The sequence below is a fragment of the Hyposmocoma kahamanoa genome, unplaced genomic scaffold, assembly GCF_003589595.1.
Source record: "Hyposmocoma kahamanoa isolate Upper Pololo Valley unplaced genomic scaffold, ASM358959v1 102, whole genome shotgun sequence".
Taxonomy (NCBI): domain Eukaryota; kingdom Metazoa; phylum Arthropoda; class Insecta; order Lepidoptera; family Cosmopterigidae; genus Hyposmocoma; species Hyposmocoma kahamanoa.
In genome coordinates, this window is record NW_020653337.1 from 16,413,628 (window position 1) to 16,557,806 (window position 144,179).

General features: G+C 36.5%; 6 protein-coding genes across 10 annotated transcripts in view; 3 read left to right on the forward strand and 3 right to left on the reverse strand.

Moving 5' to 3' along the window:
- LOC113234183 (transmembrane 9 superfamily member 2) overlaps positions 1-4,403 on the forward strand; it is a 13,482-nt gene extending 9,079 nt beyond the window's left edge. The window contains exons 7-10 of one of the 2 annotated variants that reach the window (XM_026469474.1): positions 1,345-1,504; positions 2,445-2,462; positions 2,528-2,689; positions 4,053-4,403. In XM_026469474.1, the coding sequence (XP_026325259.1) occupies positions 1,345-1,504; positions 2,445-2,462; positions 2,528-2,689; positions 4,053-4,394 (682 nt within the window). In that variant the 3' untranslated portion in view covers positions 4,395-4,403. The remainder of the gene's footprint in view (positions 1-1,344; positions 1,505-2,444; positions 2,463-2,527; positions 2,690-4,052) is intronic. The other variant, XM_026469485.1, reaches the window with a different exon arrangement.
- Positions 4,404-8,542: 4,139 nt separating this feature from the next.
- On the reverse strand, positions 8,543-12,864 carry LOC113233705 (DNA repair protein complementing XP-G cells homolog). The gene is made up of 7 exons (XM_026468888.1): positions 12,578-12,864; positions 12,217-12,392; positions 11,935-12,143; positions 11,657-11,849; positions 9,703-11,578; positions 9,326-9,612; positions 8,543-9,249 (listed from the first exon to the last, which is right to left on the reverse strand). Exons 1-7 carry the CDS (start codon positions 12,663-12,665, stop codon positions 8,548-8,550), a joined length of 3,531 nt encoding a protein of 1,176 aa, XP_026324673.1. The 5' UTR covers positions 12,666-12,864; the 3' UTR covers positions 8,543-8,547.
- Positions 12,865-13,030: 166 nt separating this feature from the next.
- LOC113233715 (suppressor of hairless protein) lies at positions 13,031-24,811 on the forward strand. The gene is made up of 4 exons (XM_026468897.1): positions 13,031-14,468; positions 17,816-18,060; positions 21,595-21,820; positions 22,824-24,811. Exons 1-4 carry the CDS (start codon positions 13,617-13,619, stop codon positions 23,010-23,012), a joined length of 1,512 nt encoding a protein of 503 aa, XP_026324682.1. The 5' UTR covers positions 13,031-13,616; the 3' UTR covers positions 23,013-24,811.
- A 12,941-nt stretch (positions 24,812-37,752) lies between these two features.
- LOC113237402 (myosin-VIIa) lies at positions 37,753-97,752 on the reverse strand. 3 transcript variants are annotated; one of them, XM_026473855.1, is made up of 15 exons: positions 97,511-97,752; positions 70,193-70,241; positions 57,707-57,967; positions 56,968-57,246; positions 56,501-56,785; positions 54,789-56,384; positions 54,440-54,667; positions 43,123-43,362; positions 42,781-42,945; positions 42,317-42,601; positions 39,914-42,236; positions 39,768-39,862; positions 39,426-39,625; positions 38,961-39,228; positions 37,753-38,129 (listed from the first exon to the last, which is right to left on the reverse strand). In XM_026473855.1, the coding sequence occupies exons 2-15, from the start codon at positions 70,208-70,210 to the stop codon at positions 37,923-37,925; spliced, it is 6,450 nt and encodes a 2,149-aa protein (XP_026329640.1). In that variant the 5' UTR covers positions 70,211-70,241; positions 97,511-97,752; the 3' UTR covers positions 37,753-37,922. The 3 variants fall into 3 exon arrangements, with proteins under 3 accessions (XP_026329640.1, XP_026329632.1, XP_026329649.1); XM_026473847.1 differs by having other exon boundaries at positions 39,768-42,236; XM_026473864.1 differs by lacking the exon at positions 57,707-57,967 and having other exon boundaries at positions 39,768-42,236; positions 56,968-57,134; positions 70,225-70,241.
- A 25,210-nt stretch (positions 97,753-122,962) lies between these two features.
- Positions 122,963-125,554, forward strand: LOC113233958 (proprotein convertase subtilisin/kexin type 5-like). The gene is made up of 3 exons (XM_026469198.1): positions 122,963-123,188; positions 123,485-124,793; positions 124,878-125,554. Exons 1-3 carry the CDS (start codon positions 122,963-122,965, stop codon positions 125,170-125,172), a joined length of 1,830 nt encoding a protein of 609 aa, XP_026324983.1. The 3' UTR covers positions 125,173-125,554.
- A 2,768-nt stretch (positions 125,555-128,322) lies between these two features.
- The window catches only part of LOC113233044 (WD repeat and FYVE domain-containing protein 2), a 17,048-nt gene continuing 1,191 nt past the window's right edge, over positions 128,323-144,179 (reverse strand). The window contains exons 2-9 of one of the 2 annotated variants that reach the window (XM_026468011.1): positions 142,271-142,451; positions 141,628-141,794; positions 140,845-140,958; positions 140,000-140,125; positions 136,222-136,418; positions 135,600-135,741; positions 132,039-132,209; positions 128,323-129,982 (exon numbers count right to left, since the gene is read on the reverse strand). In XM_026468011.1, coding sequence (XP_026323796.1) covers positions 132,041-132,209; positions 135,600-135,741; positions 136,222-136,418; positions 140,000-140,125; positions 140,845-140,958; positions 141,628-141,794; positions 142,271-142,451 — 1,096 coding nt within the window. In that variant the 3' untranslated portion in view covers positions 128,323-129,982; positions 132,039-132,040. Of the gene's footprint in view, positions 132,210-135,599; positions 135,742-136,221; positions 136,419-139,999; positions 140,126-140,844; positions 140,959-141,627; positions 141,795-142,270; positions 142,452-144,179 lie in introns of both variants that reach the window. The other variant, XM_026468002.1, reaches the window with a different exon arrangement.

Consider the following 144,179-nt stretch of genomic DNA (forward strand, 5'->3'; position numbering starts at 1 on the left):
CCCATTTTTAAGTATTATTTGTATTTGTTAACTGATTTTTTTAAATTTATTGATGACAACATTTTTGAAAATGCCGATGCCGATGATCCGTGTGCCAAGAATATTATTATTCATTTTAAAAAATTGATATTTTTGGACCGTAAATTAAATAATTGTATTAAATAATTTTTTAAGCTATACAATGGTGATATTTTGGTTTGTGGCTTAGTTAGTTACTTTCACACAGTTTCGTAATTACTGATTATTCTGATCGCCTGTAGAGAAAACTAGTCATTGACTGCACACGTGGTAACCCAAGGCAAGTCAATACAGATTGATAAAAGAATAGAAATTTTGGTTTCGAAATGGATTCTGGATACATCCCTGTTTGTGGTTAGTAAAGTTTTGAAAATAGCAATGCATGATGAGACTTTACATATCGACTGTAAACTGGCAACCAGTACTATCTCAATTTTGACAACTTTACAGATGAAGAAAAAATAATTTATATATGTTCCAGTTTATTAAATAAAAATAAGTAGTGTACACACATGTGTAATAAAAATATTTATAAACTACGTATTTTTATTTAATTTATCAGATGCTATATAAATGATGCATACAATTTTTTTCTTTATCCTGTAAAGTTGTCAAAATTGAGATAGTACCGATTGCCAGTTCAAAATCGATATATCAAGTTTCGACTGTGCTGTCAGTGGCTTCCTAGAATAGCAACGTATCTAAAAATAATGTTGTTCATCAAATAGCAGGTAATAACGTTCCAATGTTGTCATTATTTATTGGATTTGGTGGCTTTGCCAGGTCTGTTCATTTATATTAAGTTGTTCAGTGTGTAATTTAATTTTGACTTTTTTATGAATTTACATGAAATTGGAATGCGATTATAGGTCTATAGTCTCTGCCTACCCCAGTGGGAGGCAGGCGTGATTATATGTATGCATGTCGTATCTAACGGACAATCGTATATAGAGCGAGTTAAAAAGTTGGAATTGGATTGGGGTCGTTGGTGTAGTGATATCGCGCGCCGCTAAATGTCACCTGTGGATAGAAAACAGTCTTATTTAGTGTTCTTTAGATGGCAGTGAACAAAAGGAGTGTGTTGTACTAACAACTCTTGTAATTAAAAAAGTATGGTAAATTACATTTGTAAATTCTACACTTGTTTTAAATAAAGAATGCGCGTGCGTCTGTACATGCTGCGCTAGCCAATTGCTCTAATCGCTCTACTCCCTGCCCCGCGCCCTCACGTCCTCAGGTCCTCACGTCGCTCCCGCTAACCGGCGGAAACAGAACAATATAAATACGTGTTACGATTAACTTTAATCATGAGTATGTGCATTGCAGTGTGGTGTTCTCGCTGTTCTTCATAATGAACCTGGTGCTGTGGGGCAAGGGTTCCTCGGCGGCGGTGCCATTCTCCACGTTGGTGGCGCTACTGGCGCTGTGGTTCGGCGTCTCGGTACCACTCACCTTCATCGGCGCTTACTTCGGTTTCAGGAAGAGGGTCAGTTCCATAATATTTTACTTCTAGCTAACAAAAAAAAAGTATCTTATAGCATAAGAATGTTGGGATCATAATCTAACCATGTGCAGTGTTGAAAGTTATCAGAGCAGTCGGTCCGAACAATTTCAGGTTTTTTTAATTAGATTATGATTAATATGTCATGCCGCCTATCCCAAAAACACCTGATTCGTCAGGGAGTTGCTTTAAAAAACCGCATATCTTTAGTACAAAGCCAATGGAATTGTATGGCAGTCCGATAGCAAGCCTTTTAACATATTCAAAGTACAATTTCACTTCACAATACAGTAGTGATGCAACAGATTTCTGTTTCGCAACTGCGGAAGTTCCGCACACGTTTTTACTTCTGTTTCCTTTTTTGCTTTCGCAATTTTTATAACCGAACTTTAATCGGAAGTTTAAAACGATCGCAACGGGTGTGGCGCGCGCGCAGATCGCTTTGCGATGGGGAACGCATTTTTGATGGTGTAGGCAGGCTAAAAGCAAGAAAGTTACAAAGAAGCGACAGCTTTTGGTACCGCCTTGCTTTCCATACTAGTACATTTTACGCGCTATTGCACGCTAGTTTGCAATTAGGAATTAGGTAAACAGGATTACATAAAGAGAAGTTTTGTGTTAAGTGCGATTATGACATCAAAAACGTTTCGTTGAGATACTTTATCCACTTCCGCATCCGCTTTCTTGTCCGCTAAGATTTACTTTTGACATCTGTTTCCGTTATGACACTTCCGTTGCATCACTACAAACAGCGATGTAATAAGTGTGGAAATAAAACTATTTTGAAACCACTGGCCACTATTCTTAAAAAAGGGATATCTCATCTTGAAATGAATTAATAATTAACAAAACCAATTTTCTTTATTATTTACGTTTTTTTCAATTAATTACTTCTCTGTTGCTTCACTGTTCTTTTTGTTTTTAGATGACGTCAGTCAATAACGTAAGTATATTTTGATTGTTCATCTCGTTCCCCATAGTACATCTACATTGTGTACTTATTTTCAGATTTTGGACCACCCAGTGCGCACCAATCAGATTCCGCGGCAAATCCCAGAGCAAACTTTGTACACCCAACCACTACCCGGAATTGTCATGGGCGGAGTGTTGCCTTTCGGATGCATCTTCATACAGCTATTCTTTATACTGAATTCGCTCTGGTCTAATCAGGTATGAAATTTTAAGTAATCCATAATCATTTTTTACCTTGAAACCCTATTGTTCATTTTTGATATTATTGTTCTAATTGTTTGTATTAAGTTTATTAAATATCATGATGTTTTACTACTGCAACTGGGACGTAGCTCGGATTGTGTAGCGAGAGGTACTTTCATGAATTTAAACTGGAATAATCTTCAAAACTTGGTTTATTGTACTTTTTTACATATTTTCAGCGTTGGGTTATATTTCGTAATATCAAGATGTTCTCTTCTTATTTCATTTTTCAAAAAACATTCTAATTACAAAACTATATTTTTTCATTTCATTCATTCAGCCAGTGATTCTACTCATAGAGTAGAGCCTAGACTACACTACCATGATATTCAATTATTTTTTGTGTAACTTACTACACTAGTTTGTTATAATTATTAATAAAAAGACCAAAGACTAAGAAAAATTCCTTCAACATTTCGTGACTGAATGCTGAAGGTGCAGCTGCGAATCCACCCGGATAGAAGAAATTTTTCTTAGTGTTCGATCTTTGTATAGAAAATTGATATTCTATTTAAAATAATAACACATCAAATCACAGGAAACGAAGAAATAGTAGATTGTACAACAAGTGCATAAAACGCGTCATTTTGCTCGAGACGAATATGTCTATATGGATACTTAAGTCGAGGGTAAAATGGGTTTTATGAACGAGTTATACACTCTGCTTTTCACTTCGATTGCGAGGAAATTAAACAGCTGTATGACAAATGAACGATTAATTAATTAAAATTGAATGTAAAATTACAACTATTAGACATATTTAATGTGATGGTTTTTTATTATATGCACTAGAGCATAAAATCCTATTTTATGCAGCCTACACCAGCATAAATACAAACTTTAAGAGCATGAGAAGTGAAGAAATATTTTTGATTTTTTACGCACACATTCATAGCCTCAAACTGGAAAACCCTGTATCGCCGCATAGCGGATGAAGAACGATAGTAAACCCCTGAACCGGCCATTATGCTTTGACAAAAGTGGCCGTCAGATATCTGGTCAACGGATCGTAGCCTTTAAGAAGCAAGATAAAAGCTCGTTCGCGAGAAGTTCCGCCTACGGCCCTCCGCGACCAGAGATTTTTCCACCGATTAATTTATAATACTGTAAAAAATTCAGAAAAAGTACTTGCAAGGTCGAGTCTGAACTCGTGCGCCTTCTTTGAAATTGAACTTTTATACGTAACCGGGTCACGTTTTTTATGTTATAGACCGTAGTGTCAATAAATATGTGTTTAGTGTTCATTGGTTTTGTAAGGCTTGCTGGGTCTGCTAATGTAAATGAGAGCAACTTTAAAATAATTTCAATATCTTTCCAGATGTATTACATGTTCGGACTTCTCTTCATCGTATTCGTGATCCTAGTAATCACGTGCTCGCAGACGACTATCCTACTCTGTTATTTCCACCTCTGCGCCGAAGATTACCACTGGTGGTGGAGAGCCTTCCTCAGCTCCGGCTCCACAGCTGGATACCTATTCATCTACTGCTGCCATTACTTCGTCACAAAGCTCAACATTACAGACGCCGCCTCCACTTTCCTATACTTCGGCTATACCTTCATTATGGTGTTCCTATTCTTCCTTCTAACGGGCACAATCGGCTTTATGGCTTGCTTCTGGTTTGTAAGGAAGATCTACAGTGTAGTGAAAGTTGATTAGATAAAAAGTGCCAAGTGACCATTGTGATGTGCATTAGTAAAATGTATATGATTTTTAAGGCCGAATGTCGGTAAGCTACGTGAGCTTTTTGCTTTAGTGCTAATAAAACTAGAGGCAACCTATTTTTCTTATTATCTACATTTAGTAATGTTGGCACACCTGACTATAAGCAGTAATGAGAATAGTCTAAAGGTGAGTTCCCAAGGTCTGTGATCGGACCGCGCCAAGCCTTTAAGGCTCCGTCGGGTCCGCTTGTGCTGGTGACTTCAACACGATTTTCACTTGGCGCATTCACGCCCGTATAAATCACAGACCGTGGGAAAGCACGTTAATATCCATATGGTGATATTCACATATATGGCTTACAGACCGACTTATTTTACTTATGTGTTATATGAGCCGTGATTCTGGCAACTATATAATTACATAGAAAGTACAGTTAATTTGGTGTTTTCTACATGGTGGTGTTAATTAAGTTGCTCGATCTGTATAATATTTTGTAACAATCAACAAATTAAGAAATAAAATTGTTTAAATTTTGTGTTCACTTTAGAAAACTCCTAAACCATCAGGACTTCTTTAGCTTACAAAGGATGTTTACAACTGTATATAATAACCCTTTCTACATGGCGATTATTATCTAGATTTGTACATTGAATAGCATATTTGATTATCATAGTCGATTAATATCCACGTCACAATGGCCACTGCAAACATGAGAAGGGTTAATGCGTCCAGTCCAAATAATGGTACGACGAGTTGACAAGTGAGAGACTGTACAGAATGTGATTATGTATTAAAGTTTATAATGGCAAGTAAATTAGTCACGACGCCGTTCATAAGTTCTCTAATTAGTCCAGACAAAGGGTTGCAATGAGGACTTCGTCTGAAGGCAAATTGACTGATTCAATTTCCTATCTTATTTGTAAGATAAAGAAAGAAATCTGACGTTAAGTTATTCAGATCAATCATAGATCGTATGGCTATTATTGCTGCCTGCATAATTAAGGGATATTACAAAGCCAGCCACTTCAAAGATCCTTTGATCTGGACGTGTAATCTTTCTTTTAAGGAAATACCAAGTTTGTACGTAAATGTGTTGATTTGCAAATAGGTTTCGACATTCCTCTGCCCTTTGTATATGTCTCTCTGTCCTCAAAACAACACATTTGTGTCTTAACTGTATCTTATTTTATTGTTGCTATTATTATTAATTGTAATTTAGCCGCCGAAGAATGACCGGTTTGACAGTTTTATACATAGTAAGTAACCGGAATCATCCCATTGACTTTTATTTCATATAATAGATTAGATTCTTGAGTTTCGAGAAGATATCAAGTTTAATTACGTTCGCTACTTCGCTATCTCGTATTCATAGGCGACGTATTTACCGATAAGTATTCCAATTTTAAGTCTGGATATTGAGTCAAAATGGGATGGTACATTCATGAAGATATTTGGGGGACTGTCATTTCAACTATCATTATATCACATGTCATTACGTCCTATTTAGTGTGGCTAATGTTGTGTTGGCTAATATCAGTAGGATAATGAAGATCTCTTTCTATTGGATTATCACTATCAGACTAATTTGTATGTTAAAAAATGTGTCAAAACGCTTATCTATCGGTGACTTAGTCGTTAGTTGTAAATAAGTTTCTAAAGAATTAATCGATTTATTTATTGTTCCCACGCTATGGATTTACTGCACAATTTTTTTATATAAAAATAATGTCAACCTATTAAAATTGATTTTGAAAATAGTACTTAAAAAACTATTGCAATCAATTTGATTAAGAAATACCTATGTAAATGTAAAAGAAGTCAAATTATTTGTGAAGATTTATAAGAGCTTCTATAGTTAGTTATCAATGGATAGGGTAGATGATTGCTTAAGTTTATGGTCAATATCATGTAGAGTCGAGAATCTATTGCACTGGATCGAATTGGAAAATAAAATGAATAGTAATTGAGATTAGGTCGTAGATTTATCTCGAAGATGTGTCCTCTAATTCTAAACTGTATGAATATAGTTTAAACTATTTATAATAACTAACCTAAGTTAAGTCGTGACTATTGTCGCATTTTAATTTTATGTGTGCATATGCGAGGTTAATTTTATGTATACTACATTTATTCATTTGGTTTTCAATTTTTGTTTAATTTAATTGGAACAGTTGGATGTAAACAATAAATTGACTATTTTACAAATGGATTTCATTTAATTAACCTACTCCAAAAAAGGAGGAGGTTCTCAATTCGACTGCATTTATTTGTAAGTTACGCGATTACCGATTCTAATGGTTTTTTTTTTGGTGGAAAGGCACCTCAGCACCCATTTATAGTAGAAGAAAATATTCCACCTAAATGGAGGAAAACTAGGGAATAAGTCCGGTTTCACGCACTTTCCGGTAACCGATGTCAATAAAACTTGGCAAATAGATGCAATGTACTTCTACGTAGGTACTTGTGAGGTCGTGTTTTTAAAAAAATAATTTGTTATGTGTTCATATTTATGTTATTTTTATTAATCTATCTACAAAAGCTGGGCTGTTTAAGAAGTACAAAGGCGGTGAAATTATTTATCGTCTTTTGTAGTTCGCTTATAATTATTTTTAAGCACAATTGCATTAAATATGTTAACACAATGTGTTAAGATAATTAAATTTTGCCAAAATTACAATTACGTCAATGTAACACCAAATGATCGAATTGTTCACCGCATCGTATAACAATAATCTTCCTAAATCACTTTCGTACATTTTATGTATAAACTATTGATATGTTACATACCTATGATGTAATGTATAATCACTACATATTATCACTACCGCGTCTGTCTAATCGCGATAAACTAAAATCCTACCTACTGAATGGATTTTTTGCGGTTTCCACCAATAGACAGAGTGATTTATGAGGAAGGTTTAAATACAATTTATTTAGGTTTTGTTGGCTGAAATATGACGATAAATGCTTAGAATAATAACGCATAGAATGATAGTTTCATATCAAACGAACTGTCACAAGTGAGGCAAAAATCAAATTCATGTTGGCTAGTTTTAGTAGTAGGTTAATTTTCGGTTTTAGTGAATATTTATATAAAAATACAAGTTGAAACGTGTTACTTCCTTGTGAAATGTGATGTTAGTCTCTATTTTATGTTTGTCTGACGTATTTTCACACTCATTTACCGCACATTAATAAAGTAAATTCATTATGTAGTCTACCAGTATATGATGAGTGCTGAGAAAGGGGCGGCTGGTACTGACTACAAGGGCTGCGGCCAGGGCGACCAAGACTGCCAATCCGCCTCTACCTATTGATTTGTAAAGCATAATAAAATATGTTTCAATAAAATGATGTATCAAGATTGTTTACATTTACTTAAGTACCTACCTAAACAAATTGACTATAGCGTCCGTTGAACTCATTAATAATTAATCTAAAGAAGTATTTTAGAGTAATTTCAATTACTATTATTACAGCAATAGTATAAAATCATTCGTAAAAAAAAACTTACCATCGCAAGTCTTGGCGGTACGTTTTATGGCAAAATGATGAAAAATTAGATATTGCCAAAATTCTTGAATCTTTAATGGAGTTCATTTGTTTTTGCTTTTTTTTAAATTAATTATTAACGACTATTATCAGCAATAAGTCTATCGTATAATATATGTGTAAAGATTTACTCATTTTCATAAATTAAATAAAGCGCAGGCCACACGGCGAGTTGCATGCAACTGTCAGACTTTAACATCGTCTACGGGTCGTATTCCAGAACTGTACTCAATGCTCAAGTCAGGATTTGAGCAGACTTGAGTATGATTTCAAGCACTGGAAATCGGACCTGGACTTGAGTATGATTTCGAGTGCTTTAAACCATACTCAAATCCTGACTTGAGCATTGAGTAGTTCTAGAATACGACTCTCAGAGTCGTATTCTAGAACTACTCAATGCTCTCTCAATTTATGGTTTAAAGCACTCGAAATCATACTCAAGTCCTGACTTGAGCATTGAGTAGTTCTAGAGAACCCATTAGGGTCGTATTTCCAGTGCTTGTGTTTCCAGTGCAATCCTGACTTGAGCATTTATACCAGAATAAGACAAATGAGCATTTATGAAAAACTTTTAATAAATAAAAACAGGGTAAAATTAATCACTATCACTACTTTCAGAAAGCTCAGCTTTTTCTTTAGGTAAATTTATTTTCCGTTTCGTAGTTTTCTTTTGGCGATCGATATTTGTTTTCCTGAATACCTCGATGGCCTTTAATTTATTTTGCAGCAAATTCTGCTTTTCTCTCTCCCTTTGTGGAATTATTTCTTGTACTCGGTCAGTTTTTTTAATAATAATTTCTATATCAGATTTTCCATCTTGCATAAATTGTGATACTACTTTGACACTATGGTCATGAAATACTTTGTCCTCGGCACTCTTTATCACTTTAGATATTGAAGGCCCAGGTATTTCGAGATCTTTTCCCTTACCAGCCTTTTTGGTAACTTTCCTCTTCCTGGTCGGTTTTGATTCATTCTCAGTCATATTATCAACACAAGCATTTTCTTGAGTTGGTCTTTCAGGGCCCATCTTTTCTACTGCTGCCTTTACACGTTTACTCATCTGGTCTTCCAAATTCTGAAATTCTACCTTCCTCTTAAAATAGTCATGAACACTCCTTTGACTCTTCCGATCAATCATTCGTTTTAATACTGGTTTAATTATTTCATCTAACTTGTTCTGTGACCAGCCAAATTTAGCTTTTGTATAATCTCTCAAAACTGTAATATCTAATTCACCCCATGTGAATTTATCTTCGTTCTTTTCTATATTTGGTTCCAGGTAAGCTTGGACTACCTGGAAGACAAAATTCTAATGTGTTTTTACAGAACTAAGTATTATTATTATGAGAAAAAAAGAATGTAGACCTTACCCGTGAACTTGGGAAATCTTCCGTTAAATGCACATTCTTTAATTTTCTCTTTAATGTAATATTATCAGTTCTTTTTCCGGCTTGTACCCACTTCTTAAACTCTTGCAGCCCAGCAATAACATGCTCATATCGGGCCTGTTTTGAAGTCTCACTCAAAAATATGTTTTTATTAAATGGAAAAGATGCAAGGATCTCCAAAGCCGTTACTGGACCTACACCAGTAACTCCGGTCGTATAGTCACTACCCACTAGCAATGCTAAAAGTATTAACTGTTCCCTGGATAATTCTGAAAGAAATTCAGACACTGTGATAGCTGATAACAAAAAAAAACCAAATAAAATTAATAATAGATTTAAAATCAGTACAACATGCTTACTGAATGACTTCTCGATACGTTCGGCCAAAAACTGCAGCACGTGCTTTTTCTGATTGAAGAAGTTCTTGTATACAGTTCTTCCGCCGAAAAGCCAAACATCGCTATCATCTGTTATAGTACCATCAGTCAATTTCACACTTTCTAGAAACGCGCACTGAGCTTCAGCTTCCATGGGAGCAACAATGTACGGAATACCAAATATTTGCAATAATTCTTGAGCCTCTTTGGTCATTTGCTCTGTAATGTTGCGACCTATACGATCTACTCGCCCCTTTTCATTAATTAAATCCCGTTCTGCACTTTGTAATTCCTCCTCTATAGTGTTAAGTTGTTCTAAAGATATTGGTTCTCGAGATGGTTTATCAATTAATTTGTCTGTTACAGTTTTTTCTGTAATATCCTTATTGGAGACTTTTTCCTCTATTGATTTTTTTTCGACTATTTCTGGTGCAGCTTTTGGTACATCTGTGCTCTTAGTAGCGTCTTGAGATGCTGTTTTAGGTTTATTAGCATCTGATTTTGTTCCATCTCCAACATTCATTTTAATGGTAGGCTCAGACAGTGCACCTTTTTTCTCAATATTGAGTTTAAACGAAGACATTACTTGCTCAATACTGTTATTAACTTCTGGATTTGTTTCACTATTTAAAGACGTATCTGTTTTATTAATGCGTACATGTTTTTCTGTCTTTATTACAGTGTCTGTGACTTTCTCTTTTACACAAGCAGGTGCAGGTTCGATATTTGCTTGAAAAATATCTGCAAAAATGTCGTCTTCTGGAGCGTCGCCTACGTTCAAAGTTAATTGAATTACAGGTTTTCGTGATTCCTCTTTTTCCGTCACTTCTTCAAAATCGATGTCACTTGAGCTTGAATCAAACTCTATGGAATCAAACACGACTTGTTCGGGTTCTTTAACACATTCTAAGGACATGCTTATTGCCCTTTCTAAATCCTCATCTAAATTTACAATTTCATTTCTTGACTTTTCATTATATTTGAAATTTGCATCACAATTTAACTGCTCGTAATTTTTCGCATCATCTTCTGAACTTGTATCAAGACATAAAATCGCTTGCTCAGAATTTTCTATACACATAACTGAGGCTTGAGTTGCATCCATATTGGTTTGAAAATTTTCGTGTGTTGTATTTAATTCTATAACACATTCTTCACATGTTTGATCACTATTTTTTTGATAGTCTTGTTTGCACTCATCGTCACTAGACGCGAGATCTATGTTATCAACGACATAGGTTTCTTTTTTAAGTTCTTCTATTATTTGATCAGCATTCGGTATTTTGTTGGATTCAGATTTATCATTTTTATTTTTCGCTACGATGTTATCTATAGCTTTGTTTGTTAAATCCGTGTATTGCATGATGTAAGCTTTGGCTGAAGACATATTATCTGGAGGTTCAAAGTCGTCTTCAGAATCAGAACTGTCTGTATCAGTCAATGCTGAGGTCCAGGAATCATCCGTTTTAGAATTACAAGTACTTATGTCGGTTTCATTGACACATTGTAAAGACATTCTTATAGCTTTTTCTAAGTCTTCTTCCAATTCACTTTTCTTCATAACTTTATCTTCACTTCCAGAAGGTTTTACTTCTAGTGTACTTGTTTCTGATGTGCTCTCTGCTTCCTGCTTTCTTTTAGCTTCAGCTAAAGCTTCCTTAACATTATTAATGAGTAAAAATCTTGTGTTATTATTAGAAGCGATACGACGGGTAGGTAAGCTTTCTATTTCGGTATCAATTCCTTCTTCATTAAGTAATGATTCAAGGTCATTCAGGGACATCCCGGTATCTCCCATTTCTTTTTCTGTTTCTTGTAAGCATTCTTGTACCTTTCTTCTTTTTAGCAACCGCTGCATCTGTGGATGACATTATGTATTTACCTACAGGAAATTCACCTTTCAAATTAATTGCAGCACTATAATCAAGCAATTTACCTGAAAATCAGAGAAATTATCACTTTTTTTTGGAAGTTCATGTAGTTTCCCCCAAGAGTTCATTTTCCTTGTCTCTTTCAACTCAATCAAGAGTTCATACTTTTCTTTTACTGGCAAAGCCTTAAAATTTTCTGATTCCATATCTATAGAATGCAAATCACCAACTGAACTGCTTGAATGCTCTTCTTCAGACCTAAAAATTATTACAAAAGGTTTGTTGTCAAAATATTGACACTTTGAAATACATGTATATATTTATTTTAATTATCTAAACATACTCTGATTCAGTTTCATCATCCCTCTGAGGTAAAGCGGGTAACTTAAAAATGTCATCATTATTCACATCATTAACAGTGCTTGTCTTGGGAGAAACCTGCTTGCCCAATAAACTACTAACTGCGGTCTTCTTACTCAGAACAAGAGCAAGTTCTCGTTTAAGCCGTTCTGATTCTGAGTAGTATTTAGCTTTGTGATCTTGACGTTTGGCCTGAAAAATTTACACAAACTTTACAAAGTTCAAAAATTTTGAAAGCTCCAAAATTTGCAAAATTTGCACTCACAATAGTTTCCCTTTTCAAATCTGGGAATCCACCATCAAACACAAATACTGGCTTGATTCTGAAGTAGAGCAGTTTACAGAGTCGTTGGAAGAGCCCCATTAAATGAGCATTTGGAAGTGGGGCACCTTTGGCGTCTTGGTATCCTTTCACCATCTGGTGCAACCATATTGAAATATCTGTTGGAATAATGAAATTTTGCCATTACTGTTATATGCTGGTTTATGGAGATAAAGTTAAATTTCCAGCCTACTTCAACAGTATCCAATCTTCAAAAGCAATTGAATGGTCGAAATTACATTGATTTTAGGTCAATGACCGGCCTTCACAATAATGACAGCTACTGATTAGCATGGGAACCTACCAACAGCTAAAACTTTATTTTCCAATGTCTCGACTGGCACTGGTTTCCCAACGGGCTCGATAAGTCGCCACAGGCCGGTGACTCCCATCGCGTGCGGCTACACTCCAGATTTTTTGTTTAGCCTAATGTATATGTATATAACAAAGGTCGTTCCCACGAGATCGGCGGTCAATCGTCGGGTCTTCCTCACACATCAACCTTTTCGCTCCATGAACTGGATGTATTTATCACGCACACAGCGACAATACCAAATGTCTGCTACTGGCTCACTGCGTTCATAAATATGTGTTCGGTTCACTACAACATATCAAATGGTTTACTATGCCGCGAACGCCCACTCTTTCCCACACTTTATTTTCTCACGCCCCATGCGTAACCCCACATCCTATGACCGGCTGTCTCGCCGTCATTCAGTTCAGTCGTTGGGTCGACCGACCCCACTTCACTTGATTTTGTTCGTTGCTCGCTCCACTCGCGTGTCTCGTTCGACAACAAGCTTGTACTTCTTCACTTTTTGTGTCTATGGTCCATTTTGACAGTTCGTATTTCTAGCGTTGTCGTATTTATTTCGCTGGACTATACACAAGTTTAATTAATTGACTTCTCAATTAGTTCGTAAATTATCAACTGAGAGTTTATCAGCCGATAAGAATCCCATTTCGAATGTAAATAATAAACAACGCAGCATGGAATGTTGGCTAGACTGTCTGAAAATTCTGCCATCGAACAGGTGTTTTTGAATGAAATGTGTGTTGCTGTTCCCACCGTAATTAATTTATAGTGCCGTGAATAATACACAAGTGTATCGATCGACAACATAATAGAATCCTGTGGCCCTTTTCATTTTACCGACGCTTTCTCGCGTATCAACAGTAGGCTGATAACAGGAGACGCCACTTCGCTCGATTGTATTGACTTCAGGCCTGCAATGTTTCACAAAACTGGCTCCAGATAGAGGTTTGGGAACGGAGTCATGAGCGAACAATTACTCGATCGATAGGACATGAGGGGAAGAAGGTGAGTGGAAGTCGTGGCGAGCATGCCGCACCAGTTCGGGAGCGGCGCGGGTGGCATGGCGGCGGGCGGGCCGTCGCCGCCGCCGCAGCACGGCGCGCTGTTCCCGCGCTATGCCAGCGCCGCCGGTCCCGGCGCCGGCGCCTACCGCCCCGAGGAGCGGAGGCTCACGCGCGAAGCTATGGAGCGATACCTCCGCGATCGCTCCGACATGGTTGTCGTTATCCTACATGCTAAAGTTGCGCAGAAATCCTATGGTAACGAGAAACGGTTCTTCTGTCCACCTCCATGTATTTATTTGTTTGGAGATGGTTGGCGGCTCCGTCGCGAGCGCATGCTGCGGGAAGGCGAGACGGAGCAGGCTGCTCAGCTGTGTGCCTTCATTGGTATCGGTAACTCTGATCAAGACATGCAGCAGTTAGACCTGAACAATGGAAAACAATACTGTGCTGCTAAAACCCTGTACATATCAGACTCAGATAAGAGGAAGCATTTCATGTTGTCAGTCAAGATGTTTTATGGTAATGGTCATGATATTGGTATATTCAATAGTAAAAGAATAAAAGTTATATCAAAGCCTTCAAAGAAGAAACAGTCACTGAAGAATGCTGATTTATGTATTGCAAGTGGAACAAAAGTTGCCCTATTCAATAGGCTCAGGTCACAAACTGTATCCACAAGGTATCTCCATGTGGAGAATGGGAATTTTCATGCATCATCTACCCAGTGGGGTGCTTTTACAATCCATTTGTTAGATGACAATGAGAGTGAGTCAGAGGAGTTTGCCGTGAGAGATGGTTATGTGCATTACGGCTCAACAGTGAAGCTGGTGTGCTCAGTGACAGGCATGGCTCTACCAAGGCTAATTATCAGAAAGGTAAACATTTTTTAAATTTTTTTAAAAGAAAGATGGTAAATTTGTTATCCACATCAAACCTAATAAGACAATTTTAGAATAAGTTAATTTAGCTAGTATAAGATAACTATTAAACAATTAATACTAGAACTATAAGACTGTTAACACTTGCTAGACCATTATTCCGCTTGCCTTAAACTAGAGAATGGACCTATGATGATTTTACCAACCTGCTTTGTATTGAGTTGTTTATTTCAATTTACACACACCACACACATTCCATTAAAAAAATTATAATTTTTTTATTTATTTTTTAAATAGATATAATAATAATAATGCACACACTCAACATAGCCCCGCACTAGGGAAATCCTGTGTCGCGGGTGCCATGGAAAAACACATAAACAACCACAAATTACACCCAAACTGTCGAAAGAAATAAATGTAGGCCATACAAATATTTCTGCCGGCCCAGGAATCATACCTGGGACCTCTGGGTGGCAGTCCGGCATGGTAACCTTTCTGCCACAGAGGCAATTGGTGTTAATATTTATTTTATTTTAAATTATTAGAAATGCTACACGGTTATTGGGATGGTCCTATAAAAATACTGTATGTACAGAATAAACAAAGTAAATATTGGTGGAGGTATAGAAATATATCCAATTTCATTATTAGGGTTTAAATAAAATATTATTTTATAAAATAGATCCTTAAATTACAATGTACTTAAAGAAATTTGCCAATTTAATGTCCCCAATTAATTAAAAATATAGCCTAATCTTACTTCAGTAAGAATATAAAGAAATTGCTGTTTATGTTATTGCTAATCTGCAATTTCTTTCAGACAACTTTTGGGTAAAGACATTTTCCTTATCATTTAACTGCCTCCGTGGTCGAACGGTTACTACGGACTGCCACGCAGAGGTCCCAGGTTCGATTCCCGGGCCGGGAGAAATAGTTGTATGGCCTACAATTATTTCTCTCGTGACTTTGGGTGTAATTTGTGATTGTCTATGTGTGTCCATGGCACCCGCGACAAAGGGTTTTACAAGTGCGGGGCTATGTTGAGTGTGTGCGTTATTTATTGGTTGCAGTACTGAATTTTCATTGATAAAGTAATTTAAAAATAAACTATAAATTTAAGTAGTACAATAATAATAATTATTATAAAATTCTTTGTTTACCATAATTACAACATGTGTAAAAATTTTCAAATTTTTCAGTTTTTTAATTTTTTAGTTGATATTTTTTAGTATAACAAGTTTTACAAAAGAAATTGCCAAACAAACATTTTGGTTCATTATAGAAGCTGACATTCAATCATTTGGCTAGTTATGTGACAAGTTTTTGCTGAATTATTTTTTTTATTTCATAGCACAATCATCACAGGCGGCTGTTTTTGTTACACAATGTATTCCTAAATAGACATAAAAATTAGCATCATGAATATGAAACATGCCTAAAACAACACAACTTTTACTGATTGGATCTCTGAAATCTCAAAACATAATGAGCGCGCCGTGAAGTAAACAATCCGAATTACGTTCGATTTGCTTAAAATTATTAAAATTGGTTGATTATCTTCGACCTTCGGTTAAAACAAAGTCGTGTATGTAAATATTATGTGCAAGTGTTTGTAAACTTTTTATTTGAGAGAGGTTTTAAAAAATTATATAAAAAATGTATAAAATCCTATACTTCGTGAAGACTGGATGGTTTACAATAAGAACTTCAGTGTAATAAAGTTGAGCCTTAAAAATTAAAAAAACAAGCATAAAAGACTCCAAGATACTATAAAATTTTTAATAAAAAGTTCGATATAATAACGTTCAGGCGAAAAAATGAAATAACAAAGAAACATACAATGTATAAAATCCAATATATCAAGAAGGCTGTATTCAGACGTAAATTCAGTATGAAAACGTTCAGGTGTGCATAAAAAGGGTATTATTACTTTTGCGCCTTTTTCCGAACACTGGAGACTTATCCAGAATGTTCGGGAACTTTTCTAATTTTAAAAATTCTAAAAAAAAAAACTATGTTACATGTTACAGCTGACTCGCAATTTTTATAGAGAGCTAAATTCTTGTTAGAATTTACTGTCCAATAGAAGACCATTCCAGTTTTTGGGAAAGGTCTGACCACTTCTGCGTGTAAAGAAAAAAAAAACACATTTCACCCCACTCTGAACAAAATGTAAAACAAATCAAATAAACCACAAACACGAGTGCCTATGTTTAAAAATATTCTTTGTCGCACGAAACTCTGGTTACACAGTGAAAACGCCGTGAGAAGTTTCACAGCAATTCAATTTAAGTTTGTTTATATTTTATTATTTGTAGCATGTAATGAATGGGAGTGAATTTCTAATATTATGACAAATATTAGTATTGACTATTATTAATATAGCTAATGGTTTATTTGCACATTAATGTTACATAAGGGACTCACCACATTTATTCACACGGAATCGCCTCGTGAAGAGTGAAAAAGACGTTGCGCGTTTCACTCCGCTCGGATCGTCGCGAGCCGACGCGAAAGACACAACATTATTTTTGATCTTAATACATGGACTTAATGCGATTCCGTGTCAATAAGTGTGATGACTCCCTTATATAATCCCTGGGAAACATTTTCCAAACAAAATTATTGTACATACAATAATTATATTTATTTAAATTTTATTTTGTCATAATGAGTTTTATTTAAATGTTATGATCGATATAGCTGTTCACTGTTTTTTTACATTATTTAATAACATATACCTGCACGCAAGCAGTAACTGATAACAGCCAGTATCCGCATATACGCCATTTAATCGTTTTTGCTTTATTAAATGCGTTGTACAGTAAAGCAAAAAAATACACATTCAATTCAGTGTCTATGACAAATGAGTAACATTTCTTATCAATCTTTATTTAAAAGAGTTATACTAAAACATAGAAAGTTATGGCGTCTGAACGAAAGGTTTACATGATCACTCCTGTTAAAATTTAATAGACAAACCACAAAAAGAATTAAATTTTCTGTTATATGGAAGTTTATATACAAATTTTTGCGTTATTTCTAGAAAACATCTTAATTTCTATTACTAACAATTTTTTTTTAAATTATTGATAAAATTGGAAATGGAGGTATTTTTTCGTATCTACATCAGTAAATTAGTTTAAGAAAAAAATGCGAAGCAAATCCTACAAAATAGTTTCATTTCCAATTACAACAATCCGAAAACCTAAAAACGAGATTATTCGTATATTGTTAGGAAAATTTATTTTAATTTGTTGGATATTTAGGTACCGAATATTTAGTTTAACTGTTTTTGTAATGTTTTCATTATTACATTCAACAATTTTTTTTTCCTCAAGGTGGACAAACAAATGGCTCTTCTAGAAGCAGATGATCCGGTTTCACAACTACACAAATGTGCATTCTACATGAAGGACACAGAACGCATGTACCTCTGCCTATCTCAGGAGCGCATCATACAGTTTCAAGCCACACCATGTCCGAAGGAGCCAAATAAGGAAATGATAAATGACGGAGCCTGCTGGACTATCATTAGTACAGATAAAGCTGAATACCAGTTTTATGAGGGCATGGGACCTGTCAGGTAATTTGCATTTTTTAACATTTTTTTTATTCTGTACATTACAATAATTGATTACACAATTTAGGTACATTATATTTAAAATTGCAAAATTAAAACATAAAGCCAAAATAATAATGGTCATATTTTACAACCGTTGGACAAGTGTCGGTTTTTTGGAATTCTTTGCATATTTTTAGGTACATTAGAATAGAATAGACATTTATTGCAACGATACAACACATAGATGCAAAAAAAAACAAAAATGGATAACACAGACAAACGAAATAAAATAAAAAGAATTAATAAACAAAATAAAAAATACAATAAAAAAGCAACATAAAATAAGACAAAATCTGACAAAAAGCAAAAAACAAAATGTAACGACTAAAAATTTTGTACTGCCATATGTGCGGTTGTGGCGTACGCAAAAGGACTTCATTCAGCATAAGCCACAGCCATAATTGACTGTGGCGCTTGTTTTCAATGAACCCTGAATTACATTTTGTTAGTATGTCAATGCGTATCTTAGATAGTTAAATGGGCAGTTTCTGTTGCTGTTCTTTTCCAAGATTGTCTGAATCACACGCGGTAAAAAAAAAAACGAAAATATCAGACGCTGTCCACCTATATATCTATATCTAGAGGTGGACCACACAAGCGTGCGAATACACGAAATAGGCTCTCAGAATATCTCCACATTTATACAATGACGCAGTATTTCAGAATACTACAATTTTCAACTAAGCATACACCGACCGATACATTCATGAACAAACGTAACTTTATCGTGAATAAAGCACCCATCTTCCTTTGACTTAAGAATAGGCAATAGAAGGACGCAATGATGAATCTAAAGAGTTTATTTCTATAAAAATCGTAATTGAAACTGGGAAAACAAAATTAAACTAGTTCGACCCTCTAAGCGCGACCCATGCAGTTTGGATGTTTTTTAACAAATATTTCACGCATTATTATACAAAAACAAATCTCTGCAACAAGCGCATAGAAAAATTCATAAGGTCCGCTAGCTCGTTCCTAACTCCAACTAAGCCAAGTTGGCATAGCGTCTGGCACAGTTTGCTTGAAGACGATGGTTCGAATCCGGACCGTCTCCTTTTTCGAAAAATCGCTTTTTTGGCTGTTGATCGTATATTCTTTCGAGATTTTGATGCATCGATGTGGCAAATCTTAGAGCTCACGATTCATAAGTGAAATGGATAATCGAGCCAACGATTTCGAGCAATCAATGTTCGATCAAACCGCATTGGGAACCAGCGCTAACCCATGTTTTATACCGTATCATTTATGGCCATTTTTCAGCACCTTATGTTATAGGTAAATGACTCATGGCATTAAACGTTGACCGTGGATACTTGCTACCCGCGCGGGGACTATTCTTATACTTCAGTTTTGCTTGATCGTCACATTGCGGCATGCTAAAAAAAGTGAACATTACAACTAAAGTGTGAAACACACAGAGAACGGGTGCGAGTCGGGCGCGGATCGGGTCGGAACCGCGGCGTGTCTAATTCCGTGTCTTTTTTTTATAATACTAAGTGACGTAACAAAAACAAGTAGTGCGCCTGGTAGTAAGCCACACGCCTGCCCATAATAGTTACAGTGTTACACAGAACTTTAAATCATAAAGGTCTGGGGGCACCGCCACTGCGCTCTCAATACTATCACAAGCATTATATGATACCAAGTGAGACAGTGTTGATAAGTCTTATGTGCCTGTAATTTCACCAGCACACTTACCCTTCACAACCGAAACACAGTAATGTGACCATTATATACTACTATACTGCTTGGCGGTAGAAACAGTTTAATGGCTTAATGATTTTTATGGACGCGTGTGGTGTGTTTGTCGTCCATATCAATACACGGAACGGTCAGTCAGCTGTGGTAAACGGCCCGAAACGTTGGTTTGTTTCAAAAACTATATAAATATACAAATATACGCGATTTAGTTCCGAAAAAAATAGTTAACTAGATTTACAATCTTGTCGTGCGCCCATCTCGCGCTCCCGATCGGTGTGTTGTCGTCCATATAAATACACGGAATTAGACCCGCCTCGGTCCCGACCCGCCGCGGTCCCTACCCGACCCGCGCCCGACTCGTACCCGCTCTTTATGTGTTTCACGCTTAAACTGTCGGATAACTAACGTATTTAAGTTAAATTTCTGCTCGACATTTTTCGAACCAGTCCGTGGTCCTTAATCATGAGATACCGCGGCGGTGACTCGACGGAAATTGAGTGCCAAAGCCATACTCAGTACGGGTGCAAGCGGCTACCCTCGTTTGCGTCATTCTTATTAAGTCATATGCTGGATTGATTGCACACTACAATAACAACAAATAACACGTCGAGCATAAATGCGACTTAAATAATCGAGTTAGCCGTTATTATTAGTTAATAATCCGTGGTAGCCTAATGATTTGACTTATTGTCTCTTAAGCAGACGCCGTGGGTTCGAATCCGGACTCACACTTCTGAGTTTCTCTTAATTTATGTGCGAAATTTAATTTGAAATTTACCCGAGCTAAAGGAAAACATCCTCATGAAACCTGTACGTCGAAGGTTCACAACCCTCGGAAAACGGATAAAAAGTGGTGGACTATGGCCTAAACCCTCGCCCAATAGACCCTTGCCCAGCACTGGATTGTATATGATTAGTTAATATGTATGGGTTGATGATGATGATTAGTTAAAATGTCACAGTCTCACGATGGTTTTCTATTTAAAAGTGAAGATAATAGTATAAATTAAACAAAATCTTGCAAATGAATTTATTTTTTTGGATCTAAATTGCGTAAACGACGGTGGAAATTCGAAATGTAAGGAATATTTTGCCGTAATGGAAAATGTCCCTTACTACAAAATGTCTCTTCCAAAATTCGACACTTGGACGAAGTTATTATCCTTATATCGACGGTGGAATGTTGAAATGCCCTAAGGCCCAATTCACACTGGCGCAGAGTTGAAGCGTCGCGTCGCGTTCTGTTTTTCAACTATAGCGCCTGGCGACGCGCGTCAACGCGCGACTACGCTCGCATTCGTGCGCCCTGATCAGTGTGGTCGGCGTCTGACGCCTGACTGCTCCCAAGTAACGTGCGGTGACGCGCGAAACCGCTCGACTTCAACCAAGCGTCGACGCGCGTTTTCATATTTGCATAACAATATGTATCCATGGTACCCGCGACACAGGGTTTCCCCAGTGCGGGGCTATGTTGAGTGTGTGCGTTATTTATATTATTTATAACACAAATTTGTACCTTAATAATGGGAAAATAGAGATGTATGTGCTATAGGCGAAAAATATGACGCGTCGCGACACTTCGACTCTGCGCCAGTGTGAGTTGACTTACGACATTTTAAATATTCCACCATCGATATGTTTTTTCAAAGAAACCATCGTTTCGGGCTCTTTACAGGTTCAGTTGACTGTTTTTGATCGGTGGACGCGATTCAGAGCCGGAAAAAACTTTCATTTCCAATGTCTAACAATCGCGAAAACCTAAAATCTTGATATAAACAATTTTTTTTTTACCAGGAACCCAGTTACCCCTGTTCCCTTAGTCCACTCGCTAAACCTAAACGGTGGAGGTGACGTAGCTATGCTAGAGCTGGCTGGCGACAACTTCACGCCGTCGCTGCAAGTGTGGTTTGGAGATGTTGAAGCCGAAACTATGTATAGGTGTGCGGAGTCTATGTTGTGCGTGGTGCCGGATATATCGCAGTTTAGAGGGCAGTGGTTGTGGGTACGGCAGCCCACACAGGTGAGTTTTATATTTAAAACTTATTGCTGTCTGGCATCCGCTATTCTTAATGAAGAAACTATTGTCTCATTGAGCGCGATTTTCATAGACATTATATTTTCTTGAGCCGATCGGCTTTTTGCTTTTTTAGAATCGAAAATTTTTGACGACTTCATAATGATTCAGCGTCAAAAAATAATAATAACTGTTAACACGCACACACTAACGTGCACACACACATATCCCGGTACTAAGGAAACCCTGAGTCGCGGGTGACGTGGACACACACATAGACAACCACAAATTACACCCAAACTCACGAGAGAAATAAATGTAGGCCGTACTTATATTTCTCCCGGACCGGGAATCAAACCCGGGACCTCTACGTGGCAGTCCAGCATGGTAGCCATTCGGCCACGGAGGCGGTTTATCTGATGATCACTCAAATAATTTTTATTAATTTCGACGGCCTCCGTGGTCGAATGGCTTGTTGATGCCACTATCTCTGAAGTCCCGGGTTCGATTCCGTGCCGTCAAAAGTGCCTGTAGAAAAACTAACTATTCTGTATTGTCTCTGGTCTGGATGTTTGTGGTGCCATCGTTGTTTCGTGTTTCCATAACACAAGTACTTTAGGTACTTACTTTGGGATCAGAGCAACGTATGTGATGTTGTCTAATATTTATATTACTGCCTCCATGGCCAAACAGTTAACATACTGGTCTGCCACGCATTGGTTCGATTCCCGGACCGGGATAAATATTTGCATGGCCTACATTTATTTCTCTCGTGAGTTTAGCTGTAATTTGTGGTTGTCTGTGTCCATGGCACCCGCGATACAGGGTTTCCCTAGAGCTGGGCTATGAGTGTGTGTGTGTGTGTGTGTTGAATAAAGACAGTCGACTAAAATGAGATCATAATAACGATCCTGCATTTGAGATTAATTTAATAGGGCGGATCTGGTTCACGCGATGAAACACGTGCCAATGTTTTGTGTACATGTGTAATAGAATACCTCTGCTTCAGGTGCCAGTTTCGTTGGTAAGAAATGACGGGATCATATACGCTACTGGCCTAACGTTCACGTACACACCTGAACCAGGCCCAAGGCCTGTTTGTGCACCTGTCGACGATGTCATGAGGCCCGAACAATCGGGAGCGTGGCACCACGAGCCTCATAATAGCCACAGACTGCCAGACAACACTCTGCAATAGCCAATGGACTGCAGACTGGACGACAGTCTGCAGTGACCCTAAATGATCAACACGCACACACAAAGGTACAGTTGGTGTGAAACAAAGATGACACCAAAGAATCAGTGTCTACAAAGAAATAAGCGCTTATTGAGGACATTAGAATTAAGAAGTGACTTTGCTGGCGAAGTTTAGTGAAGTTTGGTGAGTGAAAGACATTTTTGTAATTAGTTCAATAGTGCCTAATGTCTGGTCCGTATAGTGTGATCCTGTAGTCTGCCTTTCGGCAGAAATTTGAGGATTGTGATAGTTTGTTACAATTTGTAAAAAAATCTTCATATACGGCCAATGCTGAGGAAGCTACAAATCACAAATTGGCAACCTTAATCTCATTTTCTATTACACGAAGTTGTAACACATTTACATAAATATCGCAAAAAAACAGGGCAATCTCTGATTCGTCACTTTCTCTCTATAGTCCATTGTGCAGCAATCTCCCACACAATAATGAGGAGAAATAATTTTGAGTAACATTAAGTTAAAATATCAAGGATCGTACTAAAGAGCTTTTATAAGCAAGAAAGTGCCACTGTCAATTGCTTTGTTTAAAAGTATGTAATACATTGCGAAACTACGAAATTAGAAGGTGTTGTGCCTAAATAAAATTGTTGTAATAAATTTATGTTTATGCTCGAGATTAAGAATACACCAGAATATAAATAAGGCCCTAGCAGGGACCTTGGTGAACTCTATGAGTTGATACTCATGAAATAATACTTGCAATAAGCGACGTTCCTATAAATCAGGCATTTCAATCTGATTAATTTCAAAATTCGTCCGTTTTTTCTTATCATTCGGTTTTGTTTTGTATTTTTAAATGAAATAAAATTGGATATTAAAAAAAATCACAGATCTCTACACGGAAACTTGCCTCTTTTGATGATCTAAAAGATACATTCGATATTTTTATTTTTAATCAATCATTAATGATAATGCAAATAATTGCTTAAGGTTTTATCAGCAAATAAGTTCCTTTTCATCAGCATTTAATTTTCGACTTTACATTTACATTAATAAGAAAATTCATAAAGATAAAAGATCTCTGCAGTAAGATTTGTTTCTTCGGGGCCAAATAGCTGTAAAATCCATGACAAGTCATTGTTTATACTACAATGTTTTAGTGTTAGTAAGTTTTATCTTGGTTTGACGATTTTTCATGAGTGAATTGAGATTAAAAATAAGACGTTAAGTATATATTCATCGAAAAGACAGAATTAATTTTCGTGTTGTTTTACATTTATTTGATTACGTTTGGGATCTATTTGGGAGCAAATATTTGCTCCGATTATGCCGAATATACACAAATATATATTTCCGTGTGACGTGAGAGGTCCGATACATAATGCGAACTAGCGTTGTCCGTTATCGCTGTACGTATGTATATTTACCGAAATATTAAATGAACAAGTTAGATAAGTAGCATTTAGTCCATAGTACACTTTTTATGATTGTCGAAAGATTATAATGAAATTCTATTTATTTTACGCAAAATCTAGTATAGGAAATTTATTTTTGGTCATTAACGGTGTGTATTATTAATAAAAGTGTGATTTCAAACATTCCAAGCGGAAACTGTAATGAGAAGTACAAAAAATAACAATATTTTTGTAGCTACAAATTTAATTGCGAATTATTGAATCGGTAAAAGTTACAGTATTACAATGAAATTAGTATTAAATTCGGTATACACCGCAATTATTGTCAATTTAGTAAAAAATACCAACCGTCATTTTAAAGACATACTCGTGAATTTTTATCAGTTTACATTTGGTACATATTTCTATAATGGACGAGTTCGTATTGCAAAATAAAATTGGCTGCTCATGTGAAATATTGTCGACGCACTTATACGACACAGTTTGTGAAACTTTAGAGCAGTAATTTTAAATATGAATATTTTTAATAAAATGAATTTAAATAAGTTAAACATCTTTTTTTTACTCAGTGTTCAAACCTAGGGCTGTACTCTCGAAGCACGAAATTCATGGTTACGGCCATTTTCCCAGTACGGATGACCTACGGGACTACTCTTCAAGTCCGTCAACGAAAATGGGGGTCCGTTCGAAGCTATCACATCGCGTTATCGTATATTCTTAAAGCCTATGCACACCGCGTATTTTATAGGTACGCGCCGACGACTCGCGTTTCACGACATCTGTAGTGAATCTATTCAAACGCGCGCAAACATCGCGTAAACTTACAGCGTGTCAACGGCGCGTATACGTGCAAAGGACGCGCCTTTTTGCCGTCGTCGGCACGTATGAAATACTGCCTCGGTGGCCGAACGGACTGCCACGCAGAGTTCCCTGGTTCGATTCCCGGGCCGGGAGAAATATTTGTATGGCCTACATTTATTTCTCTCGTGATTTTGGATGTAATTTGTGGTTGTCTATGTGTGTGTCCATGTCACCCGCGACACAGGGTTTCACTAGTGCGGGGTATGTTGAGTGTGTGCGTTATTGTTATTATTATTATTATTATTTTAGGGTCTTAGATCTAGCCCCGACCGAAGCTCAAGTCTGAGGTCATCCATAGTGGGAAAACAACCGTAACTACAGATTTCGTGCTTCGAGAGCAGGGCCCCTGATCTGACGAACATAATTGCATTATGGACGGATATTATGGACTAAAGATACACTGTCCGCATCGAAGTAGCAACAATTAGGCTTTAGTTCCGGTGTGTAACGATTCTGCACAAACTTTTCTTAATCTTAATTCTCACGGCTAGCTGAGGCGGATCTCACAGTCTCAAATCTCATTGTTTAATTAAAACGGAGCGGTCAAGTGTAATTAACTACTTATGAATCAGAGATAATCAAGAAATCAGTGCCCCGAGTAACTCGTGTGGGAACGTCTTCAAAAAGTCTTCACATGATAATAACAAGTGTCTTCCCCCTGCATAGCGTTCCGCCCCGCTGGCTCTGACCTCAGATAATTATCACAAAGTTATAGCAATCCACTATTGTTCCTAGCTGAGATTCATGAAAAACCGGGATTTAATATTCATGACATTTGAATCTAGGTTTCTAAATTGCGCTACAAAAAATCGTATCATAATTCAAGTAGGTACTAATTGTGTTTTGTCAGTCCGTTTCAATTCGTTGAAAACTTCTTTATAATTGGAAATGGTATCGCGTGTTGGTAAAATTGTACATGTGTGTACTTGGTACATGTATTCAAAGAGAGTATTTTTATCACATGAGTCAATAACTTTTATTTAAAAAAATCGACCACCTCAAAAGTTTGTGGAATTACATCTGTTTGCAAGTGGTATTGAAATGTGAAATCCAATAAACCGGATTCGTCACCTAATTTGCCACCCTTAGTAGAGGTGGAACATTTTCTTCACATTGAATGGGACCACTAATAAGGTACCCCCTTTCCAACAAAAAAGGAATCTTAGGGTCGTATTCCAGTACTGTACTCAATGCTCAAGTCAGGATTTGAGCAGACTTGAGTATGATTTCAAGCACTGAAAATACGACCCTAATGGCAAGGACTTGAGTATGATTTTCAGTGCTCACTGCAATACTCAAGTCCTGACTTGAGTATTGGGACTTGAGTATTGAGTAGTGTTCTGGTATACGACCCATAGAATCGGTTCACAATTATAAAAAAATACAGTCGAATTCAAAAGCTCCTCCTTTTTTGAAGTCAATTTAAAAATAATGCGGCCTATACGACACGAAACCAATTATATATATTGTGGGCTAAATTCGTAAATCTCGTGATCTCCGCCGTTAACGTGAACTTTTGAGTAAGCACAAAACCGGAATTACTAGAAATAATTATATGACAATTTATGAATTTACCGTTATTTTATAACTAAAATAGAGTCTACAAATTATATTTTAAGCTTTAACTGCCAGATATTGTGCTTGAAGAGTAAAACCGGGATTTCGTTCAAAAATGTAGTCAAATGTAGCCGACGATATGTGAACTTTAATAAATAATATTTAAGTATATAAAAGTTATCGACAAAATTTTGTTCCTAATTATCAAATTTTAAACCCGCTCCTAAAAAGTTATCATTTTGCAGATGTGGCCTTATTACCTGTTTATACCAAGGGTGCGAAATGCTATTGTTAAACATTCTGCTCTCTCAATTAGAGTAAGTAAAAAAAATTCTTAGTATTCTGTTCAGTAATTGGTATAAGTGCCACGAGTTACGGCATTTACAACGAAAAATGCGTTATAATGACGTTGAATATAATTGCGCCAACTGTGGAAAACGACATGTAAATGCTTCATATCTGATAATGTAATCGGTCTTCCCCATATCCTGTTAACAATCACTTCCGCAAGATCGTCATGAGTGAAGATAATCGCATGTCTATTGGCTTAACAGCATCCTGATTGATGGGAGGGTAACTCGCTAACTGGCACTCGTACTGTTGCATATTTATCTCTGTTTTTATTCGCATTAGTTGTCTAAACTTTTTTATCACAGTTGTTACACGCGTAAAACACTAAAATATTTTTCTCAAAATAGCAATTTTTTCAAAGACAGTTTCCGTTGCCTACTTTGTTGCGCACTCGCGTTTGCGTTAATATTGCAAATGCTCTATTATTGCTTGCGTAACAGCACACTATTTCATCATCTTTCTCATCAGCAAAGCTTATGAAACCCTACCGGTTCAATTAACAATTCGAAACTCGTGTTTTTGCCGCAAAAAGCTAACATCTATCCTGAGCAACGTAACGCTCTTTGCACTCTTAACAACCGCCATATGTTGCGTGACTGCGACCATTAGTTTTTCATCGGTGACGTGCGCCATTTTTATGACGTGCCTCCCATTGCACGTAACCATTCATTGATGCCTGCAAAAAAATGTCATTATCCGTGTAAAAAGCCTTTCAGGATCTAGAGCATCCTGCTAATAGACGCAAACTACGAGACTTTCCAGCTGAAGTCAGCATCCGTTAGACCCGGAACAGATATGTTTATTGGTCATTTACCTGCACTAATTAAGTGTGTAGAGATTATATCTGTAGGGGAGTGTGAGAAAGCAGCGTGCACACAATTGAATCATTGTCTGCTTTTTACATTCTACCGACTTGATCTATGGAGTGGAGATATGCAGAGTGTGGGAAAAGGTGGCGTTGCTCGTGTTTTCCAACATGTCATCTCCGAGCGTGGGAGCAGCCGCAGGAAGCAACAAAAATTAGCAATTAAAATTATATTTTTATGCTCAATTGTCTCAGTGGTCAACGAAACGTGGTAAAAGAAAACTTCGAGTATTTCGGACTTTAGCGGCGAGTGACTTTCGTCTCACGACTTCCTTCCCAATTGGGACAGTATGAGCAAGGAACACCGCCGTGCAGTTACCAGCTTATCGGTATTTTACTGGATATACCACGGAGAGTGCGATGGAATTGCATGATTTGATTGGCTGGGGTGCACCCGTATGTTGTGGATATTTCAAGGATTCCCACGGAGGGTTACGCTTGCCCATTTATACGGCGAACTTATACGCTTGCCCATTTATACCTGTAGACTTATTCCCCGAACGCTATAACTTGGGCCTTGTCTAGGCGAAAGTGAATAGGCATTATTTAGGTGTGCATACTACATCGTCGACCTCATCGTCACTTAATGGTAAGTGACAATGAGGTCGACGATGTAGCATCATGGTGACAATATTTTTCATATAAAAAATGAACCTAAATATCCGTGATTCTGCAAATGAAACGAGGCTGTGGTTCGTATTGTTCCTTTCTAAATATTACTATCATCTATAGTCACCTGAAATTCACATAAGATACACACATTAACTAATTTTAATGGTAGTAGAGCTTGTGAAAAAGTTCGTCCAGGGAAGTACTGCCACCTTACCTATTTCTGCCGCCAAGCGGATGTGAGTATTATTGCGTTCCGGTTTGGAAGGGTAAAGGTGCTGGTGGAATTACAAGCACATGGAACTTGTCAACTTATGTCTCAGGGTGACAGGCGCAGTGGCAGTGCCCCTCAGATCTTTGTGATTTAAAACTCTGAGTGGCACTGCAATTGGTTTGGACGGGCATGTAGCTTGTCGTCAGGTGCACGATTTGTTCGTTACTCGTTATTATATAAATAAAAAGCAAAAATATTTATTCAGAAATCTTATAAATATTAAGTTTGCTTTTTGTATTCTAACATACTATGATACCTAAACGCTAATTGTTAAAATTTTGTCTTATAACGACTACTCCGTTGTATTCTGAATTGTTATTTAAGAACAAAAACTATTATTTCTACAAACTTCCGTAATACGTCGGTCACAGTCGTGGAAGTGATTTTCATGTCAAGCAGATTATCATCCCCACTACCTATTAAGGCTTCCTCCATCTGAATGAGATGTTATTCACGGTAATTATACCCATCGTGATGCATGACGTCATGCTTATGTAAGTATAGTTGGTTTTTAGTTGGTTACTTCTGTTTTGAGTTTCATAACTATGTATTACCTACCTGAAATAGCTATTTGCGCTAATTCGACCAAAAGGAGAATAGTCGTGACCACGGAGCCAGTAAAAAGCTTGAAACGTAACTTTGTTTGAAAAAACAAATAATGCGCGATTTACATCCGAAAAAATAGTTTCATTTCCATAAGAAAAAAAGTTGATATGGTCTATCGGTCTTATCTACTACGTGCCTAAAAACATTTATGGGATCGTTAGTATCCTGAACAGAGATGTTCAATGGGTTAAAACCCAATCAACCCGCCAGTGTTTTAACCGGGTTTTTCCCCAAATCCCGGGCCGGGTTTTTAACCCATTGTAATAAGTATAATTCCATACTTATTACAAATTTCGATATAAAAAATATTTATTAGACGAAAAAGTGGAACTCCTCATAATACCCTATACTACATATTGCAGTCCTATGGGTTCTGACTACTAAGGATGTACGATTTGATTGTTATGAAGATCGATTCAAGTACGATCTAACGATTTTTTGTATCGATTAATATCAATGCGATTTTCATGCGAATGGGATGCAATAGAAAAGCAAATCCAATCTGTCAGAAAGCCATAAACATTTAGTAATAATAGATATAATTAACTTTGAACAAAACTCTATTTAGGACAACAAATATTTAGATATAAATAGTTTATATCGAGTTCTTAGGTTTTCGCGATTGTTACACATAGGAAATGAAACTATTTTTCCGGATTTATCAAATCCGGAAAAATAGTTTCATTTCCTATATAAATAGTTTTTCCTTCGATTTCGGGCGTTAATGAGTTTTAACCCAATTTAAACCCGATTTAAAAGGGTTAAAACTTGCCCTTCTTTGACCCTAAATATTTTAATGCGGACTCTCATAACTTAAGTAACTATATTATAAAGGTAAAGTAAGTTTGTCACGAGTTCTGGTACATAATAGGTAGCTACAATAATAATAATTGGAAATAAAATTGCTTGCAATCGAGAATTGCGTAATACTACGGGGTCGATTATAGGGCGGCAGTTATAGTGTTGTAGGAAGGCAATTTATTTAATAGTTCATTCATGTGTTCAGGCTACGCACTAATTGCGGTTTTCTTTCAAGGTAAAGATAAATGAATGTGTATTTTATTAGACAGACGTCGCCTGTTATTATCCGCATATAAAGCGTACAGGTGTGCAATCAAATCTTAGTATTATTTTTTATAAAATTATTATCTGCAGTTCATTTATTTTAGATTCCACTTTCCTGGTATCTCTCTCCAAGGTGCTTAAAAAGTCCCTGGAACTAACTTTGAACATCATTTAGAGTTAATTAACTCATGTGTTCACTTTTATAGGCCGCAGTTCTAATAAAAAAAAAATTCACTGTCTGGTTAAATAAATAGATCACCTGCTCTGAAGTAGATGAGAGTAGGCGTGGCGAGATGTGGCGGCAACTCCTCAGGTATAAAGATATGTATCCTTATTAAGAACGCTTGCAGTTGTTAGTTAATTATATTGATTTGCATAGGACATTAAGTACCTAATGTGAAAATAATAATAACATTGGTTACTGATTATACAAAATAAAGTTACATAAATTACGGCTCCACTGCTTAGACCATCGAGTATATAACCAGAAATAGTGACGAAATAAGGACCATCCATCACTGGCAACTCATCGGGCAAATGTGTATTATATCATTTTTAAATATCAACACAAATTAGAAAGCTGAAATAGTACAGCGCCAACAACTGACCTGTGTGTACGTCTCCGTATATTCCAAAAATATTCGTTATTTATTGTAATAAAGATAATAGGTACCTCTAACAACGGGGGCTGTTCCATTCGGTGGTGTGGGAAAAACAGCAAAACATCTAATTACAAAAGAAACGGAATCACATTTCATCGGTAATTAAATATGTAATTTTTCTAATTTCGTCCATTATAGCAAAGCTCAAGTGAAACTGGTCGATTTGAAGTTAAACTTGACAACACCCGTCAATTGTTTCGAATTCAAGCTGGCCAATCGAGTTTGAAGAGCAGCGTAAAGCTGAACTCAATGTCAATGTGATGAGTTATAGGCCGGTCCACCCTCCGCCATTGACTACAATTACGTTGTCGATATCCTCACATGCCTTCATGTGCACGAGGGTTCGCCGCTATGATTGGCTAAATTATCTTCAAGCGTACCAGCGCCAACCCAACCAACTAGGTGTCGAAATTATCACTATAATCATGATATAGTATAGCGGTAGATCATAACGGAACGAAAGACCTACTAATTTACTATTAGTTTACATGTTATTAAAAGAATCAGTTTAAAGTTATTTTAAAACTTATAATTTTTTCTGTAAACAGTTTACTTTTTCTGACAATCTTGTTTCCAAAGCTACGTTAGGTACGTCACATTGGTGCAGCTCAGAGCAAAGCTATATATATATATACATATCGCGCGTATAAAGAGTACATACTGCTATCATATCTGCCTGCTATCAGTTAGATGGTCTTTTGGGGAGCGGGGCGGTATGCGGGGCGCATTGGCAACAACTCGCTTAAAGCACGCACAATTTTCAAAATCTCGAACACTGTCGTCGAATAATACAATAATATAACTAGTTGGACTGGCCTGAACTTTTCATTTTGTAAGGTTATTTCTCCCAGACGTCCCTAAAATAGTTCTCAGAGTGCGACGTCATAAACTATTTGCAGTGCTTTCGGCGCTTACAGTGTTACAACATCTTCCTCATCTTCTATCATCGCGTAGGAGCTCGCCGCTGCTCGGTGCCTTCACATCTGTGCTCAAGAAACTTATCATCATCGACACCGAAACCGACACCGACATCGACACCGAAGTGTGATTTGGTTTTTTGACGATCCCGGTGGCTCAACGGTTTGCACTGAATGAGCAGGTCAACGGTTTCGATTCCCGGTAGAACCAAATTAGCAAAAATGAACTTTTTTAAATTGCTTCTGGTCTTGGTGTTCTAAGAAGTGCCCTGGAGTCAATTCCGTTGCTCTGGTACTCATAGTACAGGATATTCCTTACTATGAGATCAGACAATTAGTGTGATTATCTGGTACATTATTATTTTTATTAGCTCGCCGCTGCTCCGTGCCCTCGTCATAATGCTTAACAAAGTCTTGGTATCGGCACCGGAGTGTGATCTGCTTGCGTGACGATGGGCGGCTGTGTGTTGTGAATGCTTGAGATTCAGTTAAATGACGGATGCTAGAGAATCGAGTGTAGGTATTATTATAGTGTATATTGCTCCATGAAGAGGTTTGCTTGAATATTCATAAAACGAATCAGTAAGAAATTTCAAAATAAGACCGGTATGCAAAGTATCTTCCGAGAAAAAAATTCTTTTTTTTTAGTAATATCTAGTGACGGGATGAACGATGACCAAATATTGCAATTATCAACGCCTAGCTTGTTTAGACATCGCTTGACATTAAAAGCCCCCAACGTCACCCCAAATTGCACACTTTAGGATGAGAAATCAGACACGAAATTGCTCTAAACACTCATATTCTTGATGTTAGATAAATGACTTCCTGGCTGTGCTACAATAGACGCATAGAGGCATCATTATTCGCTGCGACGCAAGAATAGACGCTGCCGTGGGAGTCTCTCACGCCAGTATTACGGATATATAGTTTTTGTTTGTTCTAATTAACAGTTTTTCTAATAGCCTGCTTTTACCTTAATCGCTGTGCTAGTTTTAAGTAAAAATTATGTATAATTTTTTGGTAATTTTTGTGGCGAAATTTTTGGTAATTATAAAATGTTATTATTATTGTTACAAAGATCGAATAAAGAACACAGAAAAATTCCTTCGACTCGACTGAACATTAACCAGCCCCTATCTACCAACCCGAGAGATAGGGTTTCCAGAGAGACTACAGGTTCGACGGCAAGCCCAGGGTACAGCATACGTCCGGACCAAGCCCTTCCAGTGATACGCCTTCACAGGCGTCTCTGTTGGACCCAGGCTTGGGTATGGAGCTGCAGAGACGTCTGTCTGCCCCGATGTTTGTCTGCCCCGGCCACACCGGGGCGTCTGTCTCGTGCGCAGCTAGCGCGTCTTAGTAGCGGTCTAGTTGAGGGCCTGAAGCAAGGAGAGCGCGGGACACGTGAGTTGCCCTTGAAGTTGGAAGCTATTGTCGCAGGACACTGCGACTGGCATCTCCGCCACTAACCCGGAGAGCCAGTAGAGGATAAGCTAGATAACCTCCGGTCCCTCCAGCCACTTAGGTTATAAGGAACTGGAGAGACGTCGTTTTTCGTTGTCGGGAAGTGAACGTGCCTTACAACTCCTCCACCAATGAGGAGATTTGGTAGTGGACTCAAAGTCGACAGCTAAGCGGCCGGCAGCAACCGCTAATTGTGCAATGCGCAACGGGACATGAGCTTGCCTACAACTCTGGTACTTCCGGTACCGGCTCACCCGAAGCACTAGCCTCTCGAGAACCGGATGAAATCAAATGACAGACATTTGTGACACCCTGTACACTGACTAATCCGGGGCCAGAACTTGAACTTATATGGAACTTACATAGTGCCCGTCTCGTATAACCTAAGGGTCGATAGGGAGGGTCACTATAATCAAAACTAATGTAGAAAGATATGGGGCTGGACATTTCCAGCGACTCTTGCCTAATATAAATAATGGTAATAAAATCATCATGATATTCAATAAAAATAAAAATACTGCAATTATAAAACGCTTGAATATCTGTAAATTGGGTAAATTGTCTCTAAGAGAAAGTTAATCTAGGTCTTGTATGTTTTGACAACTGAACACAGACTATACATTCAAATAATAGCAATTCTATTTGTGATGATGAAGTACTTTATATTTTGCCTACCACTGTACAGAGAGAGGTATATAATCTGAGGTAAGTACGTAGTTTAAAGGCAGTGTGTTTTGGTAAGCAGCCGAGTGGAACCGAACAGCATTGGTGGACGAAACTTCTTGGGCGGAGACTTTAAGGTAGCTGGGCTGGTTTAAATCTATTGACGAAACATTGTTACGCGTGGCGATTTTCGCATTCGCGTAGCTCAGCTCCTATTCCATCTGTCCCTATGTACTGACCCGAGAGATTGGGAGTTCCGATGAGACTACGAGCTCGCCGGTAAGACCAAGATACGGCAGGCGTCCGGGCCAAGCCCTCAGCCAGTGATACGCCTTTAAGGGCGTCACTGGTGGACCCGGACTTGGGAATAAACTCGCCGGGATTTTAAGTCAGTTAAGTTTGAATAGCATAAATTTTTAGTAGCAGTAGAGCTCCCTGTAAAAGAGTTCCTTGCCTATTTCTACCGCCTAGTGTTAATATGAGCATTATTGCATTCCAGTTTTGAAAGGTAACGGTGCTGGTAAAATTATAGGCACATGGGACTTATTAACTTATGTCTCAAGGTGACAAACGCAGTGGCAGTGCCCCGCAAATATTTGTGATTTAAATCTCTGAGTGGCACTGCAATTTTTATGGACAGGCGTGTCGCTTACCACCAGGCGCACGAAAACAATCAGCTTAATACCTAGTATTTTGAAATACATAATATATCAAACACAACCTTCATGTGGCCGACTTACGTCTTCTCCGGTGTGGGTTGCAGGGGGGCCATGACCCCAGTCGGCACAGCAATGAAGGCGGCGGCGAGCTCCAACTAATAATTTTTGTTTTACTTGAAATTAGAAAATAAATTCCACTATTTGAGAAAACGATATTCTGAACAACACAAAGATGGCGCCGACAGGCTAACATAAAAACAATCGAGCCGAGTCTGCCCGAACGATACTTTTGTAATTTATCTGCCTCCGTGGCCGAACGGTTACCATGCCCGACTGCCACGCAGAGGTCCCAGGTTCGATTCCCGGGCCGGGAGAATTATTTGTATGGCCTACATTTTTTTCTCTCGTGAGTTTGGGTGTAATTTGTGGTTGTCTGTGTGTCCATGGCACTCGCGACACAGGGTTTCCCTAGTGCGGGGCTATGTTGAGTGTGTACGTTATTATTATTATTATAATTGTGAAAATAGAGAGATCAATAAATTTAAGATTGGTCTAAAGAGTAGAGTAGTAAAGCAATGGTTGGCCCTGGGCGGCAGAATCAGCACTACGCCATTGGTGCCACGAAGAAAATGTGGAAGAAGAAAGAACATGTAAAGAGTTTAGGTAAATGCAAATGTAAACATTACAATTTAACGCAAATGATGCTCCTGTTTTGTATGTCGTTACTAAAAAGTGAGGTATTTAAGGGTTGAACAACACTTGTGCATGGCAGCGCATGCACGAGGCTTTTCCTTTTATGTGGACTTAGGTTGCTAATACTTTGTAGCAAAGTATATATGTAAAATTAAATTAGTGAAATAAAACGCAACAAATAGATTGTGACTCATGTTTACAACCACTCACAAATGCAACATTTTGACTTTTAAAGCGAATAAAACAAGGATATTGTCTTCGTACTCATGGCATGCTTCGACAATTATACACGTAACTTAGTTCCCTTACTGCTACAATAAATACATTGCTTTTAAACAGTTAAATAATATTATCGTACCATGTTCTATCTAAGTAATTTTTACTACTGTTGTTTTGAAATTTAAATTCGGGTGTATTTTTTGCCATCTACAGACATAAAACTTGTAAAACACTGTTTATTATTTGCTAAGACGCTTCCGACTTTTTAACATTTTCAATGAATAGTTTCATTTTCCGTAGAGTTAAAAGATATTCCTGGTTTTGAATTGGCCAACGTGCTCAAATTGTAGTAGATCATTGAAATATGGCTTCCCACGCTATCAAAATAAAATTTAATCCGACGAGAGCTGGATAACCTATTTATTGGCAGTCAAAAAAATAGCCAGGAAACACAGATAAGCCTAGTTTACTACATAAGCAAACTTTTCAGCACTGTGCATTGCATAACGAAGAAATGTAGGACAATCCTAATTATTCGTACCTAAAACTTTCAAATGTTGAAAGTACCTCATTATAATATAATTTTAGATATATTGTAATGAGAATTGTATAATAGGCTGATTTACAAAACGGTGCTGTGTTTTAGGGTCTAAGAATATCTTTTAAACGATGAATTTTACTTAGATTGAACATACTATAATGTAACACTATGTTAGCTGATTAAAATGATTTAAACATATATAATAAATATGTATATAAAATACCTAACCTTCGTGTTTGATACAATAAACGCTTCCTTTATTTTGTATTCCCTTTCATTCTAAACTTATTAAGCAAATAGGCACTTATTTAAGGCAACAATAGCTAAAGAAAGTTATAAATGAAAATTTATCTTTGCTTAATTTAAAAAACATTTAACAGATCTTTTTTAGTTTTACTCCCAAGTAAAAAAAATATACCCATGATTCACGTTATTTTTAATTAAAAAAAAGTGATTTTTATTTCCTCTATGTCATAATCGAAAAACAGTTTTAAGTACAAATGTCGTAGAGCAATAATTGTTAATATTTCGGGAAAATTGTACTTAAATACACATTCGATTATGTAAAATATACGTAAGTTATAATGTCCTTAACTAAACTACAAATAAAATACAATATTTGAATATGTATAAGCAATCGAGTAACATCTACGATTTTTTTATAAATAGCTATAAAAATATTTCATTTACTTATATCTTATGTTTTGTTACGGACGGATTACATAATAATCTACGCACAAATTGTTAATGCTATTCCGAAGCAAATTCTAAAAGCTAGGCAAAGTTATTGTTCTTTGAAGCCGTGACAAATTTAAACTATTACAAAAATCTATAGCACGACTTAGCACATTGTAAGATTAATGCGCATTAGGGGGTCAGCACACGGAATCACCTTGAAGTCGTCAGAAAATGCTGTGCAAGGTGCCTGTGATTCGTCTATCGTCGACAATGACTTTTTCGCTCCTATTGCATAACACAAATATTCTTTTGACCGGTTAGTTCGCTCATTACGCGCTTAATCTGATGACGTCAACAAAAGAACCATTCCTTTACTAAAGTTAAGCTTAGGACGCCTTCAAAGTAAACTCTTGTAGAAGCGCTGCAGTGACGCTATAGCACGTCTGTAGCGCTTCAGTAATTGTTAGTTCACTAATTGTGATTTGCAGTCACAATTAGTGATTAGATTTGCAGTCATAGTTAGTGGCGCGCGCCTGGTCACGATAGTGGCGGCGCAAATGCGTTTCTAAGTATTGTATGAAAATTAGTAGTGGCGCGGTTGCAGCGCCACTGCAGCGCTTATATAAGCCCTGTAATTTAAAGGCGCCCTTAGGCTTAACGGTGCATGGTAGCAATATAATTTCCGAGTAAAGAATACTAAACGTAATTACTTGTTAACTTTAACATATATAGCAATCTAGTACTGAAATCATCAACAGAAATTATGTTTTCTACTCACGCCAAACTTTTAGAGATTTTGCCAAAAAAATTACTTAACCCTCATTGACCGTTGTTTGTTCATATTGGTCAGCATCAGGGAGATGTATGACGTCAAAAGATCGTCCATTTTGTAGCCGAGTGATGTCTCACAAAGGAGCTTTGAGCCTCGCACCAAGTTCCCGATTGTCATGTGGAAATACGTATTGCCGGATGACCAGTTCGATATTCTAGTGAAAGGGTGGGTAACCAGAATGTCCTGAAAAGAAGGTATTGAAATTTAATAAAAGGCAGAAGTATAGAGTGTTATTTGTGAAATATTAACGCCATTTGTAATTATCACTTAGATATATAATCATACATAATCAATAACTTTCGTTCCATGGCTTTTAATAATTCATCATATTTTACTTTCGTACACAAATAAAAAAATAAGTAGATCCCTCTAAACGGTGATTATACTGTGCGGGAACAAAAGAAAGCGGTAGCATAAATACAAGTCCGAAGACGCTTGCACGTTTGAACTGCTACCAAATACAGATCTAAAAAGTGTCAGATAGTACAACAAAAGCTTAAAAGTTTAGGTTTGGTAAAATTATTATTATGTTTCGTAAAAAGTCATGACATAAAAGTTGTTGTTTATGATATTAGCAATATAACCCCGCTAGGTTGTGAGTATTTTACAAATAACCCTATAAATAACTCCGTCTATTGAAACATCGTTCCTTTAACTGTTATAATATCCATTAAAAAATCATTTCGGTTTAGCAGGTCACATCTTCAATTAATTAAGTTCATATAAAAAAAACCTAGTCATTCGACTATTAGTGGAGAATGTTAGCTTTTGAAAACTAAGTAAGATTGTGTCTTACCCATTTACGACAAAAATGAGAAAAGAGACGACATATGTTTGAATTTCATGTAAAATATTCCAGTCAAAGTGTATTTGCAACTTTGAGGACATTTTTTGATTGTTACTAGTGACAAACAAGTAACTTCTACCAATACCACAGTGATTAAGTTAATACTACAATGATTAAGTAGGTGCAATCAACCTTAGATTAAATCTGAACTGGACAATAACGTGTACCTTTGTTTGAGGATGGATCAAACTAACACCGTGTTTGTTGATAGCAATCAACAATAGTTCAGGGTAGTTTGGCTCCGTGGTCTGCTTGACTTCGAAGAACGCTGAGCCAAACGTTGGCCACCGGTAGATGACTTTCAGGAAGGTGATCTTTGCATCTTCCGGCGTCATACCAGCATCTTGGTTGTATGACGCTACGATCGCACGCTTCCAATCGGCTGAACTCTGCATCTTTATCAGATCTGCCGGTATCAGCTCACGTAGCATTTGACTAAAATAGGACAATGAGTATAAATACTTTTGAGAACGGTAAAATCACGCTTAGGTATATACCTGTGGAATTCAGAAGTTATTGCAATATCCACTATTACGATTGACCTCAGTTGCTACTGGCCATTACTGGCACTAACAGCTTTTTAAAAGACTTGTAGGTTTCCATAAAACATATGATTTTGTATTGACACTTACGGAATGCTTTGTAGTTCCTGTTTATTGTCCCCGAATCTGGCTCGATATGCCAAGGCTGCAAGTCTAGCCGCCTCTTCTCTTCCACATCGATGGTACCCACGCAACAGCTTTGGTAGCTCCTGATGGAAGTGGAAGATCACATCCGCGGCGCGATCTTTGCCCGGAACCGTGTTTGTCCACAATTTTTTCATAAAGAATACCTGCAAATTATTAGTCATAATACTTATCACAGGATTAAATGCGTAAAAATACGATCCTTAAAAACGACCTTGAAAATCAATTAGCGCTAATCCGTGTATTTAGTTTTTAAAATCGATAATATTTCAAATGATCAAATCGTACCTGATAAGTAAATTGAGGCGTGATACCGTCGCGTGTAGGTCGGGCCTTTTTGATCCAATCAGTGAGATGCCGCACGAAGTCAAAGAAAAAGTCGCCTTCCGGAACCGATATCACCTTATCGGCTATTTTAACAAACAAACTAAAACCTTCACTAGATCTGAGATTCAGTCTCTGCGCTATATTCTGGCAAAAGTCTTTCGCTCTCGTTGACGAGTCTACTTCGAACGCTTCATCAGTATCGTCAGGAAAATACACCTTATGGAATATTTGCGTCGTCTTGTGCTGTATAGCCTCGACTTCCACTTGATGCGGAGGGTACTTTCTCTGTCCGTTTCTTAAAGTTTTTTGAAGTCTTTGGAGTGAATCTTGAGCAATTGGATATCTTCTAGTTCTAAGGAAAAGTGTTAACTCCCTGAGCAGACCCTGACTACACGCAAACAATCCTGTGGCTAACCACATAAGCTCCCAACCTCTTTCCTCGGACATTCTATTACGATTATCAGTTAATTGCTTCATTAGTTGACAGTAAATTTCATCTCTCAATATTTCGTGTTTCAGCGGTCCGTCGAAAATGTGGTCAGTGTATTCATTGCCAATACGTGGTCTCTTAGAAGGAAGGTCTCCCATGTATTTCAATATAGCAGTAAAAGCGAAACATGCCTCCTCAGCCAGTTCCTCTTTCGCTTGCAACTTTTTTAGTAAGGGCTGTTTTATTGGTTCTCTACAATGTCTCCACAATTCTTCTGTGCCGCCTCGTTTGGCTGTTGATAAGGTAAGAGCCTTAGAGACAGTGCGCTTTGGTGGTAATCTAAAGTGATCCATCGCATATTCTAACAAAGTGTGCGGTTTGTCTCTGTTCTCAGTTCCATTCAAAGTAGTAGCTGCCACACGTCTTCCATGTTGAGCGCCTTCCTGACAGAATAATGTCAGTATATCGGGTGGAGGCTTGGTCAACGCAGGCAACACATATACTGTTTCTGCTGGGAAATCGCCCCTTTCCATACTCCTTTCACATCGGCCAATACACCATCCGTTGTTCAAAACAGACTCTCCAGTGCTGTCCTCTTCCAAAATAATCAGATCTCCTTTTTGGAATGTCAAGAAACTCGATCCTTCTCCCGGAGCTTTGTAGTCTTGTAACGCGATTACAAACTTAGATCGCTTTTTCAATCCCTCCAAGAAATATACAACCAAATCTCTGATATCTTCTGCATTAGGACTCTGAAAGGTAAACTCTTCGCCGCGAACTGTCGATAAGCTGAATGTTTGAGTGAACACTTTATTAGTTTTCTGACTTGAAACTGTAGTAATCTCTGGGAAGGAAAGCTCTAGTAGAACCTGTTCCTGATCATCAACAACATAAACTCCAGTCCAGTTCACAGCAATAATGACATCGTTTTTCGGCAGATTTGGCCCAGAGTTTCTGTATGCCTCATAAAATCTAGAGAACAGAAGAGGCCACTTGAATTTTGCGTAACTTACCACATCTTCTTTGACTCGATAAGCGGGAACTTTCTCTTTTACATAGTAACTCTTTTTATATGCTTGGACTACAAGAGCGCCCCATCTATCCACCGCCTTTTCGACACCTGTCAAGCAGTAGTCAGGTATGTAATTTGGAAGTAAAGTGTACAATCGTTCTGTATTCATGTCCTGGCCGTACTCGATGTAGTATTGTTGTGCAGCGATCATAGCTAGATCCTCTTCCTTGTCACATCTGTACTCTCCAAACTTCACACCCCTAACCACTTGTTGGTAAATAAGATTTGTCGCTACTTGGTCTTCCGTAGGGTCATGCCATGGAGCAAATATTTCTTTCCGGAAGAACAGTCGCCATGGTGCATTTCTTTCCTGTGCTCCCTGCTCCTTTGCATACTGTTCACATTGCGATATAGCATCCATTACGTGGTCTCCACCGCTTCCCAGTGAGCTTACTTTGTCAAACAAAGCAATGTACAAGGAAAAACCAAATTGATCTCGCAAACCAATTTTATCAGATAACTGATTGCATAATTCTCTTGCTGTTGTAGCTGAATCAGCGAGTAGTGTCTTTGTATTGCCATCCATGAATGTTATGGGTAGCATTATGGGCTTTTTAGATTTTGTAGCTTGGAGTTCTAACCACGACGGAGGCTGGTTTCTTGTCCCATTGTTGAAAGTCCTCTTCAGACGATCTTCACAGTATGGGGCATAACCTGGAGGGCCTTCTCTTATGAAAGCTCTCAGGTAATTAACGAACTTCTCGCTCGGGGCGAAACATCCGACACACAGTGAGAGTAAAATCCATCCTCTAGCGTGAGAGGATTTTGATGGATTATTTGTCAACTGTTTACAAATTTGGCAGTAAATTTCGTCTCTTAATTCTGCGCGGAGTATACCGTGGCCTATAATGAAATGGAGTTTTTCTAAGTTTGATGTTGGTCGTGACTCCAACCACGATTGATAGCTATCAGCTGTGTATTCTTCGTCCTGAAACCAGAAGTTACCAATTCCAAAATTACTATTGTTAATAATTTTGTAACAAAATCTAATAACAGAAATGAACTGACCTGTAATTTTCTTCTAACATCTTCTCCAAGTTTGTTCTTTCTCTTTAAAGTAAGTGACACCAACTTATGCCTGATAGACCTTGGTTTCTGTTTATTCAAGTACGCATCAGGGTCTACGCCCATCATTTGCGCCTCCTGGAACTCTTTGGACTTAATGAAATTCCGACCAAGTGTGGCTGTGACTTTTGACATGACAGAAGTGTTGTCTCTATCCATAGTATGGTACCTGGGCTCAGGGAGGTCTCCAGTAAAGCGTAATATAGTTATCCATAATGCTTGTGCAGCCTAAAAAATACAATTACGATTATAAATGGCTTGTTATTAATTGCTATTAAGCTGATAACGATTTTCTGCAAAGTCAAATTTGCATAAAATCATCAGGTAGGTATTCTTTTATCTGTACGTGATAATTATTTGTTTGTCTGCAAAGTTTATACTCTGTTCGTTTATCACATTTCTCTTACCAATTGATCTCCTTGTGTTTGAAGCGGTAGCAATGGGTGCTTTAAAGGCTTCCTGGAGTATTGATGCGTGACGTTTCCTTGGAAATAAGTGGCTGCAAACTTCTGGAACTTGAATTCGGACAGATCTTCCTCATCTTCTGATGTTGTTTGCATTGGTGTCACCGTCTGGAAAATAGTGACATATTTTAAAAATTAATCAAGGTTCCACTTGCAGATATTTATCTTTTCAATTATATATAATTAAGACGTCAAATAGCAATATGAACCGTATTGGGCACTTATTATATCGACCTATAGTGTAAAGTTAGTACGTAAACCTTCAAAAAACAAATAATGAAATACCTCTTGTTGATCTGCTCTCAGCTGCGGTAAATCACTAAAGACAGACGTGTCTTTCGGCGCGGGCGCCTCACTACTTGAGTCCGGCAGGAAGTCAAACATGGCTTCCACAAGCTTGCTATCATCTACGGGCTCGTCCTGCTTCCGAGCTGCTTCTTGGACAAGTGCTCGTTTTGCTTCTAGCTGACGTTTCTCTTCTAGGGCCAGTTCAGCTTCGCGTCGTTCTAGCTCGTACATGCGCTCCTGCGAAATTTTGCGTTTTAGGTTAATAAAAAACAATTATGACGTGATTTTTCCAGCGATGGAAATTGCTATTGAGCACCTATTTTTCCTAAGCTAAAAATGCATGAATTTATGCTTCTAAAGCGGCAAACCAATGTACCAAATAAATTAATAGTTTTATAAATTACATGTGAAGGCGGTAACGGATGTCCAAAAGTGGTAAATGTTTGTGATAGTGCCATTTTTGCGTCCTAATTATTTCGCGGTTATTTTAACTCTGGCAAATATTCAAAATATAAGTTCACACCAAGTTAATTAACAATTCATCAAAAATTGCTAACATCAGAACCTGTTTTTGTCCAATTACAAATAAAATTAAGACCGTAGTAATTATACATTGTTACCTACCATGTTTAGGATATTAAGTTGCTGGTTTTTATTAGTTATCTAAAATTTAACATTCTTTTATAAGTACTTACTAAACGGAATCTGTATAAAAAAATGCTTAGGTGATTGTAACGACGAGTAATTAAATGACGAGTTCTTTGGTTTCCATGATGGCTATACATTGGTAATGATACTACTTTTTGTAATCGCGTATATATATTTGTTTCATTTGTCAAACAAACCAACGTTTCAGGCTCTTCTTGTCACGGCTGACTTATTTCATGTTAGGTACTAGTCATCGAACCGCCCCATTCTGAACCATAATTACAAAAATAATCAACTCTTACCTACTTTACTTTTAATTGACCAAAAACATCTTTGTTCTATCGAATTCTTAGGTTTTCGCGATTGTTACACATAGGAAATGAAACTATTTTTCCCGATTTAAATCGCGTATATTTGTTTTCTCAAACAAACAACGTTTTGGGCCGTTTTGGGGGTCTACTCTTCTCCGTCCACGTCAAATAAGTAATACTCGACCAAATCAAAGGACAATGTCAATTATGAAGCTTCATTCGCGTCATGGGTCTTTTAATTACGTCGAGTACCTATTACTTATTTGACAGTGATTGTTTCGGATCCATGTCGGACGGAGAACGAGAGCGCAGGGCCAGGTCCCATGGTCACGGTTGACTACTTTTTGTTTTTAAATTTTTTATTAAATTGATATTTAATTATTTCTTGTGTGACATTACTCCACTATTTTGTTATAATTATTAATACAAAGATCGAACACTCAGAAAAAATTCCTTCGATCCGGCCGGATTCGAACCGACGTCTTCTAGCATCACGTGTCAGATACCAACTAAGCCACGGAACGAACCAGCGGACCTCACGAATTTTTCTATGTGTTTGTTGTCGTGTCTATGTCGAATTTTTCTATGTGTTTGTATATTGGTTTTTCAACGACTTTTTAGCCGAAGCGCGTATGAGAAATCTTAAGTATTATGTCACTCAGTTAGATACCTTTACAGTTACCAGTCCTGGCTAGAGATGTCGCTATTCAGTGTATTTAAATTTTTTATTCAATCAATATTCAAATTTTTTTGCCAATGACCATTGCTTTGTTTGAAAAAATGAAGTAGACGTGATTTTAGATATAATCCAGATCCATTCGGTTAATCATTTTATACCATTATTCAATTTGGTCTCCTGATTCTTCTGTACTGATTCGTTTTAAAATATTTCCTTTTATCAGTAAAATTTCAAACTAAAATAATTTTGTTACATATAGGAAATGAAACTATTTTTCCGGATTTAAATCGCGTATATTTGTTTTTTCAAACAAACCAATGTTTCCTGTACAGGTCCCATGGTCCCGGTTGATTGAATTTTGTCGAAATTATAAGAAGCATCCGACATAAAAGGGTCACAATATCACTATTAATTGAAAATTAGATAGCCGTAAAACTGAGGCCTAAATACTATAATTTCAGAAAATCAATTCTCCACGGAGAAATAGGCAACAAGAGACTAATCTGTAAGTTGAAACATTTACGCGATTAGTGAAGAGCGTACTATAACATAAGTACGTAATACTTGTCAAGTTACTAACGTTCAAGTATCTGTTGAATCATAAAATAATTTTCTAAGTCATTTAATATTACCAACTAATACATAATTATGTTATACCATACATATATGAACGTAGCAATAACCATCAAGAAAAAAATAAGAAATTACTACTTGCAGGTACCTAGAGCTCAACTCTCACTATAACTTGTTTATTAGCAGAAATACTGGTCTTTAACAAAAACTCGTAAGCAGTGAAACTTAAAGGGCTTAGTCATTAAAGTACCTGCATCAATTTAAGCCATATTTGTTTTCATACAGTGATTATTATTGATTTTGATTACTGGAGAAATCAGTTAGAGTTTGTTACAAATTTTGTGAACTTTAAATTTAAAGGTAAAAGAAGGTACCTAAATTCACTCGTGCCGAGCATGGAATCAGGGGCAATTACGGGGCCACTTTTGAATTTATGTGGCACTCTTGGTGTAATAAGGCTACATCTGCAAAATGACTTTTGAGAACAGAAGTTTAACGACTACGTAGCAAGTTATTCGATAACTTTTTTATGCTTAAATAGGAGAGTTGTAAAATGTGTTATTTTTATGACTCGTGGCTTTATTATATCAATGATGTAGTGTTGAACTAAAGGACTTATACAACTCCATTATTTTTCAAATAAAGATACTTTCAAGTTTTATAAACTAGGAAATATGTTAATTTCGTAAGGTAATATATAAAAAATACCATATACAGTGTTTTTTTTTTTAATGGGACAGTATGGGGAAATGCGAAACCATAGAAAATACAAGGAAACTGTCTTAGGGCCATTAAGTTTTTTCTTGTGAAAACAATTTTGGCATAGTCAATGTTTATATCTTTATATTTCCCCATACTGTCCCATTTAAAAAAAAAACACTGTATAGTTCTAACTTCGAGTTACATGCTTCGTACTCGATACACGATTAATGCAAGAATTGATCTATTAAAAATCTCGTACAGTTACCTGCGTATTGACACTTACTTGATCTATGAAGAGTATATTTTTAACATAATGAAGATCGACGCCTATATCACCGCACACGCATTTCGACCACATATTTAACATTTTTATAATACGATTTAAAAAAATTAAACATACAAAAATAGTGGAAGAATCCACTTTTCTTGTATTATTGACATTTTGCAAAATGCGTTTTAATTGTTAGACAATATACAACATTTCATTATTTTGTTTAACAAAAAGAGTTTGCAATATGTGTCTTAGATTTTAGTTATAAAAAAACTCACAGCTCTTTGTTTAACTCTACCCTTATTATGTTTATCACTGCATATTGCATTTTATATCACTGCATATTGCATTAAAATACTATTTCAAACGCAAGAGACCTATGTATTTATTTTTAGAGCCCTATATACAACACGTCTGCCTGTAACCACAAGTTAATAGATAGTGTAATGTTCATGTTACGATACCAGATATTAGGGATTATCCAACCGTGGTTAAACCACTGGTAAAATTGTAACATGTTGTGGAACCACTGTTACTAGACGTTTTGTAACATGTGTGATTGATTGACCGATACATAATATAAGATGTAATAGTAGATCCACCCTTATACCTAAAGGATATTTGGTTGATTTTCATTGCCTGAATCATTTCAAAAAATAAATCTAAACATACGAGAAGAGTTTATAAGTTTTTGCGATTGTTACACACAGGAAATGAAAACATCATTTTGGAATTTAAATCTCTTATACATATATTTGCTTTTTCAAATACGCTTTCAAGGCGCTTTACAGGTCTCATGATCACGGTCATATCTGTCAGTCAATTCCAATGGGCAGCACTCGCGAAAGCCTAACAAAAACCATGGGACATGTAAAGGGTTCGAAATGTTAGTTTGTTTGAAAAAGAAATAAACGCGATTAAGATCCGAAAAAAATATTTTAATTTCCTAAAAAAAATTTAAAATTTTGTCTTTGAAACCTGATGTCTAAGAGTTATTTGGTGGTTGAGTGATGCTCGTTATGTATGGATTGTATGGAGTAATTAAGTATATGACGTCACAGACAAATTTTGCTATTATTGCGTAACTCGTTTGTGAAACCTGTAACGATTTTATTTTCAACGAATTTCAATTCTGTCTTCACATTTGATCATTTATTTTTAACCAACTTCAAAAGGAAACCGCTTTCGCTAACCGATTTAAATAAAACTTGGCAAAAACTTATATGATATACAAACTTAGTATATAAATTTAGATGCAAATCCATAAATTTTTGTGGCCGGTTTTATTACAAAAAAGTTATAATTATTTAATGCTAATGAAACACACAATTTTTTCATACTCGTCAAATACCCTATTAGTGAGTGATTATATATCTAGTGTTGTTGATAGGTATAGTCCGCTGACAGGTTATTGGCAGCGTGCAATGTTTAGCGACGGGGAAAAATATCTTGTCAATGTTTTTTTTTCATAAAACTACGCCTATCACTCACGTGGCCAGTGCGCGTCTAGCCGCCTAACAAAGTTTTACTAAGGGCTCCTGGAAATTAGACGCTAGTAATTTTAATTCACTAATTGGTGAGTGGAAAAGTGGCGTGCGTGTCACGACAGTGGCGCTGCAACTGCGCCTCTAAATATTGTATGAAAATAAGCAGTGGTGCGGCTGCAGCGCCATGGTATCACCATTGCAACGTTTCTATAAGCGTCTAATTTTAAGGCACCCTTAGACTATGACATGGTGTAAAACTTGAAATCAACAGGAGAAATATTTCCCACATGGTGTATATTTTCAGCATGATATCTATCAACTATTTTGAAAAAAAAAAAACGATTTAAGAATTAAAACAAAGAAAAATGTTCCTATTGTATTCCAATGTTCACTTAGCTTCATTAAATTGGAAATAAAGATACAAAGATCGAACACTCAGAAAAAATTCCTTCGATCCGGCCGGATTCGAACCGACGTCTTCTTGCATACCGTGTCAGACGCTATACCAACTAAGCCACGGAACGAACCAACGGACCTCACGAATTTTTCTATGTGCTTGCGTCGTGTCTTTGTACTTGGTCTTTCAATGACTTTTTAGTCGTAGCGCCATCTATGAGAAATCTATGACAGATTTATCACCCAGTTAGTACCTTTACAGCTACCAGTCCTGGCGAGAGATGTCACTATTCACTGTATTAATTAAATTTATATTGAATTGATATTAAATTATTTATATATATTATATATATTTATATCTGTATATATAATAATTATAACAACTAGTGGAGTAATTTCACAAAAAATAATTGAATATCAATTCAATATAAATTTAATAAAGATACAATTAATAAATCACCAGGACACTCTTGTTTACTAAAACACTCTTGTACATTCACTTTCTAACCGACTTCAAAATCTTGGAGGTATTCAATTCGACCGTATGTTTTTTTGTGTTGATGTTACATTTGTAAGTCGATTTTGATGATTCCTTTTTTGTTGAAATGGGGGTATCTCATTAGTGATCCCTTTCAAATTTAAAGAAATTATTCCACCTTTTAAGTGTATCAAATTAAGGGGTGAATCCAGTTTATTGAATATCAATCACTTGTCCTTAACCGATTTCAATAAGTTTTATTTAAATTGGTGAGCACATATTTATTTATTGTCTTCGGGTTAACAACAGTACACTTTTATATAGAATTACAATACAGAAAATATAAATAGAGTGAAACTAATTATAGTTAACCACATCTTAAAATGATAACAGTTAAAAAGAAAGAATGGAATTGAAGAAGCAGTTGATTATGCACCATGACTATGGAGGGTGTGCTTGTGTGGGATGTGTTTGTGTGAGATTTGTTTGTGAGGGGTTAGTATGTGTAAGGTTTATGTAATGTTGTGCAATGTGACATGTTTATGTATATAACATATTATACTAAAGATGTAAGTTCCAATGAAAATAAAATCTTACGGTCACCTAGAACTGATCTGATGAGAAGAACTCCGCAACAGAGTAGCAGCTACCCTGTGCTAGGCTCATGTTATTCGTTTTGACGAGAACTTCCTAGTAACGGACACAGCGGAACCGGATAAGTAAACTTTTGAGGTCAGTTTTTGAGAAAAAAATATATTATTCTGATTATTAGTGATAGTAAATTAATAGCTAATATTAATACCTAATTAATTAATTAGGATGTACTTAAAAACGAATGACACAGGTAATTTAAAAAATTAAACTACACAAACAAAAAGAAAATATGAATCTAGAAATTTCAACGAACACAGCTCAACGATTTGTTGTTAACTAACAATTATTAAAATAAGATATCATCAATTTGAAGTGATTGTCGTTTTCTACAATCTCGAGATAATCGAGCGGCATTCTTCTTCATCTTTTAGTGTTATCTTTGCACTCTAAAGGAAAATTTCCATACGTTTCCAGAGCAATCGCATACAAGATATTTTCCAAACAATCAATAAGTAAATTTACGAAACATTCACAACGTGATGCTGTTACTTTTTTATGGCGAATATGTATCGATAAGATAGCGTTTTGAATTATAATCGTAGTTCGGCAACGTCTGCCATATTGATTTTTTGCTGGCATTTTTTTGTCTATTACACTCAAGGTTTTTCGATTTACGTGAATATAATAACTTAAAAGCAATTACATTAATGCAAACAGGTTTACCGTATTGCATTATCTTTTTTTACTTCGCCTTGATCGCGATCTTTGCCTTTATTTTACCAAAATCTTCCTACACTCTAAACGGCAACCATATAAATCAGATAGATAAAAAGAAATCAATCAATGTTTCAATACTTATGCTCTTGATTGATAATAAAGCAACTCCTTAAAAATTAATTTTACAATTAATCATTGACGTAAGTAAAACTACCTAATCATTTAATTAATTTGATATGGCTACGAATCGGGTGTACCAACATTCACCATTTCACTACCATCAGTTGATATTGCGATTGAGCGATGAAGCCTCGATTATTACAATATTTTTTTTCATATTTTTGAAAATAATCCATTAGTTTGGTGTTATTAATGATATAAAGATTGAACAAACGCAAACAAAAATTCCTTGGATCCAACTGGATTCGAAAGAGCACCTGTTAGTCAAACCGGGACCATTATAGCTACCAGAGCCTGAGTGAAGAACTTATGGCGCTACGGCAAAAAACTGTTTAAATACAAAACAGAGATCGGTAAAAAGCACGTAAAGTAATTCTGAGGTCTGCTGATTCGTTCCTTATCTCGGTTGGAGAGCGGTTAGCCTCGGTCTGGCAAACAGGTGCTGGTTCAAATGAAGCCTGATCGAAGAAATTTTCCTTGTGTTCCTTCCATCTATGTATCATTAAATTTTTATATTACATCTTCATTAAGCGTACTTTACCCTTTTGTTATACATAAATATAAAAAAGATACATGATTTAATGGAGCTCAGAGCCGTCAAATTAGTAAAATTAAAGCGTAACATTAAACTACATAATATAGGTAGGTAATCAAGCCATTTTTCGGATTTCAATCGCTTATATTTGTTTTACAAACAAACAAACGTTTCGGACCATTTACAGATCCCATGGTCACAGCTGACTGGTTCTAAATCGAAAGGAAAAATAGTGTTATGTTAAATAGTGTTATGTGTAACAACCGCGAAAACCTGAGAACTCGATATTATTAAATTTGTATCATGACGACATTTACGAGAATGAGTGAAAATTTCAAACCTCTAGATTTTTGAGAATATACCTAATTCTGTTTTTCATCTATATCTATAAGTTTAATTAGCATTTTTCCGAATCGAGAATGTAGCCGATTTAGTAGAATTACGATTAAGTAAAAGGATTTGCCAATCTTCGAGTATTTTGTTTCCAAAAGGAGATCGTAGCTAACCACGCCCATTATTTTTTTGACCCTATTTATATAATAAAAATGTAATCTAGTCATGTACAAGCAAAGTGCGAGTTGCACAAAAAAGAACCCTTAATGCGGTAAGGTGTCAACATTGTTGATAGTACATATTGTGTAATACTAATAAAACGCTCGTCCTTTATGAAAATTATAATCCATCTTTTCATTTCGACTATGAAATCGGGTAAACATGAGCAAAACTTTTTTACGTAAATATACGAACTTTTCAAATTTTCCATTCTAAAACGAACTTCACGTCGAAGTCGTTGTTATATTCTCGTTAAAATAAGTAAATTTGTGAATGATAATAACAATAATGTGGTGCAACAAACGATTCGACAAAATGTTAGCATCCACAAACAAAATTGCCAAATAAAAGTTTGTTTCGGAATACAAATTTTCGTGACTTTAAAGATTTCTTTTCGCTTTCGATTACTACGACGATCAGTTAAAAACTGTTTACACTTTTTGCTACATCCTGTAAAGTTTGTATACATTAATACGTGCCTATACATTTAATTGTATGAGGTGATATTATCTTTGTTTTACATATTCCGTGTAATCTGTTTTTAATAAAATACAAAGTTCATTCGTTCTTATAATTCATATTATAAAAGTCGCAATTTGACGTTGCTAATGCTTGTTTGATGTTGTTTTGGTCTTTATCTTTCTCTGTTGAGTAAAGGTGTTCCTTTATTTGTGTCCTTTATCTTTACACAAAAATTATTTAAAAAATTGTACAGATTGCTTAGATAAATTATAACGTACAGTCTTGTTTACTTCGATGTTTTGTCGATTATTTATCTATCTATTTACTTTATCTAATAGAAAGACCAAGAGCTTAAAACTAAATTAAATAATAACAACTCAAAGTCAATTACAGATCGCCGCAAATAGAAATGTAATACCAAGGTTCCTTGGTGCGCAATTTAACTAACCTATTACGTAAACAGATAACTGCAGTTATATACTATGAGTCAAAGAAGTGTCCACTCAGTGCTCTCCTTGCCGGAATCGCACTTGTACTGAAAAGATTCAGACCAAAAGTATTACATAGAGTGTTAAAATTATTGATTGCACGCCACATAAACTCGTTTTACCTGTAATTAGTACGAGCTGAGGGTAAAACCAAAAGTGAATTGTTGTTTAAATACTTAGAGGTATGACGATGCTGACCTCCTTCGTCGTCATCTTTCCTTTTTATTGCCCTCATTACTGGTGGCCACTTATTTTTAAAATTTTGAATCTGTCTCGAATTCCCTGTCGCGTTACTATTCTTACGTTGCTAGGTACGTTCCGTCGTCACTTTCATCAATTCTCAAAACGAGAGGACATACTCATAAATCACTCTCGTGTAAAACTCAAACATCCCGTGATTTACTGTTTAATCCATGTTAAATAATATAAATATACGTAAATGTACAGCCCCTTTTGCGGCAATGTTGTCTGGATTGTTTAGTAGAGAATGTTTTATATTAATTATAACGCGCACACACTCATAGCCCCTGACTAGGGAAACCCTGTATCGCGGGTGCCATGGACATATACATAGACAACCACAAATTGCACCCAAACTCACGAGAGAAACAATCTCTCCCGACACGGGAATCGAACCCGGGACCTCTGCGTGGTAACCGATCGGTCACAGAGGCAGTTAAAAATATTAATTGTACTTTAATGTATCATTTTATTATTTTATTGTTGTCATTTCTACATTTACATAAATTATGTGAACTGAGCCTTTCTTTTCTTTCGCTAAGGCTAAGCTACAGAGGGAACTTTCAGTGATATTTGTGATATCAATTCCGGACAGTCAATTGAGCTTGATCCTATTTTTATTAAAAATATTAGGTCACTAATATCGTTTTGTTTTAACGCTAACATCGATTTTGTAATAATTGGCAGAATCCATATTACAAGGCTGTTTGGGTTATTAATAAAACTCATCTCAGCCTTTCGCAGTTCACTGTTGTCCCCTAACCGTCTAACTTAAAAATCGGCCCTGGCATTAAAATCAAATCCTATGCATTTCCAAAATCATTAGTGGACTTCATAAACTGAAACATCGTGAATGGGTCTCAAAATACATCTACAGTAATTCACATTTCATTTTAAACCCAATTTTATAAAAAGAAAACAGATTATAAAACTAATAAAACCCAATTTTATGACCCCTTTTTCTCCCAGATTTATATAGTTTGAACTAAATGCGAGTGTAGAACACCGGTGGGGCAAAAATATGTACAGTCTTAGAGGAAACATTAAAAAAAATTAAGTAGGTATGTGCTTTTCGTCTGAATAAACATTTATAATGTTTAAAAATTGTAACTAACCGACTTAGTCGTTCGTTAATACCATATACAAGACACATTTTAAAATAATCACCAACGACATAGTTTATTCGTTACGAAGTTATTGGATTTTAATTTTATTTCGTTTTTATTTTTTTACTTCAATTATCCGCCATATTAGTTGAACTAGGGATTCTTTAGTTCTCATTTATACACTCTAAAGTTATCACAAATTAATTCTATAGATTGATGTAATTATCAGCCAATTAGGAGGTTAGTTTAGTACCCGGATAAAAGCCAAAATAGTGGTGATCACAATAACAATAATACCTCTTCCAAGTTGTATTACGATAGTACGATGGTCAATCACCCGTAATAGCTATTAGTACAATAGAAATTTGTATACATATATTGTATATATTGCATTTATAGATGTATCACCTTTGCATTATTTTGACAATGACTTCGGATTTCTGTATTAAGAAGCTCGTCGTTATTTGATTTCCGCGGGGATTGGTGTCATAAACAGTGCGTGTTGCACTTTGTTAGTGAACGAACTAGTAAATCAGAAAAATAATAAGAGTAATTTTTAAGCTAATTTTCTCCAGCTAAAGGTATTCGTGTATCATCTTGAAATATTACATAATGTTTCAGAGTACTACACTCACATATTAAGTAAGTAATACTTCATGAAAATATTCTATAACATTTATATAATTAAAATTGCCACCGAAATTAGATAGAGAAAATTAACCTAAAGATTACTTTTTTAATTATTAAGTCTTTTCACGCCTAAACATTTTTCACGGCTTCCTTTTTCGCAATAACAATACCATCCATGTGCTATCAAACATACGCATGTCTAATTACTAAACTGAAAAGAATAATTCTAAAGAGCCATTAATTTACTAATACATGAGCCACTTACACGATAGTTCTGTTCAGCGATCTCTTTGGCCCGCGTGTTCCCCTGGTGCTGCAGCCGTTGCTCTTCCTGTCTGCGCAGGCGCAGCGCCTCAGTATGCGCCAGTGCGTCTTGTCGCATGCGGCGGTAGCGGCGCATCGCGATCAATCGACGCACGTGATTTTGAATCTTGACGATCGCCCACATCTTGTGCCCGTATTGACGACGTACCAAGTAACCCCGTGCCGCTGCCTGTGTAGAGTTTTAATGTGAATCACAAAAGAGTATTTTCATGTGAATTTAACTATCTTAAAATTGTTTTTTTTATAGAATATACGCTGTACGCTGAATTTTATGGTTTTGCTACACTTACTTGTAAAGAAACAATATGACCTCGCAAATGTCTAAAACGGTGAGCCAAGACTCTCGCTCGGATTAACGCCTGCAGTCTTGCATAGCCAACTTTCATCTTATTATACCGGATCCTCTGCAGCTTGCCTCGCCAATGACGCTGAATCAAGACGGCGGCCGCTCTCATTCTGAGGAACCGTCGTCGGTATACCCATCCTCTAATAGACCTCTGAAGAATCAGAATCTTCCTCGTCAACACTCGGTCTCGTTCCTGCTCAAGGAAAAGATCGTGAGCATCTTTCAAGAACACTTTGGTGTGACCTAGTTGGTAATCAGACTTTCCAAGAACAGTTGCACAGATTTTTGCAGTCGCTTTTGTGCAATCAGTCTTATGCGCAGGCGGTACTCCAGGGATTAAAAATCTATATCTTTCTACGAAATCTTTAAACCCATGGCGAATAGGATAACCCGCCCTTCGAATTCGAATAGTTTCCATCATTCCAGAGTATCTCAGTTGCCGACAACACAAACCACGATCAAACATCATGGGCTTTTTGAATTCATTTGGTTTGATACATCTGATGAAAAAAGGTTGACATGTTCCTAATGTTCGCATCAATAGATCCAAAGATTTTTTGAACTGCGTTGACAAAGTTGGTGTTCGTTTCCGTGTCTCCGATCCCATCACAATGTCGTCCTGGAAAATATGCTGCAAAAACTTGTTTGTCGAAATATGAATTAACTGCAACAAATCTGCGCTAAATGTGTCTCGATTCTTCTCTAAAAATCCTCGTGTGTCGTAAAATACAACTCCTGCGAAATGGTTCAAACCGAAACTGGTATTGATGTCTGACTTGGGTTTGAGGTAGTTTCTGTGAAGCCCATGAGTTTTATGTAGCTTCGCCAACATGGTCTGGTCCGTACCTTTTGGGAACTTCGACTCTTCATCGATCAAAGCCATGATGTTTAATTGTTTCAATGCAATTAAATCTAAAGCGTCTTGATTATCAACAAACTCTATGTGTTGCCAATTAATACCTTCATGATTGTATTCCTCCTGCTCCAATTTGAATATGTGCCTTACGAAAAATTGTTGTAGATTTTCGTTTGCAAAGTTGATGCAAAACTGTTCAAAACTATTGTGATCGAAGTTTTCAAATCCAAATATGTCTAATACGCCAATGGCAGTTCGCATTGTGGATTTAGGTTTATAAATGGCAGTATTTATTTTCCTCACTATTGTTACAAACAATCGTCCATAAATACCTTTGACGAAGGCGTCTCGAATGTCTACTGACTGGTCTCTACTGAGAGTGGAAACCACGGTTTCCCCATGAGCAAATAGCGTTTTTCTAGTTAAAGCATCAATTAGAGACTGCACCGGTAGACCCAACAGATTTGCCACCCGCCTCACGTTTGCCTGCTCTGTAATTTCCGTGGCATCTAAATTGTCGACTACAGTGGCTTCATATTTGATGTTACCACAATGCAGAACTGCAGCTAGTAATTTTAGTATCTCCCATATTTCCGATTCTGTAAAAAGCAGCACTTTCATTGCAGATCTTATGTCGGCAAATTCTGCTACATCATCTCTACCTTCGCAAGTGAAACTGCCACCCTACAACAATAAGATACAATGATTTAGAACTTATGTAAGTAAAAAAAAATGTGTAAGTACGCGTTTTACATAATACATAATTAAGTTTTTCACTAATTTTAGGCCAATCAACGTACACCAGATAAATATCTATACTCCGACGGTTCTCCCAATTCCAGCTTCTTCTTTTCATCTTTTGACAGTCCAGCGAGGAGGCAATAGAAAATATGGTAGTTCCGCTCTTCAGCTCCTTGAAAAACTATTCTCGACTTTTCCAGAAGATATTGTTCTATCTTCGCACCCTCAATGACTCCGTTGTTATTGAAGTGGATGTCGATATATTTGCCGAAACGTGATGAATTGTCGTTTCTTACTGTTTTAGCATTACCAAACGCTTCTAGAATTGGATTCGCTTCCAAGATCTGAAATAATATAAGATAAAATTATATTTATTTTCTGAAATTCAAGAAATATCGTCGGTAATCTGTGAAATGAACATGATTAATCGTTTAATTATAATTCGTCTTAGGTTTTTCATTATTTAGGTTTTTCTCGTTAGGCTAGGTTACATTCTTCTCATTCTAAGTTAATAGATATTGAATACCTGTTGTTCTATCCAGGAATGTTTCCCACTGATAGCAGCAAGATACTGCAAAATCAACTTTGTTGACTCCGTCTTCCCGGCTCCCGATTCTCCACTGATCACGATGCACTGATCCTGGCTATAGCGGCGCATATGCGCATATGCATTGTCGCCGATTGCGAAGATATGTGGCGGCAGTTCACCGATTTTTCTTTCCTTGTATAATTTTATTTGGTCTGCTGTATAAATTGGGAGTATTTGATACGGGTTTACGGCTACTAAAATTGAGCCCGTGTATGTCTGCAAATGTAAAAATATGAAATTTAAAATACATTCTTATTTTTTAAGCCTTAGATTTGCATGGTCGCAGTTAGCATAGCAATTTCTTAACTTGTTGTTATATTCAGTTATTCTATTCATAATGTTTTTACCACGTTTATAAAAAATCGTCATTCAATAGCCACCAGGTTCATTGATGAGTAATATGATTGTTCGCAACGGTATTGTGAGTGTGTACTTTATGAATGGTTTGTTTGGCAATTGTCCATGTGTAAAGTTTAGAAATTAAAAATACCATTTTTACGTCTCACGTCTGAGCACGGGTCTCCTCTCCGGAGAGACTTTAGGCCATAGTCCGCCACACTGGCCCAGTGCGTGTCACACGTTTTCCGAGGTTTGTGAATCCTCTTCGACATGCAGATTTCATCGCGATGTTTTGACCAAACCAATGACAAAAAGACCAAAGGCATGAAATACTCACATAAATTAGATTCTCATTGTACCGAATCAGCAAATTTCTCAATATTCCAGCTTCATGTAAATCTCCCAGCGATATCATGTCTTCGACGCCGTGCACTGAGGTGGCGTGCATGGCTTTGATTCGTCTTTCTGGCGGCAGCCATTGCTCCTGGCCATCGTCGTCCCGGACCCTGATCCGGCGGCCCTCGGCTGCGAGCACTCGTGCGCCGATGGCCACGTCGAACTCGCGACCTGACACCGGCTCGATCCATATGTAGTCGCCCTGGAATTTACAACACAATTAGGTTAAAACAAGTTTTATTTTATTTTGGCTACGTCTGTTTCACAGATAACATAAAAAACAAAACAAAATATAAACAAACAATCAGAACAAAAAACAAGATCATTTGTTTCGTTTTTATCCTCCTAAGTCCCAGTAAAATCCAATGGGAAAAATACACAGTATGTACACAGTATATTGGGCGTTTTACTATACACTTTTGTTCCACTATCGCCTCCACTGCAACGGAACGAGATCCATCAATGTGTAGTTTAATGTACTGCCGTCTATACATTAAAATGTACTAAATAAAATTACATGCTACAGGCCCAAACAAGTATGCCCTCAGTTTTGTTTGAAATACCTACTTATGTATGTACCTTAAGGAATATAATATGGTGTCAAATTTTAATGCGATATTTTGATTGTATATGTATAATATATACGTATAATATACACTGGGCATTTACGTGATAATATTTTCTGGGTCTGAATCATTTTACGTATTATGTACATTTTGATGTACAGAGCCTCAGGAGGTTATTGAATTTCACAATGTTTTATCACCGTGACATTTAATTTTTTTTTGTGAAATAACTCTACTAGTTTGTTGTAATTATTAATACAAAGACCGAACACAAATAAAAATTCCTTCGACCCGACAGTACTTGAACCTGCGACCACGCTGTACCGTAGTATCGCTCTGCCAACTGAGCTACAGGTCGAGTTAGTACTTCGACTAAATTCTTCTGTGTGTCTGAAAGGTACTATGATAAATGAGTACATTGGTACACTAGGTAAATATATTTCTATACATGCTCTACATGACATATAATATTTGTATTGGTTATACTCCTATTCCAAGACAAATAAGGCTTTAACATAATACGAAACAAACAGCCACTTAAATATACATAAATAAATAAATGTAAATAAAATATTTACTATTACGTTGTCGATCTATTGCGTCCAAAAAACAAAATACAAGTTTCAATTGATTATGAAAACATTCTGAGAAAACCTGCACCCATCTACAAAGCAATTCAATCGTATGTGTGAAGTTCCCAATCCGAATTGGGCCTACGCGGGAACTACAGTTCAAGCCCTACCATTGTGAGGGAAGGCCTGTGTGCGGCAGTGGGAGCATATATAGGCTAACTATTGTTTACCCTTCATGTAAAACAGTGTTTCACCTATAAATTATTTGTATTTCTGTAACCCTACTCGAAATTAGTGAAGAGCGATTAGAGAAGAGGATTACATAAATAATTATCACTTGTTTTAACGAAGGAGCATATAGTAAGAAAACCTGCAGGATCAGTCCCTCTACCACGACTTTACTGTGACAGTTGTAGCTAAGCGTCCGCGTAAATTACTTCACTGTTGTATAGAAAATTATACAGCACCCTGAGCAGTCACAAGAAGAAACAACATTCTGTATACAAATATTTTACGCGGTCGCTAGCGAGAACTGCCACTGTAATCTCATGGTAGAGGCACAGAAGGCATAAATGCTTTTTTTTATGGTACCTAGTGACGGGACGAACAAGATGTGCGTAGTGGTAAGTGACACGCACGGAAGAAATATGTGGTCTGTCGTGACACGCCTGTCCATAGCAGTTGCAGTGCCACTCAGAAATTGAAATCGGAAAGGTGTGATGCCGCCACTACGCCCATCACCCTGAGACACGTAAGTTAACAAGTCCAATGTGCCTGTAATTTCACCAGCACCCTTAACCCTTCAAAGCCGGAACGCAGTAATATTCACATTATTGCTTGGCGGTAGAAAAAGGAAATGTGGTAGTACTTCCCTAGACGAACACTTTTACAAGGAGCTCTATAAAAATATAGTAAAAACTTGACGTCTCTCCCAATCTCATTATACCAGGCGTTTGGGTACACTGCGGCGTAAACCCGTGCCATCGTAATCAAACTTTATAAGGATTAATTTAATAATAATAATAACAACGCACACACTCAACATAGCCACGCACTAGGGAAACTCTGTGTCGCGGGTGCCATAGACACACACATAGAGAGAAATAAATGTAGGCCATACAAATATTTCTTCTGGTCCTGCAATCGAACCTGGGACCTCTGCGTGACAAATAGTAACCGTTCGGCCACTGAGGCAGTTACTAGGAAGAAAGAAGAAGTAGGTACATATAATAGAAAAACACCATTGAACTTTGAGATTTTTGTTCATGCACCTTACGAGGTGCGTAAGTTGACGTTGCTTGGTCAAAACGGCAAGAGAGAGTGTTTTATAGCATGTCCAATAAAATACAGCTATGTGTGCATCAATATGCAGGCATTGGACAGACCGGTTCAAGTATCGCGTAAAATGAATCCCGAAGTGGACAGTTGGCCTCACGTATCCGGAACAAGAGACAATGGCCGAATTTTATAGAAAGTGGTCGCGTCCTTGTTTGAATAGAGATTATTATCTCTAATTTGCTAGAAAGCTTTAATGTGTAGGTGCGATCGGCAGCTGTGTTGATTTTTAACGCAATTATGGACGTTTAGCACTCTCTTGCACGTTTTTTCGTAACATAAAAAGTATACAACTTCATGTTATTTAAATAAAGCTCATTTTACTTTGTTTTGAAATTATACTATAATCTCAATTGTAGCTGTTATTTATTTAGTACATCTTAAATTTTACGCAACACATGTGTATCAATATCAATATCAGATTTGCAGTCGATCAAATTTTATTAGTTCCCTTTTTATTACCAGTGAATGTATTGGATATTGTTTCTAAGTGAGTTACGTTGTTACTTAATTATACGATGTGGTGGGCACGCTAATTTGTAAATTATTCAATTAAAAAGAGAGCCTCCGGCCATGCGACAGACCCGTTAGACGTTTCATAATTTGATTTCACTTTAAATAATATGAGACATAACTTTTCATAACATGGCATTCTTATTTTTCTTCAGATCATGCTTTGCGGAAAGCTTAATATATTCTTATATCTAGACGGTCTTAAAAAAGTGGGTACAGTACTAGTAAATAGTTCACCGTTTTTTCTAATAAATTTAGCCATTTTTAAAAATACGTACATAGAAGGCAGAGTTTTCTTCCAATGCTATAGAAAATGTTCAATAGCACTATGTAACAGGGTTTCAAAAAGGTTCTGTTTCTGGTATACGTGAGGCGCACTATAAATTTCCGGAATGAATAAGAAAAAATACTATAAATGGTCAGAATTTAATTTATTGTTTCGCAAAATACTCTCCGTTAGCGTTAATGCACTTTTTCATATGAATTAACCAATTTTGAAAACAATAACTCCTCCGTGACAATCTCTGAAACATTTTTCAAACTCTTCGACAGCCTCTTAAGGTGATGAAAATCGTTGACCGCGTAACTGATTCTTAAAATTTGGAAATAAATAATAGTCACAAGGTGCCAGGTTGGGACTGCACGCGGGATGGCTCATAAGGTCAACGTTGTCCACCTTCGTTATAAATCTATGTTTCGTCACCTGTTATCATGTCCCACATCAAATTTGACGCCTCTTCGTTGAATCTGGTAAACATGGCATTGCACCAAGTGTCGCGATCCGTTTTTTGAGCCTCAGTCAAATTGTGTGGGATCCAACGAGAGCACAGCTATTTCACACCCAAATGTTTATGTAGTATTGATTGTATTTGACTCATGCCTATGCCGAAAGATGCCCGAATCTCATGGTATGTCACATGCCTGTCTGTTTTGATCATGCGGCGCACAGCATCGATGTTTTTGTTGTTCACAGCAGTGGACGGGCGACCATCACGAAATTCGTCACTGAGATTCACACGACCGCGTTTCAATTCTGCAAACCAGCTATAAATAATCGTCTTGTATGGTGCTTCATCGTCAAAAGCAGTTTGAAGCGAAACTCCGCTGAGCTGTTAGATTACACTTCAAGCCGTAGAAAATCATACTACTAATGAATGAATACTAATGAATGAATACTAATAAATGAATACTAATGAATACTTTGAAAAAATCGATACCTGTAATAAAGAATAAATTTTACAATTTTTGAAAATCTAATTTCTTTTGTCATGACTCTCGTGTATAGAAAGGAATAGCGATATCCCTGAAACTGTGATTTTTGGCTGTCACAGTGCTATTTACATAGCTGCCTATTTACATAGCAACACAGTGGTGTATACATAATCTCGCAAATCTACACATTTCTAGATACTCCGTCATCAATTTGTAGAATTTACGTTGAAATATACTATTTATTTATTCATTTGACGCACAAAACAGTTTATTCAATGGTACTCCAATCAATATTGCAATTTATGGTTTTAATCTAAACTGCAAACCCTAACATATGTACATACTGCATGATTACTTAGCTCGTAAGCATAATATTATAAAAAGTAAGCATACAGTTTCGTCAACTGATGATGAAATGAGATAAAAATTAAATAATATACAAAAGCTTAAAAACTAGTGAAAATGAAAATATTAAAGATGACTAATGAGAAGACGCGGCGAAGTAATTCTGAATACTGTTACAAAATCTGTAGATGTTGTTGTCAAAAACATCAATGAGAACTCCAGATTTTCGTTATAAGTTAGGCACACTCTCGTCAAGAGATTATAAAAGGAACTACATAATAATATATTGATTTGTAATGTAATGTTCACTTTTTGTCTTTAAATAAAAAGAAACCCGATTTGTACGTTTCCTTAATGGTACGTAAACGACCATAAAACAAATCTTTTGTAGGGAAATAAAGATGTTTTCATGTTTTGAGTTAGAACCAATTACAAAATGATATTGATAACTCAGAAACAAAAATCGTGTTACATGGTCTTTTAAAAATCAGCATAAAGTTAGGTCTTTTTGTACAAAATATTTACGAGTTTTTCAACCCAAGTTAATTTCATGCTGTATAATTCAACTTGAGATTGTTTAATTTAAATATGAATTTCTACATCGTGTCTACTTAATGCCACTGAGCTTGATTTGTAAATTTTTAACAGAGTTATCCAATTTCTTTTATATTGAAGGCTCTACCAACACTGTCCTCCTAAATAGCGTGTAAACTCATACGGAAATATAAATGTAGGAATGAATTTGCTACGGTTGCGTAAACAGATATAATGCAAAAATAACATCTTAGATAACCAATAACAGCGTCCAAAGTGGGACAAGTGATGGCTTTAGTTTCGTCGCCCAGATAATAATAATATTTGTTGCTATTTAAGTACAGCTTATGTTGCTTAGAGATTGTAAGCTGACGGCGAGAATGATCGTCGATGTTCTTTCTCAAACAGAAACAGAGAGATGGAAAAGAAGTGGGAGTGCGCGCAAAGCGTCCATTGCTCGTTTGTCGACTATAGAAAGGCCTATGACAGTGTAGATAGAGAAGCGCTTTACCGGGTACTGACATCTTTTCATATACCCGAGAAACTCGTGACAATGATTAGGGTCGCCACTGGGGTTAGCAAAATGAAAGTTAAGGTGGGAGGAGGGCTTACACAGGAGTTTGAAGTGGTTACTGGTCTGAAGCAATGCTGTTTAACTTGGTTCTCGAACACATCACCCGAAAAGTACTATTGATGGATGGTGGAGTAGAGTTAAACGGACAGCACAAGGTAATAGGGTATGCTGACGATCTGGCACTACTTGGGCAACGCGAGTCAGATGTGGGAAAACTTGCTATGAGGAATTGGAGAGAGTAGGCAAACTGGTTGTTCTCAGAATCAGTCGAGAGAAGAATACTTGCATATGAAGCGGAATAAAGATCTCAATGCGATAAGAAAAGGTCTCCAAGTGAACGGTACGACTTATAAGGGCGTCGACAAATTTAAATACCTGGGATGCACTATTACCGACACAAATAAAAGGTAGGATGAAATCGGCTTTCGCATAGTAAACGCGCTACGATGTACAGCACAGCCTACGATGCACAGCCCTCCACAAAGTGTTGGTGTCCAAGTTACTAAGCAGAACTACAAAGGTTCGTGTCTACAAAACAGTAATTAGGCCAATCTTAATGTATGTGTGAAACATGGTCGCTAACGCTGAAGGAAGAACACAAATTTATTAGTGGCAGAACGGAAGATATTTCGAAGAATTCTGGGACCAATTAAAGAAGAATTTGGATACTGGAGGGCCAGATTCAATAGAGAGATAGAAGAACTAGTGTCTAAGCCGAACATAATCGGGAAAATAAAATTTGCTCGACTTCGCTGGCTAGGACATGTGAAAAGAATGGGAGAGGATCGAACTGCCAAAAGAGCCATAAATACGGGCAACCTACGGGTCACCGCCCAGTGGGACGTTCAAGACATCGTTGGAAGGATGAAGTCGCCAAAGACGTAAAGGAACTAAATGTGTCTGAATGGTCGGAATTGGCACAAGACCGACAGAAATGGCGTACTTTGGTGTCGGAGGGTAAAATCCACTTCGGGTCGCTGAGCCAGCGAAGTAAGTAAGAAAGTTACGCGATTACTCCGACATTTGTGAACCGATTGCGATGATTCTTTTTTATTGGAAAAGGGGTACCTCAGTAGCGGTCCCATTCCAAGAAGAAAATATTCCATCTCTAAGGGTGGCAAATCAGGGAATGATCCTCTTACCAAAAAAAGAGTCATGAAAATCGGTTCACAAATTTTATCGATATTAAAGTTACATTAGATATTATGTATTAGAATTGTAGGTATATATTTTATATTAGAATTATCGCGTAACACACATACAAAAAAGAAAAAATACGTCGATTTGAGAACCTCCTCCTATGTTTGAAATCGGTTAATAAAATAGTTATTATTGTTAAACAAATGCGTTGCGTTTATTTATCGATTTCACTGTAACATAAACAAATAATTACAGTCGAATTGAGAACTCCCTTTTTTGAAGTCAGTCAAAAATAGACCCTGTTTGTGTAGACATATTTTTAAAAATTAAGGTCAAATCATAACTCAAGGCAAATCGAGACAACACTAAGTACGATTTACTAGAAACAAATTACATACCTCAAAATATAAAGAGTTTTCCAAATCCATAACACAAACATGAATATATTTTTTCTTCTGTACATTCAGAATCAATATTAACACATTTTTTGCACTAAACTCAATGTAAAATTACGACAAACTGACTTCAACTGTCAGCTGAGAACTATGAAATAAACAATCGATAACTTTATCACAAAAACTGACCGATGTGAGGTCAATTGGGTAAAATGATTCATTAAATACGTAACTTCGCTATATTACTTTATTAGTTACTTACATAAATCATTAAATACTGCCATCAGTAAATGAATCATTGAAAGAAAGAACACGTAACTAATGAGTTATTACCGGTCCGCCATATTGATTTTGTAAGAGAAACAAACATTCTTGCTACATTACCTGGTTTTGTAGCAAGAATCATTTTTTCCTCTCTCAGTGCTGGTAATTTTACTTGGTTATGTACGCGTAACAAGGGAATTCTTTAAAGATTGTTATTTTAGTCGTTAATAAAACAATTAAACAACGTTTTCGACAATTGAACGTTCTATATTATAGGTACTATTTATTGGTTCATTAGCAGTAAATCTCCTAGTGAAAGAGTTCGTCCAGGGAAGTACTGCCACTTTACATTACCTTCAAGCAGTAATATGAGCATTACTGCTACGCGAGGGTAAGGGTGCTGGTGAAATTACGGGCGCATGAGATTTGTCAACTTATGTGTCAGGGTGATTGACAGGCGAAGTAACCGTGTTCCTCAGATCTATCTTCTTGCATGATTATGATCTTGCAATTTCAACTCTGAGTGGCAGTTATTATGATATCAAGTGACGGGATTCAATAAGGAAGGGACATTAATTAATAACTTTTGTAACTATAGTGAAAAATAAAGTGGTTCGCATTAATATTAGACATAACTGGTTGATGACTTTACCACCTCAGTCAACTATGGCCATGGGACCTACGAAGGGCCCGAATCGTTGGTTTGTTTGAAAAACAAATGTACGCGATTTAAATCCGGAAAAATAGTCTCATTTCTTACTATAGATATCTTAGGTTTTATCTCGATTAGGCATCAATTTAGTCTTAAAATTAAATGTATTTTTGTGTACCTATGATTACGTCATCGGTGTGCCATCGATTCGCCATAGAAGAGCAGTATAGCAAAAAAATGCAATGTCAGTTGTATAATAACTCGATGGCTAGCTACTACTGATACTCGCCACTGATACTCCATCGACACCACCGAGATGGTTACTTATCAGTAGATCAAAATGACATTTTCCAGAAATAACGTTTGCTCAAATTTTTATAACCTCGAAAGTAATTTTGAGAGGAAAATGTTTTTTTCGTTTCAACCTAACTTAACTCAACCTAACCGGACCTAATCGTGTCTTTGCGATAAATATCCAACATAACCAGAAAGAACAACGGTTTCGTTATAATTCGGTTTTCGGTGTAATGACAATTCGAACAAACGTTATTTCGGAAAAAATATCGAGTTTGTGATAGGTTACCATCCGGGATGATTTAAAATTAGCACCCTACCCTAAATTAATTTTGCGAATATTTTAATTAAACTCAAGTCTTTCCGAAAAATTTGCACTAAGCAGAGTATCACGTCTTCGAAATAGAAACTATAAATTCAACTTCAACCATCAAATGACGATCCGGTGTATACATAGATGTAGCTTATCATTTAATACACTTTCACCCAAAGTTTATGCAACTTAATTTATTACAAAGAGAAAGTATTCAAAAATAATTATTGTATGATAAGTTGTTGTATAGATTATGATATTATTAATCAGATGTCATTAGGAACAACTAAGTAGGTATGTATAGGTATAAGTTTTCTAAATATTTTTTTTTAATTTCTCATTGTACGTATCTACGATTTTAGTTCGTTACATTTCCCGCTTTTGGAATAAATTTTGTCATCAATTACGTCTAGAGATATGAATTTATGTTATGCGTTTCTAAACTATTTATAGGTAGTTATGGCCATTTTGAATTAAACATATTTCGTTTACATTTTCTCGATATAATTAAATCCCAATGGCCTTTGATTATTGACATTTCTCGTTTTATTTCACAATGTAAAGTATTTATCTACAAGTTTAGTGTTGTTATGTGGGGTAAAAATTTAATTAAATGTAGCAAATGATAACCGGATTTGATATACACTTCCGGGCGCATAATTCGAACCGCCACGCATTTTCAATATTAAGTGCCCTAAGCTTAAACAATGTTTTATTGATCAAAAAGTATTATGCAATTTTGAAACTAGTATACTAAACGTCGTTTCCAGAAGTCCTTATTGGGAATTTGGATTTGCAAAACCGGGGGAAAACGTTTTCTTTGATGATAACACTATTTTTGTGTTCTAGTCCTTTACGACAAAAATGCGAGGTGGCTCGAATTATGTGTCTGGGAGATATTTAAGTTTTAATTGGAGTATTTGTAAAAATGTTTTATTCCTTATTCCAAGCTCATTAAAGCTTATTCCAAGTCTGTGCAAGTATTGCCATTGCACTTACTCTCTCTTTCTCTCTCTTTCTCTTTGTCTCTCTGTCTCTATTTTATTACGATATTTTGGGACATAGAGTCCAAGTTGTTAAAAACATTTAAAATCGATGTAAACATAGTCGCAACTGATCGCAGTCGCATTTATAATACTGACTCCTAACGTGACATAGTCTAAGGTAATACAAAAGTAATACATACGTTCTACTATTTCAAGTGTTGGTCTACATAAAAGGAAATGTTGACCATTAAGAAGTGAATTGGACTCTCCTACGCAGTCTTTAATCGTTTTACGATCTATTGTGCGACGGCGCACTCTCCTTCTCATTTTGGATAGTTTGCCCGCAATATTAATGTTTAACTAGATATCAAGTTTTCGTGGTTTTAGTTTCATGTGTATATTTCTACATATACTGTACAGCGTCTTCAAGGAGTCGTGAATTAGATGAGACGATAATAAAGAAATAAGAGAAAAGCAAAATTTACTTCTATATAGGAACAAAGTCGGTGCAAGTTCGCCGATGTAAACATGTTAGTGTGCACGACTCTAGGAACTCTTCACTGATAAAATAAGACTTAATGACAATTTCTTGTCTGTGTTTATTTTTTAATATCATGATAGAGTCAATTCAAACTACAGAATCTAAGTTATGCGTATACATGTATTCTTGAACACAAATATAGTCGCCTAAGGGATTTGAAGATTTAATTCATATTAACGTCTAAAGTAGGTTACATGTGTATAGGTTCGTTTGTATGTATGTATGGAAGAGGTGAACGGCCTCTCGCTGTGGACGCTAGTCTGGAATGTGCTATTGCCAAACGCATTAATTGGAATTTACTGGAAAATCCATTGCGGAACACACTTTCAGCTCTGAGCTATAGCGCTAATTACCTACTCTTTTTACATTGTAAAATTCTCTGCGATTTGTTGATTTGGGGTTTTTCGTTGTTGAGGACCGCTTGCCATTAGGATTGCGTATGAAGGGACTAGGTACATATCATTGTTTCGGACAAAAAAATAGTTCTTTTGCAATATTTTCTTTTCAGAAAAATTTATAGAGACTGGTATCACATCAATGTGGTATCACAAGTACATTTACTCAAATATTTTGTATGCCCGTAAAAATATACATAATTTCATTAAGAAAGAATATATTCACAATATGAACCTTAGAACTAAGTCCAAACTCATGACACTACGATTTCGTTTAACTAAGATTATTTTATGGCGAACTGAATACGTTTTTACAATAAGATTTCGGAACATAGGTATATTAAGATTATAATTTTCTCAGTTTGAAACTTACATTAAAAGTATTTTTAATTAAAGTCATATTACGAAATTGAACGTTACTTGTTAGAGATAAAGATGTATGGAAAGACTACATGTTTCCACACAAATTTGATTCAAAGCGCATTATTTAGCATTTCAGTTTATGTGAAGAGACCAACCCCTAGACTTTTATATGCTCTTTTGCTCAGGGAAGAAACAAGTCCGAGACAACGAAAAAAGTACCATAATTTCACGGATGTTCGAGACACGGAGATACGAAAATAACGAAATTTTAAAGATTGCTTGAATAACACCTCATCTCCGCCCCTATTTAGTTCTTATCTCTGTATCTCTTACATTCCGTTAATTATTTTTTTTTTATATCTTAATGAGCCTTGAACTTGGTAGCAGAATAGTCATATAATGATCAAATTATGCAGACATAATGTTGCCTGGGCGAGAGTGTGAAACAGGTTGTCTTTGCTTACGCTTTTGAAAGTTTTCGACATACTACACCACTTAGGGAGCCCACTTCCGTATGGGTTATAATGAATTGGCAATTTTTAAGTTGGGTTCATATGTCAGTTGGTATTAAAAATATGTTACATCGCTTTTCTTGATGTTTCTATTATTATAATGTCCAAATCGAAATAAACAACATCAAAAATCCTGATCACAAAATTACCTTTTGTTTGGGCTGTATAACAACAATCGTCACAATCGTTTACTCTGTCGATTGGTGTACATGTCTTTAACGTATGTTAGCAAAGGCGGGCAAGCTTACTTTGTTGCTAGCAGTCGATATAGTTACATGTGATGAACTGTGATCGCCGATCTTTGACTCGTAATACAAAAAATAAAGAATTAGCCTAAAATTCTGCAATACGTACGATTGAAATCGAGTACTGTATCTAATGGAAAACGTTAAATGTTGCTTTTGGTGAATGTTCAATAAACAAAACAAAAGTGGCACAAATGTTAGGGCACGAAAGAATTCGAGTACCCAGAATGTCTCGAGACTTTGACAACCGATGAGACATCAAAAAGGTGAAAGAAATGGTTATAGGCAATCGCCGAATCACTGTCACGAAGGTTGTTGATATGCTTGGAAAATCATTTGGCTCATGCTAAACAATTTTAGATAATATAAAGATAAAATTGTCGAAGTAACTAAACACCATACCGAAAATTGCGTTCTAGAGATGCTGCGAGGATTGAAGAAAGCACGGACACAGTTGTATTATATCTGAGGGGAATACTTTGAGGAGGCAATAGTGTAGATCAATGAATAAACAAAGATTTTTTTGAGAAAATCTTTTAAAGGTAAATTTCTTTTTAAAGTTTTTTTCCACCCCTTATAGTTAAAAAAAAGGAAGGGATTTGTTATGAAACCTAATACAACATAATAAATTGATAAGAAATATTATCGATGAATATAATTATAAGATTATGCTTACCCTGGTAACTATCACCATGATGACGGCGGCATGTGGTCACCGGATCGACCTGAAACAATAGATTTATTTATAATGCAAATATTCATTTTCAAATTACCAAATATTTTCGTAAGCCCATCACTACACTAGCTTTGGCTTGAGGTAAACTTAAAAGAAACTTAATGACTTATAAGATTTGTTTTATCCTAACCTACCTAAGTGGAGTAAAGATCTAGCATAGGTACTCCAAGCGTTGAGATGGGTACAGCACGTCTTATTATTTCGTTAACAGATAAGGAGCCACCATACTTGTCAACGCGGAATCGCCTGGAGGCGATCATTTTTCACCTCACTTGTCGCATTAAAACGATTCACCGTCAACGCAGCCGTTCAGCCATCATCTCGGATCGGGATATGATAAATGTTGTATTTCCAAATTCGGAGTTGTTCGTTTGATTACGCGGCAATACTTCGACGCGTGGACATGGCCGTTCGAGTGTCGACGCCGCCGATCAATCGCCATCAGTTGAGTACGGACGCAATCGGAAATTCGCGGGAAACAAATTCGTTGCCGACGTGTGTCGCACGAACCGATGCGATGCTTTTTCTCTCTTGTTACAAGAACATAAATTTCTGTCTGGCTTAATGGGATTCCGTGATGAGGGTGGCGACTCCCTTAATTAACGAAATCGTAAACGGACTTATTTGTTTATACTATGTAGTTGTCAGTATGCACTAGTATATGTTCCACATGCGATTTTTAATCTGTATATGTATTGTTTCTACCGTGTGTAATTTGAATACTAGTACGTTGCATCACTGGTCAAGTGTTATAATCGTAGATGTTCAGTTATAACAATGGCGTAGTATAGTAAAATTAGTAGTAAACCAACTTTGTGATTTCCATATCAATCAATTATACTGCTTAGTGGAGTCTCAATGGAATTGCAGTGATCAATGGTTTTAAGAAAGTTAGCATACTTGGAGCCCTGTTGTCATGGAATTTTGCATACTACGTAGTATGCAAATATAGTGAGTGAATATTTATTTGTAATCTGTTAATAAAGTAACGATTAAAAAACAATAAATCGTGTATAATATTAATAAAATATTTAATTTCGGACACAATCCATAGCTTGTTAGTATTACAACTTATAATAGAATGTTAGTATTTTATAAGTACAGTGGCGGTAAACATCGTGTTATCGCTGGAATAAGTGAAGCTGCATCTAGCGGCGTGGTCAAGATTCGGTTGGTGCTGGCGAGGAGACGGATGAGCGCGGAGGCACACCATTTCCTCATTATAGCGTAAAAGTCATCCGTGCGCGCCTCCGCGAACATTCCTGACGCACTACGACGCCACGGCAGCCCCATCAGAAACCTGAAGGCGTTATTATTCCGGACACGTAGGTCACTATAAATCCGCTACGTATACTTGACCCATAGGTTGCATGTATAAAAGAATGTGCAGTAAGCTTTGAAAAGTACTTTTCACAGCTTTAGAACATCGTGCGAACCTACGGACCAACATGTTGCTACGGACAGCCTGCAACTTTCGTTCCCTCATAATGGCGCTAACAACCGGCTAAACTAAAAATCGACGTTACACAATTTTAAATTTAAATTTGTGATTAATAATTATAAAGTTAGATAATAGATGATTATGATCGTAAGATTATAATATAATATAACGGTTAGTTGGAAGAAATCCCTTTATGGGATGAGCTCGCCTTCGTACCTAATATTTTAAATTGTTTTTCTAAAGTTTGTAATTTACTTTATTGTACGGACAACGGCACATCAGACTACACATTTTTGTTCGAAAATCGCCTCCAGTGCAACGGAACCAGATACGTCAATGTATAGCTTGATGTGCTGGCGTGTGTACAATAAAGTGTTTAAATAAATAATTAAATAAGATTTGCAAATCGTAAGCATAATGAGAAGCGCTATTTCTCTATAACACCCAATGCTATTATTGCATACTTGCTACTTCACACGCCACGATATATCAAAGGATAACAACAACAAGTAGTGGTTCGCTATTGAGTTATATGCGTAAAAATAATGTATTACAATCTCTGTTATTGTAATAATGACCACCTCTATTTAATTGTAATAAAACGTAAATTTTCTGTGCCTTGAATGGTAGTTAAAATAGAGTCATCTTTATTTTAATGTTTTTTTTTTTGTAATATCAAGCGACGAGACGAACAAGTCGTGCGCCTGATAGTAAGCTACACGTCTATCCATAACAGTTGCAGTGCCACTCAGAACTTTAAATCGCAAATATCTGAGGGGTACTGCCACTGCGCTCGTCACCCTGAGACATAAGTTGACAAAGTCCCATGTGCTTGTAATTTCACCAGCACCCTTACTCTACAAAACCGGAACACAGTAATGCTGAACTTACTGCTTGGCGGCAGAAATAGGTAAGGTGGCAGTACTACCTTTGACGAACTCTTTCACAAGGCGCTCTACTGCTACAAAATTTGCTTAAAAATAATGCATTACACTCTCTGGTATTGTAATAACGACCACCTCTACTTAATTGTAATAAAGTCATAAATCTGCCGTGTCTTGAATGGAAGTAAAATAGAGTCGTCTCTATTTTAACGTATCCAATAAATAAATGCAACTGGGATCGGTACAAACATTTGACTAATTGTTGTTTAGAATAAAGATGAACCATCATTACCTCTAGGCTGTGGGTCAATAATGCTTTCATAACATGCAATCGTCGGCAATTCGTCAAAGTATCGTAATCCCTGTCTTGAGTTTCCTTTCTATGTAAACTAGATTTACATATAGCATGTACATGCAATAACGCTAATGTCGATAGTTCGAATTCTTATTAATGGCCTTTATAAAAAATAAACTTAATGTTTTAATTTGTTTACAAAGTAATCGTGTAAACAACTTAAAACATTTTTGTAAACTTTATCAGCAACACTTTTAGTTAGTAATAGATTATTAATAGGCACAAATTACTTAAATATCATATAATGCTTTTTATGTTAGTAAATTGAACGTATGTATTGTGTGGATACAGTTCGCTTTATGACGAACCTAAAAATGCTACTTGGAACATTCAACAACATTATATTTTATATGGTAAATAAGCTGCCTGCATCAAATTTAACCCGGCCAATTTGAATTGGATGCCGCGCCCCAGAGGCAACCGAGAGAAGTGGCAGAAGGTGGCCTACACCGATATGATTGAGGATGGCTAGAAAGAAGAAGAGGAAGGTGGTATGTAAATTTAGAAAAAGTCCATGCGTTAAGAATTCCATTATGTTCGAAAATCCATGTAAATACACACTTCTCAGGAATATTTCGTACTTTCTTTATAAAACAATAAAGTGTAAGTATATTTTTACACATTAATGTTAAGTAGTACTTTTCCCTCAGCAGCATGCGCATGCCCAGCTGTTTCGCAAACCATTGTTGTATTTTATTAGGGCATTGTTTCGCCGCGCGCGCCGCAGCGCAGGTGAGCGGCCAGATGAAGGTCGCATTTGGTTTTTCAAAACAAGTCCCACACATTGTGAGATTAATCTGCTATTTCGATTAGACAGTTAGTATTATAACTATATACTTACATTCCAACACCGTATTGATTATCTATTCTGAATTACTTCATTTTTACAGGCTCACCATTGGGCCAGTAGGCCTAGTACGATAGGCCGCGACTAGCGCGAAAGCGACAAAGAGCGAGATACTGCTATTCTCGCATAGAGAATAACAATAACAACTCTCGCGCAAGTCGCGCCCTGTCGCGCTTGCTCTACTAGCAGAGTGATCAGCTCGTAGTGCTACTGATCTGTGACCACTGTGACATAATGTTGAGTTAGACACTTTTTGCTGATACAGTATACTCAATTCTACACCCAAAACAAAATAACACTCCAAACCAAGACTAGCTTTTTTATCTCTACCATTTGTATCATCATTTTTTCGTAGGTTCTTCTGAATAATGGCGATAATGAGAGTGGAAATGCTTCGATAAAAGAACATATAAGGTTGTTTTTAGACTAGCCTGGTTTTTATAGATTTATGCCGTAGAATCCGAAATGTTGAAATGAATGAACTTCGACTGAACAAAGAACGTAAACGCACTGATAGATTGCGATCTAGCAACACTGGCGAAATGGTATCGTAGTTCCGTACGTTTTGATGTGAGGTAGGCGCGGAGAAATTCATTGCACAATGTTATTTAAGCATTCGACTTTTAGGAATAAAATATACTCTCTGGCCATTGTGCATCATTTCTGTTCCCTTTATTTATCACATTTATTAAATAATAACATTTTTTTAAATATTTTTCTCATCGTACACAAAAGGCAACTCCAATGCATTCATTTTACATTCTGGCAACACTATGTCCCCTCTCACCCGCCCATCGCTAGTTCAAAAACAGACTTCACGAGTTTAAAAATTTGAGGCAACCAGTGTACGCGAGTGATATTTAAAATACCTACTACTACTACTAATATTCTCTCTTTCAATACTAATATAACCCGCTTAAAATCATATTTGCAATCCAAAAAGTGTAGACATTGTAGTGAGTCAAAAACAAAACTGTGCCACTAAAATCAACTCTTGCTGGAAGTACAAGGTAATTCCTGCCCCCTCCACTCTCTTACTCTAAAATAAGCTCATAGTCCCTTGACGTATTGATTACGGAACATGAAAGAAAAAATTTAATTGAAATATTTCTAATAACAAACTCATTTTTTCGTTGAACGTAGAGAAAAATGAAAATTTTTTCGGAGTGATTTTCAGTGAGCTAAGTCAATCGTGTTTCGGGCCCCATAACACATGAGTTTTTTCTTTACTCATGTGTCCATAATTCACTACCGGTATCTTCTGTTTTCACTATCAATTAATAAAACAAATTGAATTCCTATTTTTACCGGTTACCCTGTACTGTGGTCGAAATACGACAAAACGTCTGTTTTGGCTTACACTTCACGATATCAGCGACGCCGACGCCACGCTATTTGATATTTCACATTGCTACTATTTGTACGTTTTGTTCGATTCAAAACATCCTACAAGTCCTGCAACATACCGACGCATCCGGTTACGGAACGAATGAAGCCAGTATATTTACCTACATTTGTTTTCGCAGGAACGCAAATTGTTTGTCGAAACAAAAGAGTAACAAATTCCGATTGCATCGGTGCGTAGCCGCGTGCGCAACAGCGCGGGCGACTGCACGCAGGTGCAAAGAGGCATTGTTTATGAAGCTACGTTGTTATTAAGTTCAAAAGTTCAAGAGAATGACCAAGATTTTTTTTAATACTCGTATGTACTCGACCAACGCTGCTGTTTCGGTTTTTGTGTTTAGCTCTAGTAGGTAATTTTCAGGTTAGATTTCTCTACCACATTTCGGATATTCTAGAATATTATCATGAAGTATTATTTAATATTCGAGTGTAGTAGCCTAATGGTTTGACCTACCGCCTCTCAACCAGAGGCCGTGGGTTCGAATCCGAGCTGGCACCTCTGAGATTGTAGGAATTTAAGTGCGAAATTTATTTGAAATTACCATGAGCTTTTCAGGGAAGGGAAACAAGAATTATGAAACTTGCACGTCGAAGAAGGTTCACAACCCTCAGAGAACGTGTGAAGTCCCCAACCCGTATTGGAAATGCTGACCCAATTTTGGCTTTTCTGAAATGACTGCGTGCCCAACAGTGGTACGTATAAATAGGTTGATGATGATGAAATAAGTTGCTAAGATGACATTGGGATGATAACATTACGTCAAACAATATATTTCATCTAATTATCCCAAAGTTTCGTTCTCTAATTTCTCGTTGGTACTAATAATTCCCATGGTAATTTTAGTAAGGCAACATCATTTGTAATTGAATAAACGAATATGTCGTCACTGCCATTTCACCGAGAGTCAACTGCCGTTGAAACTAGATTTTAACAGAAAGCAAATGAGTTTAATTACAATGACATTTATGTAACTTGTTCATTAAAGAAACACTATATTTTTTTCTTATTTGTAATAAATAATTTATGGTGCCATGAAGTACGTTCATCGTCCATAAAGACAGTCTTAAAACAGTTAAGTAAGCCAACGATCTGGATCTGTGCAGATGTTTGTCGAAGCACGCTCGCTCGTGACAACGTGCGATCGTAAAGGCTTAAGGGCCTTGTCTCACTAGCAGTTTTTGAACGGTGATTGCTATAATGGCCAGTATTTGTCACCAACTAATATATACCAACCAGTTAAAGTTTAACCGTACAACGAATCGAGTAGAGTATTGCATTCCTTTATCTTACGCATCAGAAAGGAGGAAGCAAAGCGCTTAGTGCGAATGGAGTGTTCCGGATCTTCTAGTCGACCTAAGGAGGAACGGTGAGGGTGGAACTAAATTGAAAACACTCCTCGAAATATATCCGATGGAAATATATTTGACCGAAGGATAAGAGGAAGTAAGGCAACTGCCGCCTGTGCGGCGCATAAATGCCTATGCTTCACTCGGAGCGTAGGGTTGTTACAAAGTTATTTTAGTCGTACCTACAGGTTGAAAACGTAATTTGAAAAAAATAACGTGTTCATCACAGTATTCTCGTGCTATATTGAAATAAAGTTTGTTAAGTGCAGTGGGCACTTGCATATTGGTATTTTATACCAGAGTCGCGGATTGTTATCTTCATCACCATCATCATTATCACCATCTGCTTACACGCATCCACTGCTGGACATAAGCCTCAACTTGAGCACGCCAACTCTCCCTGTCTTGTGCCGCCCGCATCCAGTCGCTACCAGCCATCTTTCTCAGGTCGTCCGTCCATCTTGCCACAGGACATCCCACACTATGTTTTCCTTGACGTGGTCGCCATTCCAGAAAAAGTCTACTTCATCGGCGCTCAACCCTGCAGATATGTCCGGCCCACTGCCACTTATGCTTATTGATTATGCGAGCTATTTCGGTCAATTTAGTTATCTGATGTATGACCTCGTTAGAGATTCGGTCCATCAGAGAAATCCCAAGCATTGCTCGCTCCATCGCACGCTGAGCGACCTTGAATTTGTGGATGAGGCTGTTGTTGACGTCCACGTCTCGGCTGCAAGGACGTAACTGGTAGAACGCACTGGTTAAAGCCTTCTATTAATTATGGAAAATAATTATGAAATAGAAATGAAATGCTAAAACAATTCTGAATTTGAGGAACCTTAGTCAAATTACCATAAACACAACAATAAACACGTCTACTATTTGATGTCATTTTTTAAACACCGAAATAGCCCTTCAATTCTATTAAAGGCATGTGTGACGACACGCGCAATACACCGCGAGTGTACCACGAGATTATTGGTATCTCCATTATGGCATTATGATTATGGAATAGAAACGAATGCTGGAAAACTCTGAATACAATAAACACGTCTACTGTAAACACTGTGCGAACACTTCGATTCAAAAATGAATGGCGTTTGCAACCCGCGCTTTGCAATTCGAGTACAACGCCAGATTATGCGAATGTGTGCGACCATACACGGCGCGCGACTGGCGTGCACACATACAAGCATAGCTGCTACGTTCGTACGGAGTTACCATACTTCTTATTATACTATGTTATTAGCCCATGGAAATAAAGCTAGGTATCATCAGTGATTGGACAAAACGTTCCTTATCTACACAGAGGTACTCTACCACTTGTGTGTCACGGCCCTTAAAAGTCGTCAAACTGCGTGCGGTGCGCGTGTGTAGCTCACGTAATTACCACGTAGAATAGGTAAGTGAACAGCGGAACTAATGCGGCGGAAGTCCTTTATAGGAGGGCCGTTCATCTCGCGGGTGGGGCAGCACATTGCGTTGCGTATACCAATCGAATCATGCTGTTGAATCAGGAGTTCTAAATACTTCAGATCAATGAACTACAATGACTGTAATAAGTTCCAATGAGTTATAACGAAATTAGACTTAATTATAAGTATAATATTAATAATAACGTACACACTCAACATAGCCCCGCACTAGAGAAACCCTGTGTCGCGGGTGCCATGGACACACACACATAGACAACCACAAATTACACCCAAACTCACGAGAGAAATAAATGAAATAAATGTAGTAAAAAGTAGTAAAAGTACATACGCAAAATACAATTGAAGCTATCAGCGCAAAAGTGGTGTAATTGACATTAAATTTTTTTTTAATATTACTTGAAATAATACTAAAGTATACCTAACTATTTTACGTTTGGATAATTGGAAATAATTTAATAATAAAAATACATTTTTACTATTTTAATAGACTCTAATTATAAGTACTTAATATTAAATTAAATTATAAGTAAAAAAATATTTGTATTTATAAATACTGTTAATTGCATAATTACCTACGCATTTGCATATTTCAGAATTGTTATAATTAAGTATTTGTGCTAAAGTAATTTCAAAACATTGGGAACTTATACAGATTTCAAATTCTAAATAATGTTATTCCTATTCTAAGGATGTACTCTGAGTTAACAACTGCTAATTACAACGCTATAATTGAAAATTATAATACGTACATTCTATTAAAATTAAATTAAAGCAAATTAACTCTAAAAGTATTTGTTATAAAAGCTATAATTCAAATAGCATTTTTGTCGGCGCGAAAGCAGCAGCAGATCAACGCTCGCATTAAGCGGTTGTTGCTTACGTAATAATATGATAGATTAACAACTTATGACTAAATCCCAACTCGCCCCAGTCCCGATTCGTCACAGAAATTTTAGTTTGTACCTACACGGAATTCCGATGCTTCACTTAAAGATAAAATGTGCGACACGTTAGGTAATTGTAATAATAATAATTTATTTCTTTCCAAAATTCTCAGGAATCTCCTTTTGAGCATAGCATTACCTGTTTTATAGATTGTTCTACAGCCATATTACATATATTTGAAGTATTTTAGAGGTACGGCGAATCGGAACATTAAATTATTAGTTTCTATGAGCTACATGAAATTGATTTAAGCAACACAATACTGTATTTGCTTGTAATAGCACTTTAACAAATTAGTTAGGATTTTCGAAAGGACATTTAAATATTGGTACGTCGCTGTTGACGTTATGTTAATAATAAGGTGCTAGACATCTCTGTACCATGAGTACCAGAGCAATCGGATTAATCCCGTGGCACACCCAGAGCACTCATGTCAGAACAAATCTAGAAAAGTTAATTTCCCAAACAGTATGGAGGTAGTCATTATGCAGTCATGTCCTTGTCTAAGATGGAATAAAAGGAATTTTCAATGAAATGTTATCTTACACAAAATTTATTTAAGCTATTTACAAGCCACGAAAGTAACTCCATAGACCCGCTATCTTGATGCTTATGGATTATTAGGTTTACCGGAACACTACGTGACTAACTCTCGTGACGAGAATTGTGGCTTATTTAAACATCAAACACAAATGTAACACGTTCGAACTTACTAGTTTACAACGTTTTTAGAACCTCTCTTTTACCAGCAAGAAAAATCGTTCTATGAAGTGGGTTCGGAGTAAATAATAGTGTAATTTAGACTTATAAAAATAAAACTTTTCATTATTACTTTTAGATTTATACGTATATGTAGTCGGCACCAAAATAATAATAATAATACGCACACACTCAACATAGCCCCGCACTAGGGAAACCCTGTGTCACGGGTGACGTGGACGTTTGTCCACGACACATAGACAACCACAAATTACACCCAAACTCTCGAGAGAAATAAATGTAGGCCATACATGTATCCCTCCCGGCCCGGGAATCGAACCTGAGACCTCAGCGTAGCAGTGGTAACAATTCGACCACAGAGACAGTTTTTTAAAAACTTATTTTTAAGAACTTATAAAGTAATTCAAACGATCTTTAATCGCTCTTTTCCTTGTCTGGAACTGGTATTTTCTATTCATGCCAAAATAAGCACTTTAATTTAACATGTCGCCAAATACGTTTTTAAATATATGCAAACAAACAATAAATTTTACATTTTTTACTTAATAATAATCAACTGGCTGTGTTTTATTTTAAAGTATCTTTTAAAGAGATGGGATGCGCTCCAAGATTTATATGCGGCGTGTGACATCGATGCAACCCGCTACATAACGGCGCAATGGCAACACGACCACCAGCAGCCACGACTCATAACCATCTTTAAGTATAATGTCCCTTTGAATATTCTGATAGGTTTTTTTTAATACACCAACCTATGTCGTAGAAAGCAATTCAGTAGCACTGCCGTTGGTTAACTAAAATGCTGCTAAGAGACAAAATATTTTTTTGAGATATCATAAAAAACCATAACCCAGTTTTAGAATATTGAAATTGTTTAATTATATTTTAGCTATGCATCGTTAGCGTTGGTTTCGATAAGTCGAACACGTTAACTAATTTTAATTGTTTTTAAAAGATAATTTTGTGTTCTATTTGATGTGGTCTGTGGTTCTATTTTTTTCTATTTAAAACGGATATTTGACCATTTGTCGCGGTTTTAGTGGACGGCAGAGCATTAGAGCTCTTATAGGAGAGTTCGTCCAGGGAAGTATTGCCACCTTACCTATTCCCAATGCCAAGCAGTAATGTGCGCATTACAGCGTTCCAGTTTGGAAGGGTAAGGGTGCTGGTGAATGAACAGACACACGGGACTTGTCAATTTATGTCTCAGGGTGACGGGCGCAGTGGTAACTGTTATGGATAGGCGTGTCGCTTACCACCAAGTGCACGACTTGTTCGTCTCGTCAAATCCACATTTTGGGCAATAAGCATAAAATTTTTGACAATATACAAATGGGTTGATCGCAGGTGGACTAGACAGTAGTAACATCCGTTACATTCTTAGTTTTAGTGCCGACTTACGTGGTCGAGTGGCTTGCACACCGGTTTTACACACCGGTCGGAGATTGCGACACAAAGTGTCACAATTGCGACACACAGTGTCGCAGTCTCCGAGGTCCCGGATTCGACCCCCGGCCGGGATAATGTAGAAAACTAACTTTTCTATATTATCTCGAGTTTGAGTTTGTGGTACCGTCGTCGTTTCCGATTTCCATAACACAAGTGCTTTAGTTATAGTATATTTTGGAATCAGAGCAACATATGAGATGTTGTCTAATTTTAAGTCTGTACTTTCGTTAACTTGCGATGTGTTTTCATCAAGGTTTGGTCATATTTTTTTAAATAACGACACAGTGTAACAACAAAAAATACAAAAATTCAGTAAGTCGATATTCGACATTTACACTATTCCAAGTAAAGCAAAGTTATCGTATTACTACCAACTTACTGCAAAAGAATAAATATTCATAGTTTGTGATCATAGCGTGAGCAACTACGAATAATTTGTTCTATTCAATAAAACTCAGCTTTATTGCAGGCACGCAACCTTGCAAATTGTTCTCATTTGCAAAAATATGTGGGCGATTGCTTTAACATTATCTTTCTCAATCTCGATTTTATTTAAACTTATGTAACTTATGTTAAGGTACATTCCACTTTAAATATTTACTTTAGGTAGATACTATGTTAGTTAAAAGGAATTAATTCTTATAATAATAGTATAATAAAACAAGTATGGTAACTACATACAAACGTAGCAGCGTGGTTTGTTTGTTGTATGTGTACACACCCGCCACGCGCTGTGTACGAACGTACACATTTACATAATAACGACAGGCGCACGCGCCTGTTAACGACGACGAGTGCATCGCGAGATTATGCGAATGTGTGCGCGGTGCCCACAAGGCGCGCCGCGGGCGCGATTCATACAAGCTACGCTGTTAAGTTTGTATGAAGTTACCGTACTTATCTTGTTATACTATATTATAATTGACCCTTTAGATCGGCACCATGAAAATATGGGTAGTAAATATTGTCTTTTTTTTATATGAATAGGTCGGTTATATTCGTAAATGAGGCAAGCAAATCTTTAAATATCTTTAAATTAATATTACTTACTTTTAAACGTAAAATAATGTCTCCTTATACTTCGACTACCTGTTTACAGCCTTTGGAGTCGAAACTTTTGGCCCGTGGGGTCCCGGTGCCCTCCACCTGAACAATTTGTTATCCAAAAAATTAATAGACTGTCTGGGAAACTCTAGGGGCGGCAGCTACCTTGCCCAACGCATTAGCATAGCCATACAAAGGGGAACGCTGTCAGCATCTTGGGCACCTTGCCGCGGGGACCCAATTTTATTCATATAATTTAACCCTAGTTTTACTTTCAAGTATTGAAGCTTGTAACTTACCTGTATATTTCAACTTGTTGTCTAATAAAGTTTATTATAAAGAGATTCTAAAAGTAAAACTCAACTTCCTTATGTTTGTAGTACATTTTGCGCTGATTTAGGAAGTAAAAAAAAACGAAAATCTTTATAGGTTGTCCAGGAGCGAAAAGGACGTTGGGCATTTCAAACGCACAACGTCTTTTTTGCTCTTATTGCAAGGTTTTTCTGGCCGGCTTTAGCCGAATCCGAGATAGAGAGTGTGGTGACTCCCTTAGAATGTTTTTATAATGTTTAGTTTTTTTAAGGTGAGGAAAACAACAAAAGAAAAAATCTTTTTCAACTAGGCACGTAGGTACCTGTTAGTTTCTTTATGCTGTACGTTCGGGATCTTTGTAAAGAACTCTATTGTCGTCAATATTTTTTATATGAATCATAGTTCACTTTAAGTAATTATAGTAAGTAAACTTCAAGGCTGTGATACTGGTATTACGTATACAAGTGAACAATAAATATAAATATGTAAAATATTTTATCACATGGTGTTAAACTAGAAAATACCCTGTAGGTATTATGAAGCAACGAAATTCACTCCAAAGCAGTACCCAAAATACCCAGACCAACAGCTTGATTTTGATTGCCTCTCCCGATCGGAGACTGCGCCTCTTCCGAGTCGAGGCACATAATTGCGTTTCACAACTGGCCGATCGGAAACTTTTGACATTTCAAATTGGAACGATAGTTCATTTAACTCCTTAGAGGGTGGAGAAAAATAAAGGAAACAGTCTAAGATTTAACCCACAAAGTCAAATCATTTAATCATTTATTCCATAGGTAAATTTTTTACACTTGAAAACGTCATTTTTAAGCTACTGCTCGTTCACTACGCTGGCCTCCCTGAGAAGAACGAACAAGAAACTCTAGGGATTGCTCTTTTAAAAAAAAAATAGAATACATTTTGAATCATATTTGTGTGGAATCTAGACTCACGTTATCTTTCCATACATCTTTATCTAATACGTAGTCTACAATTTTGTAATATGACTTTTCAATTAAAACACTTGTAATGTAAGTTTTAAACTTAGGAAGTGGTAAACTTAATATATGTTCCGGAATCTTATTGTAAAAACGTATACATTGTTTACCTTAGTTAAACGAAAACGTGGTACCATGAGTTTGGACTTAGTTCTAAGGTTAATATTATGGATATCTTCTTTCTTAACGAAATTATGTATATTTTCACAAATTAGAAAGGTATAGTAGGCATCAGGTGCATCTTCTCGCTCGGAAACCCATCTAATTTCGAGACTACCCTATCGGTTCGATTACTATTTGAATCAAAATCAGCAAGCAGTAGACCCCATGTCTACTACCGTTCTCCGTATAACGCTCGTCCGAAACAATTATTGTCAAATAAGTAATATTCGACGAAATGAAAAGACGCATGATGCAAATGAAGCATCGTACTTGACATTATCTTTTGAATTAGTCGAGTATTTCTTATTTGACAGTAATTGTTTCGGACGGCTGTCGGATGGAGAACAGGACCAATTTAGAAAAGTTAATTTCCCAAATTGGTCTTATCGGGAATCATACTATTATAAAATAAATCCGGATAAATTTATGAAATGCAAGACTGCTTTGTATTGTTTTAAAGATTTGGATCCAGCAACTCATTATACCTAATACAGGTATGCCAATTATGCTGATCGCCATGATTTCAATATTACAAGTCATTTATGCACTTAAAGTGAAAAAAATATTACAAAGTTTAATATAATAATAATAGTTAGCCTACAGCCCCGCTGTCGGGCACAGGCCGTTTCTCACAATTGTAAGGCTTAGGCTGTAGTTACCACGCGGGCCCAATACAGTTTGGGAACTTCACTCACATTATTAAAAGTATGCAGATTTCCTAACTATGTTTTCTTTCACCGAAAAAGTCACAATAAATTACAAATTAAATTCGAAATTTGAACCTCAAAAAGTATATAAGTAAGTACTCGTATACGTCATGTTTACATACGCTCACAGACCGTGACCCGGCACCTGCGGTCACGGGTGAACGGTGGCGGCGAGGGCGCAACGCACCGGTACAAGGTACAACACTGCCTAATCATCCGCTGAGCATTTAACTACAGAAGACACGAGCACAGTTGTGTATTTACATACAAGTTCTCGACCGTATAAGCATGCGTACGATCAAGCTGTCTGTACGCTATCTCTTATAGGCCCTGAGGCCGTAATAGTGAAACTTAAAACATCAACTTAGACGACTTTCTTAATTTCCAGTGACAACTTGGTTGGCGCATCTTTTTTTTATGGAAAAGAAATACACGTTTGGTCCTGTATTGCCAGATGATTACATTTCTTAGATTTTTGATAATTTTTGACCTTTCTTGCGTAATATTTATGTAAATTTTGTTTTTAAGGCAATTTACGTAACTTTTGAGGATGAAAATTCAACTATATTATTGTAAATCCTAAAATTCCTTTAGGGATGCACCAAATTTAGACAATAAAGTAAAGCAACTCAGAGATGGCGCAAACAAAATTAAATGAAACAATTATTAGTTACAGCTTGATTTTTCTTGAGCGTTCTACTGTTTACTTTTTATTTTTATGATTTAGGCGTTATAGACCTCTATGTCTTTTACAGTTACAATTTTTAATTAAAAAAAACGAACTTCGAACATGTAACTTTTGCAGCAAAAATGTAACTTTTCCTGTATTTGAATGCAATTTTTTTGACTCAAGGGCCCTGGCAACGCTGGCTTGGTCATAACCTTAATTTATTCTGAAAGACTATATGGGAGAAAAACTAAAATTAAGCTGACCCCGCGTCATGGGTAATCTTGTAGTATCGAAAGGTCCTCTAGTGAGTGATGTAATTACTGCATATGGACAGAAATATACTGCTCTTTAGTGACTAATAAAAGTAATAAATTATCATATTATTACGTAATTACACACGATATTACATAATGCTCCTTTTCATATGGTTTGGGTTTTTTATAGTATAGGGTAGAAAGTTTTTTGCCGAAGTCACCTGCACAACCAGTTCTTGAATACATATATACATAAGATGTATAAGTGGACGCGTGAGAGTACCTATAGCTAATTACCTTAAAACACGTTATTAGTTTTAGTGTAAGCGTATTTCAGGTATAGTGGGGTGTGAAATAATATTGCTTTTTTTATAAAAAAAAAACACTCTCACCTAATGGAAAGTGACAATAAGGTCGACGATGTAGCCCGCACACCTAAATTCACTCTCGCCTTGAAAAGGCTGAAGTTAGCGTTTATGAAATAAGTCCATAGCCGGTCGCCATATACATACATGTGGAAGCGAAAAGTACTTCAAAGTACCTTTTGATGTATATTACACTCTCGTATTCGCAATTAGGGACGTGTCATACGTCTAGAATGCAAATGTAGAAAAAAAACAACATATTCCAGTAATCCTCTTATTCACCAGTCACATTTACTTTTTTACTTACAATGTTGGTCATCAAGGTTACCGAATATGTGCCTCAACACCGCTTAACTTTTATTTGGTAAATTGTTGCGTGTCACATTATTGCAGAACGTTGACCAAAATACCTCTCGCAATGATATTGCATGTTGGTTATTGCCTATAATATATCGCTGCCTTTATACAATAGCGCAGTATTGCAGAATACATACTGCGACGAGCAACGCAAGCGAAAACTTTATCGTGAATAAAACCCATTTTAAAATAAATAAATAAAATAAAATAAAAAGACATTTATTTATCCACAAAAGACATAAAAATAAAATAAAATAAAAAGGTATTTATTTCTCCACAAAACATAAGGAACACAATACTTAAAAAAACGAGTAGAAAAAAAACCAATTGAGTGATGTGGACAAAAAGGTTAAGGACTCAGCATTGCTGATTTTCAGTCTTCGCCTAGCTACCTGTTCGCTTGCTGCACCAAGCTAATATGCGGGATGTACAATAAGTAATAACCTACCTTATTTTTTATGCCAAAAGATTTTTAGACGTCGCTGTATGCTTAGTTCAAAATCGTCGTATTCTGCAATACTTCGTTATTGTATAAAGGCATCGATATGTGGGTTTAATGTGACGTAATCTATATTATCGAGTTCTTAGGTATTCGCCATTGTTACCTACCTAAATCTCGTAGGTACATTTGTTTTATTTAAACAAACCAACGTTTCAGGCCCTAGTGATGTATCAATATTGTAACTAGCAATATGATATTTTGCCACATAGCAAGGGGATTTCATTTAGCCTAGTTTTCCCATAAAGCCTCTTTGTAAGCCCTTTCACAGGACTGTTTTAGGCGCGAATTCTCTCATTGCTAGGCTTTGCTAGTTGTACAATGATCATAACGCAACGATTGATTTACATTACTTCTCTGCAGTAGAAACCAAGCGCGAATTGTTGTCACCTTCCTAAAACTCTGTCACCTAACTTCTTTTTTATGTTTCCGCTTAGTCTTAAGATATTAACACTATAATTTTCTTTTTACTCTGCAATAATTTATTGTACATGTAGTGTCGGTCTATAATAGATTGTTCACTTAGTTTTAAGTTTCTTACATGTATGTTTTTCTGATCTTTTATTGGTGTAACAGTTGACTGACTAAATAAATTAAAAAAAAATGTCAATCGCTATTTGTTATTATTATTAAAGACTATTACGGTACATAGTGTTCACAAAAGAAAACGTAGGGTAGGACGCTTTGCGACATTTTTTGATGGGCGGATAACCTGAGAAATTTTTGAGAAATTGATTCATGTGGGTGGTGTGACACTGGCGCCGACCGGAAAAGCTGGCTTGCTCAGAGGGAAGCTTACATCCAGTAAGCCGTTCTGATGGTCTCGCTTGACTCTTTTTTCTCGCCTTGCGCGAAAAATATACCGCGATGAAAGCTCTAACTAATGATAATCATCCAACTCAGTTTTCACTATCGGCAAATCATCGGCGACCGCGTCTGGTGGTTTCGTGGTGAAACTGGCGTGGCATATGTTTTTCAATTGTTTAAATCCACATCAACGGCTTTTACGCAATAACTTTAGCAGTTATTTATGTACTAAAAAATAATCAAGTTAAAGAATGTTCGTAAAAAGAAACAATCACGTAAAAAGAAATACTCGTAATATAAATCTAGTATGAATAGTATGTCCGTAGACAGGAATGTAATTCCTTTTAATTGTACAGAAATATTGTACTGAAATATAGCAAATAATTAACAAAAAAGCCGATTCTTGACTAAAATAAAACTAATTTTCGCCACCGATTTAACGCCGATCAAATTCATCGACGGCGGCGCAACGAGACGGCGGCGGCGCGGCGCAGCGCACATGTCTAGTTCTCACTTATCATTTGACGCCCTATACATAACAGTTACCTCATTAATCTCAATAACCTCATTAACTATCTGAGTCTGCACCGCAGCGGCAATCGTAGTTTGCCTAGATTTTCATTCATTTAGATAAGATAAGACGACTGTGATGAATAACATTGAAATGAAGGTTTTATCAGTCTTCCAACGGTAAATCATAATTAGCTGCATAATATATACACTATAATAGTTTTTACAGATCCATGTTCTCTCGATAGGTATGAAATTTAGTGAAAATGCGACCTAATTAAAAATAATTAATTAATTTAATTATTACTTGGTGCTTGTTCCATCATACTCGATTTATTTGTTAACTGTGTACTTTTATTAAGGACTTATTTTTAAAAAGCCGACGTAGCATAATGATTTGCCTACCGCCTCTCAAACAGAGGGTCGTACGAAATCTTGCATGCATGAATCTTGCGAAGGAGCAAAAATGGTCATCTACACTCGGCACCCTATGCACGATCACTTCACAGTGCAGCAGAGACTGAGGAGCCGGAAAAATTTTGTCAAATGTGTGAGCATTGAGCTTTGAGCCGGCTCAGGCGAGGTGCAACCTTTGGCGCGAAAAAGTACCATGTACGTTTGTCCCGCCTTCTCAGAGTCTTCCTCCTGGACACGAATGGTGATGGCTGATATGGTAGTCTTTGAATAGGCTTTGAACTTAGGTTGGTCGGCGCAAGGACAATTTGTTCAGGTGGGGATTTTCGGATGGTTCTAACCTGGCCTGCTTGTGCGGTGCGACTCAAACGATGGCCCACCTCATATCATGCCCTAATGCCTGCATGCTTGAAGATTTAATGGCGGTTGCTAGTGACGCTGTCGGCGTGGCTGAGTTCTGGGCCGCTATAGTATAATGTATGCCATCGATACGATAAAAAGAAGAATGCAACTCTTAAGAAACGAAAAAACATGTCCCTTCTTTTCACTTCACATATTCGGATAAAGATGCGAAAATTATCACGAAATTGAATTTCCTAATTATTTGTAACAATATGTACCTCAACATTAATTGTATATTTATAAAAAGCAATAATATTAGTTCTATAAAATATTTAAATAGAGAACAGAATACGAAAAAAAATGCAATATGTACAGCATTGTAGATCCATTTCAACTGTTTCGTCAACTCTAGTTAAATGGTTATACAATATTATCACCAACATATGAGTAGCATGCGAGTGTCATGCTTGAATGGTCATGCTTCCTCACAGGAAAGACCCGCGAGCGTGACCGAGTCTTTCCGACAAAATATTCAATTAACTTGCAATTCGGAAAAAGCGATACCTTAATTAGATTTACCGGAAAATATTAATATCTGTGTTCGTGATTTTTGAACAAGAGCTTGTTATAATACGAAAGAAATGATAAGTAATAAACTAAATAAAGCAAGCCTCAAAATTGTGCAATTGATAAAACGCTATTTTAAAAATAAAAAAAAACTTAATGGATCTTAATTGCTCACTGCTGTAATTTTGGCGAAATTTAATTAAGTATCTTAGCACACTGTGTTAACATGCTTAATTGGATTGTGCCAAAATTACAATTACGTCAATGTAGCACCAAATGAGTGTTATTGAGAATAATGATATTTTTTTATATACATATAAGTAAATAAGTACGTATTTGACCTCCATCTCATTTATACATAATATTTAGCAATCCACGTAAACACGACAGCATATATTTGTTAGTTTCATTCAGTTTTTTTTCCAATCCTGTTTTTTCAAGTCCACAATTTGCAATTACGGCTGTTTCATGTGCGATTTATTTATGTCAACGAAATTGCGAACGCGGTGTACTCAGCAGGTTTTTACGTCACCAATGAACCTACCGACTTTTCACTGCACCGAGAAATAGTACCCATTTCAAACTTAAACCTTACAAACAACTATTTATGACAAATTAAAAAAATTATGTCAGTTCTGGCTTTTGCGATTAGGTATGTAGATAAAAACAAATAAAAAACAACGCCATGCCGTCTGAGAGATTTGCTCAGGATATGTTTTATTACACACACACACATTTTATACATCATTGCTGTAGTCATAGACGTGTGTTACAAACATTTCTATGGAATTAAAGATAGATGTGAACTTAATAATTGTAAGGAACAAGCAAATCTGTCTTTGACGACCTCCGTGGTCGAATGGCTTGCACACCGGATTTCATGGTGTCGCCATTTTTTTTATGACACCAAGTGACGGGACGAACAAGTCTTGCATCTGGTGTTAAGCGACACGCCTGTCCCTAGCAGTTGCAGTGCCACTCTGAGCTTGGAATCGCAAAGATCTGAGAGTCACTGCTACTGCTCCCGTCACCCTGATACATACATAAGTTGACGAGTCCCATGTGTCTGTAATTTTACCAGCACCCTTATACCCTCCAAAACTGAAACGCAGCAATGCTCATAATACTGCTTGGCGGCAGAAATAGGTATGGTTGCAGTATTCCTCTGGACGAACTCTTTCACAAGGATCTCTTGCTACTAAATAATACAAGTGCTTTAGTTACTTACTTTGGGTACGGGCGACGTGTGTGATGTTGTCTAATATTTATTTATTACAATAATATATTCAAACCAAAGTTGACTTCTTCTCTGAATGCGACATATAATACGTTCCTAATGTCATACAACTCTACGTGAGTTTGCGTGGAGATTCAATCGGTCTGGATCGCGGTTTTGAATTACTTCTCAATAGAGAACTAAATAATTTTTATCAAAAGTAGAGCGTCGCTAAACATCACTCGCGCGTCAACGCGCTCGAGTCTGTATGCTTGTTGCATATCAAACACTTTCTTTCTAAAGTTGCATCGGCACAAGAGCATGACTGACGGTCTTCCAGTAAAATTACAGCAATGGAAACTTAACCGCGAGACGCTGTCATCCAAATTTACACTATAATGTTTTAACAAAAACGTCGAAAACGTATTTATCCACCTGTACCTGTAAATTGGTGATACTGAATGCTTCAGTATTAATTGGGCGTGTAAGAAGCATGAAGTTACATTTGTACGTTTGAGTGTCGGCGACTGATCAATTGTTTAAAAGTCATCGATGTATAGTAAGCAATTTTTCTTTTTTCTTACGTCGCGTCCTTGGTACTCATCTAGATACCTTAATGGTAATGGGGAAGAAGGTACGAAAAAGACTTCCAAAGTCGTTAACAACAATAATATTTATTTCTTAAAAACATGATTTCTTAAACAATAGTGGCTGGAGCCTCCTTATAAGCATAGCCTGTGTCAGGAGGCACTGCTCTTCATTCGCTACCCGTATTACATTACAAAAACCAACTAATCATTCAAAACCATTTCAAAACACATAAAAATTGTGTGTGTGTGTGTGTGTGTGTGTGTGTGTGTGTGTGTGTGTGTGTGGTGTGCGTGTGCGTGTGCGTGTGCGTGTGCGTGTGCGTGTGCGTGTGCGTGTGCGCGTGCGCGTGTGCGTGTGCGTGTGCGCGTGCGCGTGCGCGTGTTTGTGTGTGTACTTTATGTAAACACGTCAATGTCAAAGGCTCACAGCTATTAAAAAACGTGTGAAGTATCTTATTCACATTGGAAACATCGGAAAATATATTATTCAAAATATAAAATTAAATTGCTTACGTCAATGCAATAGGAAACCAAAAGCGTGTTCAATCAAACTTAGTCACAATAGTGCCGTATATAACACGGCCTCAATTCCGCAAATCACAAGTAATTACATTGAGACTCTACTGAGATTATATTGCAATTATGATAATATTCGGAAATAAAATATGCGGAAATCGGGCAACAGCTAAGAGAGAGTGGAGATGACGTCCGCGCCGGTTTGTTCTAGACGCAAAGATTGGCCATTACCATACAGTGAGAAATGCGATAAGCATCACGCACCGGCGCCTTTGTGCCGGGATCAGTCAGGGGCGGGCTTTTTGACGAATGTGAGCACTGAACTAGGTAATTTGTAATTTCTTGACTTATTGAAATTATTTGTTATTCATAACTATACTATGTATTAAAAACAGTACCAAATAAGTGACTATGCCATTATATTTTTATTCAATTGATTTATGCCACGAGAGTAGCGAGAGTCTGAAATGAATGTCCAAAATAATAATAAATATTGATGATGATAATATAGAGTATAGTTATAATGAAAAAAAAAAATATTGTTGATCTTGTTGTAGGGTACGCTTAGTCAATGCTTAAAAGAAGAATTTGAATTTATTTCTATAAAAAAGAATATTTAAAGGACTAAAATACGATCTCGAACCATTAAGGCCTATCAATACAAGCGATACAGGGTTTCCCAAGTGCGAGGTTATGATTGTGTACATTATTTATTTATTATTTAGTTTATCAATGGAACATAGGTTAATGGATAATTGACAACTGATATAAGAATTCTTCATTACCCCGAGAGAATCTCGAGTGGTCTCTTTATTTAAATAAGTCGTCGTGACTCACGCCCTCACGCTATGGTCATTCATAAGTCATGGCAATTGTACTCTCTTATTGCACTCTAAACTGGCACTAATATAAAAAGCAATGAATATACTAGTGAGGGGAACTGCAATTAAAACAAGCCGTGGCAGAATACTGGTTAGACCTGCCGCCTCTCAAGCAGAGGCTGTGGGTTTGGAACCGGACTCGCACCTCTGAAGTTTTCGGAATTTATGTGCTTAATTTAATTTCAAATTTAATATGAGCTTTTCGGTGAAGGAAAACATCGTGTCGTGATGAAATCTGCACGTGTGAAGTCCCCAACCCGCATTGGGTCAGCGTGGCGGTTACTGGAACTCAGGCTTCTAATTTTTTTTACATCAGTTTCTGCTTCAATAAATTTATATAGATATTTTTATTTCATTTTTATTAAACCCTACCCTGTTGGGTAGGTACTCAACGTAAATTGAGCCTAAGCATTTTATTCTCTATCTGTTAAAGAAGACAATGTGCCGTAGAAATGTATTTAACATTGCCCTATATGATGAAATGTATAGATATTGTGAACTTAGCAATCGTAAAGAACGAGCTACTCTATTCTCTTGTAAGAATTATTTATGTAAACAAAACCACGAACACTGTGTACTCAGCAGGTTTTTACGTGACGTGACGATCCCAGCCACTTATCACTTCACCGTCAAATGGTACCTAGTATCTTAGCAACGACTATATTTTATTTCATTTTAAATTTTCATGAGTTTTCAGATTACGCAGTGCCGGGTGTGTGGCGCACACGGCCAATTATGGTAAAAGCAAGTCAAAATCAGTTAAGTAACTTAATACCATACCGACATAAATATTTCTCCATAATATTTTATAGAACAAAAATTCGTAACACTTTTTAATGGTCAGTGTTCAAAGAGAACGGACCCTTATCATAATGCATAGTAAAATCTACCTGCAAGACTGAAATATCAAATAATACTAGCATTCACATGTTAATTATTTGAAAAAAGAATGATTCTTCGCAACTGTCGTAACAGTTTTCAGTGAAAATTGAAACTTCTAGATATTAATAGCAGTTAGGAAGTGATTGTACGGACAACAGCGCATCAAACTACACATTTTTGTTCGAAAATCGCCTCCAGTGCAACGGAACAAGATACGTCAATGTGTAGCTTGATGTGCTGTTGACTGTACATTTTAACCGTGACAAAAACGGACTAATTACAGTGTTTACAGCAAAATTTATCCAGGATTTTAAATATACGGGCATGAGTGATGAATTCTTCCTGTTATGTTTATTGAGCGTTATAATTATTTTTCGATTGTAAATTAAATATAAATTCTCACCTTAAAAAAATTTATATGTGACTTAGTCATGACCTAGAAAGTCAATTATCGTAGGTAAAATTTGACAATCTCGTAACTAAAGTGCAATATCGTGCAATTAAAGCCTAAAATATAGTTTCTAGACTACAATTCTTAGTCATCAAAAAAGGTACAAGCATAGCTTGTCATAAATATCTAGTAATTCTGTTTTTTGTGCTTACCCCAAAGTTTATATTAATGAATGCACAATGTTTACGAATTCAGTCGACAATATGTTTCACATTTTGTAATACATTTTGTGTGTACATTTGTTGTATTGCAATACCCTATCGATCCACGTTGCTTCCATATGGCTTCCATCGCTATTCCCATGGACTCCTTAAAGAATTACTCGGTTTATACCATTTATAGCGACCATATTTGTTTTAAGTTTTTAATTTCATTCGTGATTACATGAAACCTACCTACGTATTTCAGCCGCTAAGCAGTAATGTGGGCAGTACTGCGTTCCTATTTTGAAGGGTAAAGGTGCAATTACAGGCGCATGGGACTTGTTAACTTAAATACGTCTCAGGATGACGGGCGCAGTGATAGTGCACCTCAGATCTGTAAATTAAAGCTCTGAGTGACTCTGCAACTGTTATGGACAGACGTGTCGCTTACCACCAGACGCACGACTTGTTCGTTCCGTCACTAGGTATCATAAAAAAAACGTAATCTACAAGAACTATGATTCTGAGACAATTCAATTTGTTGCATCAATTTTAAATCAATTCCCATTAAGTTGTTTGTATTTGATTCATCATATTTTTATTACATTTACTTCCATTCTTTAAAAGTATAGCCCAGTTGCAAGTATTTGACCTCTTCATGCCTAAGAGAGTCATTGCATTCAACTGCTCTTGAACTTGAATGAATTTATCCGAGTCACGTCTATCGAGTCAGCACCGACTCTATACCAAGTCCATATTTCGAGTTCGACCTCGCGTGCACGACCCTCTTCCAGTGAAAGTTTGCTATGCTTTGAATTGAAATTATTTTAAGAATCTTGTAATAAATTCTCAAGGCGTATACATTTTATTTTTCGCGCCGCATTCTTCGGCAACCATCTTTTGTTTTTGCTTGACCTTTGGATTCTTGGACCTTTTTTAAAAAGTGAAGGGAAGGGTTTATGTATGTAACTTTTATCAACATTCGCTCAATTTAGAGGCACCTGCAGGCTGATTTTAATTCAAATCGTAATTGATCCGATCGGGTAACCCATCTGAGTCTCGAAATCAGATGGGTTTTCGAGCGAGAAGATGAACCTGATTCCTACAATATCTTTCTAATTTGTGAGTTAAATCAACTGTCGTTCCGAGTTGAAATGTCAAAAGTTTCCAATCGGCCAGTTGTGAATCGCAATTATGCCCCTCATTATAATAATTTAAAAAAAATTATCGAACTCGCTGAAACAATAAAGTACCAAAAACCATTTTAGGTCAACTAAGAATTACATTTACATTTCGGGTTTATTCCAATTAAAATGTTCCACAACGCACTCTATCACCATTGAATAAAATTGCTTTGAAATATTTCATTTAATAAAGGCGATTTCAAGTATTTATTGGACGTATTTCATAGAATTCGCGTTCAATCATGACAGGTAGAAATTAAAACAAGACATAATTTTCATTGGCTTTGTCGAGAACGTAGTTTATTATCTCTGTTCGGCATATGGTTTAAAATTGATTAAATTTAGAATAAGTCAAGTGTCAAGCCAATTGTTATTAGTACCTTCTTTATCTAGTTTCATTAGGTTCAATAATATAAGACAGGACATTGCTACATATTTAAATTTCTCGTCTGTGTGCAAAGACAAACCTTATAAGTAATATTTAGATAAGTTAAAATTTTACTGCATTGACGTACTTTGCAAATTTTTTTTTACCAGATTTTAACGTTCACAATGTGATAAATGTTCGCGAATACCTTCAACATTCGTATTCGGCAAAGTAATAATTATCAAAATCAACGTATGGCATTTTAGTATCTATCATTGAAATATTTTTTGTAGAAAATGGTACATTTATAACTTTAAACACCTTTCGTTGATGTCTTCTATATTGATAAAAAATTAAAATTCTCGTGAAACTAAAATGCATTTTGCTAAATTATTGAAAAAGTATTTAGTATCGCACTTCAATCGAGCAACTTCCAAGCGGAATGCAGCACGAGTTTCACAATGATTTTCATCAAGGCAAATTTTACAACTTATCATGTAACTAAAATTACATAATGTTTAAAACAATAAATGACAACAATGTGTTCACAGACTTCATTAAATAAATCTTTTGAAGATTGAATGTGTAACGGCATTGAGATAAGATCACTGTGTGAGTTTTTAGATACATTGAAATGGCCGTAGTGTGTATATTTGTTGCCTAACAACGGAAAAAGATGACGTGAGATCCGTGGCGCATTTTCCCTCTCAAGCGTCGTCGTCAATATCGAAAAAACAAAGAGGAAAATTAGTATAAATAAGAATAAGTCTGCAACTTATTTCATACCGTTTTAAGACCACATTATAGATACAGGTAAAAAGTAGCTGGTGATGATGTTAATCAATGTCTTGAAAACCACGATTTTCACCGGCATTACCTATATACAAGTATTTGTCGATTTACTAGAAACCTTTACTTCATTGCAAGTTGTAGTAGCAGTAGAGCTCCTTGTGAAAGTTAGTCCAGGGATATACTGCCATCTTACCTATTCTGCCGCCAAGCAGTAATGTGAGCATTACTGCGTTCCGGTTTTGAAGGATAAGGTTGGTTAATTACACTACCCCTGTCACCGTCTGTTGACAAGTCCAACTTGTCAACAGACGGTGACAGGGGTAGTGTTGTGCCCCTCAGGTCTTTGCAAATAAAAGTTCTGGTAGCCCAGCAACTATTATGAACAGGCGTGTCGCTGGTGGTAACCAGGCGCAGGACTTATTCGTCCCATCATTTGGTATACATAAAAAAAGTAATGGAAGGCAAGTGATTCTACAAGCGCGCAGGTTTATAACAATAAAAATGTTGAATCATATTAGAATACTTACGAAGACTGTCAACTGTATTAACGATTATTTAATAGTATAATGCGATGTTTCATAGTTCTGGAAATAAATTATGCATGTGTGAGTGTGTAAATATTCATACTGGTTCGTAAAGCGTTGTTTACAACTTTCCATGGGAACTGCAAAAGCATTGTTCGACCGCGATGCGATAGCATATTTATCAATATGGTGTCAGATTCGATAGGCTTTCTCACGAGTATTATCCACAGCTGATGATCTTCGTTTTACTAATCAGCCATTTTCTTTGGTACGCTTATAAAACTTTGTATGATATGTTCTATTTTCGTTTTGGTAAAGTTTTTATATGAAATGGAAAACTAATCCGAAATATGTAACTATATAAATAATACGTTAAATATACGATGAAAATATATATTTAACGTTTCTATATTTAGTCTCAGTGAAAGAGAATTAATAAGGTGATAAAAGCATTAATTCCAACTGTTAATCAACTCGATTAAGATTCCAGTAAGATTTAAACGAGAGCAGTATAGAACGTGAAGAATTTTACCTACACTTCCGCGGTATAAACTTTCTTCCACACCGGTAATTGCAGCCAAACTTTATCCCACTTCTGACAAGAGAAAACAAGAAATTCTTTCATATGTTTTAAAGTAAATAAGGCTTGTTAGTATAAGAGAATGCTAGTTAACAATGTGATGCCATAATTCACATGTTCACGTGTAAACGAGACGCATAGATGATCTACGTGGAGAAACATCGCGAATGTGGCACAATGCATACGGACCCAATTAGAAGAGAATCCCACAAGAACCGTTAGTTAATAACCTGTAAGCCGTAATCATCATCACCTGACTACATCAACACACGGGTTTATAGAGTTGGAGTTACCGTTAAAGATCCGCGTTCGAGCGAGGTGCAGTCATATCAGAACTGAATCACGGTGCACTGTTGATAGATTGATTTGCATTGAACACTGGTCACGCACTGCACTAGTCACTGTCACTATTTCCGGCGCATAGCCGCAAGAGTCGCGAAGCCAAGGGTCGCGTCAGAGCGGCAGGGACAACCAAATGCGACCGAGCGTAAATTTTAACCTACCTGAAGCGCTTGCGTGTCGCCCGTCAGTTCACCGGACCGACACCGACTGTTTTATCGACGTGAACGCCGCCATGTTTAATTAAAACCTCCATTTTTTACCCCTTTTACATATTATCTTCTGACAAAAACTCACATGATACGTCGCTGTATAACCTACCACAAAATGAAGGTTCCCGTTAGTTTTAAACATTCTAAATATCTCTATAATTATAGCGTAAAAGCCTTATGCTGTATTATCTAAATTGTTAACTCCACCTGTTGGACGTTGAACGAATTGTGAAAAACGTTTACTTTACGGTAAGGTTTAGTTAAGTTAACACAAACGTTTCTAATTTATTTATAGTAAATTTTAATTTAATAAACTAGATCTATAATCACCTAATACAACAATACCCTGTTATACATGTAGATTAATTTTAATTCAAATTATTGTTTGGAAAAACGAACCGGTTTCATTACGAAAGGCTTCGACAAAGTATCAATGCCGATTGATTCAATTGAGGTAGCGTAGTACTTTGGACAGTTTTCCATAGATGGCGCTATAAGTCCTTTAAAGCCTTACTGTAACTGATGTTTGTAAAAGTTTTACAGTTTAAAAATAACCTTCATATTTCGTTTAAGAATTGCATAGAACTAATATGAAAAATCTAATTTGTACGAATTATCAACAGTCGTACAACATAAATGTTTAACATTGGCGACCTGTCCCAATCGTTAGTACAGTGGACACTGGATAGTGATGAAAGACACTCAGTCTTTTAAGGCGTTTTATAAAGACTCGATTCCATTTTACAGGTTTTTTCTTTTGAAGGTTTAATCTTATGACTCAAGACGTAAGGGTTTAAAGACTAGACTAGTCGTGAGGCGTTAAAAATTAGTCGATATTTTTTAAAAGACCTTAAAAGACTGAGTCTCTTTCATCACTAGCATTGGATAAGGAGCTCCCGGGTTCGGTTCCCGTTAGGATCAATTTGAGCAATTTGGTTCTGGTCTGTGTGCCACGGGTAGCGCCCCATTTTGCTCTGGTACAGGGAATTCCCTAGTTTGAAACTTTTTTAAATTGGTTTTGTTTCCTGACACGTTATTATTATAATAACTTTAAGAATATTCAGGTTACAACATCCACAAAATTAAAATAAATATTATTGCGCTTATTAAATACCGTTGATGTCTTCTGTATAAAAAAATAAGCGAAGCAATAAATAAAACAATTACGGTGCGGGGCTGTTGAAATTAAACTTTTAAAACTGTCAAAATCTTGCGATAATTTTGAACGTCATAATGAACACGTCATGAGGGACTAAACTTAGGGACTTATTTGTGAAAGTGATAAACTCGAAAATCTCACGAAACTACACATTTCTAGATTCTTTGTTCATATTCATATATTTATTGCATTTCTACGTGGTTTCCTTAGATCTAGAATACATTTAAAAAGTCTCTTAGACATGTAGCACCCCGCTGGGGCGCCATAATGTATCAGAAAGCATATTTATTTTTTATGACATCAAGTGACGGGACGAACAAGTTACGCGCGTGATGGTAAGCTACACGCCTGTCCATAACAGTTACAGTACCACTCAGAGCTTTAAATTGCAAAAATCTAAGGTGCACTACCCTGCGCCCGTCACCCTGAGACATAAGTTGACAAGTCCCATGTGCCTGCATTGAGTGGGGCCCTGACCTGTACAAAGAGTAAACAATGGCGATTTTAATTCGTTTAAACCGCGATTATTTCGTTTTATGATTGTTTTGGGGGAATATAGTTCGAAATGTCTGAGAACGAATTTGTCATCTTTCTTGATTTCTTTGTCATCAATTTGTATTTTATTGAAATAGAATGTTCCCTTTTTGTCTTTATATAAAGAGAATCCCGAAAATGTTTAAGTTTCCTCGATGACCATGCAAATTTCAACTTTTCGTTGTCCTGAACACAAAATCGAACTAAAAATAAAACTTTCCGGATTTAAATCGCGTATATTTGCTTTTTCAAACAAACTCATACACATAACACAAACATTTTTAACAAACCCAACAAACACTCAAATCCGGAAAAATAGTTAATTTCCTATGTGTAACAATCGCGAAAACCTAAGAACTCGATAAATAAAACTTTGTCATGTCTTTATGATACAACCAATTTGAAAATTATATTCCAGCTCTGAAATAAAAATCGTGTTACATGGTGTGTTTTTACGGGAGAATCGGCAGCCTCCTAGGATATTTAGTAGCAGTAGAGCTCCTTGTGAAAGAATTCGTCCAGGGAAGTACGTACTGCCATCTTACCTGTTTCTACCGCCAAGCAGTAATGTCAGTATCTGTACAGTAGTGTTCCGGGTTTGAAGGGTAATGGTGCCGGTGAAATTACAGGCACATGGGACTTGTCAACTTATGTCTCAGGGTGATGAGCGCAGTGGCAGTACCCCTCAGATATTTGCGATTTAAAGTTCTGAGTGGCACTGCAACTGTTATGGATAGACGTGTAGCTTACTATTAGGCGCACGACTTGTTCGTCCCGACTTGATAATTACAAAAAAAATAATAACCATTTTTACACAGTTTACATTACACACGGAAGATAGAAAACATTACATAATTGAACATGTGACACTTTACAACTAACATAGTATTATCTCAAAAATTGTGTTATATTTTATCTCAATATTGCGTTATATTAATAATTTATCTCCAAAATTTCGCTATATTTGTATGTCATTCGTATACGATTTAAATTCACAGGACAACACTGTCGCTTTGAAATTAAATAGGTAATATTAATATAACTTAGAGCAATTTTGAGATAATACTATGTTAGTTGTGATGTGCGATGTGTTGAATACAAACGAACTGGCGTATATTTCACGTACATCTGCATAAGGATGTTTACGTAATAGGTATTTTTCTTACGAGTGGAATAGATACAATTAATCAACATTGTTATATGCATGTACGAATGGTAATGTCCCGTATAGTTGTGAGTGATTCAACATTAGCAGATAAATGTGGCAGGACAGTACCTACTTAGGTATTTAAATCAGGCCCTTAAATTTGGGGCTAAAAATTGTGTTTAAAGCTATCTTTATCTTAAAATATAAAATTGCACAAAAACCAAATAGCAAGTAGTTAAAAGTAGTAGATGATGTTGGAGTTTATGAAAGGAACCGCCCTGCATGACTAACCATTCTTTTCCTGGAGGTCTGGCACACCCGGGAAGATAATCGTCAAATAAATTACCCCGATTAGCAAATATTTTCATCACGTTGGCAAACATTATAGTGTATGTCACCAATACGATAAGAAGAAGAAGAAGGAGAGATAGATGACGATAACCAGTATTTTACTGATTACCTGTGCGTACATCATTCTACATTATTATTTCTGTTCTCATAAGTATAACGTGGTTTAGAAATTACTAGAAAGCAAAAATTACTTTCCTCAGAATCATTTCAAATACTTGCAATTGACAACGAATGAGAATGGATAGAAAAGACAGCCCTTAAGTTGTCCACTGCCACTTACAAGTCAACTATGACCATAAAGCGTGAAATCGCTCTGGTGTACCTGAAAAAGAAAACAAAGTTATGCCAAGGCAAGGTAGAAATAAGTAAGTAATGATAAGTAATGATTAGTGTTTAATCAATAAACACGAAAATCTTGAAACATAATATAAACATTTTTAAAATATAATCATAATTATATTATCAAAAATAATGCAATAGGTTTCATATTTTATTATTGTCCTAAAATAAAAATTAAATAAATGACAGTCATATCATTTATTTACACACAGGTACAATCGAAAATAAGATCTTGTGCTATGCGCGCTAGAGCATATTTTTATTACGACTGCAACTCGTACATAAACTAATTTTCAAAATAACAAACACTAAAAAAATTAATTTATAATTATAAAACCAGACACTTATGCTCTCCGTTTTTCAGTAGAGCTGTAGAGCTCCTTGTGAAAGAGTTCGTCCAGGGAAGTACTGCCACCTTACCTATTCCTGCCGCCAAGCATTAATGTCAGCATTACTGTGTTAAGGTTTTGAAGGGTAAGGGTGCTGGTGAAATTACATGCACATGGGACTTGTCAACTTATGTCTCAAGGTGATGGCCGCAGTGCCCCTCAGATCTTTACGATTTAAAGCTCTGAGTGGCACTGCAAATACTATGGATAGACGTGTCGCTTACCACCAGGCGTTCCACTTGTTCGTCCGTCACTTGGTATTATACAAAAAATAGTTATTTATTTTTATAATGTAAAGCGACGGCGACGGGACGTTACATTAAACTGGTAATGTTGAATAAAACGATGGCACGATTAGACCGTAGTTAATAGTACCTTTTTTTATTACCCGAGGAAATCTGCTTACACATACCCCGGCCCTACCAGAGCCGGGGTTATGTGGGACTGGGCTGAACCCTGACCGGGAGCAGAGACACAACGGTCCCCCAACTTTAATGTAAGGCTCGTAGAACACCAGACGAGTCTTCCATCTCGGGGCCCAAGGCGGAAACCCATTCAGGGGGGAGTTAATAGTACCTAAATGAACTGAACACAGAGTCCTAAAATTTACAATTCCGATAATTGCTGTTTACTTTACCATGACCGTATTATTCGATTCACGCGTAATCATTTCTTTAATTTTTTGAAACTCATCTCATTTAACCTATTTTAAAAAAGGGAGGTTCTCAATGCGACTGTTATTTTTGTGTATATATTACGCGATTACTCCAATATTTGTGACCCGATTTCGATATTTTTTTTTGTTGGAATGTTGTATCTCAATGTATCTTCAAATTTTAAAAATATATTTCACCCCTAGGGTGCAGATTAGAGGATGATTTCGTTTTATTGGATTGAAGCACTTAATAAACTTAGCAAATAGATGTTATTCCAAACTTTTGAGATCGGTTCTTTCATAATCGAAAATATTGTAGGATATTATACACACCATTTGGTATTGTGTACTTTGGGGGTATGGTGGGTCTCTGACACAAATTGGAAGCAAGAACCTTTCATTTCCCTCCAATCATGGGAAAAATATTCTCCGATTTCACCTTTTTTTACAATAATCTGTAATAAAACAGAAACAGAATAAGATTTTCTGATATTCTGCAATAATCAACTATATGAATTTAGTATAAAAAGACAGAACTCTAAAACAATGAAGACTAAATTATATTTACAAACTCGACATCTATCAGACCGCAATGCCTAGTATATTGAATTGATTCCAGTCTTCTGCAGATTTTGTCCTTTAGTAAGTAAGATCTGTTTTTGTAACAAAAAGTTGTGGTGAGAACTAAATTTATGTTATTTTGAATATCTATTTACGACTCTCGCCTCTCCCATGGCATAAAAGATTAATTTTGAATTTTTAAAATGGCAGAGGCGGTATTATGATTATTATTACTTAGTCTTAGTGTAGTAGTAAATAATTTCACGATTGCTACACTATAATGTTAGTCAGTCGTGGCCATGGAATCTATAAAAATTCGTTTGAAAAAAAACAACAAAAATGTACTCAAATTTAGATCCGGGAAAAAATAGTGCCATTTCCATTAAGGACATGTGACAAAAACTTAACTAAATATAAATTAAAATATAATTAAATATATAAACTAAAACGACCGAGAACTTGAAATAATACATTTGCAAATTTTTAAAAATTGATTTCAAAGAACTTGATCTTATATGACCAACTTAGGTAAGATTAGGAACCTAATATGAAACCGGACGCTACTAACACAGATGTGGGTGATATAATTACGTTCATAAGTATATGTTATGGCTATATAAGTCACATTATAACAGGGTCAAGAGCGTACCGTGTTTGTTTTGCTATAATACGTGTGTTAATATTAGAATTTTAATTTTGCAATGCTATAAATTATATGAATGGTATACATGAGATAGCTTTAGGGTTCGTGGCCGAACGGTTACCATGCTGGACTGCCACGCAGAGGTGCCGGGTTGGATTCCCGGACCGGAAGAAGTAATTGTACGGCCAACATTTATTTCTCTCGTGAGTTTGAGTGTAATTTGTGGTTGTTTAAGCGTGTGTCCATGGCACCCGCGATACAGGGATTCCCTAGTGCGGGGCAAAAAAAAAATGTCACCGGATTTACATAACATACCAAATTTAAAGTCGATTGGACAAATGGCAACAAAATCATTTTACGACTAAGATCCCTACACTAACTTAAAAAGCAGCTGATGATCTTTAAACAGCTGAACAGATGTTCATCAAACTTAACTAAGAACTATCTCGACTAAGTTACCTTCAATAAAAAAAAACACTTTCAGATTAGTCCATCAGTTCGGGAGCTATGGTGCCTTGAACTACTCCACTAGTTTGTTATAATTATTAAAAAAAGATCGAATACTTAGAAAAAAATCGTTAAAACAGTTATGCTGATACTTTTCCTTTTGAATTTTTAACCGACTTCAAAAAAGGAGGAGGTTCTCAATTTGTCTGTATGTTTTTTTTTGTACCTACGTATGTTACTCGATAACTCCGCCATTTGTGAACTAATTTTGATGATTCTTTTTTTGTTGGAAAGAAGGTACCTCACATCCGCCCAAATTAGAAGATGCATGATGTCAATGAAGCTTCATACTTGACACAGTCTATTTATATGGACGAGTGTTACTTATTTGTCAGTAATTGTTTCAGATTTTGATAACATAAGTGCTTTAGCTATAATTATGTATGTATGTTGTCTAATATTTACATTTATTTACTTATGGGGTCTATTCAAGTCCGCTATTGATTGTACCACTACAATAAGTACAGTTGTCTCCAAGTAAACACGTATGTGTATGTAGATGATAATTGCTAGTGTATAATAACATACACGTATTGACCGATTACCATGGCAAATCGGATTCCTTAGCTGAGTGCGATATTTATTAGTCAACCGAGGAGCCGGATCTTGTGTACTTATATATATGTATTGCTAATCTTCATAGTTTTATAACCTAAATAGTACTGTAAGTCACGTGCCCGAAGACACGGTTCAATTAAATTAATCGAAACTAATTTACGGCAAGTTCAGTATAAGTCTCAAATTCTGAAAATAAAATAGTTCTATGTGTTTTAGTAGCAAACAAGCTGTAGTTGCTTAGCGCAAGAGCGGTTGCTTCTCAATTACGACTAGAATGTCGCAAATTTCACTTTCTCCGTTTGTACAAACGGAGAGAAATGGCTGAATTGACTTACTTACTTAACTAACATAGCAAACGGCACTGTCGATTGCCCTGAACTCCTTGAGTAATTAGGACGACGCGCAAGCAAGGGAAATCATAGGATTATTAGGGTGATAGCACCCTTTACGAGTACGTTCCTAAACTTTAATTCCTTAGTAAATAAATATAGTGAGATAAGACTTGTTCAACACCAGTACAAGTAAACTAACGTTTACTTTGTAATATTTTTTTTCTTTTAAGTGTGTATCTATTGTAAATGCTTCACGTATTTAATTTTAATTTTGTTATTTATATTTATTATGTTTTTTTTTAAATCGTCAACTTACTTTATACCTTGTTTCTAACACTGTAAACAATTATCTGTGGAACCTTTTAATTAGCCCTCAGTATACACGCACTGGTCTGTCAAGCATGTATCATACTTACCCTTCTATTCTTGTCACCTAGCTATAATTTTTCCAATAATGATGAAAATAAAATGAAATTCCGGTGGCAGCAAAACTTATGAATTTAAGTTCTACGTTACGTAGATTTGGTAATAATTAGTAGCATTACCTCTCACTAATAGTGAAGGAAAACATCGCGATGAAACCTGCAAGTCGAATAAAGTTCACAACCGTTAAGTAACCTGTATCACAACCCGCATTGGGCCAACTTATTGGGTTGACGATGATGAGATGGTTTTAAGGGGAAAGGAAGATCAAAGATAAAATCAATGGTTTGTGTGAAAGATGATATGCGTACGAAAGGAGTGAACATTCATCATTCTTCATCAACCTATCACAGTCCCCTACTGTACATAGGCATTTCCCAATATGCGACATTACGCCCGGCCCTCAGTCAAAGTCAAATAATCATTTATTCCTTAGGTAAAAATTTTAACACTTGAAAACTTCATTTTTTAAGCTACTGTTCTTTCACTGCGTTGACCTCCCCGAGAAGAACGAGCTAGAAACTCTAGGAATTGCTCTTTTCAAATAAACTTAAATGCTATGGAATACACTTTCAATCATAATTGTGTGGAATCTAGACTCTTGTTGTTTTCCATACTTCTTTATCTAACACATACTCTTCAATTTTGTAATATGCCTTTTCAATTAAAATGCTTTTAATGTAAGTTTTAAACTTAAACGGAAATGATAATATTAATACATGCTTCGGAATCTTATTGTAAAAACGTATACAATATCCCATAAAAAAATCGTTTGCCTTAGTTAAAGAAAATCGTGGTACCATGAGTTTGGACTTAGTTCTAAGGTTAATATTATTGATACCTTCTTCTTAATGAAATTATGTATATTTTTACGAGCATACAAAATATTTGGATAAATGTACTGTGATGCCACAGTCATGATACCAATCTCCTTAAACTTTTCTCTGAGAGAAACCCGAGAACCTAAACGGCACACGGAACGAATCGTTCATTTTTGCAACACAAATAGTATGGTTTGTATACCATCTGTTTCACCGCACATGAGAATCAACTTGTCGTAACCATCTGCTGCCAGCAGCCTTTCGTAGATCGTCATTCCATTTGGCCAAAGGGAGTTTTACACTACGTTTGCCGTGTCATGATCTCCACTGAAGAGCTAGTTTCCCATATCGGTTATCGGTTCTTCGACACAGATGGCCAGCCCACAGCCTGTTTATTTTACCAGTTATATCGACTACCTTGGTATCTCTAGGATAACCTCATTTCGAATCTTATCCTTCAGAGAAACTCCGGACGTAACTCATTCAACTGCCTCCGAACGGTTATCTTGCTGGACTGCCACGCAAGAGGTCTCGGGTTTCTCGGGTGTCGATTCCCGAGACGGGAGAAATGTTTGTATGGCCTACATTTATTTCTCTCGTGAGTTTGGGTGTAATTTCCGGTTGTCTATGTGTGTGTCCGTGGCACTTGCGACTCAGGGTGTAGCCTAGTGCGGCGCTATGAATGTGTGCATTATTATTCCATAGCGTATCGTGAGTGGCCACGTCTCAGCTCCGTATGTCATAACAGGTAGACTGTACACTGATTGAAAAAAACCTTTGTTTTCAAACTTCGTGCAATCTGGTAAAGGAGTGAACATAATGAGTGATGTATAGAAACAGATAGAGCTACTGTTGACGCTAAATAATGGGATAAAGGTAGAAGGATGGCGAACCTTGGAAAACGTGTGAAGTCCTCAACCTGCATTGCGCAGACCATGGCCTAAATCCCTCCTTAGAAAAGATCCGTGCTTAGTAGTCGAACGTAGAGCACAATGAGTATCAGCTGCTTTGAACCTGGCATGTTAAGTAGCAGTCTACTGCTACTTAACATAAGGACATAATGAGTTCTAGCTCCTTATGAAAGAGTTCGTCTAAGGAAGTACTGCTTACCTTACCTATTTCCAGTTTTCCATGGTAAGAGTGCTGGTGAAATTACAGGCACGCAGGACTTATCAACTTATGTTTCAGGGTGACAGACGCAGTGGCAATGCCCCTCAAACCTTTGCGTTTTAAAGCTCAGTGTTTTAGGCAGGTGTGTCGCTTACCACTAGGCGCATGGCTTGTTCGTCCCGTCACAAAGTAACATAAAAATGAAGTTCCTTCTGCATTCTCTGTTCATACTTTTTATTCATTACTACCACATCAATTTGTTTATAGTCTACCTTTTCACTTTTGCATAACTGCATGTCCAGTGATAGCAAAGGAAAAGTAGGCTTTCATGTACGAATTTGGACCTGGACCACGTAGCGAATGATGCAGTTTGATCTTTGACAAATGCAACACGAAAGTATTTTTTCGAGTCCTATAAATTTTAGATAAAGAATTCGCCAAAAACAGCACATTTATCGATTTAAAAAGAACAGAAAGCTGCCATATAACTTACCTAAGTTAACGACATCTTAATTGTAGCTCGCGCAGCTTTAAAATTAATAGTTTAAAACATGTTAGACGAAGTCGTGTATTCCGTGATCGCGTCTAATTGGAGCCCCACCTTTGTACAAAGATAATTAGGTATCCACCATCGAGCGAAATATTGCGGATGTGTTTTTGTTCGCATTCCTATCTCATAAATATTGATGGTACATCGCAAGTAGGGTTGTGACTTAACAACTAAGAAATCAGTTTGTTAAGTTTGCCAATAAATCACTTTGCTTCCTTATTCATCAGTGCACATAGTGATCTACGGTTAGCTTGCCTTGAACACCACAATCGCATTATAACTGCAATATAAGATAAATATGAATCACTGTACCTATGCCTTGCAAATACAAAACGCGAAAGAAAATATTTGACGGAAACGGTCGCTATATCACAAAAAATATTTATCACGTAATTCGTCTAGTAATTTAAAAAGATAAAGACCTTAAAACTGGAGGAGTTAGGTGTTAGGTTCATGCAGCGTACAAATAGCGCGTTATAGCCATTATTTAATTGTTTAAAAAAAAATATTTTGGGTAGTGTGTAATACATTGTTTCCTAATTTCATTAGGCAGTAAAGTTTCTGTGCCAAATAAAATTTGGGCCTGGATGTTTCGTTGGTCTGATACTCGTAGTGCAGATAATACCCTTGTTTAAGACCAGGTAATTGGTGCATAACCCTTATACTACACAGAGTCTTCTTCTTCTTCTTCTTAGACTGCCTCTTCAGTCCCGAGGTTTGGCCATCAGCTTCCTGAATCTGTCTGTATCAGCAGCCAACCGGAACAGCTGTTCGACAGAGGCAATGCCGGTTCACTCCCGGAGGTTCTGCAGCCACGATTTCTTTCTTCGCCCAGCTTCCATCAGCTGTCTTTGACACAGAGTTATATATCAATATTTAATGTTTTATGTATTAATATTCAATATTGTATGTATTTCAACGCTGTGGTGTGAGGTCCTTCTACACTACTGCTATTACAAACACCTATTTAGCCAGAAGATTTAACAAGAAGCAGATTTATTGGTATAAGAAGACAGATATGATTAGTTGATAGCTGATATAGTTGATAGCTGCGCAAGTTTTTGGTTTACCACCCACTTGGCAAGATTAAAAAATGTGAACGCCCCCCACCACAAAAAAGATATGTGCGTGCGTGTGTGTGTGTGTGTGTGTGTGTGTGTGTGTGTGTGTACGCGTGTGTGTGCGTGCGCGTGTGTGTGTGTGAGAGAGCAGGTAACACCCCATGGACAGCATCAACGCCCCAAATTGATTCCTAGGCTGTATCACTACTTTGTGAAACTATGATTTAGTTACAAACCCGGAATATTATGCATTGAAAAGTACCTACATGAAAATATGACCCTTTGACATATCTGGTTGTCTACGTTTATTATGTGTAATGTTGTGTGACAACCATAGCCGTAACAGTTATTCGTAACTGATCCGGGTTAAGCATCAGTAAAAGCTAACTCAAGGCTGAGAGGCATTGTTGCGTGTACGATGACCTTTGCTGACGCATGCCGTCGTAAGCGCAGCCGAAGGGGTGAAATTATGGTTACGACAACTGCATTTAGATTTGCAAACTTATTAATGAAATTCAATTACCAACAAATTATTCTAGTACCAACTCAACAACAATAATGATACCAGAATATAATACTAATATTCTTAATTATAACTTTTTTGTTAAAAAAAAGCCGACCTCAAAACTTTGTGGAATTATAACCATTTGCCAAGTTTTATATTGAAATCGGTTAACGGAAAGAGGGTGAAATCCAATAAACCGGATTCATACCCTAATTTACCACCCTTAGAGGTAGAATATTTTCTTCAAATTGGAATGGGACCACTACTGAGATACCCCCTTTGCAATAAAACAGAATCGTCGAAATCAGTTCACAAACGTCAGAATAATCAATAATCACGTAACATACACACAAAATAAAAAATATTAAATTAAAATGTTCTTTGGTGCACCCCTTTTACATATCCCAAATTTTTCTCCTAAGGTTGCCTGGAAGAAATTGCTACGTAGCATAATGATGTCACTGTAATTTTATGTGCAATAAAGAATATTTAATTCATTCATTCAAAAAAATAGTCCAATTGGGATCCTCCTTTTTTGATGTCGTTTAGAAACAAAAGGATTTCCATTCTATACATTAAGGCCACTACTAGGTAACTCCTACAATAATGTATATGTAGGTATAATTAGGTAAAGTATCGAGACGTGTTAAGCTTGACAATTAAAATTTAAATACAACTCAACGCCGTTTGCGATAAGATTATTCCTTCATAAGTACTGGTAAAAACATCGAGTACATGACCAGGGTAAAAACAACAAGTAATTATTCATTCTAGTTGAGAAACCACAAAAATTATCTTGTCTATTAATATCTATATTACATGTCAATAAACGCCGGCGATACAACATTATTGGTCGTGGACAGTTGTTCTCGAATACTTGTACAACTCCTTACCATCCCAGTTGTACAGTAATTTGGGATACCTTGTATTAAGTATCTTAAGGAGTCATCACACTTATCGATAGTGGAACCGCATTAAGCCGGTCAGAAAGTCTTTATGTCTATGTAATAAGAGCGAAAAAAGGTATGTGTTGCGCGGCGTACGAGCGGAAGCCAATTGCGTAACGTCTTTTTCGCTCGTATTGCACGAACATAAAGCTAATTTCTAACAGCTATTGTCCGCTCCTACAAGTAATAGCATATTAGTATTTGATTCGCATATGCACCCCCACGCGTCTCTAGGCTGACGGGCGAACACATACTGGCCCCTCTCCCGTATCATATGACGTGTGCGCTCGAGATACATCATGAGTATATACACAAATACCTACACTAAACAACTCAAGTCGACTCCGCATTAATAAGTGTGGCGACTCCCTTAGTTAAGTCCATAAAGACTAACGTCACAATTAATGGGTAATCGTGTCCATAGTAATGCGATAAATCATCGCATTAGGTGAACTAGTCACGTGCAGTTTGACGACCTTGCCTATGCCTGTGAACTTGTATTTATCATATATATAAACAAGATCTAGGTATTAATCCCCTGTTGTGTGAATCGGATTGTTTGGGCAGTGAGAGAAAGGAAGAAGAACTATCTAAGATGTTAATGTAATTGAACTGCCTCCGAAGCCGAACAGTGACCATGCTGGACTGCCATGATGGAATTGCATAATTTGATTTCGCCTTCCCCTTTGCATCATAGGGGGACTAGACGTGGGCTAGGATTCCACCCCTATGTTGTGGATATTCCCAGGATTCGCACAAAGCGTTTCGCTTCCACATTTATACATGACGAGCGGTTAGAGAGAGGAATTCCATACCTGCGGACTTATTCTACGAACGCTATAACTTGGACCTTTTCAAGGTGAAAGTGAATAGGCATTATTTAGGTGTGCATGCTACATCGTCGACCTCATCGTCACTTTCCATCAGGTGAGATGAAGGTGAATGCGCAATTATTCTTTATAAATATAAAAAATTGTATGGCCTACATTTATTTCTCTCTCTTGAGTTTGGGTGTAATTTGTGGTTGTCTATGTGTGTGTCCATGGCACCCGCGATACAGGGTTTTCCCAGTGCGGGACTAGGAGTGTGTAAAAAAGAATGTATGATAATCGAGTTTACGCAATTACTACACATTGGACATGAAAATATTTACGCGGATCTAAAATCATACTAAAAAAGCTTGTATTTTTTTTACAAAACAACGTTTCTTACAGGTCCCATGCTCACAGCACAGCTGGTTTGTCTTTCCTGTACATCCGGCGCACCCTGGGCACCAATCGACGAGTAATTTACACCGATTTTATTATTACAAAAAAAACCTTGTAAAAGTGTTTCTCCAGGGAAGTACTGTAACCTTACCTGTTTCTGCCGCCAAGCAGTGATGTGAGTATTATTGCATTCCGGTTTAGAAGGGTAAGGGTGAAATTACAGGCACACGAGACTTGTCAACTTGTGTCCCAGGGCGACAGGCGCTGTGACAGTGACCCTCAGATCTTTGCGATAAAAAACTCTGACTGGCATTCGCATTTAGCACAATTTGTTCGTCCCGGAAACTTATAGATACAAATATAGCAGAAGTAAAAAATTTAATTTTAGGTAAAATTTACCATGTTGCATTAGATATTATTTGTTATTATCATTATCATGCCGATTGTACAAATAGCAAGAGTCGTTATAGGAAGTATGAATATGTTGACTAGAACAAATGGAAACTATTATTAACACTGTTACACAATATCTATGACATCCGATGTGGGAACACAGTACATATAAAAACCCCAACAGGCGGAAGTCAGCTCTTGTGATTGATCTTGTTTCTTATGTGTGGTGGTAAGCGGTATACCTGTCCATAACAGTTGCAGTACCACTCAGAACTTTAAATCATAAAGATCTGTGGGACACTGCCATTGCAGGCGTTACCCTGAGAGACAAGTTGACAACTCCGATGTGCCTGTAATATCACCAGTACCCTTACCCTTCAAAACCGGAACGCAGTAATGCTCACATTACCGCTTTGCGGCAGAAATAATTAAGGTGGCAGTACTTCCCAAGACGAACTCTTTCACAATGAGCTCTACTGCTACTAAACCACTACACGGTCAGCAGCACGGAAGTAAATATTTGGTCTGTGGTCTGCAAATAGTGTTTATCCCACAGTGCGAACAGAACAGGATATAAAATCACAGTAGAGTAAAAGTAAAAGGATAAAAGATATTTTTTTAAATTATTTTTCATAACACACATAAAGTTGATAACTTATTTAGACTACCGCGTTGTTGCGTAATTTATTCGGCGATTTAGCTGTCGTTTTAGCGATTAGCTATTTCGCGAAATGGCCATTCATCTACTAAACCTTTTATACAGACAAACGGAAATGTACATACCTATAGTTTATTTAAACAATGTACAGCTACGAACAGAAAACCAAAAACAAACAATGACAATGACAACAAAGAAAAAGGCGCCAAAAACAAGTTCATTAAAATTTGGAATTTCAAACTGAATGTGTTGCTATTCGCTACACCTTAGTTTAGAAATCGCAACTAAACTATTAGTGCGTTGCGCAATGCATCTGATTCGTATTCGTTCCGAATCCGAGACTATAAATCTAGAAAACCGGACGCACTTCGGATGTCGTTTGTACACTAAGGCCGATTTGAAAATACGAATATCGCTTGTACACCTGGAGATAAAATGATCCCTGTGACGTTCCGGACCGTCATTTCTCGGATGCGGAACTGATACGAATCGAACGATCTCTAAGATTTAATTGTGCATATAGCTTTATGGAGATTGTATACAAAGGGTGCACTATAAGTTTCCGGAACTGGCCACTTACATAAGCAATATTTAAAAAATAATTAACATTTGAAAATGAAACTCTTTGGCTGTAGAATACAATTTGTTTCATCTGACTGTCACTTGCTTTTACATTGTGGCGTCATTTTAAAAATTGGTTGTCTACATCGCCATGGATCTAACTCTTGAAATTTCGTAGTATGATTTTCTACGACTTGAAGTGTAATTTTAACAGCGCAGCGGAGCTTCGCTCGGCTTCAAAGTGCTTTTGGCGATAAAGCACCATGCAAGACGACTATTCATAGCTGGTTTGCAGAATTCAAACGCAGTCGTGTGAATCTCAATGACGAATTTCGTGATGGTCGCCAGTCCACTCCTGTGAACATCGATGCTATGCGCCTTTGATCAAAACAGACAGGCATGTGACATACAATAAGATTCGAGCGTCTTTAGGCATAAGCATGAGTCAAATACAATCAATGCTACACAAACATTTGGGTGTGAAAAAGCTGTACTCTTGGTGGATCCGACACAATTTGACTGATGCTCAAAAAACGGATCGAGTCACTTGGTGCAATGATGCAATGGTGCTTGGACATAGTAACAGGTGACGAAACATGGATTTATAGTTACGATCCCAAAATAAAGCAGCAATCGAGCGTATGGGTCTTTCAAGATGAGCCGAAACCAACCAAAGTGGCGCGTGCAAAGTGCCTCTAACTGGATGATTGCTTCTTTTTTAAATAAAACTTTTTTTAATAGTGATTGGTACACGACCATTTGTTTGCCGGAAGTTATTGACAAACTCCGTAAAAATAACCGTAAACGCCGTATCATCTTGCACCACGATAATGTCAGTTCTCATACGGCCAGACAGATAAATGAATTTTTGAAGCTGAACAACGTTGACCTTATGAGCCATCCCGCGTACAGTCCCGACCTGGCATCTCGTGACTTTTATTTATTTCTAAAATTAAGAACCAGCGGCCAACGATTTTCATCGCCTGAAGAACCTGTCGAAGAGTATGAAAAATATGTTTCAGAGATTGTCACGGAGGTGTGGCATGTTTTCAAAATTGGTTCATTTGTATGAAAAAGTGCATTAACGCTCACGGAGGATATTTTGAGAAACAATAAATTCATTTCTGACCATTTATAGTATTTTTTTTATTCATTCCGGAAACTTATAGTGCGCCTCACGTAATACATATAAGATTCCTTTTTAAATATTTATTATAATATAATAGCTTCCTTTAAATTTGTACTTGTATTAGATTAAGTTACAATAATATAAAATTATCTTATCTATAATAATTATATGACATAATATAATGACAAATTAACTTTCGAAAAATAATAATATGAAATATAAAAAGGTATATCAGATCGCATTAGTTGGAAGGACTCTGGCGGCTCAAGGGAACGGGGCACGACGGCGGAAGGAATCTGGTCGGTACGACGAACGGCGCCGTCGCCAGTGATAAATTAATAACTTCCGTATTAAAATTCTATAATAGAAATTTATTGAATGGCTAACGGCATGTAAATAAGACGTAACTGAGGCAACTAGTAATATGAAATATATTATTATAACTTTTTTATTAAAAAATACCGAAAAAAACTTTATACATCTATTTACCAAGTCTGAAAGTGGATAAACAAATCAGATTCATCCTCCAATTTGCCATCCTTACATGTGGAATATTTTCTCCAGATTTCAATAGCACTACTGAGGAGACCGCTTTCTAACAAAAAAGAACCAGAATCATCGAAATCGATTCATAAATTTTGGAGTAATCGCGTTGCATACACATAAAAAGAAGCAGTCGAATTGGTACTCCACCTCCTTTTTTTAAGTTGGTTAACATGTATATGTATATCATTACCCATGCAGAGGTATCTACAACACAAATTTGATTAGGAAGACATGTTGTTACATGACAACGAAATTACGGACATGTATGTCCGTAATTTTCATCAGTTGACCTCATCTTACGCGACCACAAGGAAAAAATTCTCTACGTCACCATAACAATTTATTTACTTAAGTCTTTAAAAGCGTTGAACCGTGACATAGTAAAAAGTTAAATTACTACACGAAGTAAAGTAATCAATAATTAAATCGGAAATTCCTAAGTAGGGAATTCCTGTAGTGGTATTCAAACAAACAACAAATTATAAGAGTATTCCATTAGTGACGAATACTCTAAAACTCTAAAAGTACATCACCAAATTATGTACTTTTCAAAGTACATAGATATCGTTGACAACCAACTAAATAATGTGCACCGTCTTCACCGCACATCAGTGAAACACAGCGTGTGTATGGGACGCCGCATCTAGTACGCTAGTACATAGGACGATGGTCCTATGTATAAGGGCCAAAGCACAAAATCACAATTTTACGGAGAATCTTCCAAACTTTCAATCTGGTATATTTTCAAGATTTCCTTGAATTTCGAGATTTCCTTGAATATATTTGATTTTGTTTTAACACTACCTTATAGATTATAATGAAATTAAGCATTTCGCACAAAAAAGTGAAAATGATCAAATTGTTACTTAGGACCCATCGAGATATCGTTGTTTTCACCTCTAGTATTTCCGATTGATAAGCATCACGGATTTATGTGGTCTGCGATAAGCATATATAGGTAAAAACACAAAGAAGATTGAACATCTCAGGAATGCGCGATGCGGAGCAATTCGCAAATTCTTGCGATGCGTCGTGCGAGCCCGTAGATTTCTGCGATGCAACGTCGCATCGCAGTTTTGCGTTTCGACTCTATATTCGTCATAAAATACTTACTATCGATAAATAAAAATTCGGCTTTCGGAAGATTGCATTTTTAAAACGAACTACTAGGTATACTATATTATAATTCGTTAAAATACACAAAAAATAAATCACATTTTTTCTCATGTTACTAAAAAATTCATCCGCGTAGCTTTGGCGCCTTACCATTAGAGATGTCCACTTTGTTATTGAGTTTATTTCTGTAAAACAAGGCATAATTTAAAATAAAAAATTGCTCAATAACTTTCGATATTCCATACTGTTTACAATTTTCGACGTTGAGATACTTAATGTGAAGTGACACCCAAATAGACATTTTTATCTTTACCACATATCTACCACACGGAAAATTGATGTTCCGACATTAAAAACTACGTATTCAACAAGTTTAAAAAATAAATGATAATGAAAACGAAAGACACTGGTAATAAAGTATAGTTTTCCAAAGTGGACGCTGAAGAGTCCTAGCCTATTGTTTCTGAGGCCACACTCGGAAGCAATCCGGGGGCGTTGATGCTTTCCGGGGGGTGCTACCGCATTTGAAAAAAAAACCTGACTAACAGCATTTGCGCACTACGTCCGATTCGTATCAATTCGGATCATTTTATCTCTAGGTGTACAAGCGATGTTCGTATTTTCTCGGATTCGAATCGGACTTAGTGCACAAGTGACATCCGAAGGATTCGAAATTTCCAGATTTGTATAGTCTCGGATTCGGAAAGCTTACGAATCGGATGCAATACGCAAACGCGCTTATTACAGAGTACTTATATTCTATTTCTAAAAAGCTAATGTTTCAATATCGTTTAATGAATTTCTCCATGTCTACCTCACACGGTTCTAAGCCTACTCAACCACGATACCCGGATCCCACAAAGATCAGATTATTACAATTTAGCTACGTCGTTACAATAACGAACATAGTCAATCAAGAACCCAACATTAGATTGTAAAGATTCCAACGGTAAATCGAGTAATGCCGAGAATAGAACCGTTAGAGTATTATCGAGATAAATGCGACAAATAGTTAAGTACATTTTGAAGTGCTGCCGGGCCATTGAGCCGAATGTGAAGAGCAAACTACCCAACTGAAATAACGGGATAGGTGATTGAGTGTAGATACAGAACAGCAATTTTGTACATTTGACAGATGCGTTGTATGTACTCCAAACTGTCATCAAAGAAGGATGGCGACATCACGTGTAAATTGTGACCCAGTGTTTTTGACGACGTGCATTGAAGAGACCTATTAATACTTGTGATTCATTATCAAAGCATCAAAAAAGCTAATTGAGTACAGCCTGTAGAAGCTGGGGTTATAAATTTGATATAGGTTATGTTTATAACATTGCCCTGTATTTCGCTTCAGATGTTTGTTCGTAATAGCAGAAAACAACAAGTTTTCAGTTTGTTCCTATAATAAAGAACAGCAAGTACTTTCTAAATCTGCCAAACTCTGCCACATTTAATACAACGTTAACGTGTTCTGTCGCAATGAAAATGAATAAAAATTAAATCTACCCAAATGGCAGAAATCTGCTCGTGTCTGTTTTGCAATTTCTTTATTCCCGACTTCTAAAAATGTACAAAAATATATTAATAACTAGGTTTAAACTAAAACGGCACAGCACTTCGTTGATTTTGGGTCAGCTTTCGACATCCTTCTTAAAAAATTGTAATGTGGCCATCACATTGTAACGAATAGTGTATTCGGTCACTAACAGAATACTGAATATTCGGCCAGGAGCGTCGCCGAATAGCAAAATATTCGGCCACACTATTCGGCCTGACTAACCTACGTAAAAAAATTCGCACTAAAAATGCCACTTATTCACTTGAGTTATAATAAATAATTTTATACAATGAAACAAAAATGGGTATTTTAATTTACTTGTTTATAACTTAAATTCATGAATTATGAAGAAAGTAAATGAAATTAAATTTGATTATCTTTCAAAAACTTGAATTTATTTTGAATTGCAATTTATTGGCGTTTATTTAGACATGAGAAAACTACATAATAAGCAGGTAGTTTCATTTGATTTGGTACCTTTTTGGATCTCTTAGAAAAATAACTTAGTTATATTTTATAGGAAATGAAACTATTTTTCGGGTCTTAAATCGCGTATATTTGTTTTTTCAAACAAACCGACGTTTCGGGCCCTTTACAGGTCCCATGGTTACGGTTGATTAAGGTGGTACAGTCTGCAACCAGTTATGCCTAATATTAATGCAAACCACCCTATTTTTTCACTATAGTTACAATAGTTATTAATTAAATACCTTATTTTTAATTTTACAAAGAAAACATTCCAACTTACGCTACATTAAGTTTTACAAATTATTTTATTGAATGAATTTTTATAAAAAATAGTTAATAGTATGGAAAAATAGTATCATTTCCTATGTGTAACAATCGCGAAAACCTAAGAAATTAGTTATATTTTCTTTGATCTTTTAGATAAACAGCCGAAAAATTGCGCTGTCGCAAACTTACACTTGTCGGCATTTTCAGCTTTAATAAAACTTACCTGATTATTTACTGCTTTTTTTCTTGTTTCTACCTCCCTCTCCTAGCTATTCGGTATTCGGCCGAATGTGAATCAATACTACTAACCTAATATTCGTTGCAACTGTAAAAAAAAATCACATTTTTTATGTTACTTATCCAGATATAAACTACATCCACTTTATAAGGACCTCATCCTTGTAAAGTGGATGTAGTGTTATTTTATGACCGATAATTCTTGAACGAACTTAGGTTTTAGCAATGTTTTGGTCGTGGCCTTCCACGGCAGAATAGACTACCAAGACAGGAATGCTGTCACTCCCCGCAGTGATGTCCACATTCCTCACATACCTTTTGTTGCTACCTTCAACAAACAGCCTACAGGTATTTCCAATGTAACATGATAGTCTAAAGAATATCACTCTAGACGACATTCTTCGGGTAACTTGATACCGTGACTGCGATTCATAATAAAATAACACTTCCAAATACATATTTGAACTATTTCTGACGATCGGTCTTCGATGACTTGCTTTATTTTTAAGTGATTTCCAATTTGGTAATGCTCACCCTGAAATTGCCGATAAATTAATCTCTAAGTTTACAACATCGGTGGCCCGACAGTTGAGACTGTGGGCGCTGAATGAGGACGCGGATAGAAAGATTCCTTGAGGAACTAATTTGAAAAATTTACTTTTCTAAATTGGTTTTCTGCTCTCGGTGTTCATAGAACTATTTCGTGAAATTAATTCCGTTGCTCTGGAATCCATAGTTTAATAGAAAACCAGATAGGTTGTCTGGCAGTCAGTATTATTAAAGTGTTAAAGAACGTAATAATACTGAGTGTGTGACGATTTATATCATAAGTTCCCAAACTTCTTTGCTCACCGCCCACTTAGCCAAGACAAAAAAATTTCAACGCCCGCCACCCCAAAAAATAATTGAAAACACGTATTTTTTATATTAACACAAAAAAAAATCACAAGAAAAAAATATATATATGTAGTGTATTTTATATAGATAATTCAGGTTTTGTTTTTCAAAAGCGGTAGCACCCGCTGGAGAGCATCAACGCCCCTTCCCAGCATAAAGGCCCCTAACCCTAGGAGTCTTCAGCGCCCACTGGGAGGCTATGTTTCGGGACACTATGTTTTATATAGAACTTTAAAATAGTCCCGAGCTACCCAAACGAACAACAGCAAACCCTAAGGCCTCGCCGTTTTGATTGCAACCGATACCGAAGTATGAATGAATGAATGAAATATTCTTTATTGTACATAAAATTACAATTAAAATACAATACAAATAGCGTAAGAGCTCTCATGCCAAAAAAGTTTTGACGTTGGCTCAGCCCAAATTTGTGAAACAAATATATGCCTGAAGTTCGCGTGACATGCGACAAGAGATGTTGAATTTTGCGCATTAAAAGTACCAAATTCGTTTTAGCGGAATAACTCTAAAACTCATTGACCTAAAACTAAAGGGATTTAAAAAATCCGTAGTGACCGTTGTCGATCATGCATAAATATAATTAATTATCTAATTTTTGTCCTAATAAGCATTTCGAGGATAAATCGAAAAAATGTGAAAATTAGAGGTCATTTCGTGATTTTTATCTATCGAGGAAATTTTATTGTTTTATGTTTCTGATTATCTTAAAATAAAATATTATTCTCATACAATATTTTATTTTTAACTTTAAAGTGGATATACCCCTTTAAAATCAAATCGAAGATTAGGAATTTTTCCTCTGCTCCCTCTTAAGTATAATAGTAGTAGTAAGTTAATGTGCAACAGGCGGCCTTATTGCTATGTAGCATAGCAATTTCTTCCAGGCAATATTAAGACTGACATTTCGAATATACAAAAAGGGGTGCAACCAAAGAATATCATCATAAGTACACTACATAATAAGTAATAATAAAAATATATACATGTACGTAGATATATATGTACATACAAATAATAATAATATTAATACATATATAACAATAAATACACAATAATATTAAATGCTTATATACTTTTAAAGGAAAAAGAAAAATGAAGTATAAATGTAGGAAATAAATGAAAGGATAGTAGAGGAGGAGTCGAGGAATTGATCCTTGACACGTTGTTTGAGGGAATCAAGAGAAGGGGATCGTCGAATCGATTCAGGGAGAGAATTCCACAATCTGATCGCCGAAATGGTAAAAGAGTTGGAATAAAAGCTAGAGGTATGATAGGGGAAGTTTAGTATGAGAGTATCAGAGGAGCGAAGGGGACGGCGAGTGTAGAAGAGTGGAAAGTAAAGCGATCTTTAAGATAAAAAGGCGTAAAGAGATAGAATTGAGTAGAGAAGTGAAAGGATATGAAGATCGCTACGCCGATGGACGGGCAGCCATTTAAGTTGTGCGCGAAATTGGGAGACATGGTCAAATTTACGAAGTCCGAAGATAAACCTAACACACTTATTTTGGAGCCGTTCCAATTTATTGAGCAGAGTGAGTGACAAATCCGGGTAGCAAACATCTGCATAGTCCAGGATCGGGTGGAGAATGCTCTGGGCCAGAGTAATTTTAGTTTTAGTCGGTAAAAAGTTTTTAAGCCTTCTCAGAGAGAAATGCGGACCAAACACCTTCCTGCTAACCTCAGCAACGTGCGACTTCCAAGTCAGACATTTATCAAAAATTACTCCCAAATTCCTGACTGTGTCCAAATAAGGAATACAGACACAATCGAAAACCTCAGGGAGTAAGGGGTCTAGATTTAAACGAGAATTGAACCAAATGCTACCTATAATAATCAATTGTGTTTTGGACGGGTTAACTTTAAGGCCAAAGGACTGGCTCCATTGACGAATGGATTCAAGGTCCACACTGGTAATAATAATTGCACGTGGTAAGTCTTGAATAAATGACTGGGTGTAAATTTGGAGGTCATCAGCAGAAAGATGATAAGAAGTAGTGAGGGATTGTGTGATAGAGTTAATAAACAAAGGAAATAAGAGAGGAGAAAGGACGCCACCCTGCGAAACTCGGCGGAAATATCGCACCACGTAGAGAAAGAATTACGACAATAAATTCCACTAATTGGACACACGACATCCTGAACAACACAATGGCAACGACGCTACGACACTGGCCTGCTAATGGTATTTAACATGATATATCAAGGAGATTGAAATGTAATTGCACAATTTAATTCCGCCTACCCCTTTCCATCACCAGGGGTCTAGATGTGGTTCGGGTTCCACCTCTATGTTGTGGATATTCCGAAAATTCGCACAAAGCGCTGCGCTTCTACATTTTTCATTCTTCTTTTTTTTCATTTTACATGCTTCTACATTTTTAGGCCTTTTCAGGGCGAGAGTAAATAGGCATTATTTAGGTGAGCATTCTGTGCATGCTCCATCATCGACCTTATCGTCACTTACCATCAGGTTAGATGGAGATCCAATGCGCAATTATGTACTATAAAAAAAATGTAAAATTAGTTTAGAACCAAATACAAATGGTAGCATTATTATAATTGAATTTATTATAATCAAAAGTAGGCCTCAGTCTCTATATATCTACCTTTTTAGAGATGTAGAACAATAAACACCGCTTAGAAACTCGGGTAAACAGTTTGTTACCCTGAAACCTACATGGTCAATGTCAAATAACAACGTATACTAATGGTACGTAGTTCTATTCAAGAATGTCAATACCTCATTCGTATGCTCATGCAGATTCTCAGAGATTCCGCCTCAGTACCGAGTATGTATTACGTTTCGACACGATCTCCGCGTGTTTTCATTTATTTTTTACACCAGTTTCCCACGAGTACGGCAGCAGAATAATAATTGAGGTACACAAAGTATAAAAATAGAGTTACGTGCTATGAGTACATCCTTAAAATAAAAATAACGATGGAGTGTCTTTTGACTCATTTAATAACTCGATCGGGAATGTCTCTTATCAACATCATTATCGCAGTGCATTGTATTTTTTCTTAAATGATACGGAAACTCTTAATTAATATTTCTCACAAATTTTACTGGCACCACATAATGTAGCTGTCAGGGCTTTCTTTTGCAATTGTCAACATGTTATATAGTCAATCAGCGTAAGCCGAATTTTTAACTAAGAACTATGCTTCATTCCGCATTGTAGCTTCAGTTCCTCTTCTTAAGACGGCAGAAGTGGTGGGTGCACTAGGTATATGAAATCCTATGAGAGTTACGTCCCACTGCTGCACACAGGTCTCCTCTTTTAAAGTTACAAGTCTAATACACTGTACTGTCGGTAGAACTCTGATAGCCGACGCGGAACTTTTTCAAGATAACTTTTTTTGAAACTAATTGTCTTAAAAAATAATATTTCATTCATAACGTCGTCGTCGTGAAATCCATTCACCGGATGGTTCTCAGTGCGGTTACATAAGAGGGCAAAGTTCACGGTCGGCAAGGCACCCGCTCCGGAAATCAGCATGCTGCGGCAGGCGCTCGTCGCTCGGTAGAGCAAAGCGCGCTAGATGCCTAACTCAGAGGCTGCATCCGGGCCTCAGGGATCGGGTTACCGCGGGGGCGTGCGAATGTCAAGGAACCCGGGGCGTCCGCAGCCGCCACGCAGCCTCCGGCCGATGCCGCCGCCGCGGCGTTCAGCGCCAAAGTCAGTCGCACTCGCCATGTCTGCGCGAGCACCCGCATCCGCGCGCGCTATATGTCTGCTCGTAGCACTCGCTACCATCGTATACGTCAGTGAGTAAGAATTAGGACAGCAAAAGTTTTTAATATTTTGTGAGTTAAATTATTGTAGAAATTTACTAAATGTTGCTATTAAACTCGTTGTGTCATACATAATCCTCAAGTTTTTCCATGTTACAAAAGTTATTTAAGTGCGTTATTCTCTACCTCCGATTCCGCCAGTCTGTACGTTTGTGGTCTAATTAACTCGTCTATTTTTTGCTAGCGGTATTCCCACGCGACCACACAATGCCCAAATACGATAAAGGTTGAGGTTGACGAGGTCTAAAACAGACGCTAAATATTTTCAGACGGCGGTGATATCTCGTGCATCAGAGACGGACTCTACGCGGACTACGACACAGAATGTCGAGTATACATGAAATGCAGCGGTGGCGCTATAAAGGGGCGCTACTCATGCCCCCCGGGACGAGCCTTCAGCGAGGCGGCGAGCGCGTGCGTACCCCGACGTCGACAACCCTGTGTACGCCGAGTGTGTGCAATGGGGGATAATATCGCATACGCAACGCCCGGCACGGCGTGCCGACATTACTACCGCTGCGAGAACGGCACAGCCATCGACCACTCCTGTCCCTCGGGCGCATGGTTCGATCTGGTCCTACAATCATGCACGCGCGGCGCAGGCACGTGCTACGAACCGGTATGCGCCGGCCTACCTGATGGCACCTACCCAGATTCGTCACATCAGTGCAGACGAACACTACAGTGCAGCGGTGCCGAGCTGCGTGGTGTCACATCGTGCACTGGCAGTCCTTGCGTTGAAACTTGCCCGCCTGCACGCTCCACTTCTATACCTCTACCGGCCGGTGACGCAGACTTTTGCTCCGACGATGTGTGCTCCTCACTATGCCAAAATGTTGAAAATGGAGCTTACGCGGACCGGTCCACCGCTTGCCGGGAATACTTCGTGTGCGAATCGAAGCGGGTCGTTCGCCGCGGCGTATGCGAGACAGGTCAGATCTTCTCCAACGGCGGCTGTGTGCCGGTGTCCGAGGCATTTTGCCCGCCACCCGCGCGCAGCCCATGCTTTAACCGCCCCGATGGCCTACACCGTGACTGGCGTGACTGTTCTTCGTGGTTCAACTGCCATCGTGAAAGAGTGATTGCTCGAGGATCTTGTGATGTTGGGTTGGTATTCGATAGCAATGCTTGCGTCCCGAAAGAAGCATTTTCTTGTGAAGGACCAGAACCAAATATCGACTGCGAGGGACTTCCAAGTGGTACTTATCAGGATTTTGAATCTAACTGTACGCGATATTTTCACTGTGAAGGACCACTAAAGATAAAGTTAACGTGTCCTTCGGGCCAAGTGTTCGACGGTCGGAGATGTGTCGACGATACGCGATACCTCTGTCCCAGCTTGGAACGGGACTCGTGCTACGGCCGACCTGATGGTCGGTATCGTGCGCTAGACACTGGGTGCCGCGGGTATTACGCATGTTACAAGGGAGAGAAGGCGGTGTACGCGTGTGAGGCAGGGAAAGTGTTCGACGGCGAGTCATGCGTGCCGGCGAAACCAGGACTCTGCCCTGTGGAAGACCACTCCTGCCTTTCTTTAACGAACGGTTATCACCCTGAAATCGAGACGGGTTGTCATAGGTGTGTTGTATTCACGAATAACATTGTTCAAAAATGTTTGCAACTACTAACAACATATAAACATTAAACTAAACCGTTTTGCAGATATTTTTACTGCGAAGGCGGTGACAGACTGGTAACTCTGTCTTGTCTCGGCGGAAAGATCTTCGACGGCCGCACCTGTGTAGAGCCACGACATCTGCAGTGCGCCGCTATGCGACGGGTAAAGACAGAAGCCAACAACTGCGAACAAGGTGGCTTTTTCACCGTACCAAATACAGGGTGCAAAAGTTACTACTTCTGCGTGACCGGTATGCAAACCACTCTCACTTGCCCGGACGAGCAAATCTTCAATGGACAGATTTGTGTGCCAAAAAGCTTATTCCAGTGCCCTGGTTGAAATACAAAGCTAATGGACGTCCTATACGCATTTTGAGCTTGTTATTCGAAAAAATATTGCAAAACCGAATATGTATATAATACGCCTCATATCTACATTGATTATTGAGACTTAAAATAGCTCTATATTAAAACGATACAAAAACGATAGTAAAACGGTTGACACAGTATAAGATTAATTAGTCAGCACTCTTCAGTTACTGCGCCACTATAAAACCTTATTTCGTATAAGAGAGAGAGATTGTTTGCATTTGCTTTACACCTCGTACATATGGCTTGGTACTAATGGGTGATTTTCAGGTTAGTTTTCTCTACCTAATTTCGGTGGCAATTTTTATTATTTAAAGGTTCTACAATGTTATGATGAAGTATTATTGAATATTCGAGTGTATTATTTAATATTTCACCATAATATACTCGAATACTTAAATGATAAAAATTGTCACTGGAATTAGGTAGAGAAAACTAACCTGAAAATGACCCTAATGCTCTGTGTTCCGTGCACCGTTTAACTTTAACACATGCGTACTTGTGCGCTGATACATTATTTTACATGCCTATCCCTGAAATCAGATTATTTACAAAGTCTGAATTATAACAAGCCTATAGAGGACCATAAGAGGTGATGTACCTGATTAGATATAAAATATTTACTACGAGGCTGTGATATCGATATTAGTGGAATTGTTATTCGTAAACTGCTTACAATAAGATTCATTTTGTTCATAATTTTAAGGTATGTGGTTCCACTCGTAAGTATGTAATATCATCTATTTTTAAGCAAACAATAAATAATATAGTTAATTTTCTTACATTTTTATTGGCATAGAAATCTTTAAGCGATCTATGTAAGTATATAATAACATATATTTATTAATTACACTGTGACTATATCTTACAGCATAACTTTACAAACGTAAAACAATAAGCTCAGTGAATAAAAAAATAAATCTTTTAAATTACATACTTAAAGGAATAGTGACAATTTTTTAAATTAATAATAGTAAGACAACTGGGGGAAAGTGTGTGGGGTAATCTATTTAAAGATATTAGTAGAACATAGATCAGTGCCTCTACCATAAGATTACAGTGACAGTTCTCGCTAACGACCGCGTAAAATGTTTGTATATATAATGATGTCGCTTCTTGTGACCGTTAGGTTTGCTGTATATTTTGCCATACAAAATTGTGTAGTATTTCACGTGGTCGCCAGCGACAACTGTCACAGTAAACTCGTGGAGGTCACTTTGACAACTATGGTGAAATAACTCGGCTGCGAAAAAGATAAAACATATTACAAATAATCTACACACTATCTCTCGCTATCAATATCACCCAGAGGTATATCGTTGTTGAACCACCAAATGAAAACAGATCAGCAATAAAAGCAATTAGTACTGCTAATTTGACAACGGCAATCCCAAACGCTTGGAAAAGTCGCGATTCTTCCATATTCAAATATCACTTTATTTTAATATAGAAGAATATATGAGAATATAATATATAAAAATATACGTCTTTATACACTATGATAAACCACACTTAGCCCCGTTGACCTAATAACCAACAAATACATTACTATTACTTAAGCCGGATTTACATTTGTCTGACGTGTCGTGTCGTGACGCGTCAGAACTGTATTGTTTTCATAGGTTTAATATGGCTAGATTTATATTAGTGTGTCGCAATCTGACGTGTTTGTTTGTGTTGTGTGTGTGAAACCGATACCGCTCTGACGCGTCACGACACTACACGTCAGACAAATGTAAATTCGGCTTTAAGACTCAATAAGTATACACACATAGACATATTTCGAGGAACGCTAAAGAAAGTTTGAATTATGATTACAATGTTCTTATATCACTGGCATTATAGCAGAATGCTTAATTTGAATACAGAATGTCCTTTGATTTTGATTCTTCTTTTTTCATTCAACACAAAAAAGGTGATAAAAAAAGGTTGAATAACAGTAATTTTAAATTTTTTTAGCGTTCCTTTGAATAAGGACGTGAGTAAATTATGTTGTAAATAATGTTTTAAACACGACATGAACAATTATGACAATTTTTGTCTGAGATTATCATAGCATGTTATATATAATTATACACCGATAAACATATTTCGTTTGGCGACATCCAATATATAAAATGCAATACATATACACAGAATATTATATACAATTACGTATTGAATAAGCGCTATTTTTATGTAGTGACTGATATTTTTGTTTCTTTTCATTTTGCATGAACTCATACACTTTTTTGTATGACAATAATTTTAATGTGGATTTTAAAAATCTACGCACATTTCATATTTAATAAGCTTTTCGACTATAATTGGTCCACATTACGAAAAGTGTTTTAACGTAATTTGCGAAATAAAGACCAAATTTTGACCAATTTTGATCAATAAACACCATTGTGAAACAAGCAGGACGTAACGTTATGTAAATTTCAATTCCAAGGTATTGGGAAGGTTAGTTCTACAAAAACTATATCCTAAGAACTGATTTTGGATGAAAATACGCAAGGTTAGACGTTAGTTCCATATTTGTTCAAACAATACAGGGAATTAGTTTACGTCAAAGCTAGCGGAGATGTTACAGCAACTACATTTCATTGATCGTTTAAACCTTAGGTTCCCAAACTTTTTGGGTCACCGCCCACTTAGGTAAGATAAAAAAAGTTAAACGCCCACCAACACAATAAAATATTGAAAACACGAATTTTTCATATTAACACAATAAAAAAATAATTTATATAGATAAATTAGGCTTTTTTATTTTCAAATTTTTTAATTTCAACTCTCGCCCAATTGCTTTCACTTTGGGAAACTACGGTCTAAACACATGTCTTTTCTACGATTTGATGGACTATAAACCTAATGTGCAAAGTACATTTAACAAACTAAACATGTATACCATATTTAGTGAATGTATGAAATGTTGAAAATTTAATGAAATGATTATTGTCTATAAGGACTTTTTATGTCAATTACAATACGTATAACATAGAAATTAATTAATTTCTGTTATTTATTAATTTTTTAATTTTTTTAATTAATTGATTTTTTATTTGATTTGTAAATCAAATTTGATTAATAATACTTATCATATTTAACAATTTTCTCCAATTATCTCGCATCTTTGGCGTGAGATGTACATTAAGTTATAACCAAATTTCTTAATTTTAAAGTAGAAAATTAATTTGATTAAAATTAAATTTTAAAAATACAAAAAATTTCGTACTTTCTTACATGCAATTTTAAAAAAGAAGCTTAAATTGATGGAATACGAATATGGAATAACGCATAAAATACATCTGTTAATATAGTTAAAAAACAAAAGGCAATTTTCTGTAGAACATATAGATCACACAGAATAAGATTGAAATTCAATAATGCCATTGTATCGTGCGAGATTGTTTTCATTTCATTTATAAAAGAAATTCTTAACGAATAAACTCCAAACAATAACATCAATAAAACTTCAATTTCACCCTTCACAGATTTCCTAAAATAGTTCTCAGCTCTAAAAATCTCATTAAGATTATTCTGGAGTAATTCAGTCTTAGTTACAAAAATAGCTGAAATACATGAAATGTTTCGTTGGATTGTAGCTAAAAATATCACCAAATATAATTATTAAAGAATACAGGACGCCGTTATTTTCACCCTGTATAAATAGCGAGAGTAAGTAAAAGTAGGTAATTGAAATGTTTCGTTGGATTGTAGCTGAAAAATATCACCAAATATAATTAATTTATTAAAGAATACGAGACGCCGTTATTTTTACCATGTATAAATAATGAGAGTGAGTAAAAGGTCTATGACGGTCACGCCGACTAAACAGTAAAGGTTGAACTACAGACTCAATAGCAGTGTTGCTTCTTGTGAAAGAATTCATCCAGGGAACTACTGCCACGCTTATTTCTTCCGCCTTGCCAAGATGTAATATGAGGATTACGGCGCGGACGTTCCGGTTTTAGGCACATAGGACTTGTCAACTTGAGACATAAAGTTGCCACAGAGTAGTAACTCTTACAATTTAAGGCTCTGCAACTGTTATGGGTAAACGTGCCGCTTACCACCACTATACAGTAATATCATCTATATTTTAAGGCAATGATAATATTGCATCGTCTGTCAATGTTACCACAGTATAATAAGTAGTGTCATTCCATATAAATTTAGCAGCGCTGCTTGTGTGTGTGTATGTATATGCTCGATGATGCTCTGTCATCTGGGGTACAGGTCGAGTCAGCAGATCTAATGACGGCTCCAAACGCTTGCCATTTGCCAGAAGCCCCAAACGTCTACAAACGCTTGGCAAATTAGATGTGACAAACGTCGTCATCCACACGCTTGCAGTATGCTCCAGTGAGTGAAGCAAGCATGGCAGACGTCGAATTTGTGTCTGCTATTACGTTCGGTCTTTATGGTCCTTATGCTTCAGATTCCAAATGCAGGGTTCTGCTTGGTAGCACTTCAGAAAGAGTGCCCAGTCACCCATTTTCCAAATTTATAACCACGGAAAGCGAACATTCCTTCATTGTAATACTTGGTTATTTTTATATTCTTTCCGCTAAGGAAAAGGCAAAGGTTTAAACTATTCAGCCATTAATAAAGTACAGCATTATTTTTTTAAATATTATACATAATATCCATCAAGCCAATGTAGCAGAAAAATAAGTCTGTCTATCGACAGTTCTCAAACAATACTAACTAGCACAAACGTGTAGATACATGGCAAACGCCGCAAGCAAACGGGTTGACTACCCGTGACCATGGATCGTGAAACCGTTCCGAAATATCTGGAAAATAAAAAGAAGTCATACCGTGGTAAGAAACCTGATACTAGTGATAATCATTTAGTGAATAACCACGAAAGTCTTAAAATCTAAACACATGTAAGCTCGCGCAAGTCAATCCAAATACAACATCCACACGTTTATTTGTCATCAACCGCGCATCGACGTCCTTGCCATGGTTTGGCAAGCGTGTGGAGTCGGCATTATGAATTCCTCAATGTTTTTGTTACAGATCTTTTGTATTGGGTTTTTCGACTTTTTAACGCCGTAAGAGTCACCTTGTGAAAGACTTATGGAACATCTCTCTTAGCCCGTACCTTAATAGCTACTGCGTACAAGCTGACGTAGATGACGCTGTATTGATTGTAATATAAATTTTATTGAATATAAAGTTGTTTTATCACCGTATTAATAATTATAAAAAAATTGTGGAGTTATTTAACAAAAATATATGAATATCGCCATGGTAAAACATCATGATATTCAATAAAACAGCCTTTAGGTACAACTAAAATAATAATGTGACAACCCTACGGTGCAAGTTAACCGACGTGTAAGCATTGACGCGCCGAATAAGCGGGAGTTACACTGCCGTCCTTATCATAAACAACGTAATCGACATTTTTAACTAAATTGAGCTATTAACACATCTAGAATCATTGAAACGAGATCTACAACCCCCTTTAAGCGGTTTTTTTATATATCGTATTTACTGTCAGTTTTGTTGTTAAGCAAAAACAGCGTAATCGACATTTATCAAAGAAAAAAACTTTGGGTGTAATATCTTGAAAGTTACCAAAATGCAAATGCGTTGTTTATGACAACAAAGGTAGTATACTTCTTGTTATACTATGAAATTACTCTCATCAACTAAACCATCTCTGTAAATTTGTATACTGTGCTGGCGCAATCCAAAAACAATATTTCTTTTTTATACATATATTCATTAACTTTACACTGATTTTCGTGTGCAAGTAATTTGTACGTAAGTCATCCATAATCAAATTTTTTTTATTTAAAACGTTCTATTTGGTGATATTTTTTTAACGTAGTTAATCGTACTACATACACGCTCATACAAGTGAGCTTGATCCGGCGGCAGGTATCGAATACGTAAAGAGCGTTTTTGGTATACGGATATGTGTAGAGCACGCCTAATTTATTCACATTCAGTTCCTATGTAATTAATACCTTATGCACTATTTACCCTTAGGGTGTGTCTTTAAAATTAGACGCTTATAGAAGCTCTGCAGTGGCAACACTTCTAATTCTCATACAATATTTAGAAGCGCAGTTGCAGCGCCACTGTCGTGATTCGCGCGCGCCACTTTTGTAGTCACAATTAGTGAACTAAAAATTACTAAAGTATTACAGACTGCCAGGCGGCTGCCGCGCCACTGCATCGCTTCTACAAGCATCAATTTGATGGCGCTCTCACGGTTAATTGCAGATGTATAAGTGCCATTATTCCACAAGTTACAAGTTAACACTGACTACTACAATCATTTATACATATGCAGAACTGTACAGCACCAAACATTAACAGATGATTATGATAATCAAAATCAAGTACAAGTCCCGAGATTTCAATGCATTCCACGCAAACCTTGGGACTTCGTACGAATTGTTCAGTTCGATTCCATTACTGTTGTAATATGCCTACCTATCTCGGCTGATAAGCATCTTTTGACCATGAAAAGGTGTTATTGAATTTAGATACAATTTTTTTTGTTGTTAGTAGAAGAAATTGATACTTGAATGTCATGTCAAAATCTTTTCAGCCATTACGGGTTGAAACCCGCTAGGTATTTTATAATGGAGTATCGTCAAGGACTCTGCTTTGTCAAATTGACATTCTAGCGCATAAAAGCACACTGGCATCTGCATAATAATAAGTTTATCATCAAAATGCGCGATGACGAGAAAGATCCAACCCTGACACACGATGAATTAACTAGCGCCGCTTGACATTAAAATTTATATCAATCACGAAGATACCTTTTTATACAGAATAATCGAACTGGTATTAGTATATAACATGGGGCCAGTAGGCACTCACGGCTATTGGTCAGAGGTGCCAGGCTTCGGCGCGGGTGCAATTAAAACGCTGATGTCCCACACTTTGATGACGCGGTCTTTGCCAGCTGTGCACATGCGGCCGGTCGCTTCGTCCACATATAGAGACGCAACCGCGTGTTTCATATCGTGGAATGATGCTAGGGATTCGCGGCTGAAAGTTAAAAAATAATAAATCAAATAACTAACAATTAAAAATTCAAATTTTCTCCACAATATTACATATACTACAGATGTTAGGGATACATGGGATACATGATGGATTAAATCCTATCTCAGCAACCGCTCTCAGGCTGTCGTAGTAAGTGGTTTTAGATCGGATTTTGTAGTGGTTCCTATGGGGGTGCCTCAAGGTTCTCATTTTGGGCCTTTGTTCTACAATTCCTACATATTTGATATAACGAAATAACGAAGTGTTAAAGTGGATTGTAAAAAAATTTACCTCAAAATAAATAACTTTAATGACTGCAACATCTTACAGCAAGATTTAAATTCATTATATAAATATTACAATGAAAACAGAATATATGTTAACATAAATAATTGCCAATGCATCACATTCACATACAAAACAAAACCTATATGTCACTCCTACAACTTTAATGGAGTCCCAATAGAGAGGGTTAACTTAATACGGAACTTGGGCGTATATCTTGACCAAAAAATGCTTCTCTCAGATCACATAAACATTATTGCTGAAAAAGCGTTTAGAAATATGGGCTTTGTTTTGCGTACATGTAAATCTTTTAAAGACATTGTGACTTAAATCCGTATACTACGCATATGTTCGGAGCATTTTGGAGTATGCTAGTCTAATCTGGTCCCCCCAATATAACATCTACATTAGTCAACTTGAAAGGATTCAAAAAAAATTCATCCGGCACATTAATTTTCGTCTTCGCAGACCCACCATAACCTACACAGAGGATTGTCATAGAAATAATTTATTAACACTAAAAAAAAAGGCTTTGGATGCATGTTTATTGTACGACATAATCAAGGCACGGGTAGACTGCCCCGAGGCAGTGGCTGGAATTACTTATCGCACTGCGCGGCGACGTACACTTCACACATCACCGTCACACATCACTGTTGCATGTCCCACAACATTCGACCAATTATGCCGCCAATGCGGTCCTCACTTGGTTACCGCGACTGTACAATTACTTGTTTGAAGACATTGATCTCTGTTTCTAAGCACACATATAAAAAACAGGTACACAAAACTTTCTTTGGCACGATCAATTAGTAAATGCGCGAAGTGTCGACTATGCTTATATACAATGTAATAATTCGAAAATACAGTTGCACTTAATACACTATATTGGCTAATTAATACACTTATCGCTATATAAAGACACAAAATGTTCACATCGTATGGTACATTGCATCTTAAAACTAATCATAATATTTTAACTAATGTAGAAATGCTACTATCTATCCTTGGCGGTTGCTTACATGAAAAATGGTAGTAAAGTAGGCACCCTAGTAACTTAATTTCATCATTCTGGTGATAATACGAAAGACAATAGCTGCTTTAAAAAGGTCACTTTTTCAGTAGTTTCTGTTTAGCGTATGACGACTTGTTTACATTTTACATCAACATCCCATTACTGGGATTATTATTTTATCTTTAAACAACAAGTGATTTTTTGATTTCGGCGTCTAAAACTAGTTTAATCTTGTTCATTCGCCACTAATGTTAGATGTAACTACTTTTGTTTATTATTATATAATGATATGTAAACAAGGGAAACCTGTCATTAGTTTTACTCTTAGCCTATACACTATGTGAAATATTTTATGTAACGCCGTTGGTTTTCTTAATAAATAAAAATAAAATATATAACTTACAACGCAGGTAAATTGTAATTTATAAAAATTTTAAATCAATTCAAACAATAAAATGTTATTTAAAATTGGAACACAATATTAAAAAAGTATAAAATCAAATCGTAAAGTAAAAATTTAAATTTTCATAATTATCTCAATACAAAGTACTCAAAAACCGACCTCAAAAGTTCGTGGAATTACATCTATTTGCCAAATTTTATTGAAATCCGTCACCGGAAAGTGCACGAAACCTAATTGATCCCCTAGTTTCCCACCCTTAGAGGAATATTTTCTTCAAATTTAAATGGGACCAATACTGACCACCCCCGTTTTCCAACAAAAAAGAATTGCGTATGTATGCGTATGTATGTTACATACAAATCTAAAAAAACCAGTCAAATTGAGAACTGCCTCTCAAACTGACTCCTCCTTTTTTTGAAGTCGGTTAAACTCTATACTCGACGTCTCGACTATACGTCGATGCAACTCGACGTCAAGGCTAGGCGCCTTTGCGTGTAAACTCTATACGTTCACGACACAATATCAAACATCTATAAATTCAAAACAAATACTCACAATTTGAAAATAAAACTAAAAATCCAAAATTCAAAGTAAAATAGCAATAAATAACAATAGCACATAAAAATGTAAACGAAAAGGTATTTCTTAAACGCACTCCCGGTGCACAAACTAAATGGACCATTTGGCGATACTTTGATGATTGTCTTTTAGAAAAAAAATAATACCATCTAGGTATTCATTTTTTTATAATATTCAAATCGCTAAACAGTCAGATGGTCCACCTAATGGAAAGTGGTAACCGCCAGCACAAATATTTGCGAAACTTGCCGGCAAATGCATTGCCGGCCGTGAAGCATTAGAATATAAGTCACATCTGTGACTGCATCAGGTCTCCCCACCTTTAAATCAAAAACTGCTTTGAGGTAGATATTGGAAAGTTTGTGGTGTATAATCAACAAACATTAATTATTTTTTTTTTGTGAACGGTAAACGACACGCTCGTCCGTAGCAGTTGCAGTGCCAATCAGAGGTTTAAATCGCAAATATTTGAGGGGCACTGCTACTGCGACTGTCCTCTTCAAACATAAATTGACAAGTTTCATGTGCTTATAATTTCAGCAGCACCCTTATCCTACAAAACCGGAATATATTACTACTTGGTGGCAGAAATAGATAAGGTGGCAGTACTTTCCAAGCAGCTCTACTGCTACTAAATGTTTATGAAATCGAAATGAAATGTTGAACAATTCTAAATACAATAAATACGTCTAAGTAGACGTGTGGTTTTTAAACACACCGAGCGAACGCTTCAATGAATAAATGACGCCTGCGTCCCGCGTCGTGCAACCCGAGTGCGCCGCGAGAATATGAGAATGAGTGCGTACAAGCCGCACCGCTACGATTGTATGTGGTTACACTATTTGTCCCATCATACTACTATGATGGTTCAGGTCAGTTGGTCACCCTAGATATTACTGGAACGATGTCGTGGAAGCGGACCTGCTTGAGCTTCAAGCCAATGATTTGCGATAAACTGCACAAGACCTATGTGGAAGTGGCGTGATTTCGTTCCATGGGCCCAGACACATTTTGACTCGCTATACCAGCGGATAACGTCTTGGTCAGGGTTTAGGCCACAGTCTAGCATTTTAAGAAAGTGTTTTATATAAAAACAGTCAAATTAACTCACGGCTCATGACGAAGCGTTTCGTAGCAAACGGTGCATACGCGCTGCGGGAACTCGAACCCCATAATTGGAAGTGGCAGTCTATGTGGCGAGCACGTCGCGCACACCGCTGAGCCGCACCACCGGCAATGATGCTGTCGGAGACCTGGACAACATTGAAGACGGTATTGGTAACCAACTTATTGGTATTAACATTAAATCTCTTCCTTATACTGTGTAAATAATTTGTTTGTCGTATAAGATAGCACAAAGTAACTGAATTGCAAAAAATGCATTGTATATAACCAAAATTTTATGCAATCGGCAGTGAAAAAACTTCTCGAACCTTTACGTCAACCTCTTCAAGAGAAAATGGCAAACCAAAATAGTATTTTTTTTGTATATTATACAATTGTATTCAGAATCTGTTGAATTTTAATCTGAATAAGAATATAAGCTTAAAAATAATCATGTGACAATATTGTGCACACGATTCCTCGGCTTCGCGTGCCAAATAGCCAGTGAACCATCCTGGAGATGAATTAGATACTTTCATAAAAGGTCACTGTACTGGAATATCATCGGCATGAAGACGACAGGTCCTCAATATCATAGAAAAAGCTCAACAACAATTTACAACACTTACCTAGTTGCTTCTTCTCCATCATAGCCCGAACGTTCCATATAAAAGGTGCTCTGCAAATCTGGCACAGATCAGATTCTTTCCACGCAGGCGTTTCTCTTCTCTTCACAGCCATCTCCCATACGCCCATTGCCCCATCCTCACCTGCCGACACCAATCGTTCACAGCTGCCCACGTACCAGAGACCGGTTACTTTGTTACTGTGAACAAATAAAATTCAACTTTAGATAATAGAGAACATAAGGTCTAAATTTCAAAGTAGTGCTAGTATAATAAGACAAATATGGTAACTCCATACAAACATAGAAGCGCGATTTGTATGTGTGCACAGCCACCGCCTGCCGTGTATGGACGTACGCATTCGCATCATTTCGCGATGCACTCGCGTTGCATTTAGTGCTGGTCTCACTCAGGCTCAGGCGCTCACGCACCTTTCATTATTTTGCGCATGTGCGCGTCCGTACATGGCGCGCGGAAGGCGTGCACATATATAAGCCCCGCTGCTGCGTATGAATGGAGTTACCATACTTGTCGTGTTATACTGTGGTAGTACCATTTATTTTACACGGTGAAATGAACACTTATTATAAAAACTTTACAGTATTTGAGGCTGTCTTTACTACTAACAGTGTCTAATACGACTGCGGAGTTTTTAAAAAATAGAAGGAAATTAATTTGCTACTCCGCGAACTCAGTGAAGGTTAAATCGTGCAAAATAGCTGCGCTTGTGTTAAATATTTTTTCATGCACTTAAGTTTATAAAAAAATTAATAAAATAAATAACACAAGCGCAACTACAGTCACAGAGACCACCACCGAAAACATAACCGACACGTGTTTCTCTCCTCATAGATAGCTACGCGGTGACGGTGGCAATAGCAAGTTAATTGAAAAAAATGCCTATAGTCTGTCTTTTTTGAAGACGGAGTAAAATGACAGTTCATTGCGCAAAAGTGTTGCCCGCTTACGAGCAGCTAGTGCTCGATAAATATCCTATCGACTATCGACTGAATATTGGTCAAGCTTATGGAATAAATAGCCGAACTTGTTTCCCCATTATTCATTCTATTAGTGAGCCCAAGTTTATTTTAATTGTCACTTTTTGTAAGTTCACACATACATACACTGTATTTAGAACTATGTTTATATAATACATAATAATAAATATAAATAATATAAAGTGGAGAGATATTTTAAAGCTTTTCATTTTAATTAAATATAGATAATCATATCCGCCTGTTCTTGTTAAAATGTATGTGAATAAAAATTGATCTCGAAACTAGTAGGTCAACTGTCAAAATAAGAATAAAGAAGGCAATAACGCAACTATTAATCATTAGAGCGCCGTAACATTCACAAATCAGTCATTCTTGGCAAAATTTTATTTTCTTTCACAATCTATAGATAAAACTATCGACAACAACTACGTAGGGGGTATCCCCCTAGCGCCGGACAGCACATAGTACCGGACAGATCATATCCAAACATGAAATAATGCTCTAATTTGCTCTCGTTTATAAAAAGACGTTAAACTTAACGGAAAGAAACCACCTGCGGCGTGGGAGGTCTTAGTCTTGCTTGATACGATTTACAGATGACAATTTGCACATTTCGCGCGTATATCAGTTGCATCGACATTGGAAACATCATAAATTACTATTTAGAGAGAATACATTGCGTGTATTGCTTTTTCTTTAATCATTGGTAAGTACATTTTACATTCAAATACTTTTGTGGCAAATATATTAATAAACGTTATTGTAATCGAAATTTTACTTAAGGTATGGTGTGTCCCTACGTTCGGACAATATCTGGTTCCCTAGTATCGGACAAGTGTATTTTTACCCGTAAAAGTTCCCTAGTAGGGAGACAATCTTATTTTGACAAAATGTTCTATGCTATATAATTTGCTCCACTGCCAGATGCTGCTACAGAGAACAAACAAAGAAACGTCGAGCTGAAAAAAGTGAAAATTTGACTGATTCGCCATACAAACGTTTAGAAGAAAAATAAAATTTTAAAAAAATAAATAAAAGAAGAAGGTAATTGCAAAATTAAAAAGACGAAGGACATATGAAAAACAAAAATAAAACCGGTTGAAAAACAGGTAGAGAAGTACTATTGCGTTGTTTGTTGCGAAGACTACGAAGAAGACTGGATTCAGTGTGGGTTATGTAAAGAATGGGCACATGAAACCTGCGCGGATATCCCAGTGCTCAGATCTCTATATTTGTAATCGGTGTAATTTTTTGTAAGTTATCTTTAAATTGTTTCCACTAAATTCAATTATTGTTTGCGTTGATTTATCGAAAGTCTATAACGACCGTGTTTCTTAAAATTATATACACATGTTAGATTATATTATTTTAAATAATGAGTACATTATGTTTCAGTATATTTGCTGTATTAAATGAAAGATTATTGACTAAGTTTTTATTTCAGAAATCTCGATGTTAACGGTACTGTCCGGTATTAGGGGTTTGAATTCATACTTGTCCGGTACTAGGTGCCAGTTTTCAATGATACCAAAAACAAGACTAATGATTAGTTTCTTTTTCTAGTTGTTAAAATTGTTCGATAGTTATTTATGTTGATTTATTTGAATGTCTAATATAATTGTGTATCTCAAAATGTTACGTGTCGTAATAAAATATGATCTGAATTTGTTTAATTTCTGCAAAACCTTAAGTGTCCGGTACTCGGGGGACTCCCCCTATTTAAAATGTTATGAAAGCTGGCAACCCCATAAATGTAATTTTACTCCGTCTTCGAAAAAAACGGACTATACCAAATTAGTCAACTGTTGTTATGAAAACGATAATTAAAAAACAAATTTCATTGATAATTGAAGTAAATAGACAAGACATTTGGCACTTTTTTCAATCAACTTCGTCAGAAAAATCTTATTGAAATAATCTCGTGTGCAGCGCAACATAACCATTAGGTAAATTTTTTTTACGTAATATTCAAATTTTGGTGAAATTACAGGCAAACGAGACTTGTCAACTTATGTCTCAGGGTGACGGGCGCAGTGGCAATGCCCCTCAGATCTTTGCGATTTAAAGCTCAGAGTGGCACTGCAATTATTACGGTCAGGCGTGTAGCTTACCATCAGGCGCACGACTTGTTCGTCCCGTCACTTGATTTTATAAAAAAAGTTAATATAGCTAATCTAAAGAATAACGTGGACATTCTCTTCTACAAATCCCGGGACTTCTCGCAACTGATTATACTTGAATTACAAATACATTGGCAACAAATTATTATTTCCTATTAAGTATTTGCTACTATAATATTGTAGTCATGTTTCTATAGGTACTTACGTATTTAAATACTTTAACCATTTGAAACAGGAAACAACCTATATTTTGGAATGTTTAGAAAATAAACAGTAAAAAAAAATTTTATACACATTGTTGACGAAATGTGTATGTCCATACTAAGAAAACGTTCATACTTTAAGTATATATATTTTTTTAATTCCCTCAATTCTGATCACTGTTAATAATACTGCTGAAATTCAAAGAAGAATTTATTGTATTTCAATAAGTAAGTAAGTAAAATTGCCCAAATTCTTTTGTGCCTCCATGCTTGGATGACCAGGCGCACAACTTGTTCGTTCCGTCACTTGGTGTTATAAAAAAAAATGTAAACAATCACTCCTTCCGCGCCGAGCAACTGCCTCAGTAATCAACTCAGTTAAGCGGTAGCCCTGCACTTTCAAAGTCTATTTTAATAGAATGTCATAATATCACAGTAAGACAAAATAAACTAAATTCACCTATGTCCTTGTAGTTCATAAGCTGTGCCCTTTTGGCCGCCTATGTCCCATACTATGATCGTCTGGTCGAATGAACCGCTGAAGAGGAGTTGAGGTAACGGTGCCCAATTTAATACTCGAACAGAACTGAAACCAATTCAATATTCTATTGTTATGTCGTCTTCAATACTCATAATCCATATAAGATATTCCTTATAAGATTAATTGTTACTATTATTACTATTATTATTTTAAAAATCTAAACGTAAAGGAACTAGTGCAGTGTTGATACAATCACTGACTAGCCACGTCCATAGGCAAGTATATTAAAAAATATAATCTTTTTTTTTTAAACGAACTTATTGCACGTAAAGACATCAAGCTGTGCTAGAAAAGGCCATAGACAAAATATTACGGTCCTGTCCAGTTCACTGATCCAGTGGAAATTGGAAACTTCTCAACCACATATTTTAAAAAGATATTAAAGAACCTACTCCGACGTACTTGGTTAGTTACGATGTTTTCCCTTCACTATGATAAAATAAATTGCCTAAGAATTTGTGATGTTTCGTGTATTATGTCACTGATAATCAGCACCACAGTCAATTATGGCTGTGGCATAAGCTGAATAAAGTCCTTTTGAATACGCCACAGCCTCACAAATGACAGTACAACATTTGTAGTCGACATATTTAGGTTTTTGTTTTTGTCTGTTTTGTCCTATTTGATGTTTCTTTTTTGTTTTTTGTATTTTTTATTTTTGTTTTTAGTGTTATCAATATTTTTTTTGTATCTATGTGTTGCAATAAATGTCCATTCTATTCTATTTTATGTATTGTACTGTATTTAATCAAAGAAAAACATACCCAGTGTGACCTTTGAGAGTAGTGACTAAGGTAGCTCCGTTGTTGTCTAGCTTCAGCATGGTGATTTGGCCACTGTAGTCGCCCACGAATGCGTACTTTGACTGCGAGTCAAATCTAACACATTTTGCTAAGAAAATTCTGCATTATTCTATATCTATATTATATTCTAAAGTGCAGATTGTGCTTTAAACATTCGAGGAAATTTATAGATAACCCCACCAAAGGAATAACATATTCGCCGTCAAAGTCATTTTATTTGAAAAAAGCTTTTGAGCTATCTCATCCTGCACCAAGATAAGGGCACAAAAATTATTATACAATGGTGTCAGTGTCCACTATACTATCGTGTTATCGCATTAAAATAGCATATGTGTGGATCTGTTAATCAATGGAGTAATTCATTTAAGAAGTTCTTTACTTCTACTTAAATATAAGTAGGTTTTAGATACGGGAATAACCTTTATGCCTGAAACATCACAGTACTACAAGAGTGACATTGTCGCTTTGGTACGTGTTATAAGACGCATATAAGATACTAACATTTGGTACAGCATTGATCAAGTAAAATCCTCCAGTAACTACAACAACCTAGAATCTGCTGCGATAAATTTGGGAACAGGGGGATTCATTCACAACAGATCTTAGAAGTCAAAATAAGTGTAGAGTCACACTATTCTATATCGTGTTTTTACGTATTTGCTAGATACTCTACTTACTAATTTATTTTTTTGAATTACCTATTGTATTATACTGTTACGTACATAGCACTTTAAAAAAGGATACTGCAAAGCTGTACACCACGCTTCAAAAGAATATCCGCCAATTCTCCGGCCAGTCTCACTGCAGTGGTAAGAGAACAGCTTGTCACGGCTCACTGATAGCACCCACTCACAGCTAAGGGAGAATATCACTGCTGTTACTCTTGCTGTGTGTGCTAGATACTCTCGAGACTGTGGATGCAAAATAAAACAAAATAAAAATTTGGAAGCCAAGTTAACACAAATAGAATAAACGCAGTGCTGTGTTCCTTATTTAAGTGTACGAAGAACCAGTGATATCACACGCACAGGTCACTTGAGCCCCATGATTGGTAATGCATTTGGAATGTTATGAAAGTATTCCTTGGTATCACAAATGTCTACAGGGGATGGTAATCACTTTCCATCAGAAGGACAATCAGATTTTACAGTTTGTGTAAAACAATAAAACAAAGAGAAAAGAGTGTTTCATTACTTTAGACACAAAATTAAGTACATTTATTCTGCATTTCATTTATATACTGGTGTAGCAAATAGACCTTTACATCCAAAATGGATTTCTGGATACCAGTATTATTATCGATAACAATTTTCAAGCAGTGAGCAGAAGAAATGACTAAAGGCCACATCATAGTGATGAAATAAATATAATTTTTAAAATTACTTACAGGATTTATCCTATTACAATCCATCGCAAGTGTGAACTCAGATATAGTGCCGTTCTCTTGTCCAATAAATAACTGACGAGTCTCAGGTGTATAAAACATGGATGTACATCCGGACGGCATGTACTGACAGATGCTGGGCCAATACTGGCCAGAGTCCCGCTTAAGCCAGACTCGTACTGTTCTATTATGAAATAAAATATAAAGACATTATTACAATCAAAATAGGGAAGTACTGCCACCTTATCTATTTCAACCACCAAGCAGCAATGTGAGCATTACTGCATTCTGGTTTTGAAGGGTAAGGGTGCCGGTAAAATTACCAACACATGGCACTTGTCAACTTATGTCTCAGGGTGAAGGACGCGGTGGTAGTGCCCTGAGGAACTTTGAGAGTTAAAGCTCTGAGTGGCACTGCAACCACTATGAACAGTTGTGTTGCTTACCACCAGGTGCACAACTTGTTTGTACTGTCACTTTGTATTATTAAGAGAAATATTACTCCAGTGGTTCTGACTGACAATTATTATTATTACTATTCTTTTTTTTAATACTAATAAAAGGTTGATGTTTAATGAAATATTAGATATTTCTGTGTTTTCTACAGTTAAGTACAGTAAGCATTACATAAAAAGGGCAGGTCATACATGGCAGTTTGGGCCAGAACAAATTTTAGGTAAGCTTTCTGTCAAATTACTTTGACATGGAGATAATGGTATTGATCAATTTAGATTGAATCACCTTTGTGACATTAGCACTGGATGGATACAACTTCTCAACTCAAAATAATTACTGCTATAATCATTATAATCCATTGAATTACGCACATGAAACATAACACAGTAGTAACTCAAAGTTTGAATATTAAAAAGAAATACTGAATAGATCTTACTGCTAATAATGCGATTATTTTTATTTATACTATAAATAAAAATAAATTTAGTTATCCACGTATACCTGAAACTATATATTTATTAATTTCATTAGCAATTTTTTGAACTTTAAAACAGTGTTTTCTCAACTCCACAAAGCACAATGGCAAACTCCCATGTAAATTTTTGTTGAAATAATTTGTATGAGTCTAATTATGAAAAATATGTTACAATATACATAGAGCTTACATTCCTGAACAAAATTTGCTTTAGGGTTTACTGTTCTGAGAAGTTAAGAATTAAAGATACCAGTTTGAAGATTTTGGAGGTTACATTTCACATAAATTAAATAAAATATCTTTGGTGTATCATTATATCAAAATAAACTACAGAAGCTTAAACAGGGTTAATAGAAGCTGAATGGTACCTTGGGTTTATGATGTGACAAAGTTCAAAGGAAATTATATTATATAATGGTATGGTTAAAAAGTATTTATCATGGTCACACGCAACATATTTTGAGAAGGGATTATCTATTTTATTTTTTGTAATAAAGTAGTTAATCTTTTATTGCAAATCGGGTGAATCAGTAGATTTTATATTACGTGAACTAACTTAATGTGGACCCATCTACATATGTGCATAGGCACTGAAAATCTATTTTGGCAGTTAGATGTTGTATGTTAAGAAACTAAAAAACAGACAGTTGCAGATATAAGTCCGGTTACATCTTAATTGGTCATTTGAGCTTCTTTTAAATATGATTTTGTTTCCAGACCTAGACAAGGCTTTAGTGTCATTTTAAAAATCAAATTAATTTATTTTATAAATAAAATAAAGTTTTGTAAAATTTTGTAATGACAAGCTTAAAACCTTGTCATTACAAAATTTGAAGACGCTAAAGAATTGTTTTAGCTATGATTTCGCTATTGTCCTTTGTGTTACAAGTGCGATTAATAACTTAACTACTAAAAGCCCACTAATGCAAAAAACAGCTTAGTAGCATAATTGATAAATTGATACCTCCAATGAACCTACCA

Excerpts from the sequence above, each read along its gene's own strand:
- LOC113233705 (XM_026468888.1), bottom strand. The coding sequence starts at position 12,665 with ATGGGAGTCACCGGCCTGTGGCGACTTATCGAGCCCGTTGGGAAACCA. Across the intron at positions 12,144-12,216 it reads ATTTGAAAAGGGAAACTATT|GCCAAACGTCAAGATCACAA; the intron begins GTGAGTGCAAAT and ends TAAATTTTTCAG. Across the intron at positions 9,613-9,702 it reads ACGTATCGAGAAGTCATTCA|AATTATCCAGGGAACAGTTA; the intron begins GTAAGCATGTTG and ends AATTTCTTTCAG.
- LOC113233715 (XM_026468897.1), top strand. The coding sequence starts at position 13,617 with ATGCCGCACCAGTTCGGGAGCGGCGCGGGTGGCATGGCGGCGGGCGGG. Across the intron at positions 18,061-21,594 it reads GAGGGCATGGGACCTGTCAG|GAACCCAGTTACCCCTGTTC; the intron begins GTAATTTGCATT and ends TTTTTTTACCAG. Across the intron at positions 21,821-22,823 it reads GGGTACGGCAGCCCACACAG|GTGCCAGTTTCGTTGGTAAG; the intron begins GTGAGTTTTATA and ends CCTCTGCTTCAG.
- LOC113237402 (XM_026473847.1), bottom strand. Across the intron at positions 42,602-42,780 it reads AAACACAAGGAGATCAATTG|GCTGCACAAGCATTATGGAT; the intron begins GTAAGAGAAATG and ends TGTATTTTTTAG. Across the intron at positions 39,229-39,425 it reads CAGGAACTACAAAGCATTCC|TCAAATGCTACGTGAGCTGA; the intron begins GTAAGTGTCAAT and ends GTCCTATTTTAG.
- LOC113233958 (XM_026469198.1), top strand. The coding sequence starts at position 122,963 with ATGCCTAACTCAGAGGCTGCATCCGGGCCTCAGGGATCGGGTTACCGC. Across the intron at positions 123,189-123,484 it reads CGCTACCATCGTATACGTCA|ACGGCGGTGATATCTCGTGC; the intron begins GTGAGTAAGAAT and ends AAATATTTTCAG. Across the intron at positions 124,794-124,877 it reads ATCGAGACGGGTTGTCATAG|ATATTTTTACTGCGAAGGCG; the intron begins GTGTGTTGTATT and ends ACCGTTTTGCAG.